At 43.4% G+C, this 131072-nt stretch overlaps 21 protein-coding genes, 1 long non-coding RNA gene and 2 other non-coding genes across 29 annotated transcripts; 9 read left to right on the top strand and 15 right to left on the bottom strand.

Annotated features, from left to right (window-relative positions):
• Nucleotides 3836–6252, top strand: LOC8066189 (F-box/LRR-repeat protein 20). The gene is made up of 2 exons (XM_002454177.2): nt 3836–4349; nt 4885–6252. The coding sequence occupies exons 1-2, from the start codon at nt 3986–3988 to the stop codon at nt 5787–5789; spliced, it is 1269 nt and encodes a 422-aa protein (XP_002454222.2). The 5' UTR covers nt 3836–3985; the 3' UTR covers nt 5790–6252.
• LOC8074797 (DEAD-box ATP-dependent RNA helicase 47A) lies at nt 10645–13819 on the top strand. The gene is made up of 2 exons (XM_002454176.2): nt 10645–10885; nt 11761–13819. Exon 2 carries the CDS (start codon nt 11849–11851, stop codon nt 13568–13570), a length of 1722 nt encoding a protein of 573 aa, XP_002454221.1. The 5' UTR covers nt 10645–10885; nt 11761–11848; the 3' UTR covers nt 13571–13819.
• Nucleotides 14040–14111, top strand: TRNAT-UGU. Its single transcript has one exon. It is a non-coding gene; the product is annotated as a tRNA-Thr (tRNA).
• On the bottom strand, nt 15638–17804 carry LOC8074796 (protein BOLA1, chloroplastic). Of its 3 annotated transcripts, XM_021458513.1 has the most exons (3): nt 17672–17804; nt 17497–17582; nt 15638–16180 (listed from the first exon to the last, which is right to left on the bottom strand). In XM_021458513.1, the coding sequence occupies exon 3, from the start codon at nt 16147–16149 to the stop codon at nt 15841–15843; it is 309 nt and encodes a 102-aa protein (XP_021314188.1). In that variant the 5' UTR covers nt 16150–16180; nt 17497–17582; nt 17672–17804; the 3' UTR covers nt 15638–15840. The 3 variants fall into 3 exon arrangements, with proteins under 3 accessions (XP_021314188.1, XP_021314187.1, XP_002452501.1); XM_021458512.1 differs by lacking the exon at nt 17672–17804 and having other exon boundaries at nt 17497–17652; XM_002452456.2 differs by lacking the exon at nt 17672–17804 and having other exon boundaries at nt 17505–17641.
• TRNAF-GAA lies at nt 17644–17716 on the bottom strand. Its single transcript has one exon. It is a non-coding gene; the product is annotated as a tRNA-Phe (tRNA).
• Nucleotides 21468–22827, bottom strand: LOC8074795 (transcription factor TCP7). Its single transcript, XM_002452455.2, has one exon. It carries the CDS (start codon nt 22538–22540, stop codon nt 21872–21874), a length of 669 nt encoding a protein of 222 aa, XP_002452500.1. The 5' UTR covers nt 22541–22827; the 3' UTR covers nt 21468–21871.
• Nucleotides 25245–27534, bottom strand: LOC8074794 (E2F-associated phosphoprotein). Its single transcript, XM_002452454.2, has 3 exons — nt 27352–27534; nt 26983–27148; nt 25245–25792 (listed from the first exon to the last, which is right to left on the bottom strand). Exons 1-3 carry the CDS (start codon nt 27431–27433, stop codon nt 25534–25536), a joined length of 507 nt encoding a protein of 168 aa, XP_002452499.1. The 5' UTR covers nt 27434–27534; the 3' UTR covers nt 25245–25533.
• LOC8074793 (bifunctional nitrilase/nitrile hydratase NIT4) lies at nt 29006–32641 on the bottom strand. Its single transcript, XM_002452453.2, has 5 exons — nt 32237–32641; nt 30890–31081; nt 30039–30332; nt 29589–29870; nt 29006–29459 (listed from the first exon to the last, which is right to left on the bottom strand). The coding sequence occupies exons 1-5, from the start codon at nt 32379–32381 to the stop codon at nt 29287–29289; spliced, it is 1086 nt and encodes a 361-aa protein (XP_002452498.1). The 5' UTR covers nt 32382–32641; the 3' UTR covers nt 29006–29286.
• Nucleotides 39342–43417, bottom strand: LOC110434689 (bifunctional nitrilase/nitrile hydratase NIT4-like). Of its 2 annotated transcripts, XM_021459325.1 has the most exons (5): nt 42845–43201; nt 40762–40941; nt 40356–40649; nt 39945–40226; nt 39342–39716 (listed from the first exon to the last, which is right to left on the bottom strand). In XM_021459325.1, the coding sequence occupies exons 1-5, from the start codon at nt 42996–42998 to the stop codon at nt 39535–39537; spliced, it is 1092 nt and encodes a 363-aa protein (XP_021315000.1). In that variant the 5' UTR covers nt 42999–43201; the 3' UTR covers nt 39342–39534. The 2 variants fall into 2 exon arrangements, with proteins under 2 accessions (XP_021315000.1, XP_021314999.1); XM_021459324.1 differs by having other exon boundaries at nt 39945–40649; nt 42845–43417.
• LOC8074792 (bifunctional nitrilase/nitrile hydratase NIT4) lies at nt 44479–48427 on the bottom strand. The gene is made up of 5 exons (XM_002452452.2): nt 47982–48427; nt 46871–47050; nt 45648–45941; nt 45222–45503; nt 44479–44766 (listed from the first exon to the last, which is right to left on the bottom strand). The coding sequence occupies exons 1-5, from the start codon at nt 48124–48126 to the stop codon at nt 44621–44623; spliced, it is 1047 nt and encodes a 348-aa protein (XP_002452497.1). The 5' UTR covers nt 48127–48427; the 3' UTR covers nt 44479–44620.
• Nucleotides 51077–55462, bottom strand: LOC8074791 (proteasome subunit alpha type-2). The gene is made up of 11 exons (XM_002452451.2): nt 55222–55462; nt 55029–55105; nt 53894–53958; nt 53746–53792; nt 53488–53563; nt 53079–53146; nt 52414–52483; nt 52070–52155; nt 51791–51853; nt 51645–51710; nt 51077–51374 (listed from the first exon to the last, which is right to left on the bottom strand). Exons 1-11 carry the CDS (start codon nt 55260–55262, stop codon nt 51326–51328), a joined length of 708 nt encoding a protein of 235 aa, XP_002452496.1. The 5' UTR covers nt 55263–55462; the 3' UTR covers nt 51077–51325.
• On the top strand, nt 55494–58783 carry LOC110434690 (protein PEROXIN-4). Of its 2 annotated transcripts, none has more exons than XM_021459327.1 (6): nt 55494–55701; nt 56436–56506; nt 56929–57048; nt 57127–57255; nt 57362–57491; nt 58410–58783. In XM_021459327.1, exons 2-6 carry the CDS (start codon nt 56501–56503, stop codon nt 58496–58498), a joined length of 474 nt encoding a protein of 157 aa, XP_021315002.1. In that variant the 5' UTR covers nt 55494–55701; nt 56436–56500; the 3' UTR covers nt 58499–58783. The 2 variants fall into 2 exon arrangements, with proteins under 2 accessions (XP_021315002.1, XP_021315003.1); XM_021459328.1 differs by having other exon boundaries at nt 55509–55692.
• LOC110434688 (serine carboxypeptidase-like 34) lies at nt 59040–61156 on the bottom strand. Its single transcript, XM_021459323.1, has 6 exons — nt 60889–61156; nt 60692–60787; nt 60439–60531; nt 59854–60245; nt 59618–59754; nt 59040–59521 (listed from the first exon to the last, which is right to left on the bottom strand). Exons 1-6 carry the CDS (start codon nt 61067–61069, stop codon nt 59170–59172), a joined length of 1251 nt encoding a protein of 416 aa, XP_021314998.1. The 5' UTR covers nt 61070–61156; the 3' UTR covers nt 59040–59169.
• LOC8074790 (serine carboxypeptidase-like 34) lies at nt 61922–68257 on the bottom strand. Its single transcript, XM_002452450.2, has 7 exons — nt 67880–68257; nt 63769–63876; nt 63572–63667; nt 63319–63411; nt 62734–63125; nt 62498–62634; nt 61922–62401 (listed from the first exon to the last, which is right to left on the bottom strand). Exons 1-7 carry the CDS (start codon nt 68127–68129, stop codon nt 62050–62052), a joined length of 1428 nt encoding a protein of 475 aa, XP_002452495.1. The 5' UTR covers nt 68130–68257; the 3' UTR covers nt 61922–62049.
• LOC8074789 lies at nt 74605–77999 on the bottom strand. The gene is made up of 4 exons (XM_002452449.2): nt 77819–77999; nt 77295–77389; nt 76250–76516; nt 74605–75741 (listed from the first exon to the last, which is right to left on the bottom strand). Exons 1-4 carry the CDS (start codon nt 77846–77848, stop codon nt 74922–74924), a joined length of 1212 nt encoding a protein of 403 aa, XP_002452494.1. The 5' UTR covers nt 77849–77999; the 3' UTR covers nt 74605–74921.
• On the bottom strand, nt 82571–84082 carry LOC8066188 (ATP-dependent Clp protease proteolytic subunit). Its single transcript, XM_002452448.2, has one exon. It carries the CDS (start codon nt 83805–83807, stop codon nt 82878–82880), a length of 930 nt encoding a protein of 309 aa, XP_002452493.1. The 5' UTR covers nt 83808–84082; the 3' UTR covers nt 82571–82877.
• LOC8066187 (UDP-glycosyltransferase 82A1) lies at nt 90265–93596 on the top strand. The gene is made up of 2 exons (XM_002454175.2): nt 90265–91059; nt 91352–93596. Exons 1-2 carry the CDS (start codon nt 90543–90545, stop codon nt 92428–92430), a joined length of 1596 nt encoding a protein of 531 aa, XP_002454220.1. The 5' UTR covers nt 90265–90542; the 3' UTR covers nt 92431–93596.
• On the bottom strand, nt 93825–97015 carry LOC110435161. Of its 2 annotated transcripts, XR_002452837.1 has the most exons (3): nt 96602–97012; nt 96320–96507; nt 93825–94560 (listed from the first exon to the last, which is right to left on the bottom strand). It is a non-coding gene; the product is annotated as an uncharacterized LOC110435161 (long non-coding RNA). The 2 variants fall into 2 exon arrangements; XR_002452836.1 differs by having other exon boundaries at nt 93829–94560; nt 96320–97015.
• LOC110434832 (putative protein phosphatase 2C 24) lies at nt 99386–100393 on the top strand. The gene has a single exon (XM_021459573.1). It carries the CDS (start codon nt 99386–99388, stop codon nt 100391–100393), a length of 1008 nt encoding a protein of 335 aa, XP_021315248.1.
• Nucleotides 102179–103271, top strand: LOC8074788 (putative protein phosphatase 2C 24). The gene has a single exon (XM_002454174.2). The coding sequence runs from the start codon at nt 102243–102245 to the stop codon at nt 103269–103271; it is 1029 nt and encodes a 342-aa protein (XP_002454219.2). The 5' UTR covers nt 102179–102242.
• On the bottom strand, nt 106127–106971 carry LOC110434963. Its single transcript, XM_021460078.1, has 2 exons — nt 106693–106971; nt 106127–106587 (listed from the first exon to the last, which is right to left on the bottom strand). The coding sequence occupies exons 1-2, from the start codon at nt 106923–106925 to the stop codon at nt 106527–106529; spliced, it is 294 nt and encodes a 97-aa protein (XP_021315753.1). The 5' UTR covers nt 106926–106971; the 3' UTR covers nt 106127–106526.
• LOC110434628 (replication protein A 32 kDa subunit B-like) lies at nt 109014–112481 on the top strand. Its single transcript, XM_021459072.1, has 10 exons — nt 109014–109284; nt 109393–109503; nt 109866–109963; nt 110042–110083; nt 110159–110236; nt 110734–110812; nt 110920–110985; nt 111059–111144; nt 111661–111729; nt 112091–112481. Exons 1-10 carry the CDS (start codon nt 109150–109152, stop codon nt 112173–112175), a joined length of 849 nt encoding a protein of 282 aa, XP_021314747.1. The 5' UTR covers nt 109014–109149; the 3' UTR covers nt 112176–112481.
• On the bottom strand, nt 112504–116933 carry LOC8066186 (probable metal-nicotianamine transporter YSL14). The gene is made up of 6 exons (XM_002452447.2): nt 116331–116933; nt 114853–115016; nt 114667–114764; nt 114415–114549; nt 113968–114157; nt 112504–113842 (listed from the first exon to the last, which is right to left on the bottom strand). Exons 1-6 carry the CDS (start codon nt 116815–116817, stop codon nt 112730–112732), a joined length of 2187 nt encoding a protein of 728 aa, XP_002452492.2. The 5' UTR covers nt 116818–116933; the 3' UTR covers nt 112504–112729.
• Nucleotides 127879–129371, top strand: LOC8074787 (surfeit locus protein 6 homolog). Its single transcript, XM_002454172.2, has one exon. The coding sequence runs from the start codon at nt 127945–127947 to the stop codon at nt 129106–129108; it is 1164 nt and encodes a 387-aa protein (XP_002454217.1). The 5' UTR covers nt 127879–127944; the 3' UTR covers nt 129109–129371.

The following is a 131072-nucleotide window of genomic DNA, read 5'->3' as shown; positions in this document are numbered from 1 at the left end:
ATATTAGGATCTTTCAGCAGCGCGAGACACGTGTGCGTCGAAACGTCCAACGGTTTATCATCGGACGTGCCAGTACTCATACAACAAACATGTAATCATGTATATTGTACAAGATAATGGACATTGGTCTAGCCAAGACGAAAGTATATATGTCCAATGGGCTGTGCCGGCCTAGTACGGCCTGATGTTGTATCGTGCTATGTCGCAGGTCGTCGAACTGCTATGGGCCGTCGTGTCTCTACGGGTTTCGTGCCTGGCCTTCGGCGTAAGGCATGGCCCGTGGGTCGGTTTTCGTGCCATATGACCCGTCAAGCACGGTGTTTTTCTCGTGTCGTGCTGGCCCACGACTCGTCAAACCGAAAACAACTCATTTTCATCAACACTTTCACTAAGTGCCGAAACACTTCATCATATTCACTAATTATTTATTATTTTTATCAGTATAATAATTAACATCATATATTTATAAGTCATAATTATACAATAGTTTATTTTTATCGGACCAATACCAGACAGACCGTTGGAATGGGCCGTGGGCCGTGCCCAAGCACGACGGGGCTAAATCGCCGGGCCATACGCCAGGCCACCGGGCCACGGCTGCAGGGGAAAGCGACCGCGGCCAGCACGGCAGCAGCAGGTTTCCCCATCCTCCACGGAAGAAAATTGAGTGCGGCCTCCCCGCACCGAGTCCCCGTGGGCACCAGGCTCGTGCTGATGACGCGTGTACACCGGGATTTGGAGAGCCGTCCGCTCGACTCGCATCTCAGCGCTTCGGCTCGCACGTCTTTGGCTCGCAGGGTCAAGTCCACGTAGCGCTCGGCTCGCAAGTTAGTTGCAGATCGCCCGACGCTCGTAGTACATTCTCGGCTCCTGGCTTTAACGCGCTGCTTGTACGTCTAGAAGTCGGATTAATTTTCCAGCAGTCACTAGTACAATCACTTGAGTGCAAATTTACCACTGCTGGATTTCATAACTAATCCCGTGTAATAATGATGAAAATATTCAGATGCAGTCCATGATCTTTCTGATGGTGCAAAGGCTTTTGAGATATGTTTACACATTGTTTTTTTTTTAAATACATATAGCATGTTGGCTATTTTTAAACTTATATAAGAGGCTATTTTTGCTGAAAATTATCACAGTATGTTGTGATCATAGAGAATAGAATATGCAAAAATTTGAAGTTGATAACCAACGTAACTAGCAAATCCATCCAAAAAAAAGTACTACAAAGTGACGTCTTGTTGAACAATATAGTTACATATTCTCATCAAAATTTAACTTCCTAGCGGATAAGGACATTGCAGCATCTTGATGAACACCATGTAAAAGATCCGTATATCCGCCTTGCATGAAAGGAACAGACACAGTAAAAGATTGCCCATACACACAGTTTGTGAAGTTTGGCGTTGTAGCATTATTAGTATCTCCGCCATGGATGAATGGAGCAACCATGGCTGAATCATTTGCAAATTGTATTGTACTATTACCGCCACTGTTGCCAGCATGAAGATCCTGTGTCGTGTATAAGAAATTATTTATAACAATTTATTGTAAGTAAATAAAATATAAAACTAAAACAATAAATGTAAGTCATTTACGATTAATTGGTTTGGATTAACACTTCCGTCTCTATTCTCTGCAGTATTATTTGTAGCATCTCCTGTCAACAAAAATAATTAATATATAAGTTAGACTTTTTCCTGGGAACAAAATCAGCTAGGAAAGGTAGGATCAATACCTTTTGTCTTGGAACTTTTCTTTTTCTTCTTTAATGTATTTTTTTCAACTGCACTTTGGAGTCGCTTATTCTTTGGGCCCTTTATGACATGGGGAACTCTAAATGATATTGTACCGTTCAATGTGTCTGTAGCACATTCAGTTGAAACTAGAGGAACATCATCGGATTTTTCTTGGAACTTGCTTATAGCAATATCTGCTTCCAAGTCCAATTTATCTATACCTTTCTCCAAATCATCAAGAAGTTCTTTTGACAATGAACATTTCAATGTAAGGGATGTAGCCTTTCGTGAGATACGCGCAGCACGCGTTTTCAAACTTTCTTCGCCGGTTTCTTGTTTCTCGATATAAAATCCTCTTTTTGCATATTTGGTCCATCTTCCTAATATATATTGCGGCGGCAATTTGAAAACATCGTTCACACTAAAAACTTTGAAGGCATGCTTGCACAGTATACCTACAAAATAAAGATATAATTTTTCATCGGTGCACATTAGAAACTATATTATAATTCAAAATGTGTGCACATACCTATGGATTCATACTTTCTGCACGAACATGTAATGGATATATTCGCACTGTCAAAAACAGTCGTTGCTCCATGATTAGCTTGCATATGTGTAACCATATATGTGAAGATTGATCCATCAGTTTGCAACAATTTACAAGAGAATGAAAAATATTCTTTAAATTCTTCCTCAAACTCCAAATACATCCTCTTTGTATAGGATTCAGCTGCGGTTTTCAATAGAGGTAAATTTGGGATGCAAGTAATTGGGTTCTTTCGACGTGAATTAAAATCCGCTTCTAACTCATTTTCACGAAGGCTAGCAGAAACCTTCTCGCACTCTAAGTACTTCTTCCGCTCACGACCGATCTCATTGTTGCTATCCATCTGTGCGAATGGAACTTTGTCAGATCCTCCATAAAACTCTTTCATGAACTCATACACCTGGGCTGGCTTCATTCCAGCTTCTCTTATATGACCAATGAGCTGCCTGTCTGCTTCGGTTACACGACGCTGTGACTTCAACTTGTGCAAATCATTTGGACTAGCAAGATAATGATTGTGATCAAGTACAACCTTTTGTACTTTCCAAATCCCCTCTTTACTAACACTAAACTGAACACGGGCATCACAACCCGTCCTTGTAACGTCCCTGTTTGATGACTCATTTCCTCGAAATCCTTGGTTACTGCAAACTATATACTTTTGACATATAGTTTTATCAACTCGGCGCTTCGTATGACTCTTTCTAATACTAAACCCGACCTTACCAGCATAGGTGTTGTACATCTCATAAGCTTTATCCTCTGAATCAAAAGTCATTCCAACTTGAGGGCGAATCAAAGGTTGTCCAGTTTTATCTACTACCTGTTGTATGTAGAGAGAAAATTTAAAGGTGTTTCGTTCGCAAAAAAAAGAAAATTTAAAGGTGTTTAATAACCAAAAAATACATAGTATGATTTTCTCCATGCTTATAATAATCAAACTGACATCTCATACCTCATCTGATTGTTGTGTCGTAGATTCTGGCAACTCCAAAATTGATATAGTCCTGTGCAATGTACACGCGGACTTGATGACAGCAGTGTTGTTCTCCTATATAAAAACACTTGTTTGAGATGTTCCCGCATACAAACCTAGCATAAATAAATTCTATAATGTTATCAGGTGCATAGCGATCCATACGTACCTGTGTTGCATCAATGACATCAACGACACCATTGATTAGGGCAGAGTTCGTTTCCATGCTGTCTACTAGTGTATTTGATTGGGAACAAATCTCCTCTGAATTATCTTTGAAGGCGTAGTCCGTCGTATGGCTTGCGTGGCTACAAGACATCGCGCAACCGGCGGCAACTCGCACAACCGGCCGCGGTATGTATCGGCGGCGGCGTGACCTATTTCTGCGCTCTTTTCCGTGCGATGGAACTAACTCAAGTAACTATCCAATGATTACGGCGCTAATCGGGTGATGGAAACCAACTTGCGAGCCGAAGACGTGCGAGCCGAAGCGCTGGGATGCGAGTCGAGCGGACGGCTCGCCAAATCCCAGTGTACACGAGCCTGGTGCCCACGGGGACTCGGTGCGGGGAGGCCGCACTCAATTTTCTCCCTCCTCCACTCTCCATCTCCAGGACGTCCGTCCCACTCTCCAGTGTGCCGCACCTCTCCCCTCCGTGACAGTTCAGCTTGACGAGACAAAAAGGGGAACAAAAAGTGCTCCTCCTACCTTCCGTGATGTCAGCGCCACCGCCGGCCGGCGGCGGCGGCGGCGGCGGCAGCGCCCTCATCAACGAGGTCCTCACGGACGACGAGCTACGCGCGGTGCTCACGCGGCTGGGCCCCGAGGCGGAGCGGGACGCGTTCGGGCTCGTGTGCCGCCGCTGGCTCCGGATCCAGAGCTCCGAGCGGCGGCGCCTGCGCGCGCGCGCCGGCCCGGACATGCTGCGCCGCCTCGCCGCGCGGTTCCCTGGAGTCCTGGAGCTCGACCTCTCTCAGTCGCCCTCCCGCTCCTTCTACCCCGGCGTCATCGACGACGACCTCAGCGTTATCGCCGGCAGCTTCCGCAACCTGCGCGTCCTCGCGCTGCAGAATTGCAAAGGTGCGGCCGTCTCTTCTTCTTGCGCTACCCACATGTGCTGATTGTCAATTTGGTGGGTAGCATTACTTGGTAGACATGACAATTGTACTGCATTTTCGAGTATTCCGTCAGAGACTGATTAATCCTACTCTATAAGAATGTTAGCTTCACGGTATTCTGTCAGAGACTGATTCAACCCTACTCTAAGAATATTGTTCTCACGTACCATTGGATAAATACTTGTACTCTATTTTGCAGTCTTGATTATGTCTATTTCGAGTCCATATTATTTAGTTACAAGTTATGGCCTCCTGAGATCTCAAGTTTCCAACAGTGGTTAAAATTGCTAATTTGATATCCTGTTAATAGATCTTTCATGGGGGCATGTCTTCCTTTTGTTTTCTTATGGTTGCTGATATTACTAATTTGCTATCCTTTAAAGTCATTATTGTCTGGGACATTGTGGGTCTTTGTTTTAGTGCACTGATTTTGGTGAGAATGTCCTTAAATGAACTCTGTTGATTATTAGACTTTCCCTGGTTCACGTGTTTTGCAGGTATCTCTGATGTTGGAGTTACCAAATTGGGAGATGGACTGCCATCTCTGCAGTCCCTTGATGTTTCTCGCTGCATAAAGCTGAGTGACAAAGGTTTGAAGGCGGTTGCACTAGGGTGCAAAAAATTGAGTCAGCTGCAAATCATGGATTGCAAATTAATAACAGATAATTTATTGACTGCTCTATCAAAGAGCTGCCTACAGTTGGTAGAACTTGGAGCTGCGGGATGTAACAGAATAACAGATGCTGGTATATGTGCTCTGGCTGATGGCTGTCATCACATAAAATCACTAGACATAAGCAAATGCAATAAAGTTAGTGATCCTGGAGTCTGTAAGATTGCTGAGGTTTCTTCATCGTGCTTGGTGTCAATAAAGCTATTGGACTGCAGCAAGGTGGGAGATAAGTCCATCTATTCGTTAGCTAAGTTCTGCCGTAGCCTAGAGACTCTTGTCATTAGTGGATGTCAGAACATTAGCGATGCTTCCATACAAGCACTTGCTCTTGCTTGCTCCAGCAGCTTACGGAGCCTGAGAATGGACTGGTGCTTGAAAATAACAGACACATCATTGCAAAGCCTGCTGTCTAAGTGTAAACTTCTTGTGGCTATTGATGTTGGATGTTGTGACCAGATAACCGATGATGCATTCCCTGACGGGGAAGGATATGGGTTTCAGTCTGAACTGAGAGTTTTGAAGATCAGCAGCTGTGTTCGGCTCACAGTTACAGGGGTCAGCAGATTGATTGAAGCCTTCAAGGCTCTCGAGTACTTGGATGTTCGGTCATGTCCGCAGGTTACAAGGGACAGCTGCGAGCAAGCTGGAGTGCAGTTTCCTGTTGGCTGTAAGGTGAATTTCGATGGGAATTTGCTGGAATCTGATCCATCTGCTGAGAGGTTCTTCTAGAATGAACTGTGATCTGCAAACTTAATGTGAACTGCAAAATTAAGATTTGATGAAGAGCGGTCATGTAGATGAGCGCTTGACATTGCTGTTTTTCTTTCACCGCCAAAACCTATGCGAGAACCGGATATCACAACAGATGCAAACCACGATCATATTCAGTACCCAATTCAATATGCATGTGATTTAATCTGTAGAAAGTAGTGCCAAAGACCATGAAATGAGTTGTCTGATCAAAGAACGTATATGCATTATGTATTGTGCCAATGCAGCGGGTGTATTCAAAATGTATATTTTAATAGACTGGTTTCAGTGGATTGAACGTAGTTCTGTTTTTATCTGCATCGCTTGTACAGTTCTTTGTTGTGGCGCTATGCCAAACACAAACAGGGAAATAGTGTTCAGTCTGTTGTCTTGTGCTCAAACACTGCTCCCACTTAGAAGAATTGGTGGGATGTAAGCGACATATTTTTACAGTCTTATAAGCCCCTCTCTCATTTGTAATTCAATAAATAAACATGTATAATACTGAAAAAAAACATGTATGATATACACCATATATTCAAATTTGTGTTTTGTCTCTCCTAGTCGTTGTATCCGTTGAAATTTCGTGAAACTTGACAATAGTGTACTCTATCACACACACAAAAAAAAAGTAAATCTAAATATTTTATAAAAGCAAAACCCCTACCATGGATACCTCTTGATGCAAGCTATTCGCTCAGCGCATTAGCGTGCAGTCATGATAGCTATCTCTTCATGCAAGTTATCTGTATTAGGGCGCTCCCAATGCTAAAAACTACGTGTAGTTTCTATACCTATTAATTTCTATAGACACTATGTATAGAAACTATGGTCCCAACGGATAGTTTCTATACACTAATTTTTTATGCAATCACATTCATTATTTCTCCATTTTCAACCAATCATATCACTTTATGTCTTGGATCTTGCGTAGACATGATTTTTAACTTAGACTCAGTTTCTAAAGTTTTTGCTCTCTCTCTTCAATAACTATCTTGTCATATTAACAAAATGCTTAGGTGACACCATAATTAATGTCTATAGAAACTATGATGATTTCTGTATGTAAGTGCTACGGTTTACACGAAATCTAAGCGTGGACCGATACATCTTGAAGCCAAATTCCAACCGTTGGGGACCAGGGCATCCGCAGAGGATTTTGGAGTGGAGAGAAACCATCTGCGGTCCGATTCTCAGCTGTGTCCTCTCAAAAAAAAAATACTGTATTAGAAGGAATAGTTTCTATGAGTCTTGTTGTATAGTATAGAAATTATTGGATAGTTTCTGCATTGTGAGTGTTGTAAGATACTAGAAAGATGTCACGTGCGCTGTTGCGCATATGATTTGGAATGAAAATCGGACGACCTGCTCATAACCCATTGGTATGGATACCTTGTACACTATCATATGTTAGCTAATAATGTAGACAACTAAATGCATGTTAGGGAAGGATGATATAGCTCACTAAGGGCACTCCCAATGGTATATTTATTATAGTTTCTATCTCTCTTAATTACTATGCCAACTAAGTATTTTGCTGATGTGGCAGTAGATTTATTATAGAAAGAGAAGAGAAAATGAAAAAACCGTTTCCTGAGGAGGAAACTGGGTCTTCACTTATACAGATGCTCTACGAAATCGGCAAATCTGCGTTGGGAGACTCGGGTAGTTTCTTCCTTCTTTCCTCCCGGATTCCTTGCGCCGCCACGAGATCCCATCGTGCACTGTTCGTAGGAGGAGGCCGCTCGCCTCGCACGCGACGGCGGCACAAAGCTGCTGCCTGCCACATGCGTGGGCTACTGAAGGTCGCTTGCCTTGCATCGCCGCATGGGTGGAGACCGGAGAGCAGCGACTGAATACATGGGACAAGTCGTAGGAAGGTTGTGAGCACTTGGGAGCTGAGAGGGCTTCAGCTTGCAGCAATATATAGCTTGGACGAGAAATTTGGGGATGAGGACAACGGATGGAATGTGAAAGCTAATGTGCGGACCTATGTTGAAGTTCTGGTAACGTGCTTTGCATCATCGTGACTGAGATGTGGTAACATGTATTTCAACATAGATGTTTGCCACAACCGATTGCTCTTAGTTTTAATACATGCATCATCTGATTAAATGTTGTTCTTTATAGGAAACTGCTATAAAAAACTATGCATTGGGAGGATTAGGTCTATATTGTAATTTATTGTTCTTGGAAACTACTCTTAAAACCTATGTATTGGGACTGCTCTTAGGCTAGTCTCAATGCATGTTTCATGAGAGTGTCATGCACATTAAATAGGGTGCCACATAAGCAAAATTGCTGACTTGGCCGGGTCATTAAATGAAGGAAGAGAGGAGTTTCATCCCCATGAAACTCATGTGGCTCGGTTACCTAGTTTATAGTCTTGGTAATTGTGTCATGAAACTATGCATTGAGACTGGCCTTAGTTGGCAAGGTAATAAAAATATACATAGAAACCATAGTAATTTATGCATTAGGAGTGCCCTTATAAATGCAAACCCATAGCTTTCAGTCGCTCCATTAATAAGTGCTAAAATTGTCAACACCATCCCGACCAAGTACAAAAATTATGCACATTAAGTGGGATTACTAGTCTCATTCTATCAACACGCAAGTCATTCATATCATGCTGTTTGTTTGGCCGTCTAATCCTCCTATAATTCGATATAAAATATTCTAGGTCTCTATTGGATTCTTTGGTTAGCTTTCCCAGATTTAGGTCCAATGCAATAATTATATCTCTAGCTTATACGTTCAACAACTTTATATGTATAAAAAGGTCCTATTTATATGAAGTTGAGTTCAAAAGCAAGAGACCACTTCGGGTATCTATTTCGATTTCCTATTTTGATAGATAATGGAAGAATTCAAATAAGCATAACTATTGTTTCTATTCTCATGCAGGGTCATTGGTACTTCCGTACTTGTACATACCCTCTTGTCCCGGAGCCAGTGGAAAAAGGGTACAATTTTCTAACCCCATGTCCAAGTTAGTCTACCAAACCATAGCTAAACAAGGCTTAGTAATTTCAGCATACTACTACGATCATCAAATTTAAACGCATGCATAACATATTAAATATAGACTAAAAAATAACTGTTTGTACAAAAAAATTAAAAAAAACTAATTACACAGATTACGACCACTTTGCGAGATGAACCGTTTAAGACTAATTGGTCCATGATTTGAAAATAAATGCTACAATACACACATGTGCTAATGACGAATTAATTAGACTTAATAAATTTGTCTCGCAGTTCTTACATAATTTATTTTTTTATTAGTATCCGAACAACATCTCTATATGACACTCGATAGAACACCCTAGAACTAAACAGGGCAAGATCAAAGAAGTGATAAGGTTCTTAATTTTTAGGGAATGTTTGGGGATGTTAAAGTTTCATTTTTATTTTATTTGGTAATTACTATCCAATCATACACTAATTAGGTATAAAATATTCGTCTTGCAAATTACTCTATAGCTGTGTTTTTAGTTTCGTAAATAATCTATATTTAGTACTCCATGTGCAAACATTTAATGTGATTAGAGTTAAAAGTTTAACTCACTCAACCAAACGAGGCCTTAGTTGCCCTAATTAACCATATCAATACTGTTTTAGTGTTCCAACCCCTTCCTGACTCTCTCATTTTATTATGGGCTTTTTCTTTGCTGACATTCTAAATACGATTCCTACACCAAAAACAGGTTAACGGATCGAGCCACGTCACCTGTTAGTTCTTGGCCATTCGATTTGACTGACTTGCGATGGCATCCATCTGATGTTGGATCGGTTTGGATCTTCGTCTATTTCATCGCGGTCTCGGAACCTCGTAGATCGTGATGTTTGATCGGTTCGGATCTCCGCCCGTTTCTATTTGACAATTATTGTCTAATTATAGACTACATAGGCTCAAAAGATTCGTCGTGTAAATTACAGTCAAACTATGTAATTATTTATTTTTTTATCTATATTTAATGCTCTATACATGTGTTCAAAGATTCGATATACCGTGGAGTCTTAAAAAATTTTGAGAATTTTTTGAAAACTAAACATTCAATGTGACGTGAATTTTTAAAAAATTTGGGAAAACTTTTAGAAACTAAACAGGGCCTTAGTACAAATTGAAACGTTGGTTAGATGAACGAATCTTTATTTTTCTCTGGTCGCCGGAGTGAGGTCCTCGTCAGTCGTGACAATAGCCAACAAGAGCAAACCGGAGCAGAGAGCCGGAAATCAGCTTTCGTTACCAAGGAATAGAAATGAAAGAGGAGAAAATTTGTTAAAGCCGGAGTGTGGTACGTCCTCATAATTCACAACAGCCAATCCTTTCGTTTCAAGGAAAAATGAAAAGAGGAGGAAAATTACCAAATCAAAGCCACGCCAGGTTTATACCCAGGGGGGGGGGGGGGGGGGGATTTGAGTAAAAGGCAAACTACCAAAGCCTTTGATCCTACAAACATTAGGAAAAGACATATTTAGATTTGGAAGGATAACAATTTCTTGTATACCTAGGCCCAAGTCCAAAACCCTCAGGCCTTGTTTAGTTCCGAAAAATTTTGCAAAATCGACACTGTAGCACTTTCGTTTGTATTTGACAAATATTGTCCAATCAAAGACTAACTAGGCTCAAAAGATTCGTTTCGTCAATTTCGACCAAACTGTGCAATTAGTTTTTATTTTCGTCTATATTTAATACTCCATATATGCGTCTAAAGATTCGATGTGACGGGGAATGTGAAAAATTTTGCAAAATTTTCTGGGAACTAAACAAGGCCTCAATGTGTCAAACAAAATAAAGTCCAAAACGCTCAAAGTGTCGATCAAAAAAAAAAAAAAGGCCTCAGCTGTCAACACTGTCCCCGTAGCCGTAACCTCATCCCCATCTCCCAGTCCCAGGTTTTCCCCTTCCAATCACCTCTCCGGTCCTCCCCGGCTCCCCCTCGCGAATCGCGGCCTCGCGCCGACCGCCGCCTCCTCACAACCGCGGAAGCCGCCTCCCTCTGCATCCCGCGGCCGCCACCGCGACGCCGCCGCCTTCCCTCTACCTCCCACGGCTCACTGCCCACACGGTATGCTTTCTCTGTTCAGGTTCCTAGGTGATATTCTGTGTTAGAGATTGGGGGTTTCCAACATGAAATTGTTGTGAATTATTGTGTTGTTGATTCTATGCCGTCTCCATGCAAGTACACACTACACAGGCACCGCGCCTGACAGTGAGAACTTTGGTTGCCCATCCAATAGCTACCGGCGGGTGTTATGTTTCTTCAGTTGTTTACCTTCAGTAGGCCATTGGACGTGGGTCGATCATTCTTGTTTAATTTGGGCAGTGGGAACAATTGAGGAAATCTGTAGTTTGGTTTAGTTTTAGACTCTTAGTAAGTGTACCAAAATGCTGTCTATTTCTGATTATTTCTCTATATGATTTTGTGCGGGAAGAACAAAGAGCCTTTCAATTCATGGAAGAAAATAGAACCTGATAAGAAGAAAGCACAGGTAGTTAAGCCTGCATTAGCACAAAATCTGCATATATTTCTTATGTCATGAACTCATAATACAAAGATATTACCAAGGAAGTGCAGTTAGCTTTTTTAGGTTAAGAAAGAAATGCAATTGCATACTTTGCAGATATTTTGCTCAGTGCTTGCATAATCTTATCTTCCAACAATTGAGATTATTTGGTAAATATGATGTTTAGTGTCACTCTGTGGTGTTCAGTGATACTGAGCTTAAGTTTTGTATTGTAATTATGTTATCTAATTCCAAGTATACCATATTTATCAAATTCACGTTATGAACATCTTGATATCCACTAGTCATGGGTATCCAGACCATTAGAACATGCATGGATATTTTCTGTCTAGGTCTTTCACTCTGTTTTGTCTAACTTCTAAGTCTTCTTTTGATCCCAATCTTATCTAATCCGTTTATGTTACTATTTACGCAGGCACAAGAGCACCTTTCTGTAAACTTATAACAGGTTTGAAGGAAAGAATAGTTTTGGTGCTGTGATTGATTTCACTGTGAGGAGTGAAATGAGGCTAAGTATTGGACAAGTCCATCGAAATGTTCTTGCGCTGGCATCTTCGCGGTCATGTTTTGTTCTGGGAGATCGTCTTTCGTTCAGGATGCTGTCACAGCCACGGGTAGCTGGATTTCATCAGACTGCTTGGCGTGGTAGTCAAATTTTAGAAGATAATAGCAGGGGAGGACCATTAACTCTTGCTAGCCTAGAAGTGCAAAGCAGGGTTGGATATGGGAAGAAGGAGAAAGTGGCACGAACTGCAGTTCCAAAGCCAAGTTCAAGAGCTTCTTCTCTCAATGTGAAACCAAAGGTTTCTTCGAATGTCAAACCAGCAAAGAGTGCCTTGATGAAGTCAGCTGGAATAAAGAAGACACTGAAGGTAGATGAGGCTATGTTTTCGGCCAAGTCATTTGAAGAACTTGGTTTGCCACCTTTGCTTGTTGACCAGTTGAACAAGGAAGGTCTGACTGCTCCAACTGAGGTCCAATCCGCTGCTATTCCTATAATAGCACAAAAGCATGATGTAGTGATCCAATCATATACTGGCTCAGGGAAAACTCTTGCTTATCTTCTTCCAATTCTTTCTGAGATAGGCCCCCTGAAGAGGACTATGGAACAAGATAATTCTGAGAAAAGATCAGGTGTAGAAGCAGTCATTGTTGCTCCTTCCAGAGAATTAGGAATGCAGATTGTGCGAGAAGTGGAGAAGATTTTGGGTCCTAGTGATAAAAGACTGGTCCAGCAACTTGTTGGTGGAGCTAATCGTTCCAGGCAAGAAGAAGCATTGAAGAAAAACAAGCCACTCATTGTTGTTGGAACACCTGGCCGTATTTCTGAAATTTCAGCAGCAGGTAAGCTACACACCCATGGCTGCCGTTTTCTTGTACTGGATGAAGTCGACCAGCTTTTGTCTTTTAATTACCGTGAAGATATGCATAGAATTTTGGAGCATGTTGGAAGGAGATCTGGTGCCACATCTAGGGATGTTCTTGGCCCACTAGCTAGGCGATCTGAGCGTCAGACTATCTTGGTTTCTGCAACAATACCATTTTCAGTTATACGAGCAGCAAGGAGTTGGGGTCATGATCCAGTTCTCATTAGAGCTAAGAGTGTAGTTCCACTTGATTCAGTCACTGTCCCAAGACCTGCGTTATCCCAAAGTGATGCTAACTCCACCTCTCCATCACAGTCAGTGAACCAAGCTGCTGTTGGCAGCTTGCCACCATCTTTGGAACACTACTATTGTACAGCCAAGGCGCAACACAAGGTTGACACATTACGGAGATGCATCCATGCTCTGGAAGCACAGACAGTGATTGCATTTATGAACAACACCAAGCCACTGAAGGATGTTGTATTCAAGTTGGAGGCACGCGGTATCAAAGCCACTGAGCTACATGGAGATCTTGGAAAGCTCGCAAGGTCTACAGTTTTGAAAAAGTTCAAGGATGGTGAATTCAGAGTTCTCGTTACGAATGAGCTGTCTGCCAGAGGACTGGACGTGCCAGAATGTGACCTTGTGGTTAATCTGGACCTTCCAACTGACTCTACACATTACGCCCACAGAGCTGGTAGAACCGGGCGTCTTGGGCGGAAAGGGATTGTGGTCACAATATGCGAAGAAAACGAGGGATTTGTTGTAAGAAAAATGCGCAAGCAGTTAGCTGTGGCCATCAAGCCATGCGAGTTCACTGAAGGCGAGCTTGTTGTTCACAAGGAGGATGTGGAATAAAATCTTCATAGTGCACATTGACTACCTCTGTTTACCTGTAGTGTTTTGTAATAGTATCGTACATTAAAATGCTGTCCTTTGGCCCTTTGCTTGTCCTGCTGAATTTTCACATTGCCTGGGTTAAAGTATTGGAAACAGCAGGCGGCTCTTACCTACCCTTGCAGAGAGATTCCTGGCAACACGTCTTGTGGTTTACCGGTTTCTATTTTGAAGTTCTAAACCGACCGTACACTTTCAGTTCTCTGTTTATATCTACTGAATACTATCATCAGTTGACCAGCTCCTGGAACTCTGCTGGTCATGTCTTGTTAATTCCCGCAATCCCGTATCATGAAATTGTTATCGTTATGTACTCACAAAGCATTTCATTTGATTATGGCGTGTAGACTATATAATATTATGTTACCATGCTGTTTATGATCTTCAAACCACTATCTAATAAAACTTTCGTTAACTTAAACCATGAGATGCCCCTATAGCTCAGTGGTAGAGCGTCAGTCTTGTAAACTGAAGGTCTGTAGTTCGATCCTGCATGGGGGCAAACTTTTTTTTTATTGGAAATTAATGTTTTGATAATTAGTGGAACTAATCCCCAACGGTGCAAGTGCAACAGTAGCCGCCGGTACGTGCAAGCGACATGGCTGGCGGCTGGCGCCGATGCGCCTCCCACGTTGCTCTGCTTCCCTTTCCGCTCAGAAAGTCTCATCGAAACGCAAACCGAAGTACACTGTACACATAGCAAACGCTGGTAAACTAGGCCCCCGTGACAGTGCTCACACAGACCTTTCCAAGTCTCATCGAAACGCAAATCGAAGTCCTCCACACAGCAAACGCAGGAAACTAAGGCCTTGTTTACTTCCAAAATTTTTTGCAAAATATAAATAATGATAATTTCGTTTGTATTTGATAAATATTGTCCAATTATAGACTAACTAAGATCAAAACATTCGTCTCGTCAATTTTGACCAAACTGTGCAATTAGTTTTTATTTTTGTCTATATTTAATACTCTATGCATGCGTCTAAAGATTCGATGTGACGGAAAATCTGAAAAATTTTGCAAAATTTTTTAGGAGCTAAACAAGGCCTAATCCGTGACAGTGCTCACACAGACCTTTTCAGTTGGATGCAATGCAATGCAATGGACCTTTGGTAACCGGCCTCCATCTTTGCGAATTTTTTTGCCTGCAGCCCTGCACTGCCTCTTTGCGCAAGACGTCACGATTCAGGAACCCGGTCTCAACTTGTGCAATCCAGCAAATCCAGGTCCAGCCAAACTGAAAATATCTTGCAAAGGCAGAGTTCAAGCCATTGTTTTTTTCTTCGAGAAAAAAAATCAGAGCGCAGACAGACTGAAACGTTTGCTCGATAAGGCGATAGCTGTTCGTACCAAGGGCAGCTGTGCTGTGGCAGCATCATCATGCTGCAAATCTGCAATCCTGCTCATGCTCATGCTCATGGTTTCTCTAGCTGTAGTAGCAATCGAAGGCACTGTTTCCATCAGTCTTGCAGCAGCCTTGAGAAAAGCCTGCACTCATGCGCTCTCAAGTGATGCATTTCCGCTGAGAAAAAGGCGCCCAGAGTGGACCAAACAACAGTAGTTGTCATCTGGAAATCATGAGCGTGGTGACAGGATTGGTGATGCAGAAACACCGTTATCAACATTAGGAGATTCCATGAGAAGAATCCGTACTATATTCGCATATGTTTCTGCATAAAAACTACAGTTGAACTTAAATCCTTTCCATCGACCAATAATCCATGCTTAAACAGTTTTTATCAACGATATGGTTTTTTTTTTCTTTGGGTGGGGTGGGGTCAGCTGTACTGGTTTTCAACTGTAGAATGAGATGTGATAAAAACTATCCGAAACAGGATCCTTATTGATTGTCAGAATAAAAATGCTAGGGGATGGGTATATACATCTAATCATGAACTCACCACCACAAAATATTCAGCTACCTCGACAAATGCTGCCAGCAACACAGAAATCTTTTCAGATGATCACATGACTAATAAAGAAACAACGAATTTCCATAACCACAAGAAAAAAAAAAAGCCTCGCATCTGACATGATTGACATGATCCATTAGTCATCAAAAGAAGTTGGAATAAATTCTCCACTCCAGTCTATTCTGAATATCAGATCTTCATAAGAGCAGCATGCCAATGGCATTGTTTTGGCAATCAGTTCATGGTTACATGAATACTGCTATGACGACAGATTTATTTTGAAACATAGGACAGTGCTTATTCGACATTATTATACAATCAAGATCCTAACTCTTTCGGGGTTTTTGCAACAATGGAGACAGCATGGAGCCCTGAGCTAAGCTCATCCCTCAGAAGATCATACACCATCCTGTGACGCTTCACAAGGCTCTGCCCCTCAAATTTTGGTGAAACTACCTTGACGTTGAAGTGCGTCTCGTTTGCATTGTCCTTGACAGCTGCATGCCCGGCATGTTGGTAAGAAACATCTTCAATATCTAGGGCACTGGCCTCCAAGACAGACTGCAGTTTTTGCCTCATCCGAGCAGCTCTTGAAAGCACGGCACTAGTCCCTCGTGAAGCCATCATCCGTGTAGTCAGTCTCGCAGCCCAATTATACCTGGTAGTAGCATTTACAGGTCATGCAAGATAATGACCATAACAAGAAGGTAGACATAAAAGTGAAGAGAGGAATAAGCACTAAACTTATCTCAGAATTCACCCTAGACGCAGTCGTGGATCAAAAGAAAGCATCAAGGCCATAATAATAATATCATATAAACGAACAACGCTTTCAGCCTAACCTAATTTCAAATGCCTGTTGACTCATTTTTCACAACGTTAATAAGTGTGATGAAAATTCCAAAATGGGGGCATGTGAAATGCAAAGGCTATTAGAGAGTCCCTTAGAAATGGAGAATCATGGAACATTCATATAAGGAGCCTCATCCTCCAATGCGAACTAAACAGTTATGCATTGATATAGTGATATTTAAATAATTAAGCTAAACACTGTTCTCTGCCGTATGTATGTTTCCATCCAGACGCTCTTGATAGTTAATATAATGAACTAATGATATGCAGCTCGCCCCGCGTATTCGAGAAAAAAAAATGTTTCAATCAGGTGTTGAATGCGCCTTGTTTAGTTCCAAAATTTTTTGCAAAACTGACACTGTAGCACTTTCGTTTGTATTTGACAAATATTGTCTAATCATGGACTAACTAGGCTCAAAAGATTCGTCTCGTCAATTCCGACCAAACTGTGCAATTAGTTTTTATTTTCGTCTATATTTAATACTTTATGCATGCATTTAAAGATTCGATGTGACGGGGAATTTGAAAAATTTTGCAAAATTTTTTGGGAACTAAACAAGGCCCTTGTCAAGCAAGCAGCAACACCCACGCAGAGTTTGTGCTAAGACCTACGGTGATAAAAAAAACAATGAAATTGCCTCTAAGCGTCTTCATTGTACATGGCTTATGATCCCCAAGCAAGAAAGATAGATTCAATGATGAGCTAAAATCAAAGAAAACAAACACTGTATCATCTCCTGGCCTGTACAGTACCCACTGCCCACCCATATTCCAGTGCAGATCTGTGAATAGTCTGAATTCGTTCCTGAAACTTCTAATTCAGTACTCGAAAGTTCAATTTTATCACCCCTTCTTCATAAGCAGGAAAATAATCTAGCCTTGCGAATCAGACGGTCTTTTATCGAGCTAGCAGCTAAATTAACATCCCCACTTGCAAAACCAAACGAAAGCAGGAAGCTGAAGTTCCGAATAGAAACAAGGCTGGGACGTTGCTGTGACCAAGAATCCTAATAGTTCCTCATCCTTGCTAATGAAGAACAGGTCAAATCCATACATCCATGTATTGTAAGATTGAATCAGGGTTGAACAGAACGAATCAAAGAGGGAATAATTAGGGCTTACGTTGATACCCGAGACAGGAGACCGTGGTGTGTTAGCGGCGATCTGAGCTCCGAAACGGCGGCGGGGGCGGCTGGTCTGCAGAAACCCTAGATAGAAAAAGGAATCTGAATTCTGAACGCTGAGACCGGGCAAAAAAAATAAAAATATTGCGGTGAGCGTGGATCGAACACGCGACCTTCAGATCTTCAGTCTGACGCTCTCCCAACTGAGCTATCCCCGCTTGATGGTTTTCACAAGTGCTAGTCAAGCTTTATCTAATATCGATCCCACCAACAGCAGGAGCCCATTTGCTTGTGCACTTACCACGGGCGTGCACAGACACAGATTGCAGTTCATAAAGGCACGGCACGGCACAGCACAGCACAGACGCAGGGGCACGGTGCTCAAAGTCTTCCAACAGCAATAGCATGCGCCCGCCCAGGAGCAGCTCCAGCTCGTCGAACGAAACGAACCGGCGCCCCGCCCCGCCGCGCCGATCAATGCATAAGCACAAAGGACGGAGCTTGTTGGGTTCAGGAGTCAGAGAAGGAGTAGCCCGATCGAGGGTGGCAGCAAAGGACCGGAGCGTACTACTGGCTGGGCAGGCCAGTGGCCACGCTTTTCGCCAGAGGGCGTCGTGCATCCCAATTGGCAAAAGGGAGAATAAACGCAGAGCGGCAGCAGGTGGTGACCCGCCGCGCCCGCGCGCGCGCCAGCACGAACCTGACGAGACTTTGTTGGCGTCGTGCTCGGGGTCTCTGCGATCAGTCACGCGCGCTCGGCGCTCCTACGCTTTCGCTTGGATACATACAATGCTGCGCACCTGCACGGCCGCGTATGCCGCAGGCAGGCGACCGGTGAACAGGAGACTGCACTGTTCTCAAGGCTGGGTCCATGCCATTGCTCGTATCCTATCGTCCGCACCTGTATGAAACCGCGCGTGCACTCCCACTGAAGCTAGTACTCCTAGCCTAGCCTGCGCCGATGACCGAAGTACTCCTACGTTCCAAAAAGTTTTTGGAATTTTATACTATAGCCTTGTTGTACCTAAAAAAAATTTTGCAAAATTTTTCAGATTCTCCGTCGCATCGAATCTTTAGACGTATGCATGGAGTATTAAATATAGATGAAAATAAAAACTAATTGCACAGTTTGATCGAAATTGACGAGACGAATCTTTTGAACCTAGTTAGTCCATAATTGGATAATATTTGTCAAATACAAACGAAAGTGTTACTATTCATATTTTACAAAATTTTTTGGAAGTAAACAAGCCCAGCATTTTTCTTTATATTTGACAATTATTATTTAACTATAAATTAAATATGTTTAAAGGATTCGTCTTGTAAATAACAGATAAACTGTACAATTGGTTTTTTTTCGTTTATATTTAGTGTTCTATATATGTGCCGTAAGATTCAAAATGATGAGAAATTTTGAAAAGTTTTTAGATTTTGAGTGATATAAACATTTACTTTCACCTAAAAACCAAAAACTTCTCAAAATTTCCTATTGCATCTAATTTTACGGCACATATATAAAACATTAAATATAAAATAAAAGATAACTAATTATATGGTTTATTTATAATTTACAAGATGAATATTTTAAATCTAGTTAATATATAATTAGATAATAATTATTAAATACAACCGAAAGTACTGTCTATTCTGAAATTTTTCGGTAACTACGAAGCCGAGCCGGGCGTGGCGTGGCCACTGGCCACTGCCACCTAGGGAAAGTGGTAGGGATAATTCCGCGCTCCGATCCGCTCCGAATCCGAATTTTAGGGACATGGATAAATGTTTTTAATATCCGTGCGGATATGGATAATCCAAATCCGATTATAGGCGGATACGGTGTAGGATATGGGATTGATGAAATCCGATGGATATGGATTATCCGATAATTGAATGCGGATTATTCGACACTTATAATAGGATAATCCAATATTTAAGGAGTCCAAGTAAAAAGAATATAAGTCAGCCTAGCCCATTACACAAACATGATTATACTGTAGCCCACAATAAAGCTTGTCTGATGAAAGAATTCTAAGGACCAGTACAAAGCAAAGAGTGAAGGGAAAGTTTTGCCTAATTAAGAATATTTACTTATTTTACACACTTTTTATACTCTTAAATTCAAACTGCTAACATGTATTAAATTTTTGAGATCTTAAATCAAAGTGGTGGATCGATGGTGATTATTTTTTGTTGCACAACGACTTTGGTTAATAAATTGTTTCTCATCATAAAAAATAAAACATAAGCACATATTATCCAACTTTAAAAAGTCCGCTTCCGCTCCGATATCGGTCTGAATCCATACTATTTCCAATATCTTAGGCCTTGTTTAGTTGGCAATTTTTTTTTGTTTTTGGCTACTGTGGCATTTCGTTTTTATTTGACAAACATTGTCCAATCACGGAGTAACTAGGCTCAAAAGATTTATCTCACAAATTACAGATAAACACTGTGCAGTTAGTTTTTATTTTCGTTTATATTTAATGCTCCATGCATGCGACCAAAGATTCGACGTGACAGAGAATCTTGAAAATTTTTAAGAACTAAACAAGTCCTTAAAAATTTGTATTCAAATTCAAATCCGCATGATATCCGATCCGCTCTGAATCGGATCAAGAAAAAAGATTAGGATCCAAAAAAACTATTATCTGATCCGTTTTCATCCCTGCTGCCACCGTAGCTAGGGTCTTGTTTAGTTCCAAAATATTTTATAAAATGGTCACTGTAGCTTTTTCGTTTGTATTTGACAAATATTATCCAATCATGGACTAACTAGGCTCAAAAGATTTGTCTCGTCAATTCCGACCAAACTGTACAATTAGTTTTTATTTTTGTCTATATTTAGTACTTAATGCATGTGTCTAAAGATTCGATGCGACGGGGAATCTGAAAAATTTTGCAAATTTTTTTGAGCTAAACAAGGCGCTAGGTATGTGACTAGCTGTGTACGGGCCGGCAGGAGTACGTGACTAGCTGCTGCGTGTCATGTACGTCGGCGACTGGCCTGGCAGGCATGGCCAAGTAGCACCATCGTATTATTGGCGTCCATCCTCTCGCCGTTTGACCAAGTAGCACCATCGTATCATTTTTTGCTCTCATCGTCTTCGTTCAAGCTGCCGTAGTAGTCGGCTAGTCGCGACCAGTCCAGTCGGTTCACATGACGCAGAGGCATGTTACCCAACGGTACCGGTTTTACATAGGCCACGACGCCAAGTCAACCAGACTTCTGCCGCAAGCCGTGGCAGTACCAGACCAGAGCCCAGAGGCCAGGCACGGCATGGCATCTCACATCTGATACGTGTACACATGCGTGGTGGTACGCTGCACGAGATGATGGCTCGACATGGCATCTTTACAGTTTGGAGCCCCGAGAGAAGTTGCGTCCAGCTTTGAGAGCTTTGACACGCATCGGGACATCGGTTCCGGGAAACGAAAGTGCACCGCAGCACAGCACCACAGCAACTTGGCAGGCAGGCACACAACGGCCTCAACCTTTCAGAGCGCGGCAGGCAGCAGGCGGCGGCAGCGCGACTGTGCGTCGCGCAGGCGCCCGCAGCCTTTTGTCGCCCTTCGCTTTCCCCCTCTCCGCATCCGCAGACGCAGACACAGACGCAGAGGGAAAGAAAGCGAGGTCTCACGAGGAAAAGCGACCGACGGACGGGGCCGCCCCCGGCGAAAGGGAAGAATTCTTTGATTCTTTCTTTCCTTCCTTTTCTCACCTCTCCGCAGGCCGGCCGGTTATCATTGCTGTAATCTGCTCATCTGCTGCCCTCCTGGATTGATGGGCATTGCACATCTGAACGTTTTTCAGATGCCATGCCCATCGATTCTCGTGCAGTGTCATCAGTCTCAAAAGCAGTCTGCTAAATTAATTAATGAGCTTTCTGGTCGGAGTCTTGTGATTATCATTGCTGTGATGCTGTCGAACAGTAGAGAATTTCATCGCTACCTGACTATGACAATAAGAAATGACCTGACCACAAAAGAATATGAGCTTTATGAATTTATGCTTGTAGGAGTACGTACTACTAAATGACTTCTTGAGGCTGATACAGACAAGATGCTAACTGAAACAAGTTCCATGGAAACCAAAAGGGCGCACAAAACCTAAACACAGACGGCGAAACCCCCAACCCGATTTAACATGAATGCAGTAAGATCTAAGCAAGGACTCGTATTTACATTTAGCACTAAGCACCACACCAAATCTTTCATCAAATCTCGACCACAGGAGTGACTGGTAGAGGGGAGCACAGGAGCACACACAAAATCAAGAAGAACGTAAACGCTGCCGAGCTGAACACACGGACAAGGGACAACGATCAATGCGCGAGCGACGGATGTGGCAGTACGTGTCAGAAGCCGTAGCGGAGTCACCGGGTCTCCTCCTCGGCGCGCCTGGCGGCGCCGGAGAGAGCGGCGAGCAGGTTGAGGTGGTGGTGGTGCTGCGCCTGCGCCATGGGAACGTACGCCGCCGCAGCCTGCGCCTCCAGCGGCGAGAAGCCCCAGGCCTCCGTGGTCCGCGGCGCGGCCGCCGCCGGCAGCGCCGCCCAGAACGCGGACGCCGGGGCGGTGCCCATGGCTGCGTCGCCTTCCTCGCGCTGGCGCTTCCCGAGGACGGTGGCCGTGGCCTGGTGGTAGTGGGAGGAGGAGGAGGACGTGGAGGGCGCGGAGGAGGAGACGAAGACGGCCGGGGTGGTGCCGGAGCCCGTGGCGGCCATGATGGACGGCTCGGCCTGGCGGAGCAGCCACTCGATGGTCTGCCCGTCCGACTTGAGCCCCAGCTCGCGGGTGAGCTGGAACACGCGCGCCGCGCACACGATCGGCATGCGCACGCGCCGCCCCCGGCCGTTCACCTTGCTGTGCCGGTCCTTGCCGCCGCCGCCCTCCCTCTTGACCTGCTTCGTCGCGGGGGCCGGCACCATGGCGCCGGCGTCGGCCGCCGCCGCCGTGGATGGCATCGGCATCGGCATCGGCTGGTAGACGTGGAACATGGCGGCGGCGGCGGCGGCGGCGGTGGAGACGTCGCGGGTGGTGGCCATGGCGCCTTCCTGCTGCCCTCTCGTCGTGTTGCGGGACTGGAGACTGAGAGGGAGAGAGAGAGAGTTGGCTGGCGGTGGTGGTCCGGTGGGGTTGGAGAGGTTTTTGAGGTGATGGGGGAGAGGGACACACCCGGGTAGATTTATAATGGACTTGATGTAGACTTGGGAAAGTTTTATTCCGCGTGTTTTACCATTCTAGTGGAATTTCACTGCCTACGCATGCGTTCTAGTTGATTTGCTAGTACAGTAACATTGTAGGCGGTTCACATGTTTCATGCGTGCACCAAACACACACAACTCCGGTAAAACAATGTCAGATCAAACATGTGGCATTTGAGTTTCATTAGCTACTACAACAAAACACACTCTGTGTTCATCAGGGTATGTACTGTAGGTCTCCTCAATAGTCGATGTATCTAAAACATAACTAAACATTTGTTACCTAAAATAATTTAGTCGAACTAATAGCTAATCTAGATGGTGTAAACAAGGTCTAAGCTAGAGCGAGAAAAATTAAAGTGAGCATGGAATGGATGGCAGGAAAGTGCAAGGCAGAGGGGTTGAAGAGGACCGGGGGTGTGCAGAGGTGCAGTAGGCACAGTACCCGTAGGGGGGGCAGGCCACATGGGAATCTGGGTCCAGCGGCTCTCACTTTGCTGGAATCTGCAGGTCTTTTACAAATAGTGTAGCTAGTGCTATAGGCTACCGATGCGTATCACATCGATCGGCATGAGCCGAGCCCGGGGGATTATCTTGTAGTACTACACCAGTTTGGGTGGTGCGGTGAAACAAATCAACTGCGCACGGCTGCGCTTGAGCTGGGCGTGGGCGAGATCCTCCCCTCTGGGTCTTTCCAGCTCTCTCTGGCTTGGCAATGGCAACAAAGAAGGCTATAGCTCATGCAATGCATCAAGCTAAGCTAGACTCGAGACTGGGGCTCAAGATGGATCGTTTTCACGCGAAAAGCTCATCGGCAGCGAGCGATTGACTCGTCGTGGACATGGGATGATGGGGCACACTGCTGGGCGATTGTGGACAATTCGCCCTCGTCCTACTAAAAAAATCGTTATCATGGCCGTGCGTGCGTACAGATGCACCCCCAAGTTGCGCCTGAATGGGCAAACGCGACGTCGACGGGCGGACACTGTGCCTGCGCGCGGTGCGATGCTGCTGCCGTTGCCGGTGCCGGTGCCTGTGCCCTCTGTTCCGCCCCCGGCTTGGGGTTAGGGGGGCGCACGGGAGACAGATCGACGGGACGGCTTGATGCGCGACTTTGCCGACGACCCAACGCCAACTCGCGACGATTCCTCGGCTCGGGCCTCGTTTAGTTCAAAAAATTTTGCAAAATTTTTCAGATTCTCCGTCACATCGAATCTTTAGACGCATGCATGGAGTATTAAATATAGATGATAATAAAAACTAATTGCACAGTTTGGTCGAAATTGACGAGACGAATCTTTTGAACCTATTTAGTCCATAATTGGATAATTTTTGTCAAATACAAACGAAAGTGATACAGTGTCGATTTTGCAAAAAAATTTTGGAACAAGGCGTCGGTCTCGGCACTCCGGTCCGGTGGCCGCCGCGCCGGTCCCGTGTGCGGTGGCCTAGCTAGAGGAAATCGGCGACCACGCGAGAGAATAGCTAGGGATGGATCGGATGGTTACATGAACCTTTAAAATTTGCATGTTCCCGGCTTTCAGCCGAAAAAGGACCAAATGCATGCTGCCCAGGCAGCGACCGTGAGTAGTATATAGCAAAGCTGTACTAAAAACCAGTATGGATATGATGTAAAATATGGTGAAGGCACCAAAACCAGTGTGGAGGCAGCGCGGCCAGCTTTTGCAAAGCGAGGATGCCAAAACCGGATATATGGAGGTGGTGGCAGTGTGGCACCTGGCACGACTTTGTAACAGGTGGTTGACTTGGGCTGTAGGGAGAGCGTTTTTCCGCGGCAATGCGTGACTGGTTGGGACTGGGGCAGATGGATCGAGATCGACATCGACGTAATATACGTGGATTATTTGAGGACGAGCTGAGCATGCAAGTCCGGTAACATGATGATGACGATGACCTGTACTGAAAGCGAAGGCGAATGGACGGACCACCAGCCTTCCTAGTTTTGGATATGATCTGCATGTCTCGTGTCTCAGCGCCCGCCTCGCCTATAATTGCATCGCCAGGGAAAACCCCACCCCGCCACCCGGCAACGCCTCCATGGCCTCGGTGGCCATCAAGGTGCATGTCGGCGATCCACGCCTTGCTCCAACACATGGTTTTTTTTTACCGCACTCCACAACGAATGGACGATCGAAGAGTCACATTCACATAGACAGCCACCGTGAATCTAAGCAAACACAGACAAATTTTTTTTCTCGGATAACGGTGGGATCCAGCTGATTCCCAATTAATTTGCTGCTAGATTTGAGTTCATATTTCAGCCTCCCAAGTCCCAACTTCCAAGTAGATCTTGCTCCAAATTCCTTGCGGATGCATGTACAATTCCATACTGCAAGTCGCCTCCATATTCAGACACGCCAACGTATTGGATGGCAAATCAATCTACCCATGATCAGGGGGCACGCGCCATTGTCTCGTCTACGGATCTGGAGGCATGGCCAGGGCCAGGCTAGCTTTGTTCCCATGTGGGATCAGCTAAAGCATCATAGACATACACACCTGAGTGACCCGACACCTCATCAACTTGTACGAACAATCATCAATTGCTGCTATAACAAGCATGAACACATTATTCAATCAGAACAAAGAGGTCGAAAGAGCCATCACAGCTAAGCTGAGATCCTCGTCTTCAAAACCGTATGCTACATAAACCAAAAAAAACACACATCAATGTACCGTACAGATGCATGCTATCCACACAACCTGATTTTACTTGTACCGCAGGCTGATCAACGATACGGAACAGTAAATACGACAGCTTACTACAGAAGCGTACATGGGTCTACAAACTATTCCACATAACATCACAAGATTCAAGAGTTGCTGGGGATCACATTGAAGAAGTGGTAGACTTCATCCTCGTCAAACACCCCAACCTCGGTTGAGCAGACATCGCAGCAAACAGGGTGGTAGGCTTGCCCCTTGCTTTCACCTTCTGATGCCGTAGTTGGATTAGCAGCCCTTCCTTTGCGGTTCTTCCTTTTGCTCTTGCCCTCTCGCAGTATCTGATCAGTCTTGACCTTGCAGTTGCGAACAAACATTGCACGGTACTGGTTTACATACTTCTCATGCCTGAACATTAACAAAAGTCCGTGAACAATTAACTGTTTGAGGTTTTAAAAATCAACTATATATCAGCATAAATGTTTAATGCTCAAGGATCAATAGAAGAGATCCAAACAGTAGTACTATGCAAGTAGCTAACAAACTACAAAGTAAGTTATCTCTGAATGGTGCAAAAAAAAAAAACAGTATAGCAATGCCAGATATATTAGTGCTTCCACATTGATCGCAAACAAACTGTACTAACAACATGCCCTGATTCTTTTCCTATCTGACTTTCCCGACCCTGTTCAAGCACATGTTCATAGTGATAAGTCATATCTTCATGCTGCCTTACTCTGAACTATGCTAGATCTTATGTCTAAGCATCAACAAAGCTACCCACAACTGACCATTGGATATTTATTCTACAAATTAACAGTACCAGTATAGTATAGTGTTTGATAGTCAGGGAAAACATAGTAGCAACACAAAACATCAAAGTTAAAGACAAAGGTATTTCAGAACAATACTTAAGCTAAACAGGCAATTAACCTAATGGCAAAATCCTGCTTCTAACAAACACAAAGATATTGTTCAAATAAACACAGTCGAAAAGAGCTAAACTATATTAACTGATTCATGTTATGCCTGGGATTCTCATTCTTGTCCAAGCAAATTTATAGCATGAACAAGACCTATGATTCCATATCAAGGAAGACATCACAAAGGTACCATGAATGCTAGAATTATTGATGCATATGCATCCCTGCAGTCAACAGTCCACAAATTTTATTATTATTATGATGATAATAAGCACTTAGACGCTCTTAGTAAGTTGACAGCATGGTGATTTTTCACTTTCAGTGGTTTTTATTCCATATTAAGATAAGTATCTTTCAGAATTATGTAGTAATAATAGGAAAAAGGTCTTCTAAACACTACTAATTATGAAATTTCCAGAACATTTATCAGTGGATTTATTAATTGATTGATTACAATTATAAGCACTATTTCACAAAGGCAGTAGCACCAGGATCCTGACGTGAGTAGTGGTAGGTATCTACCATAAGAAAAAACTGAAACTGAAAAGGGCAGACATTAAAAAGAAAATTAACACGAAACGGAACCACAACTGGTAATAATCTAAATAATGGATATGATTACAATCTACGACTCCCCTCGTTGTGTCGGCATATATCAACCAGTAAATAGATTACCTCTGACAATCCAAGCACAGGGTAGTGAAACAGGCGGGGCAGCTGAGCACGGCGTCAGATGTGCGGCCTTTCCTCTGCCTGTCCACCCACCGCTCATCGACGTCATCCAGGTCGGGGTCGTAGAACTCGGGCTCGACAGAGTAGTCGATTTCGTCGTCGCTGGACACTGCGAATCAGAGACGGAAATAACACAAAGAGCAGGCGAATCAGAGACAATGCTTCAGTCACACTAGAACAGAGCAGGAAACCCGCTGTGTTCTTGGACAAATTGCAGAGGTAGGGTTCACGGAGAAGAAATAGAGAAAAAAAAGGGTTTATTTGAAGATTAGCCGTCTCAAGCAGAGGGAATCAAGGGGATTAAGCAGTCACCTAGTTCGCGGGGATCCACGGAGTCTCCGGCCTCCGCTTCCACCGGTTGCTTCGCTGCCTCCTCGGCCTTCTCTGGTTCCATGGCTCCTTCCCGGCGCGCGGCGCTCTCTCACACAGCTTCAGTGCTTCTTTCCGGCCTCCTGGTCCTGGTCTCTTCTGTTCTGGCCCTTCTCCGATTCGCAGCGCTTCCCCCACCGACCACCATGGATGGGCTGATACTGGACCGAATCTACACAAAATATTGCGCCGCGTCGTCAGCTCCAGCCCATTGGTGTGGTCAGAAACGCTATACAATTCTGACTAATGGGCTGATACTGCAAGTTTATAAAACAACTACAAAGTTTTTTTTTGAAAAAAAAAACAACTAACAAGGTGACCCGTACAAATAGAGCAAACAGCTGGTGACTCTAAAAAAAAGTGCAAACAGCTAATATTTTTTAATATAATATTTAGATGTATTTTTTCGGACCAGACTTAGCTCCATTTTTATTAATGAAAATAAAAATACATATGTCACGGAAAAGTTTAGGGTTTGTTTACTCAATAATAATTTTGCAATATTATTTTATTTATTTAACATAAATTGTTCTCTCATCGGTGTCCTATGGCATCCACTGGTATAAACTTTTTTTTTGAGGGTTACATTATTATCTATCAATCCCTTGACATAAAGCTATTGTCATACTACCCAACTTCTCTTTCTTTTGTCTCACTACGATCCCTTAGCTATGCAATTTTCGTCGTTGCCAAATCAAGATTGCCTACAATTTCATTGTCTACATCTCTCATAAATTGTTTAGTTCCTCACCCCTCTTATAGAACCATCTTATATCTTCTCTTGAAGATCCATAATTAATTTACCCTAATAGGCTAATACATCATCAAATTTATCATAATGTTGCACATATGTTAGAGCCATTAGCTGCTAAGCCCTATCTTCTCGCCAGCGTCCACCAGTGTTTGTAGCCTTTTCAAACAAATTATGAAAGAATCATTGGCGGTAGTGAGTTGTTGACCTTAGACTCACTATCATGTTACAATTACTCTACCGCACCATTGTCGGTTATGGTATGACCACATTTGTTTGCATTGGTACTATACATACACCATACCATCATTGATAGAAGTATATATTATGGAACTGGTTTTCAAGGCAAATCTATACATACCCACTCCCTAACATTCAAACTCAGAACATAAAAAAATTTGTAGTCCTAGTCTAGAACAATTGACTTAATACGATTCTAAAACGCTACTTGTTAACCTATGGGGATATTCAAAATTGTATTTGTTTTCTGAAATTGCTACATGAAATGCGAATATAGTATGTACTTGCAATTTTCATGCTTAATTGACCTTTCCATACTCGGAGCCATGAAATATCTCATGCAGCCCTATGTAAACGACGCTGTTCGTGGTCAGGCCGCACAAATTACACCGGACGGTTGCAAGATGAGGTTCCAGTGAATGTCCCTTGAGTTCCAACAAGATATGCTGAAAAGGCATAAAAAAATAGATGCAGTAGATCTTTAAAGACCTTTAGTTGCTGAGAGAATAGCTAACAGTTAGCCTGAGAATATAATCATGTTCAGATTTGGTTCTCCAATTCTAGCTAACTCAGGATTCATAGTTCTTCTTAGAAAACAAGACAAAATAAACATATGCAGCCCAAAACGGGCGATTATCATTTGGTACTATTCGAAACTACAACGATAGTAATAGGATTCATAGTTCTGGCAGAGTTATTCACCGAATACAAGACTTTACAAGCAACATAACTGCATCTACTATTTTTTCCGCCTCATTAAAGAGAACTTTTAGAGTTCAAAAGCTACAATTCCCAACTCCCATCCACGACACACAAACAGCAAACCAGAGGAGCTGAGCGACCTTCACCAAGGCTTCGGTACAACATAGTTTCATGGCCACACTCAATCAGTAAGACTTAGCATCGCTGTCACTCTTGGCAGCTGGAGTCTTCTCACCGGCAGACGTGAAAGACACAGGGAGATGTGGCTGGTCATTCACTACCAAGCTAAGGACTTCAGGTCGAGAATAGTGGCCCACCACGTCGAAATCAAACTTGGCTCGAACAATCTCTCCCAGGTCTGCAAATGGCAACAAGAATATGGTACAGTTTTCAACACTTCAAAATTGGTACTGAAACAACTACGGAAACACAACAGAACTATTCATAACTGCATGAGTAAAGCATATTTGAGTGTTTGCGTTCTTACCAAGGTCGGCTGTAATCAGTGCCTCTCCCTCATAGTTGGGACCTGCTAAGACTTCTCCAGATGGAGAAATGATAACGCTGCCTCCAGAGCAAACAACAGTGTCTGCAGATGGCTCTTCACCTAAACCAGCAAACTCATACTCCGGTGGGGGAGGGTAGTCCTTTCTGCGGCAGAATTGGTTTGCTGACAAGACAAAGCATCCCCCCTCCAAAGCAATGTGTGTCATGGAGGCTTGCCAAACAGGCCTGGAGTCAGCAGTGGGGGCACAGTATATCTCAATACCTGCACATTACATAAGCTAAGAAACTCAATACATATTCTGGTGTCAATGCCTCTTCAGCAATTGCTTATCTGACTTTTGTTGCAGGTTTATTTCCATTTCAATTCAAGGCTTCCATCCAATGAATGTAAGCTATCTTGGAAATTTATCAACATGAGACTGACTCTTACCTTTACCATACAGCGCTGTCCTCAAAAGTGGCATTTTATTTTCCCAGCAAATGAGCGCCCCAATCTTTCCAAGTGGAGTATCATAAACAGGAATAGTCGATCCATCCCCAAATCCCCATATAATTCTCTCTAATGCTGTTGGCATGAGCTTGCGGTGCTTACCCAGGTAACGGCCAAGAGGATCAAAGAAAAGCACTGAACAATAAAGGGTATAACCTTCCCTTTCAATCACCCCCATAACCAAGAAAACCTTATATTTTCCAGCCATAGCAGCTAATCGTGTAACCTCTGGACCTGTAGATTATTCTGTCAGCAAGTAGATATATACGCCTAACGGAGCAAACTATATGTCCACAGTGATGAAAAAGATGGAAAAATGCATTGGCTGTGATAAACAGAGAACTAAATAACTACAATATTTAGCCGCTAAATTTAAAAAGGATCTCAAGTTACTGGGTAATAGAGCTCAATGCTGGAAATGGAGTAACATGGTCACAACATGTCGATGAAGCAGCACTAGCAAGTACCAACAAAAGGGACAACTTAGATGATTTTCCAAATATTCACTACAAGCACTATTGTTCATCTACTTGATCATCTGAATCAGGAAGTGTGAAAAGAATTAACGAATAGTTAGCATATTCTGGAAATCCATACAAGAACTTCTTCCTGACCAAAGTTATACAAATTGCCATATATCAAGCACAAAAATACATAATGATATTCCCAACATTCAGGGGACAAATGGAGAAGTGTTAACACCTAAGTGCCTTGAGAGCCAGTTCAACAATGATATAAGAGAATTAATAATAATAATAATGCAGAGGTATGTCCATAGTATTTCCACATACCAGGCACATCTATAGCAGCTGCATGATACCTCCGGAATGCTTCCTTTCCCTTGTCTTTTGGATTAATAATACTAATACTGATCCCGAAGCCAAATGTGGATCCACGAGGATAGCCTCCAATAAAAGCTTCCGGAAAGACAACTAACTGTGAACCATACCCAGCAGCTTCTGCTATCAATCTCTCTGCTTTATCTGTAGAGAAAATAGTTGACAACAAACCATATTCATATAAAAGTTCATTGAAATGCATCTTCCCCTCCCAACGATAGTATGTAATAGCTCATATATATCCAGGTAAAAGTAGAAAGTCATCCATCCCTGTTCCTCTCCTGGGCAATGGCATTGATGGGATGTGGTGAACATGGAAACTTTATCCATAACACAGCCCACTACAACGGCAAGCCTTGAAAGCATAACCGCAGTGGCTTTTTTTGTTGAAAATTTTATTTGTTACACTATCTGCAGTTTCTTTAAACAAGTCAGATAAAAAACAAATACCGGGACATATATGCCCACACGATCATCGAAACATCCCCCTTCTAATAGCCAGCCTTAGTTAAACTCAAGTATTGTGTTTTCTGCTTAAAGATCCTCCAGTGAAACGTATGAAATAGAATGAACAGATTCTTACTCATGATAAGCTTAATGCTGATCATTAGCTATTAAACTTCTAAAGTAATGAGCTAGAAGAAGCAGGGAATTGATAGTTTTTTTTTTCTTTTTTACTATATACAGTAATCTATTCTCACATTAACTTTCTCCCCTTTATGGATTCTTTTGATGAAGAATTATCACTTATTTTTATTTTTATTTGATTGAAATTAAGTGGATGCAGTGAAAAAGAATAAGTTGAACTAGACTACTATTTTAATCTACTAATCAATTCTATGTAGATTCAAGATAATACAATAGAAATGAATCTAAAGTGTTGTAGAAGAAACTATATGTAGTTCCAACCACATCCTTTTATTTAAGACTTGGATTTTTATTTTCTGTAATCCCACTTTTAATTTCTTCAATGATTAGTTGCAATTCCGGTTAATCATTTTTGGCTGGCACTGGCTGTTTTTGCATAAATAATAGGGGGAAGCCTCCACTCTGGCACTGCGAATGGGGCGAGGAGCTCTGCATCACAGGAGCACCGCGGAATCAGCCTCCTTAGCATCTCCACCCACCCTTTCCCCCCATTTCAACAACTCGTACAGTAACATCTCAGCGGCGCGCCGTCACATCCCAGCTCCGTGCGCGCCGTCAGAGGCAATCGGACGAACAGCTTGCGTAGACGCTCACTGACGGAATAACAGTCGCAGAACAGAGAAGGGGGCTGGAACACGAGCGTGTGCTCACCGAGAGTGGCGGGCGTGTCGTGGAAGATGGTGGACGCCTGCACGACGGTAGCGCGCACGGTGGTCGCGTTCGGGTCGGCGCCGCCGTTCATCGCCACCTCGGCGATCACCTGGCCGGCACCCGAGCCTGAGGGCACCAGAGCCATCAGGGAAGGCTTGCTTTGCTGCTAGCCTGCTAGCACTTGCTTGGGCGCGAGCGCGACGCGGAGGCGGGGAGCTGGGGACAGGGGAGCTCGCGTGGAGCGGATCCTGAGAACCGGGCGGGTTTTGGTTTGGTGGATTGAGGCAGGGAGGGAGGGAGGAACCTCCTATTCTAGTATATCACGATGCTTCGAGTAGGCTCGTCACTCGTGGCTCGTTTTCTTTCTTTCTTTTTTTTGCAAAGGTACCAATCACAGAAAATTAAGGTCTTCTTTGATTCATGAAGGTCTAAAATTTAGCACCTAAACTTTAAATCACTTTAGTTCTTGAGGCTCCAAACTGCTATCTAAAATGGTCTAACATTTAGCCATTGACTTTCGATAACTAAAACTTAGACCATGAAATTTAAATAGGGCCTAAGACTTGTAAGGAAGGGGGATTCTAATATATTGGTACAAGTGCAAGAAAATGAGTTGAGAACTAAAGTCTCGGTATACTCCCTCCGTCTTATAATAATGGTCCTTCTAAAAGATAACACTGCTATCAATACTCAAAGAAAATGACAGCAATGCACCTAAGAATTCGCACTAGCAGAGACCACCGTCAACTCATCTCCCTCCGCGCCAGCTACTCCACCTTTGTATTTGCATCGTTAGCTCTGGGATGCAAGGGAGGAGGTGGGCTTCGGCCTCCTCAATGGCTTGCAGGTTGCAGCCCTGACCCCATGCACAAAATGCTCCTCTTCACCGATGCATGAGCCTCTCCTAGCACACGGTGGCATCTTGGGCCCAGGGCTGCACTCTTCCACATCGATGGAGGAGGAGAAGAGGAAGGGCATCGACGAAGGAGAAGGGGAGGGGCCACTGATGGAGGAGGGAGAGCGTCAGATCTCGATGGAGGAGGAGAAGAGCAATGCTAGCAGGGATAGGGGTGATCATGATCGACGAGGAAGGGGGAGGGGCGTACTTCAACTTAGGCAGCACTTTCATGCGGGGATGTTAAAAGCCCTATTTTGGTTTTGGCTAATTGATGAAACCATGGTGGACTAACCTTCTCTCTAAGTGTTGTGATTGAAGTAAGGTTGGTTCACAACCAAGGTGGAGCTAGATGGCACTCATGTGATGGAGAAGGCTAAAAGGTGCTGATCAAATGCTCTAGCTTGGAAAAGAAGAAAGAGTAACAAAATAGGGCTCAAGGCAAAGGTATAAAGCTATCTAGGGCTATTTTGTTTTGCCAATCAAGACACAATAGAGTGCGTGATTGGGTTTAGAATAGATAGTCATAGTATTAAGAGAGGAACTTTCACTGTGATTACGGTTATCTAGTGCCACTAGGTGTTTTAACTCCATGCATATGCATTAGGACCTAAAGTGTGCTAACAATTGTTGAGAAATGATTTGTGAAAAGCTAACACTTTTGCAAGAAAAGCTATTTACACAAGTGGTGTTAGCATTTCTTCGATACACCTTGTGAGCATACTCCGTGCTCTCCCACTCTCTCGCACATTGAAAACTCAATAGAGGTTGGCTGGGTGTTGTTCACTCTCCTGGATCTCTAACTTGTTGATACACCTTGTGAGCATACTCCACACTCCCACTCATCTAGTTCATATGTTGATCATCATTTGTGAGATTGAGAGTGATACTAGTTGCATTTGCTTAGAGTTTGAGTATCTAGTGGCACTAGCGATCGTGTGAGCTGTGGGAGTTCTCGTTACTCTTGGTGGTTTCCGTCACCTAGATGGCTTGGAGCAACGGGATCATTGAGCGGAGGGTGGTGATTGTCTCTGGCTCTGATCGTTGTTATTATGAGTGGTTCTTATGCATATACCCTGTGGGCGATCACAAAAGGCAACTTTAGTAAATTACTTGTGACTTGTGTACCCTCTCTTGTGTTAGTTCTTATGGCGCCTATGTGTAGGACTAGGCGTGTGATGCCTATTAGCGCGTGAACCACCAAGTGAGTGTGTCGTCACAACATGGACTAAGTTACCGGCAAGAAGCCAAACCATGGGATAAATATCGTGTCTCATTGTCTCATTGGATTTTTCCGATTCGGTATCACTCTCTACTACACTTGTATTTCATACTTACATATCATTTTTGTGTAGTAGTTACTTGTCTTGCTAGTTGAATGGTTAGTTGTAATAAATTGTAACTAGTTATCTTGCTAGCTCACTACTAGTTGTGTTAGTAGTAGCAACATAGATTGATTGCTTGTGTGATACTGATATAGAGATCACAGAAATTAGCATTCATTAGATGGCTTGCATAGTATTTTGTAGAGCTAGAACAAAACCACATTTATGCCATCCTGTTGTCTAATACTTTGCTCTAATGATTTTGTAGAATTTTAGTTAGGCTATTCACCCCCTAGCCATTTAGGACCTTTTAGATATAGAAGAGAATGACCTTCTCAATCTCAGTTTTTAAACCATAGAAACCTGCACTGACAAACCAACTTGGCTAACTCATAGTCATCATTTGGTTTGAGAAACTGTCATAATCTAGATTTACTAGTGTTGAATAGGCCAGATACCACAAATTTACTAGGACTGACGAATTATCATGCTAACCTTGTCATACGGTTTGGTTCGAGAAATTGTGAAAAATCCATGTAAATCCGGTGTTGAACATGCCTAGGATACCATAGAAATACTATGACTAATGAATTATTACAGGCGATGTTAGGAATGAAGTAATTACAAAGTGTAATGAACATAAATTTCCACTGCAATTACTCATGTATTAAATCCATATAAAACCGATTACTCCCATAACAAATCCCTATAAAAAAGACATACTACAGAGTTGTCAGGATTAACAAATTATCATGAGTGGAATTACGAATGGAGTAACCGCATAGAGTAAGTGATAGAAATTCTCATAGCGATTACTCTCATAACCTCTCCTGCTAATTGTTCGCTTGATGACTCTATTGACCGGTCCAAGTTGCAAAATCTTACTCACCCTACACCACATCATGTTGTGGTGCAGCCCAACTTGAGCCTATGCACGTCACGTCATGCTTATGTTCACACATGTGGCACACCCTTCACCTATCTCATCTTCACAAAACAAAACATGTACACACCTAGGCCACCTATTTATTGAGTCAATGTTTCAAAATCCCACACATGACTATGACTTTATTGCACCCTAGCATTTGATATGGGTCTTATAATCTATTTTATTTAGTTGACTTAAAAATGGACCAAGCCCAAATTAATACAGTTTCATCGGTGTCCAAGTCAGGGATGTCGCACATCGATTTATCCACGTGAGAGAGAAAGAGAGGAAAGACACACACCACATGAGAGAGAGAGAGAGGGAAGATTCAACACACCACATTAGAGGGAAGGAGAGATTCAGTACATTACTGATCTGCCATATATTGATTCAGCCACATCACGGAGAGAGGAAAGATTCAACACATCACATCACTTGATAGTCACATTGATAAAAAAAATTCAACACAATACATTAGAAGGGTGGGGGATATTCATTACATTAGATCCACATCACACATCGATTCATCCACATCACGAATTTAAACCCAGTTGAGTGGGTTCTACCAAGGAACCCAAATTCACAAGTGAAGGTTGAATTTAATCATGTTGAAATAAAAATTTGGGTATGGAAACAAGAAAATCATTATTGATTGATTTAAAATCTGGCAGTCATAGGCTTTTTGCTTGCGAACCGGCAGTTCTCACTTCGATTTTAAATTATCCAAATAATGTGATGGACCAATAAGTATTGTCCGTTGTGTGGAAAAATTAAAAATGACCTTGTATGATTCATTAGGGTTTCTTCAGATGAGTTTGTTTTTGTTGATATTCTGTTGGCGATTTGAATCTATCCCGTGGCATCCTTTGGGCCGAACTTCATTCTCACGTTATTTTATCTTCATAGTTGCGTATATACGGGAGGATGCATACTAAATTACTAATATAGACAAAGTTGTTGTGTTTTCAAAAGTTTCAATTTCAGCCCACGTACGTGGCCGTAGCGAGGACCGATCGTGTATAATCGGATCAGTCAGCGTCCAAGTGGCTGCCCAAGTGGCCGACCAGTTACCAAATTTGTCACGTAACAACTTGATGATGAGTGTATTATTCAGAAATCGGTAGATGGAACTTCTTTGTCAGATATTATCACGAGGTTACCGGCACACGCAAACTAGCTAGAGCCACAAGAACAAACCGACACGTACGATTCCATCAACATCTCATATATAAGATAATTTATCCATTGTACAGAACCAATTGTAAACGGAAGGCAGTAATTGTAGGGGTTGTTTATTTGATGAAACTTTTTGCAAAGTGCTACTGTAGCACTTTTGTTTGTATTTGACAATTATTGTCTAACTATTGACTAATTAAGTTTAAAAGATTCGTTTCGCAAATTACATGCGAACTATATAATACTATGTGTAGTGTCGCAAGATTTGATGTGACGGAAATTTTTTTAAAAAAAGTTGTAAAATTTTTGAGAACTAAATAACCCTGGTAGTGATGCAATGGCCATCACCTGCCATATAAGGAAATAAAATAAAGATTAAATATATGTGGCCATTGGCTCTTATGTCCCAAAATCTTATTCAGCATGCATACGCCACGTGCTAGTCACGCGTGGTTGCATTATGTCTGCACAAAGTCGTTGCCCTTGCCAGCGGAAGTCTTCTCTCCGTTTCCATCAGAAGAAGTGAAAGATACCGGCACGGCAATGATCTCTCCAACGTCTGTGAACCATATCATGCAATATGTTAAGTACAAGTACTATTTTTAATAATGATACTCATATCTGATATATAATCAAGAAAAATAAATACTAGTACAAAAGATGGACGATGTGACAAAACGATCTTAAAAAAAAATAAGAGGATTAGAGCTTGTATAGGAAGGATTATTAAAATGGGCTTGTACGATCTATTGGTTTTCTTTTGAGATGATGAGTTTGTTTTTGTGTTCATATGATTTTGTGGTGACTCGATTCTATCTTGTGGCTTCCTTTGACCATGTTTGTCACCCTTTATCTTTATATTTGCGTATATGGGATGACTACAGCTATGTTTAGATACATGAACCCAATGACGGAGCCACCCTAGCGGCGGGGTGGGGCGGCCGCCCCAGCTACCAACGGCGTCGTCCAAGACCCCCAAACCCCCCCTTCTTCCTTAGCTTCGGCTATAGGGCTACCGACTACCGAGGAGAGGCCGCTCCGCAAGAAGACCACTGGCGCCGAGCGAGAGCGAGCCGCAAGCACTGAGTATCGAAGAAGACGATGTCGGGTTCTACTAGGTAGTGGGAACTAAGCCTTTTTTTTTGTTAAAATTAGCCCAAGAGCCCAACAAGGGTCCATTTTGGCTCCCTAAATCTCCAATCCAACAACATGGTCTGGCTCTTGTGCTTAGCTTCCTGAACCCCCAATTCATTCAGTATTAACGCAAATGCTGCCACCAATCCACCATTGCCAGGCACCGCCCGTGGCTCACTCTGCCGCCCGCTGCAAGGAACCAGCCACGCGCTCGCCGCCACCCTCGCCGGCCGCTGCTAGGCACCAACGCGGCACACTGCTCGTCTGCTCACTGCCATCGCTAGGAACGATGGAGGGAGGAGAAGCGGAACTTGGCAGGGACAGCAGCTTTGCCAGTTATTTATTATTTTTTTTTTGCAAATTTGAGGCAACATCTTATGTTGTTCGTCCGCCTTTTTCATAATAACTTTTGTGATTCTAGTTTTTTTGCTATATTTTTTACAATCGCAGTCGATGAATACTGTGCGATTTGTGCCATAAGCTTTTTGGTTCATCTTCATGTTAGAACTCGCCCCAGCTATAATTTTTTTCTGGCTCCATCATTGCATGAACCAGGTCCGTTTCTCAACTGGGTCACTTGAATCAGTTCTAACGCCCCGTTCGCTTGCATGGGAATGAATCCTATCTGCACGAATCCTTCATAAATTTATACTAGCGCGGAAGATTTTTGGCCCCGGAATGGCCGGTCCAAGAGAACCAAATAGGACCTAAATGATGTGAGGGACGCGTGGGAGCCAAAACAATTCTCTTTGAGGGACGTGGGAGCCAAAGCAGTTCTCTTTCTTCCAATAGTTCTCAAAACCGCAACATTGTGTTTTGTACCTATTTCGATCCGTTTCTACCTCCTTTCTTCAGAAATTGTTTCTTAAATCCTTTTTAAGTACACTAACTAGAATATGTTGTATTTAAGTTTTTCTTTGTCCACAAAAAGTTTAGTTTTTGACTTTTTTATGAAGCATATTTTTGTTTATATGTTTTTTTATAAAACATGCTTTTTGAATTATATATCTAGCCTATCAACCAAACAATTTTATAAAGATTCTAATTCATAATCTAAAACGTTTTTAAGAAAATCTAGATTTGAAATGGTTCTACGAGAATCTAGATCTCTGCCAATTGCACCCTACAAATATAAACAATGTTGTTGTGCGTATTTTCAAGTTTCAACTCACGTGGCCATAGCAATCGAATTGGGCAGAATCCAATGCGTCGCCATCCAAAGGGGCTGCTCAACAACCACACCCACATTTTTTTTATATTGGTGGCGATCCTAAAGACCTAGCCAAAGCATGGTCAAGGAGACCTTCGTAAAAGAAATTAAGTTGCTGACAATCAGATTAAGATCCAAAATTTCAGATATTTTCAACCTATGGATTCAAAATATGTTGTAACTTTTATTTTATTTTTATCTTCTTCCATTCTTTTTTCGTAACTCCTGTCTGTATTTTTTGTTCCTTTTCAATATATATATATCTTCTTGTAGGGACGCAAGCCCCTCCGGTCTTTTTCTTTAAAAAAGGTGGCTGCCTAAGTGGCCGGTCAATTATCAATTTATTATCACGTGACAACATGACAAGTACATTATTGAGAAATTGGAAGATGGAGCTTCTTTGACCGATCATCATGAGGTGACCAACAAATGCAAGGTAGCCACAAACTGACACGTACGATTCCATCAACCAAGAGATCGATCTCATATCTGTAGGATAATATACATCGACTGTTGTGTACATAAACAGTTTATTATTCAGAGACGTACAGGAAAAGCCCGCAATAGTTGCGATGTAGTAGTGGCAAACTTGCAATTGGCGTATAAGGAAAGATTACAGATACGTGGCCATTATTTGTACACAGAGTCGTCGCGCTTCTTCCCAGCGGAAGCCGGCCTCTCTCCATCGGCTGAAGCAGTGAAAGAGACAGCAGACTTTGGATCAGTCTTCACCACCAAACTCAGCACCTCACGTCGCGAGTAGTGCCCCACCACGTCGAAATCAAACTTGGCTCGAACAATCTCTCCAAGGTCTGTGAACCAAACCATAATTAGGCAGTTTCTACTGAGAGCTGAGCTGTCTCAGAACAAAAATCATTCAAGCATAGTCTCGTTCGTTTGCTGATAAGTCATGACAGAAAGTAGTATTCATTAATTTGTTATAAATGACGGGTAGATTCGGCGGATAAACTTAAACGAATAGGCTGTTAACTGTCACATTTTCAGTAGAATTCATATGAATCGGCGGTCTGGTTTCTTACCGAGGTCAGCTGTAACGAGGCCCTCACCCTCGAAGTTGGGGCCTGCCAACACTGTCCCGGACGGTGAAACGATGACACTTCCTCCAGGACACACAACAGTCTCCGGGGATGGCTCTTCGTCGAGGCCACCGAATGTATACTCCGGAGGGGGTGGGTAGTCCTTCCTGCGACAGAACTGGTTTGCCGACACCACGAAGCATCCCCCTTCGAGGGCGATATGCGTCATGGAAGCCACCCAAGTTGGGGACGCATCAGCTGTGGGAGCACAATATATCTGAATCCCTGCACAAACACACACAGAGGAGGTTTCAGCATGAGACACTGTGCAAGAACAGTGTTGGAATACATAGGTACTTAAGCACCAGGAGCTACTTCCGGCCATGAAATAGCTAGCTAGGGATACATACATACCTTTGGCGTACATGGCTGTCCTGGCAAGTGGCATCTTGTTTTCCCAGCAGAGGAGGGCACCGATTTTTCCCAACGGGGTATCAAAGACGGGCAGCGTAGATCCATCTCCAAAACCCCAGAATGTACGTTCCAGTGCAGTAGGCACGAGCTTGCGGTGCTTCCCTAGAAATTTTCCCAGAGGATCGAAGAAGAGCGCCGTGTTGTAGAGTGTATAGCCTGCCCTTTCAACCACCCCCATCACCAGAAACACCTTGTATTTTCCGGCTAATGAAGCTAAGCGGGACACTTCTGGGCCTGTATGCATTCATCAAGCAGCATCTGTAAAGTGTTCTAAAGAGAAGCAATAGATGTCTACATTCGTGAAAAATAAACATGGATAGACTAGCATTATTTTAGTTTAGAATACCAGGAACATCTATGGCAGCTGCATGGTACTTTTGGAAGTCTTCCTTTCCCTTGGCAGTGCGATTGCCAATAGCCAGTCCAAATGTAGATCCATGAGGGTAGCCACCAATGAAGGCTTCTGGAAATAGCACCAGCTGTGAACCGTTTCCGGCTGCCTCCGCTATGAATTTCTCCGCTTTATCTGTAGCAAAATGAAGTGACGAAATTTACAAAATGCCACATGTCCAATGACATAATAAGATTTACTTCCTGTGTCCTATAATGAAGTGTATCCTAGAGATCAAGAGAAAATACAAAAAACATACACCTTTACTTTACTTCTTAAAAAAGACACTCATCCACATGATTGAAGGGGTTGCTTGATAAATGGCAGGTAACAATAATCTATCTACCAAATTTGTGGGGCCCTTTCCCGCACGCACACCAGCAACCTTATTGGCGCATATTGTTTCTCTTCTTTCCCTCCTCCCCACTCTTCTTCTTCTTCTTCTTCTTCTTCTTCTTCTTCTTCTTCTTCCCCAGCAAGCCCCTCCCCCACCCACCTCGACCCACTGCCCAAGCTCGCCGGCGACCTCCCCGCCCACCGGACATCTCCACCAGATGAACCTGCCCTCCCCTAACTTCGCCGAAGCACGACATCGCTGCATACCCCGCCTATCCAGTTGTCCTACCCTGCCCGCGGGCCGCGGCGCCGCCGCCTCGCTCACCACCAGCCACCACCAACGTGTCGTGGCCGCCGCCCCTAGCCGATTGGCTAGCAATCTAGAGTCGAGGTGATTCTTGAAGCCTCACCTGTCGACCAACCGTAACCCTAACCACCACCTCCACTACCGCCTTGTCCACTGCCCCGGCCACGGTGACCTCGCCACTGGCCGCTCCGCCCACCGCCTGTCCGCCCGCTACGCCGCTGCCCCTTCTTCGTTGATTCCGGTGCGTGGGGCGTCATGTGCCCAATACAGTTAGCGATGCACACGTACTGAATAGTGATTGTGCCAAATTTGCCCACCTTTTTTTTTCCAAACCTCTTATATTTATGAAAAATATTAATGCATATATATTCACTATATTAAAAGACAGAGAAAAAAGTTGTTAGAAAATATGACTCTAGTACTTGGTAGCAACTGAGGCGTCAAATTGTAGTATGCCCACAAAAGATATTACTTTCTTTGTTACATTTATAAAAAATATCACGATTTATACCACCAAATAGATTAGTTATCCTAATGATATGCATGTTTTTATAAATTCAGTTAAAATCAAGATTGTTTAAATTCTCGAAAAGCTAACTTTAGGACGAATGGAGTATTTTTTTTCTCTCGAATGCCAGTGTGCCGTCGCACCTCAAATACCTCATCTTCCAGGCCCTCCAAGAAAGAAAAACTGTCCACGCAAACTCATGCAGCACTATCTAACGAAAAGCTAATACAATTTGCTTTCACCATCTACCTCATTCACCTTGACAAAGCCCACCTGTCCCTCCATATATATGTCTAGGAAATTATATCAGCAGTAGTACGCGAGTAGCAGAGAAAAATGTCTCCTTGAAGTAGATGCCGCGTCATGTCAATCAATTACTGATACGAGTGTTCACTATTGGTAAAGCTTACTCTACAACATAACAACACTTACTGTCATAATTCAATTAAGGCCTTGTTTAGTTCCAAAAAATTTTACAAAATTTTTCAGATTCTCCGTCACATCAAATCTTTAGACGTATGCATGAAGTATTAAATATAGACGAAAATAAAAACTAATTGTATAGTTTGGTCGAAATTGATGAGACGAATCTTTTGAGTCTAGTATATGATCGGATAATATTTGTCAAATACAAACGAAAGTGATATTATTCCTATTTTGTAAAAAATTTTGGAACTAAACAAGGCCTAAACGATTTGGTTCACGAACCTCTACGAAGTACGAGCCATCACGCTAGACGCTACACAATCAAACTAGGCTAAACTAAACTAATTTGCACGAACAAAGTGCAAATTACACAGTCAAAGTAGGCGGATGCATGGGCGAGCTACTCCAACAACAAGCGCAAGAACAACGCGGGGGGGATTGGAGAGAAAACTTGCACGCACCGAGAGTGGCGGGGGTGTCGTAGAACACGGACGACGCCTGCACGACGGAGGCACGCACGGTTGTGGCGGCGGGCTGGTCAGCGCCGCCGTTCATCTCCACCTCCGGCGGGCTGATCACGGGCTCTTTGCCGGAGCTCGCTGGAGCGAGGGCCATCGTCGTCGTCTCCGGCCGGCTAGCTACTTATTATATATCGCGGCTCGATGTGAAGGAAGGAAGGAGAGGTGGATACCGGAGGCGAGAGAGGCCGTGCAGAGGAGCAGAACTGCCGGAGAGCACCAACCACTACCAGGCCAGTGGGCGGTTTATAATAAGGAAGGAGAAGGACTGAGAGCGGCAGCAGCAGTCTGCAGGTACACGAATGCAAGTTCGCATCAAGTATCATGTGTTATAAGATCTGTATTTTTTCTGCTAATCAAAAATGTTTTTCTTTCATAATAAATCAGCGAACAATACTTTCAGTCATGACTTTTCTTTTTCACGATCGGAAATTTAGTCTGTTTTTTATTAAAAAAGGATAACCAAATATTACAAGCGAAGTTGGACGAAGGCGAGAGACCAACACCCAGCAAGAGAACCTAGCTACTGGAAACCAAAATGCAGATTACATAGGACCAAAAAGCTACGACTAAGCTGTTGTCGGTAGAGAAAGCGAATGGGCTCATAATAGTTTTTCTCTCATAATATGTTGATAAACTTGTTTAGTTCCTCCCGATACCTGCAGGTTAGAACGAAAATTTGGATTATTTTTTTCCTCTCGCTTGTTCCCAATGTGTATATAGATCGGAGGAGATTGTTTTTCCCTAATAAGACCTCGTGCAGAGGACAAGCTTAGACAAATCGTTCTAGGTCAACTGAACTCTTTGCCCGTGTCAGGCTCTTCTTCCAAAACTTGTAAAGTGCTTATTGGCCTTTACAACGCATTCAATATTTAACTGGATGTTTGGTTTCAGGAATGGTTTATGGAATAAAATGTGTCATTTATCGTCATCTCATTTCTCATGAGCTAATGATTAGTATTAGACTATTAGTACTAGAAATGAAGTCATTCCGCTAAATTTGAAGGAATGGAGTCATTATGCATCACCTCTTCTAGAATGGAGTGCTTCATCTAACCAAACAACTTATAAATGATTTATAAATCTTCCTTATAACATAAACACGTACAAAGTTATAAAAGAGAGCTTCTAAAAAAATAGCAAACATGCATGTGCGTCGTAATGGATGAAAAAATGCTATCAAACGTTCATGGAAAATGGAAACAAAAAGTTTTGTATATCTATTTATCTCTCCCTTTCTTTATGAAACTTAAGAGCTACAATTTATTAATTTAATTAATGTCTATATGTATTACTTTGTGTTGATTATGACATGGACAGTATTCTTGTCGGGTTATGGGCTCTCAAGTCCATTTGCTCGAGGCACGGCCCAATTGAAGCCCGTGACCGTACCAGGTCGTGGTCCGTGTGCGTTTTGATATCTGTTCGTATTTTGGTTTGGCGGGGTCGAGGCGAGCGAAGGAGTCTAGGAGAGGTGGTATATCGCGATGACCTCCCTCCCTCCCATTTTATTTCTTTTGGCTCAAGGTCACGTGAGATTTCCAAGATGCATGGCTGCTAAGTCCGTAAAGAAAAAATGTCGAAAACTAGGGCCATTATTAAGGAAGTCAGTCTAGTTTATTCTGAACAGAAGTCTGCGACTACTTTCATGCAATGACAACTTGCAATTGTTATTATATATAGGATATGTGATCATTAGGTATTCAAGACGTCATTGCCCTATCCAGCGTTAGTCTTCTCTGATGCGGAAGTGAAGGAGACAGCAGGCTTTGGATCAGTCTTCACCACCAAACTCAGCACCTCAGGTCGCGAGTAGTGGCCCACCACGTCGAAATCAAACTTGGCTCGAACAATCTCTCCAAGGTCTGCAGAACCACATCAGCCAGCTTATAGTGAGAGTTGTGTGGGATAAATCATTCAAGCATATAGCTAGCATACCATGTCCTAGGACATATGACGATATGAACATAAGCGGGGTATTTTGAGTAGAATTTAGTGCTTGTTTGGCACAGCTCAATTTCATTAGTAAAGCTGTTTTTTTAGAAAATAGCTTTATGAGCAACTTTCTAGATGAAGCTGAGCTGTTTTGGAAAAAGTGTTTGGTAAAATAGCTTCATCAACTAATTCATGCATAGATGAGAGAGAGAAATGAGGGAGAGAGCTGCAATAAGCTACTTTTTTCAGCTTCATCCAACTCATCTCTTTGTGAGAGAAGAAAAACAGCTTCACCTATAAAGCTGTTTTAGAAATAAGTGTTTGGCAAAAAAAAACAGCTTGCTGTACCAAACAGGCCTAGTATGTGAATTCCCCGGTTTCTTACCCAGGTCAGCAGTGAGAAGGGCCTCACTTTCGTAGTTGGGACCTGCCAACACTGTTCCGGATGGTGAAATGATGACACTCCCTCCGGAACAAACAGCAGATTCCGGGGATGGCTCTTCCTCTAGGCCACCAAATGTATACTCAGGAGGGGGAGGATAGTTCTTTCGGTGACAGAACTGGCTCGCTGATAGCACAAAGCATCCCCCTTCAAGGGCAATATGTGTCATAGAAGACTGCCAACTTGGCATGCAATCAACTGTGGGGGCACAATATATCTGAATACCTGCACGAACATAGGAGGATTCAACAAGAAAGATAAACTCAAGTACACGAGACATTTTGAAATTTAGCATTGCGCCTTATGGTTCCAAAGTATATCCCAGCCCTCTTTATTTAAAATACAAATTCCAAGAAATAGGAATAATACCTTTGGCATACATGGCCGTCCTCATAAGTGGCATTCTGTTTTCCCAGCAAATGAGAGCACCGATTTTTCCAAGCGGAGTATCATAGACAGGTATTGTAGATCCATCTCCAAACCCCCAGAATACTCGTTCTAATGCAGTAGGCATGACTTTGCGGTGCTTCCCTAGGTATTTTCCCAGCGGATCAAAGGAGAGCACTGTGTTGTAAAGTGTATACCCTGCCCTCTCAACCACCCCTATCACCAGATACACCTTAAACTTTCCAGCTAATGCAGATAAGCGGGACACTTCTGGGCCTGCATTCATAAAATGTTTGTAAAGTGCTCTATAGAAATAACAGATGCGTACTACACACCATTTGTAACATGTAAAAGATATATCAAGAAGGAAGTGTAGATGACAGAAGGTAATGGTAGTACACGATATAAACTACAATGAGAATCATCTAAGGTAAAGCAGCAAAGTTAGAAACATGTTCAGTGCAAATTCTAGAAATAGCACTACCCTTTTTTTTGTGGGTAGAAATAGCACTACCCTACCATACATAGGAAGCATTTGGGAATGGTACTTAGTTGAATTGCAATACCAAGCATTAATGTGTTTTGTGTATTCATTATCAGAAAATTTGCCAGGAGTGAGAACAATGGATGCATATGCTCATAGAAGAAATTATGCTGTTTTTCAGGACTTCGCCAACCACATAACTCTACTTCCAAGGAATATTCCACCCCATTTCTCAACCTTCGAGGAACTAGGTTGTTTTCCATTAACAAGAAAATAAGCAACAGAATTCATGTTGAAGAGGACTCGAATATGGGTAGTTGAGATGCACAACCAAACCTCCCACTCCAACCTGTTCAGCTATGCTCACTTCCTCTACTAGTATCCTAAGACCTAAAATAGAAACTAAATGCATGTTTTAAGTGCTTCCGTTCAGTAATATGCAACCGGCATCAGGTGCAATATATCATCTTGCCGTGTGACCACAAATTAGAGGTCATCGCCTCCATTTTTATATTTTAATGGGGCAGAAAAGTAAGTTCAGTGCTTACAAATCCTTTGAGGTTTGTGCTTCATTCTTAAGACTGCAGTTCACACTACACCATTATTGTGAGCATATTATTATAATTACAAAAGGGTAAAGTTTCTACCCCAAAGAATAAAGCATGGTAATACTCATGAAAAATAATGTAGAACAAGGATACATTAACATCATTTAGAATACCAGGCACATCTATGGCAGATGCGTGATACTTCTGAAAGTCTTCCTTTCCTTTGGCAGTTCGATTGCCGATAACCAGTCCAAAGGTAGATCCATGTGGGTAGCCACCAACAAAGACTTCTGGAAACAAAACCAACTGTGAACCATACCCAGCTGCCTCTGCTATCAATTTCTCCACTTTATCTGAAACATAATGCAGCGAAGAAATTTACAAATCTCACATCTCTAGCACTACAAGACTTAAAGCTGATAAGGATATTTTTTTAAAAAAAAGAAAAAAAAATAAAGATGTGACCCTAGTACTGGGTAGGAACTGAGGTATCACATAGTATTAGGGGGTGTTTAGTTCCCCTTCTATTCCAAAAATTTTTGGGTTTTGGTCCATCATTTTGCATAATGGAACTAAACACCATGTGAAATTTTTGGCAAAAAGTTGGTTATTCTCTATTTTGGATTTTGGCCACAAGAGGACAAAAACGCCTCAAGAGGCCCTCATGAGAGCAATAAATTCTGCATTTTGGATGGAACTAAGCATAACCTTGAAAATTTTGGCATTTTGCATTCCATCATTCCAATGTAGTTGACATTTTGCATTTTTTTGGAACTAAACACCCCCTTAGTAGGAAGCCCATAAAGGTTCTATTTCCTCAAATGCCTGTGTGTCGCACCTCAAATACCTCATCCTCCAAGCTCCAAGCAAGAAAAACTGTCCACGCAACACACACCACTATAGCATTCCTTTTCCTATCTAGTCTAGCTGATTCACCCTGAGAAAACCAATAGCTTCATATGTCTAGGATCATCATCACCAGTAATAGAGAACGATGTCTCCTTCAAAGTAGATGCCATCATGTCAATCAACTGCTACTCTATATTGGAGAAATGAAGCTACACACACTGTCACTATTCAACTATAAACGATTTTTCTCAACAACTTTTACGAGTACTAGCCATCACTATACACAATTCAGTAAGCTGGTTTTGCCGAGACAAACAAGCGAACACCTCGCGCGCAGAACCAATCTAAACAGACGCACGGTCGAGACAACGAATCGAACATCACAAGCGCTACTGTAACAACTGCAACGGGTAGAGAGAGCAAAATTACACGCACCGAGAGTCGCAGGGGTGTCGTAGAACACGGACGACGCCTGAACGACGGTGACCCGCACCGTTGAGGCGGCCTGGTCGGCGCCGGCATTCATCTCCACCTCCGGGATCACAGGCTCGCTACCGGACCTCGATGGGGCCAGGGCCATCGTCTCCGACTGCTAAGCAACCGCCTGGGGGTCTGGGGTCCGGGAGAGGGCGACCACGGACGGCGGGCTACTTGTCGTGCTTCTTGCGGAGGTAGTCGCGGACGAACTGGTCCCGAGCGAGCGTGCGAGCGCGCTGGGGCTCGACGTGGACGTAGGAGAGGTGGATGCCGAAGGCGAGGAGGCCCGCGCCGAGGGCGAAGAGGGAGGCCGTGGAGAGGAGCTGCCGGGAAGTGGACGGGGAGCACCACCCCATCCGTCAGCAGGGGGAGTGGCGGCTTTGTGGAATTGTGGGGAAAAGGGTTTGTCAGTCCACATTTCACCTCGCGTGGAACATCACAGTCCGACGGCGCGACCACCCAGAGCAGGCGCGCGGAGAGACGGCAGTAGTGCGGCTTCGGATCGGGGCTCTGCGGGTTCAGGTTTGATTTTTGTCCCACGGTCCACGGATTTCGAGTTCAGGGATCCTAAATTTATTAGGTTTGATTTTATGTTTCGGTTTCTACCTGTAGATATCCAATGGAGGTCAAAATAGATTATTTAGAATAAAAGCTCGTGTGTTTTATTAATAAATTGTTTATGTAAGCTACTATATTTGTTCTAAGTTGAGTCATGAAATTATGTGTTGTTATTACTCACTCCGTATCCGAATTTATTAATGCTTTATTAAGAAGTAATTAATTAAGAATTAGTTTTACGCTTCTGCTTCTAATAAATATGGTCACGACTGTATTTCTTTTGCGAAACAACGCTCAAATGGTCGGTAACGTATCTAGTGCAAACCATAACCCTCATGAAAATCTATGCAAACTACGACAAAAAAGTCGTCTAAATTTACCAAACAAATCACACATGTAGATGATACACAACCTTATAAAATATCTTGTCCAAACTCGAATTCATTTGTGAGATATAAAAATAATAATTTTCTAACAAATCCTGTGGATAGCTTTCTAGCTTAAAATTTGTTATTTTTATATCTCACAAATAAGGTCGAGTTTGGACAAGATATTTTACAAGATTGTGTATCATCATGTCATCTACATGTGTGGTGTTTTTGGTGAATTTAGACGACTTTTTTGCCATGATTTGCATGGGTTTCACGAATATTGTGGTTTCCATCAGGTACATTCCCGAAATGGTCAGGACAACGAGGTTTCCTCAGTCGTGAGGTCCGAGGTTCGACGCCCGGCCGGGTCTTTTTTGGTTGCGGGGGGAGGAATTTTTGCATTACCTTGTTTCTATGCTTGCTGTCACTACTCCCTTGCTTTGGTTGCCTACTAGCGAGCGATGAATGTGGGTGAGGAACAAGGAGAATGTGGGGGAGGAACAAGGAGCGCACACACGCGTTGAATGCGTCCGGGAGCGAAACGGACGGCTTGCTTAGGGGCAAACATGTCAACAATACACCGCGAGGGAATACAACGACAGCCTTTGTGAAAACAGAGCTAGAGCCCAGAATTCAATAAAATCGGGTATGGAGGGAGTACCTCTTATTTATACATGTGAATATGTAACATATATCATGCCTATGTTGTTAGAACTTCATATTGTTTTCTTGTATTGCCTATAGGAGTGGGTTTTAGGTTTCAGGCAACCAATTGAGTTCCTGAGATTCACCAAGTTTGGTTTTGGATTTGGATTTATCACTCGAAATAGTGTTTGGGGGGTGGTTTTGGGTTCTGTTGTGTTTCTGGTTTGGGTCCGCGAAGACTCAACCCAACCCGCGTGCCTCCTCTTCTGGCTTTGGATCTAGTTGAATTCGAAACATCCAAAGATGCAAGCTCAGCAAATCATGTAAAGTGCAAACCACTTATTACATGTAAACATGGAAACCAATTCAAAAACATACTTAGGTGGCTCAAACAATTTTAAAAGTTGGCATACTTATAGTGCATATAAAATATGTATCCACACGCAAAATTTGATATATAAACTCAAACTATAAAAGATAACGTGAAAATTGGGGTGGCTAAGTAAGGCCATGCGAGTTTGTCTATAATTTACGAGACAAATCTTTTAAGTCTAATTAATCTATGGTTGGATAATAATTACCAAATACAAACGAAAATATTACAATACCTTAAAAAAATTCGCGAACTAAAAGATTAGTTGATGGATATGAAAATCAATGGTACGAGAGTGACGTTTGGAGAGAGAAAAGTAACGATGAGTCCAATATATGTGGCTTGCGCTGCCATAATTGATGGCTCCATCCATCCTAAGCTACATGGATACCACTTTGTACTCAGGCTAATGTTTCTTGTAGCCTGTGTTGGTGAAGGCCTAAGAATCAGCGACCAGCGGCTGCATGTCATCTTGAGACTCAAACAGTTTGCATCGGGCCTTCCTATAGGTCCACTCCAAAATCCCAAAATTTTTCAAGATTCCCCGTCACACTGAATTTTTAGACGTATGCATAAAATATTAAATATAGACGAAAATAAAAACTAATCACACAGTTTGGACGGAATTTATAAGACGAATCTTTTGAGCCTAGTTAGTCCATGTTAGACAATAATTATTACAAACAAACGAAAGTGCTACAGTATCGCGAAATTTTTTCGTAAACTAAACACGGCCTAAATCTCTGCCCGTTTTCTGAGGAAACGTCTGCCTGTCATAGCTGACGGGCCTTCCTAAATCTCTGCCCGTTTTCTGAGGAAACGTCTGCCTGTCATCGCTGAGGAGCAGACAATCGGTAACATTGCGTTCAAAAGATACAGCCCTAGCCCGTCCCTGCAGCTAACATTCCCATTAACCTTTTACCGCTATTAAGATTAGCATCTCTTGCACGGGCGCATCAGGTTGAGACAACTGATCACACGCCAAGAGTGCATCAGTAGGATAACGAACTCGCTTTTTTGCAGCCACGACATCCAATCACTACCAAATCTACAATGCTAGGGCAAGTCCCAAAATTCCCAAATGTGCCACAATAAACACCTAGGTATCCATACGGTCCACAAGAACGTGCATCACATAAACAAGCTGCAGAGAGTATGTCAAATACAACATCCATCCACATCTTACGTTATCTCACTTGTCTACAGAATGCATTCAGGAGGGTTCAAATGTAAGCACCACATGTCACTGGAGCAGATCAGTTTACAGAGTGATAAAACTAAGACAAGCTTCAGGCTGGCTGCTCATAAGTGATGCTGCTATTGTTGTTCGAAACAGTAAATCGTCAACAGGCAATTTACTCCACCTCTTCCAAGAAATCCTTGATCTCTGCTGGGCTTAGAACTCTGTATTGTGTATATGGAAACTGTTAGTTCTCAGGAAACCATTTGGTTGCAAGGAGTTTGTAATATCATCGAATAGCTTTAGATTGCAACAACAAAAACAGAGTAAACACAAACACTTCCCCTACAGCTAGAGGGGCATAAGTTGCATAATCTCCATAAAGTCATGGAGCAAATGAATGATGCAATAATTTAATCATTTGATGAGGCAAGAGGAACATGAAGTCATGAACCAAATAAAAGTGGCAGTAAGATTGAGTCTGTGCAACTTACTTGAACTCACGGTCAGCTCGAATAATTCCAATTTCAATATTGTTGGAGGAAATTTGCCCCTCATATCTGCGAGTCCAAGATCCAGAACCAATTAGTAACTACTTAGAATGTTTCTAAACTAAGCAAATACAAGTGGGATGTGATACCCTTCTTTCAGAGTCAAAATAGCAGTGTGGATGGCATCATCAAGCTCCATATCTTCAGTGTATCTACAATGAAACCACAAATATAACATGTGAAATCAAAGAGAGAAAGGATGATCTGTTATGGCATACGTGCTGCTTATATTAATCAATGATGAGCTACATAAAATCAACTGGGACTTATTTACAATAGGATGGAAGAAAATTATCAGCAGTACTATATCACAAATCACAACAGTGTTTAGAGCAAGTGCACAACATTATTACACATTGAGACTGTACCTCTTTTCAAGAAAAGTCTTTGCATTGGACACATTTTTTCCCATGGCTGATGCTTTCCAGGAGAAGTATGATCCTGAGGGATCAACCTGAAGAAATAGCCAACAATGTCAGTTGTCCTGAATTTATGAAGGTATACATCATACCGTATCATGGTGATTGTTAGCACAAATGTACACATTCCACTTTATAAGTACTACGTGTGATGATCTCTTGTAAGTTATGACTAAATGACATGTGGGAACAACATATAAATTTGTGAGGTTGACATTTTGTGTTAAAAGTAGGCATTAGAATGATGGGAGTAAAAATAAACAGGTTTCTATATTGTAGCTTCTTCAGTATACCTGATACAACTGTGGGCCATTGTCATCATACCCAGCAATCAGCAATGATACTCCAAATGGTCTTACACCACTGAAACAACCAAGGATAAAAAAGAAACTCATTAGCATATACCTATCTCAGGCTTTCACTAATCACCTTAACACCAAACAATAGAGGCTAGTACGTGTTTTGACCAGATGGTGTATATCCCAATAACCTCTTAGTTTAACTTTTTGTTCAAAGCCATCACAACGACATCAAGTGCACCAATAAATGAAAATAGCTACTAAATGCTATATATATGTGCACATTTTGTGTATGATGCTGGTTGACTTGCTTGGTAAGTAAATAATATTAACCCTCAACCACTAAAAATCACCAATTAATTTAAAATCAATAACTGGATGGCACACAGGGATACTATAAGATCTATAGAAGTGACCGCAATACATTTAGGTAATGTATAAATAAGGGACTAAAAACAGCTAAAACAATTCAATGCTATGTCAAGTGTATACTTTTAATATCAAAAAATTTAAATACAGATTGTATTATATGAGCATGCAGACAGTCCCGTAAATATGAACAGCTTTTTTTTAAAGAATAATACTAAATTAGGCAGTGCATGCCATTATTATTGTATGCAGCAATGGGCAAATGGAAGTAACTAAGTCTAGTTACATACCCTGACTGTGTGAACTCCTGCATGACAGCAGCAGTCTCTCGTACAAGCTGAGTTACAGGTATGTGCTCCTGCATTTGACAATGAAATAATAATTAAAAACACATTTATCTACTTGACAGCAAGCTTGCAGAAGACAATGTTTTTAAATTTACAAATTCATTTCAAATGATGTATTTAATATATGAGAACTTTTTTTAATTATCCTTGAAAAGATACAATGAGGTACCAAAATGAAAACATGAACTTAGTACCTAAGGTATCCAATTTAGCCTAGGTACCAAAAATTTATGCCACCCTACCTAGATACGATCATACATTTCAGGTACCTCTAATGACTGTAAGATGTCTCTTACCAGATATTGAAATATTTTCCAAAAATCTAAACTAAACAAGTTGCCAAAAGGTATACCTTGTACAACCGATAATACTGTTGTGCCTGCTTTCGACTTTTTCTCACCAGAACACGGAAATCTGGACCCATCCCACTGAAAACAGTACAAGAAAAGTGCATGAACAAAACATAATAGAGAAAGACTTGGCAATTGAGAAGATGCACTAAAGGTCCATAGCTTCAACAATCACATTAAACTTCAACACAATTGTAATGTATTCTAGTTCCAAAATAGAAAATAAAAATGAATAGAAGATCAACCAAGACAGTGTGTACCTATAGACAACTCCAATATTTGGTGTTAGTGCCTGAATCTTTTGCACCTAGAAAGTATTTCAAGCAGGTATGTGTTTAGCACTTGGAATAGAAAAAGGTCAAGAATGAGGCAAAAGAGAAAATTAAAAAAAAAATTAGGTACACATACAGATGTTTCATCCACTAAAATAGAAGGCAGTTTCTTCTCAGTGGCGATGACTACACCATTGGCAGCTGCAAACATGACATTTCAGAATTAACTAAGAGGCACAAGTAAAATAAAATGGTTGTACTGCCTAAACAGTGACCATGTATACTACATAGAACACAACAATTCGATTGAAAAAAAAAAACAGTTTGGCGAATCATTACACTACAGTCAAATATCATGTTAGTTAGGAAATTCAAATAACAATGGTCATGAGGTTTGAAATAACTTTTAACTTCCACAGCCATCTTTGGCTGAGTGGCACCATTAGTTGATTTCTGTGCAAGTGTGTTAGTCAGTGCTCCAGATATGAAGTGGGCACAATTTTCAACAGTCCCCATTCCATATTGAAGCATCCAAACAAAAATAGATCCGCATTAACTTCTACAGCATGATAATAAGCAATACAAAGAAAGAGAAAATGGGCAGATTTAAGCATACACATGCAGGAAAATTAGGGAAAGTTTGTCAAATGTATTAGCACCAATAGACGTCAAGGAATTTACAAACCCAACCTCAAATGACTTCATAATACGCATTAGATTAGAGAAATAATCTTAATAGTGACAAAAATTGGTATAATAATAATCTTTGATTAGCCAGTTTTTTTTTTTGTTGTGTGTGTGTGCGCGCGTGCGCTCTCCTCCCAACCTGAGCTTATGAATCAGAATCATGCAATGCAGGAAGCAATCATCCATACAACTTGGAAACAGCTGAAATTGTGTGTAGGTATCTAGGATATAAGAAAATCACAACTATATACCCAGTTGAAATCACATCTAGGTATCCTCAATTAACACTATGATGCTAACGAGAAAGGATGAAAGGCCTAAACAAAGCTAAGACACAAACACACGAGAAAGGATGAAAACCCTGATCAAAGCGAAGACACAAACACACGAACACAAACCCAAAATAATACACTTCACCAAGAGGACCATAATTCTAAACCCTCCACAATGCCCTAATGTTGTGCACGAGATAACACGTCATAATGCGGTTTCAAATTGGTCACGAACTTGTCGCTACCTAGCAACGACAAAATACCAACATAAGAAATCAGAGGGGTGAGAGCGGATTACTGCACAGATCGAACCTTTGATCCCTAGCGAGGTCTGCCCGGATCCGACAGCCGTGAGCGCGTGCTCGATCTGCACAAGCTTTCCCGACGGGCTGCAGCGAAATCAACCAAAAAAAAGCTCACATCAAACCACCGTAACGACGCAAAATCCCCCCGATCTCGATGGAGGAGACGAGCAAGCGAGAGACGTGGAGAGGGGAGCACGAACCTGAAGGTGGTGAGGGAGAAGGAGTACTGGCTGTCACCCATGGCCGCAGCGCGCAGTCACCTCGTTGGCTCTTCCGGGCTGGAGTATCGGCGATTCGTGACGAGGTTTTGCTGCTTGCGAGGGAGCGAGGCGGCTGAGGACGAAGGGGAAGACGGGACGACGAGACGGGGTGGAGTCGCAGGAGGAAAAGGAGAGTGGAGTGTTTCGCAAGAAGAAACCTTTTGGGCTGGAGTCCAAGTTGGATATGGGCCGGTTATCTGAGTTGGTGACGAAATAGAGTTTGCAGCTGGGCTGAGGCGGGCCCACCGCTTCCACTTCTCCAATTCCACTTCCACATTCCCCGGTTCCTTTCCTTCCCCCGATTACCTTCTCCGACGGCCACTGCCCACCGTCGCTGCAGCAGCAGCTCCTCCCTGCTCTCCGGTGACTTTCCCCACGCCGGAGTCGAGCCCCCGGTGCCATAAGCCCAAGGTTCGATTGGTACGCTCTATTTCTTCCCGAATAACACGTATCTTTCCTTCGGTACGTATACGGTTGAGGTTGAGAGAAGATTTAAGGGCGTTGAGGAAAGTATTGGCTGATGTCGTCGGGTCAGGGGAATTGAAGTTCTGGCCGGTTTCCGGTGCGCGATTTGTTGTGATTCGGCTGGTATCCTGATTCCGGTGCTGCCCGCCAGGCGATGGTCGATCTGATGAGCGGGGCAGGCAAATACCCAGATCGGTGGCACCGGCGTTTAGAGTTGAAGAGGAGCTGGGGTAGATTGGCTTGGGTTCTTGATTAGCACACACCGTTGTGGATGCTTGACCTTGCCATGATTTAATATCTTTAAATTGTGATTCATGTATTTGGGTAGATGATATTGTACGATACTGGCGTCCTGGACTGTAGTTTGAGGAACACATTTAATTTTACCTTCACTGGAGTATGATGGTAGAATGTGATCAATAAACATTTAATTTTACCTTCACTATGTGTTTGTCATGTAGTCAGGGGTCCAATTTTTGGTGTTCCAGTCATTTTTCCCATTTGATGAGAACTTGTTGCTGAGTGGCTTGTTCGTGACTTTTGTGTATTATTACAGCTTTTTAAATCTAACTCCATGATATTGATCTTAGTTTTGTCTTTTGTTGTCCGTGACAAGCTCATTATAGTTCATTTTCACTATAAAGTTTCACTGAATCTTTCTGACTTAGTCTTATTTCTTATTTTGCCAGCGTTTAGTGACGCCTTTGCCTATATCAGCCCTGTGGTCATAACTCTCTAGCAGAGAAAGGAGAAGATGCAGGTGAGTTCGCAATTGCTCCATGACCACATTGATTCCACAGCCGTGCAATATGCCAGTAATCCTGCAAATTTGAATTGATCATGTTTTCGTATGCTACTTGATGCAGCAGTTATGCCACTATAAAAGATCTTACAGCTAGCAATTTGTATTTCACAGGGAGTTGTGTGATTTTTTCCTGTTACCACTAGTTTGTTGTGTATCGGTTCAAGTCTGTGTCTATCATAAATATAAAATCAACTAACGATGAATGAGATGAAGCTGTTAATTACTTACAGTATGATGTTATAGTCAAGCAGGAAAATTCTCCATGCTACATCAATTCCTGCACCACACGGCCACACCCATCGGATATTTTGCGCCACAACCCACAAGGGTTCTTAAAATGAAACCTAAACCTTTTTGGCAATACCTTTTATCTCTAGGCATCTAGGGCAAGACTTTTCAAGGAGTACAAGGAGGTACAGCGAGAGAAGTCAGCTGACCCTGATATCCAATTAATATGTGATGATTCTAACATATTCAAGTGGACTGCTCTTATCAAGGTAACTTTTTATTGCAGTAATGGGCAAGATCAGCCGTTTACTATTTCCTCTTCTAATTATCTACATTTATGTGGTTAGGGCCCTTCTGAAACACCTTACGAAGGTGGTGTGTTTCAACTTGCGTTTGCAATTCCAGAGCAGTATCCTCTGTTGCCTCCTCAAGTTCGATTTTTGACCAAAATTTTCCACCCAAATGTGCATTTCAAGGTTATTAAAACTGTGTTGCCCTGTTTTATCATTTATTATCTGAATCTTCAAGATGAAGGGGTAATTTCTGTTTAGTTACATTTGTTTTCCTTTTTTCTGTTTTTAGACAGGTGAGATTTGTTTGGATATATTGAAGAATGCATGGAGCCCTGCATGGACCCTTCAGTCTGTTTGTAGAGCGATAATTGCTCTGATGGCCCATCCTGAACCAGACAGCCCACTTAACTGTGATTCAGGTACCTCTTTCTTCCTACTTATGAATTTTTTATGTACCATTTGTCCATGTTCATGTTCTCACTCTATATCAAACTACACTAGACGAAAACTATGACATTCTACTACTTTCTTTGCTATCTTTCTGAATTAGACTGAAACGATAAAATATTAATCTAAATGTTGTAAACTTCAACATATGGTACTTAAGGACATATAAGAAATACAGAGTATTAAGCTATTGCTGTAATGGAGGCCTGAGCCTCTAGATGAGAATACATATCAAGTATGAGGACTCAGGAGTGACATCTCAGCAAGGGAGCCACTCTTAACTCTAAGGCGGTAACCAAAAGGAGGAAAAAATGCCATTCCGAGTTATCAAATGTAGTAGCAGAACTGCTATGTAATGGCACAGCTGATTTGAAGGAGCAGTTGCATTACAACTTTGTAATACAACTAGCTCTTGTAACTTCTATTTCTAATTATTCTACACCAGTACAATATGGTCCTACCAAAGTCAGAGACGCTGGTCCTTCTCGTTTTCCAATCAATAGATATGTTTGTTGTCTTTATGGATTATTATTTTTTGCCCGTAAAGCAAAGACGACACCTTCATCTCACTGGCTTTTAAAACTTACCTAGGTATTTCCCTTCTCTTAATATGATTTGGATTTCATCAGTGGACTCTTTGCTAGCATGAGTTATCAATCATATAACATGGTTCTTCACTGTGAACCAAAACATGGACCAACTGAAAGATTGAACATAATAACTAATGAACATGGACTGATCTACTATTAGAACACCTGATGGACAAAGCATGTAGCTTCTGCATTTTGCAAGATCTCTTTCTGATTAATCATGCACTGCCCGAGACGAACCTATTTGATAATATTGTAAATATGTCTGAACTTTCTGGCTATCTTTTTGCCCAATGATAGGCAATCTCCTGCGGTCGGGTGATATCAGAGGCTATCAATCAATGGCCCGCATGTATACAAGGCTGGCGGCCATGCCAAAGAAAGGTTAGCTGTAGAACATATGCCAGGCCAAGAGCATATGGCAGTCCATGCATCGCTACATGTTGTCAGGTCTGCCTTGTGCTGTCTATGAACTTTGTGGTTCTTGTTTCCTAAATCCTAACCATTCATATGCGTGCGTGCGTGCGTGTGTGTGTGTGTTTTCTTGGGTAGATGGGACAAAACCTGGATTCCTGATGCTTGGTCTGTGATGTAATAATAAGTCCTGGAATTCAACAGTTGCTACAACTGATCTATTGTAGTGCTCTGTATTTCTGTCGGTTTCTGCTGCAACACTCTGAAGGTCTCCTGTTTCATACTCCCCCCGTTCCAAGTCGTTCTGGCTTTTCTAGATATATAGTTTTGCTACGCTCCTAGATATACATTATGTCTAGATACTTAGTAAAACTATATATTTATATTTAGAAAGCAGGCAGAACAACCTACAAATTTGGAATGGAGGGAGCACTATATATGCTGTCAGCTATTGGGACATTCTTGGAGTAGACATTTTTTAGGGACACATTCAAGAGGCAGCACAACACGTTGTGATTGTGATCAGCACTATGACTTTTATTCCTGAACCTTTTTTCCCCCAATCGAATTACAATTACATCTTTGGTAGAAGGCGAAAAGGAAAACCCCAGATCAGCCAGCTTTGCCGGACAATGGGCGGCGGCAGCTACAGGAACGCCGTTGGGGGCATCTTGGTTCCGGCCAGGAAGTTGCTGAAGAGCGTCAGCGCCTGCCGTGGCGCGTGCAGAGGGACCTCGTGCCCGGCGCCGCGGATCGTGACGAAGGTCAGGCCCTCGTACACGATCGTCCATCCGCCAACCTGCAGACGGTCGTACCACGGCGTCCACTCCTGGACGGTCTTGAGCCCGAGCTTGTTGAGGGTGAGCCTCGTCGCCGTCACGGGGATCCTCCCGTCGGTGTCGCCGCTGAAGACCCACACCCTGAGCCCGCCGGCGACGAGCTTGCGGATGATTGGGAGGGTGGAGAAGGCGGCGTCGTTCCAAGTGCCGATCACGTCGCTGCGCAACACAGCACGTTTCAGTTTTCGGTGCTCCGAAACCTGAAGAATTTATTTTTCTTTTTTCAGAGTAACGAGACACACGACGACAATGCACCTGCAGTGTGTCCAGTTGTAGCCGATCTTGGTCACGTTGGCGTGCAGCGCCGCCTGGACGTCCGGCCGGTTGAAGTAGACCTCCGCGTACTCCGCCGTGCAGGGGTCGTAGCCCGCCGGCTTCATGATCCATCCTCGCTGCAACACCGATATGATGCAGATCATCATCATCATCGTGTTGCTCGAAAAAAAAAAAGGAAAAACGCCGTACTATTCCCCGAAATGAAAGGCACGCACGTATTTGGAGAAGATCCTGGGGGCGGCGCCATGGACGGCGACCTTCCGGTGGGACGCCGATGCCGACGCCGACGAGCCCGGGTCGGTGCAGACGGGGGTGTAGAGGCTGTACATGTCGATGAGGCGGTAGACGGCGAAGTACTCCTGGAGCGCGGCGTCGCAGGCGTCGGTGACGTTGACCATGGCGAAGTCGCACTTGGCCTTGACGTCGCCGTACACCCGGTCGGAGATGACGGCGTGGTCCCAGGCGTAGTCGATCATGCCCGTCTGGTCCGTCTCGTCGTCCATGAGCGCGTTCCCGACCATCAGGCCTTTGAAGTTGATGTAGCTCTCCTTGGGCCCCGCCCTGTTGCCGTCGAAGATCTTCTCCGACAGCTGCGGGACGTAGTGCCCTGCAGGCATGCATGCCAATGTGGGTGGGGGATGCAAAATCAACTCGTGTCGTCGTCGTCGTCATTGATTTCAGTCGATCTCTCAGTCAGTCCCGTGCTGATCTGACTGAACTACTAGCTGAGAAATATTTGTGCTTGAGATGCTAGCTGAGACGTGAACGGCTCCATCGATCGGTTAAAAAAGAGTACTCACCGGCGTAGCTCTCGCCGGCGATGTAGAAGTCGTGGGACTTGTACTGCGGGAACCTCTTGAACCAGTTGAGCAGGAATTTGTAAGCGTCGTCAGCTGCGTTATTATCAGAAACATGACACAGTCTGAGTAAGTGTTCAGATATATATGGTTTTAGACCGGAATCATCGATTCAAAGACAAGGACGAATTGTTTGTCTTGGAAAAGATCATTACGGCGGCTGATCATGATCGACTGTATATTAATTATTACATACCGGTGATCTTGTCACCAAGTTGCTGCAGGTCGGAGCTTGTGTTTGTGTAGGAGAAGCCGACGCCCACTGGGGACTCGAGGAACATAAGGTTCGCCTCTGCATGCAGTTGGTTTATTTTGCATTTTAGCAAACTGAAACATTAGGCAATCGACATAGTACTAAAATAACACAATTGTTCCCTGTCTTTTACAACGTGCCTGTGTTCCAGGAGTAGTTGTTCCATCTGAGCTCCGGCTTGCCCTTCTGCACCAAGAAGGGCCCCAGCTCCTCCGCTTCCCCGTACCCAATCGACGAGCACCCAGGCCCTGCAATGCAACCACCACGACACTTTTCAGTTTCTTCAGTCTGAAAAAAAAAACCCTGACCACCAAGAAGCATTATTAGATACTACAATCTCTGAATTACTACGAGTAGAATGAAAGCAGGTATCCCAAATTCGAGCTGAAGAAAACCCAAACACGTCGAGCTAGCCTAGCTCATGATTACGAGGAGAGCAGGCGAGTGTGGGAACGGAGCCCCGCCGACAGGGACATGAACGCGCCGCGCCCAAGGCTCGCGTTGCGACACGACGCTAGGCCGCCCGTGGAGGGTGGACCGGTCACTCGGTCAGCTAATGGATGGATGAGCAGCGGAGACAACAGCAGCGACGGTCAGAAGCTAAGGAAGAATCGGTTGGCGCATGCAGGTTCAACGAGATGGAAACCTACAGCTACGACAGCGGCTATGGACCAATCGTTCACTGATCCACTCGCGCTGGCTCTTCCTGCCGCTCCGGCCATCCCGTCCGTGACTCCTCACGGCCTGCCTCACGGGATCGATCACCACCTCGGCTGATGAACAACTGCGACTGCAGCTGATGGGTACGGGTACGGCCTGCTCGATCGCAGTAGTTTGAGTGCACACAGACACACAGTACAGTACGCACGATCGATGCTGTGTGGTGGGCCGGAGGCTAGCGCGTGGTCAATGCATTCCAGCCGGCCGTTTCGCCACCACAGGCGCAGCTAGCCCACTCGCTACTAGGCTTCTTGCACTGTGTGAGGTGCAGTGGGACGAGCGCAGCGCAGCTACTAGCGCAGGCCACCTACCATTATTTGTTGAGATCTTTTCTTTTCCGGCCGGCCTCTGGTCCCCGGCCGGCACGTCGTCGTCTGGCCGGCCGGCCGGAGCCGGATCGGTAGCTAGCTATAGCTAGCTGGTGGCGCACCGCGCGCGCACGTACCGACGACTGTGATCAGCACTATGACTTTTATTCCTGAACCTTTTTTCCCCCAATCGAATTACAATTACATCTTTGGTAGAAGGCGAAAAGGAAAACCCCAGATCAGCCAGCTTTGCCGGACAATGGGCGGCGGCAGCTACAGGAACGCCGTTGGGGGCATCTTGGTTCCGGCCAGGAAGTTGCTGAAGAGCGTCAGCGCCTGCCGTGGCGCGTGCAGAGGGACCTCGTGCCCGGCGCCGCGGATCGTGACGAAGGTCAGGCCCTCGTACACGATCGTCCATCCGCCAACCTGCAGACGGTCGTACCACGGCGTCCACTCCTGGACGGTCTTGAGCCCGAGCTTGTTGAGGGTGAGCCTCGTCGCCGTCACGGGGATCCTCCCGTCGGTGTCGCCGCTGAAGACCCACACCCTGAGCCCGCCGGCGACGAGCTTGCGGATGATTGGGAGGGTGGAGAAGGCGGCGTCGTTCCAAGTGCCGATCACGTCGCTGCGCAACACAGCACGTTTCAGTTTTCGGTGCTCCGAAACCTGAAGAATTTATTTTTCTTTTTTCAGAGTAACGAGACACACGACGACAATGCACCTGCAGTGTGTCCAGTTGTAGCCGATCTTGGTCACGTTGGCGTGCAGCGCCGCCTGGACGTCCGGCCGGTTGAAGTAGACCTCCGCGTACTCCGCCGTGCAGGGGTCGTAGCCCGCCGGCTTCATGATCCATCCTCGCTGCAACACCGATATGATGCAGATCATCATCATCATCGTGTTGCTCGAAAAAAAAAAAGGAAAAACGCCGTACTATTCCCCGAAATGAAAGGCACGCACGTATTTGGAGAAGATCCTGGGGGCGGCGCCATGGACGGCGACCTTCCGGTGGGACGCCGATGCCGACGCCGACGAGCCCGGGTCGGTGCAGACGGGGGTGTAGAGGCTGTACATGTCGATGAGGCGGTAGACGGCGAAGTACTCCTGGAGCGCGGCGTCGCAGGCGTCGGTGACGTTGACCATGGCGAAGTCGCACTTGGCCTTGACGTCGCCGTACACCCGGTCGGAGATGACGGCGTGGTCCCAGGCGTAGTCGATCATGCCCGTCTGGTCCGTCTCGTCGTCCATGAGCGCGTTCCCGACCATCAGGCCTTTGAAGTTGATGTAGCTCTCCTTGGGCCCCGCCCTGTTGCCGTCGAAGATCTTCTCCGACAGCTGCGGGACGTAGTGCCCTGCAGGCATGCATGCCAATGTGGGTGGGGGATGCAAAATCAACTCGTGTCGTCGTCGTCGTCATTGATTTCAGTCGATCTCTCAGTCAGTCCCGTGCTGATCTGACTGAACTACTAGCTGAGAAATATTTGTGCTTGAGATGCTAGCTGAGACGTGAACGGCTCCATCGATCGGTTAAAAAAGAGTACTCACCGGCGTAGCTCTCGCCGGCGATGTAGAAGTCGTGGGACTTGTACTGCGGGAACCTCTTGAACCAGTTGAGCAGGAATTTGTAAGCGTCGTCAGCTGCGTTATTATCAGAAACATGACACAGTCTGAGTAAGTGTTCAGATATATATGGTTTTAGACCGGAATCATCGATTCAAAGACAAGGACGAATTGTTTGTCTTGGAAAAGATCATTACGGCGGCTGATCATGATCGACTGTATATTAATTATTACATACCGGTGATCTTGTCACCAAGTTGCTGCAGGTCGGAGCTTGTGTTTGTGTAGGAGAAGCCGACGCCCACTGGGGACTCGAGGAACATAAGGTTCGCCTCTGCATGCAGTTGGTTTATTTTGCATTTTAGCAAACTGAAACATTAGGCAATCGACATAGTACTAAAATAACACAATTGTTCCCTGTCTTTTACAACGTGCCTGTGTTCCAGGAGTAGTTGTTCCATCTGAGCTCCGGCTTGCCCTTCTGCACCAAGAAGGGCCCCAGCTCCTCCGCTTCCCCGTACCCAATCGACGAGCACCCAGGCCCTGCAATGCAACCACCACGACACTTTTCAGTTTCTTCAGTCTGAAAAAAAAAACCCTGACCACCAAGAAGCATTATTAGATACTACAATCTCTGAATTACTACGAGTAGAATGAAAGCAGGTATCCCAAATTCGAGCTGAAGAAAACCCAAACACGTCGAGCTAGCCTAGCTCATGATTACGAGGAGAGCAGGCGAGTGTGGGAACGGAGCCCCGCCGACAGGGACATGAACGCGCCGCGCCCAAGGCTCGCGTTGCGACACGACGCTAGGCCGCCCGTGGAGGGTGGACCGGTCACTCGGTCAGCTAATGGATGGATGAGCAGCGGAGACAACAGCAGCGACGGTCAGAAGCTAAGGAAGAATCGGTTGGCGCATGCAGGTTCAACGAGATGGAAACCTACAGCTACGACAGCGGCTATGGACCAATCGTTCACTGATCCACTCGCGCTGGCTCTTCCTGCCGCTCCGGCCATCCCGTCCGTGACTCCTCACGGCCTGCCTCACGGGATCGATCACCACCTCGGCTGATGAACAACTGCGACTGCAGCTGATGGGTACGGGTACGGCCTGCTCGATCGCAGTAGTTTGAGTGCACACAGACACACAGTACAGTACGCACGATCGATGCTGTGTGGTGGGCCGGAGGCTAGCGCGTGGTCAATGCATTCCAGCCGGCCGTTTCGCCACCACAGGCGCAGCTAGCCCACTCGCTACTAGGCTTCTTGCACTGTGTGAGGTGCAGTGGGACGAGCGCAGCGCAGCTACTAGCGCAGGCCACCTACCATTATTTGTTGAGATCTTTTCTTTTCCGGCCGGCCTCTGGTCCCCGGCCGGCACGTCGTCGTCTGGCCGGCCGGCCGGAGCCGGATCGGTAGCTAGCTATAGCTAGCTGGTGGCGCACCGCGCGCGCACGTACCGACGACGTATACGTACATGCGTTTCGTGCGCGCGTGAAAGCGCCATGCCAACCGGCCTGCTCCGGCCCTCTTGCCGTTTTGCGCGCGCATGCGAGCTGCACGGCCATGGCTCATGATGGCGTGTGGGTTCATCTTCATCATGCCCATGGCTATGCATGTGTACGTACGTACACCGTGCAGTACTGTGTCGCCCTTTTGGTTGCGTACAAACGCAAAGGGACGAGCAAATCCTTCCTAGCAGAGTTCATGCAGAGATGAGATGGATTTATGCACATGGAGGATGCTTTTTGCTTCTCCCTGCTCACAACGACACACTCTTTAAACACTCTTGGCAGGATTCTGATAGAGCTTTGCCTTTATGCATGCAATGTATAGAGCTATCCAGTATCCACCTCGCAGTCGCAGCTAGGTGCGCCCGGCCGACCGGCCGGCGCAGTGGACACGGCGTGCGCTCGCTGAAAGAGAGTTGGCCACGGCCAGAGATCGAGCGAGCTAGAGCGCTAGCGTAGTGCAGACTGCAGAGATGGACCTCATTCGCGAAAGAATATTGCCTCTTCACGAATGCATGAGTTGCGAAGGAAACAGATCGATCGGTACGATACGTGCCTGATGACCAGCGACTGACAAATCACAAATGGGATCGTGTGGTGGGTGGGGAGGAACTGTACATCATCGGTGTCTAATTAATGATCATAGTATATACTCATTCATGAGGGGATCAACAACAGCTAAGATTATTGACTCTGTACATATAGCAGTGTGCAACTGTGGATGCTCGGAATTGGTAGCCTAATATAGCTCGATCTTCTCTCTGTCCGAAAATCTGGAAAGAACAAAATCGTCGTCGAATGCCGTAAACTAACTACCTATATACATATTCCCTGGTAATATATATGATATGATAATCAACGTAAAAGCTATATAAGTCATGCATGTGGGACAGCGTTTTCTATAGTGTGGATACCCGGATTTGGTCTCTGTATATCATCACAAAACTGGAAATAAAATCGTCACATGTGTCCTAACTGCCTACCTGCAGGAACTGATTGGACTGGGGGGAGGTACGAGCCGTGTTGTTCTGTCCTAACTACCTGATGTACTAGCACTACACCTGATTGGACGGTTCCACAAAAGCTGAACCAACAATGGCAACCAATCAGTAATATATATGGCTTCATCGTCTGAATTATACTACTTCACTTCCACAAGTCAAGAGGTACGGAGTATTAACTTAGAACAAATTATCTTAACATTCTTATTGTGGAACCATGATTTGAAATCAGGGTCTTATCAGTTAGTAGACTTACCTAGCAGGATTGGAGGACATTTCCTACTTGCAAGTAATATAACATATATATCTCAATCATCCTCCCTAGACGGCGGCTCACACGTTTCCAACTAACATATTCCTACCCCAGGGGTCCGACGAACAGCTCAGCCGGTGCAAGCAAAAACAGCAAAACTAGCTAGACCTTTCTGACTATCTGACACTTTGCTTGGGATGTCGGCAAACGCCTCTGCAGAAATCCCCACGAGGACGGGCTACGTGAATTCGGCCACAAGGTTTCTTCCTCACTCACTCCTATATACAGCGACACCCTTCGTTTTCGGGAGCTTGTGTTGACTGATGACTTGCAGAGTGCTAGCTGACCATATGCCATGCAAAACAAAGCCAGCAATCCAGCATATATACTCGCCATTGCAGTCAGAGTCAGCAAATGGAGCTTCAGCACAACACTGTGTGTGTGACACTGTAGCCACATAGTGCGTAGCGCCTATATCCTTCTCGAAGGGTGCAGTCTACGTCGAGTGGGTACCAAATGATGCTCTTCCATCGATCTCTTCTGACCAGCGACTCCGGCTGACGCACTCGCTGATCCAGCACGCGCAAGAGGGACATTGGTGAGGATGACAGCTGGGCCCTATGTCGTTTTCTGCTTGGCCATTACATACATGGCGTTGGTCAATTTCGGATTGGGAAGGTGATGGGCATCAACATATCAGTGGAAATTTTATCCCCTCCCGTTCTAATATTCATTTTTATATAGAGAGACGCATCATGCTTAAACAAAGATTAGGAGGCTCTTCAACTTGATAGAATGTCTAGAGTGCAAAAGTCTCATAGGAACTTTGCGTATATTTCATATGATGAACTTTAATTTGACTCCTACATATATTTTTAAGAAAAAAACCCACATTCCGAGAACTGAAATCAGCTACGATTTTTTTTTTCCGAACAAAATGTGCTACGTTTAAGGTTAGCAAAACGGCCGGTGTGTGCAATAGGGTACACGGTACAAAACGGTGTGCAACTAAATGACAAATAGAGAAGTGTCCTGTGTGGGCAGTGACTAGTAGCGACTCGGAAGGTTTAGGTTACAGCATCAACCTCCAACAGGAAACTTCCAATTAATGGTGGGCGTGATTATCTGATGTGATAGCATAGCGCTCCTCCGTACCTTCGCCTCTAACTGTCACTTAATCGGTCAGGACTAATACAGTGTCCTTCGACTAGTCTACTGAAACATGCATCAGCAATTCAGCACCTTGCTAACTGCTGCCTACCTCCTAGTACCAGGGGCTACCAGCAGCAGTCCAGCACGTACGCCATCACAGTTCAGAAGCAGAGACGTCATGCATCATCGCCCCCTAAGCTCTCCGTGACTTATCCTAACCACTCCGTTTCTTAGTCAATATCGACTTGGAAGATAGAATGAACGTCTCAACTAATTGTGTTTACCACCAGAGCCATCGTCACGTTATCTGTATCTCGATCTCGATCGATTCCTAACCGCTTTCTCTGCATAATCAAGCATCAGCCACATACTATACATGCATGTTGCAGACATATGCCTGCCATGGCCGCCGAGCAGAAGAAAGAAGAAACATGCAGCAAGTAGAAGCTAGAGCTAGACAAGACAAGCATCGAGGCAGGAAATAATGGCGTGGCGAGAGCCAAGTACGAGCAGACAGCGGAGTAAACGGTGCAGGTAGGTGTAGAGGCGACGTACGCTGCCGCAGACGCAGAGCAAGGGGAGAGAGAGAGCTAAGCAAAAGCGAGGGAGCTAGGGAGCATACGACGTACCGCCGTTGAGCCAGAGCACCAGCGGCTTCTTGTCGGGCGACGAGGTGGCCTCGAAGAACCAGTAGAAGAGCGCGCGGCCGTGCGTCTCGTTCACGGTCACGTACCCGGCGTACTGCGCGAACCCCACGGGCGGCTGCCCCGGCAGCCCCGCCACGCGGTCGGCCGCCTGCTGCGCCGCGGCAGCGAAGACGGAGCAGAGCGACAGCGAGAGGGCGAGCGCGAGCAAGGAGCAGCGGCGGGCAGGCGCCATCGTGAGCTAGGTAGGAGATGCGCGCGCGCGCGCGTGTGGTGCGGCGCTGCCGTTGCCGCTGCTCAGCTCAGCTCAGCTCCTCGCTGCTGGTGCGTCGTCACATCGCGCCCCCGGCCGGGTGGCTATATATAACACAGGTCCCGCTGACCCAGAGGGCCGTGCGCGGCCGAGGCCTCCATAAAAACCTTAGCGCCTGCTCCGATCCGGCAGCGGCCGACGGCCGTGATTGCGTCAGTAATAACTCTCTCAGCCATGCATCTGTGCTATGTAGTGTTATATTGTGAGTCAAAGACTCAAAGCATGCAGTTACCGGTTGTATACATAGGAAACTCCCGACATATAGTTTTCATCAATTAGAGTGACAATTAACAAAAAAAAATCACATGGCATATTCCACCAATTAAAGAAGAGATGAGAAAATGGTTTCTGGGCTTTGTTACGATGCTTGGGCGGTGCTTGGGAGTTGGGAGGAACCATCCTCTCGTTAAAATTATTTACCGCTGATCTTAATCAAGAAAATTAAATTATTATAATTAAAGGAAGCTTAGTACTCCCTCCATCCTAAATTATAAATCATTACAAGAACCTTGAAGAGTCAAAGTATCTTAAGTTTGACTAAATTTAATATGATAAAATAATAACTATTATGATATCATTAAGTTCTTCCTTAGTTATATTTTTATAGTATACTCTCCATAATTTTGGTCAAACTTAAACATATTTTGGTATTTCTCTCTATAATTTTGGTATTTCTCTCTATAATTTAGGGTTTAGGGTCAAACTTAAAAAATATTTTTATAGTATACTCTCTATAATCTTAGTATTTCTCTATATAATTTTGGTCAAACTTAAAAATATTTTAACTCTCCAAAATTTTTAGAATGAAACGGGGGTGTACTTTGTTACTGGCAGCTAGCACCGCCTTGGCCGCGTCGAGCGCGCCGAAACGAACCGCTCCAACCCACGCGTTCAGGAGCGGCCTCCTCGCGGCGTCGAAAGAGCCTGAAATCATAGAGCTTCTCGCCAGCGTATATACAATCAAGAGACCTGCAGGCTGCCTAGCTATAGCTAGTGCGACGACGTCCATGTACCAACGCTAGCTGTCTGTCGCCGTCGAGTCCTCGCGAAGGTCCGCTGCTGCAAAGCGCGCGTTTGCTTCAGCACCTCCGCCTTCTCCTCGTCCTGTCCTGCCCCTGAATGAGAATGACGACTACAGCCACGAAGCTAGGCAGGAGCTGCAACGGCACAGCCGCACAGCTGACAGCACACCTCCGGCTCCGCCCATTTTCTATTCCTTGTTCAGCAGCAGCCACCACGCCGCTCATATATATGCTCGCCGCCGCGGCCGCCCGCCAGAATCCTCCGATGCAAAGCGTTGTCGTCGTGATGCAGCGCCCATTCGAGGAGCCTCTGCGAGCCGCGCCGCCCGGCGCCCGCGCTCGGAGACATGAAAGGAGAGACGAGAGTAGGAGCACATACAAGGAAATGCCATTATACCCTTTAAATTTATTCTATAAATAATTCTTTGCTCAGATAACTTTTGGTTCCGGACTCATATATCTTCGGTTCCGGTACAACTTAAGTTCCTCTAGATTAGTTTTTCTTACTTTATACCTATCTGATCTAGCTATCCAAACTGATGGCTCTAGTTTTTTCCAGACGCCTTAAAATTCCGCACATAAGAAACCTCATACCATATTCATATTAGATATAAAGAGATGTGATAGGTAGATGATGAGGAGAGAATACATTATTTGATTGATTGGACAAAAAATATTTTATAGAAACTACCTATTGAAACATAATTTCTATATATTATATCTACATAAATCATAGACAAATAAATTACATGTAATTTCTAGCATATTGTAACTACTCTTATTGAGTAGTATTTTAAGTTACACAAGTTTATAAGCAGTAAATGATATGGAATGGAAGCCATGCAAATCCAGGAAGCAACTCAATGTATATATTCGTTCCTCCGTCACAAATTACATGAATTTTAGAGCTACCTTAAATCAAGCTATTCAAATTTGACTAAAATTCATAGAAAAGAGCATCAATATTTTTGTTATAAAATTAGCATCACTATATACATCATAAAATATATTTTTATCATATACTTATTTGATGTCATAGATATTGTTACTGTTTATATAGAGTTAGTCAAACCTATGGTAGTTCTAGTAATCATTTATTTTGGGGACAAAAGAGTATCGCATTAGTAATTGGTCAAGATCAATAAAATTTTCCTTTTCAAAAAAGAAATGCTCAAGACGACCACAGCGGCCTTGGAGATGACCATACCTAAGTTGGAGCTGCATGAAAGGGAAAATCTATTTCCTCTGTCCCACAAAAAAATACATTTCTAGGACCAGACACAAAATCAATGATAGATAAGAAATTACAAAAATGCTCTTGTAGAGTACTCCCTCAGTCAACACGCATGAGGTTAGGTATGGCATATTTTTTTTTCTTTTTTACTTTTGACTAGTGCCATGATTTGTATAGAGAATCCGAACTCCCAGTGGCTAGTGAGATTTCCATGAAAACCATTGTTTCTTTATCAATCATACGATTTTTTCATTTTTTGTAATAATTGGACCCACCTGATCTAATCGTGATAGTAACTACATGTGTATTTTTTATAGGTCAAAATTCTAACTCTACAATTACGGTCCTTTCGGGACATAAGGTGTACTCTCTCTCCTCTCCTCTTCTTGGATCATGAGAAATCAATTAATGTTGTTCTTGTCATTAGTGAACACTCTTCCTTTCTCCATGTTAGATTTCAGCACAGTTAGTTAGCGATATCATACGCAGTTGAGGCTGGCCCTATGAGAGGATGGTTCAAAATGATAGCTTATTAGAGAGAATGAGAATGATTGATCTTAATTCTAATTAAATATTTGTGATGACGATGCTCAAAGGAGGCTAGATTTTAGATTATAGGATTAGGGGTGAATTTTGTGTTTGCTAGAGTACCAAGGCTAGATAAATGGCCAAAGAGAAGGAGGTTGCTAGCCTAGCGGTGGTGGAAGTTGCAGTGAAGTAACTAGGCACCGGTGGCGCTAGTTGTCGTGGCGATGGAGGAGACTGGTTGCCAGTTTGGGTCTTTGGGAGGGTCAGTAGAGTCTATGCCTAGACTTGAGAGGATGGGAACACTAGTTAGATAGAGACTGACGGTGGGGCAGGGTGTGTGGGTGAAAACGAAGAGAGTGAGAGTGGACAAAGGGTGGCAAGACGAGAAAAAGGATGCGAACTTGGGATTTAGATAGGGAGGGGGTTCGAGATAAAGTTATCTAGAGAGACCTCTCTGATTATATAAGTTATTGTTTCGATATATATTATTATATATATATATATATATATATATATATATATATATATATATATATATATATATATATATATATATATATATATATATATATATATTGCATGATATAAGTAAGACGTAGATATGTAAGTCATTGAATCATTTCTTATGTATATTATGTATACCTATTTTATTATATTGTCTAAAATTAAGTGTCATATTGTTCTTACTAGTGTAAACATGTACAAAGAGCTGATATTTTGAAAACTTTAGTAAGCTAGGCATAAAATACACCATTATTAGTGCAAATTATATAAAATGGAAAAGCATTATCTTAATGTTTATTCATAGTAGTGCACTACACTGTGACGTAGCCGGCACACTATGAGCACTTTTTCTTTCCCACCGTAAGTAACTTCGATCCTGTTTTACAGAGTACCATAATTGCATTCCAGATTCAGATATCCCCATGCATGGCAGGATAGCTTATTTTACAGAGCAACATGATGACATTCGTAATATATACCCAGCTCTTTTTTAGCCAACTTGACGAATGACGACGAGGTAGCTTCAGGAGCATAAAAAAGGGAATTTACAACATGGGAGAAGGTTTTGCGTTTGGAATTAGCAATGATGCTGACGAGTAAGTCTGAAGAACGTGCTGCGTCTATGGGAAGACATGCTCTCATTCAAGAACAGTTGGTTTATTTTGGGCGGTTAGACCCGCGGCACCGCCGGATATAACTTGTCGGGCATTCGCCCCTGTTGCTGGTTAGCCTCATCGATCCGGGCGTTCAGCAACTGCATTGTATATATCGCTTGGGTGCTCTCTGCTCTCCAGCTCGTATATAAACTGAAACGGGATAGCCTTCCAAAAAAAATTATAATAAAGTAGCGTTGCTTCAACAATTTTTCCCAGATAACGTACTTCCAAATTCCAGCTACAGGTAGTAGTGCATGATTGTATCGGGCCGGCACATGGCTGTTCTTATGGACATGAATGCGTGAGATCACGGCAGCATCACTAGGCATATGTAAGTTTACATGTAGTGAAATGATGACCGAGAAGATTTGATCCGAAATACGGGTGAAGTCCCGATCACGAAAAAAAAAAAAAAAGAAGATTTGATCCCCAACAGCTCTCCCACCATCTCAGTTTATAAGACATTTCACGTACGTATGTCAAGAGTCAAAATTTATATTATTTTTGATTAATAATTATGTAAGTTTACATATGGTGAAATGATGACCTAGAAGATTTGATCGCCAACAGCTCTCCCTCCATTTCAGTTTACAAGACATTTCACCTATGTCAAGTGTCAAAATGTATAGTTTTTTTATAAATAATTTAGCCGATAATTTATAAATATTGTAATACAAACTTGATAATGTTAAATTCGTAACCAATTAAGCTACACAGTAGCTACAATGGATGTGCGTTCTCTCTTGTAATACAAACCTGTGTTATATATAGCCATGTAAACTGATGTGCGTTCTCTCTTATAACAATAAAACAAACTAAAATAAATAAATAATGTATAACACGCCATGTAAACTGGACTGAAGAGAGTATATATTGTTGTTATAACCAAAAACGAATTGCTAAAAATTGTCATTTTTGTATTCAAGACTTAGATGCCGATGATTTATCGGCTCATGGGTAATGGATTAAGATTACTGATTTCACCGCACAGGGGCAACAAAAGAGAGAAACTTGCCATTGAGAAATGTGCCATCCTTAGAAGGCTAAATAGACTCGAGAACTTATCTTCACTAGAAACACACACGTCTGTGCATGGGACAAACCAAATTCCAATCTGGTCTTCAGAATGCATTTATTCTGTATCCCAATAATCGAGGAGATTGTATTTTAGCACTAAAACATCATATTCATGGAATTAACGTCTTCAGAAATTCTACGCAGATGCAGAAGGGAAATGTTCCAGAAGCAACCTCATTAATTAATCAAGAGAAATGTACACTGATTTCGTTGGTTTTGACAGGTCAGATAAACCAGCCGTTGACACTATAGCAATATAGGAGTATATTAGAGTTGCATAACAATATTTTCAATCATGGGCATGCATAAAACAATGTTATTTCATAAAGAAGTATACGCAAATAGAAACGGGCTGTATATACACAATGTTATTTCCATAAAGAGCCTGATTAATGCATAATTGCAGGCTCAAGAGACTATGAGAAGAAGGACGAAATCATAAAATACAAAAAAAAAATTATTTGAGAAACATAAAATACAAAGGTTAACTAACCTGTCAAGCCATACAATCCAAGCAAAATCACCGTCCAGATGGAAAAATCTCAAGGCTTCCCGGAGCAGCTATTTGACTGAAAAATATATTTCTTGTGATTTTACCAAACAACACTCTTTCGGTGCTACTAGCAAAATTGACATGATGACACCATGCATGCATATCACAAGGAAGAGCAAACATACCACATACGGCACAGTTCAAGAGACGGAATAGTCAACAACACTGCATGATTTTCAGTGAAGCTGGGTTTGCAAGGAAGAGCAGATAATGCGGCAAGAAAGAAGGCCACTATGCCACATGAGCATATCCAATACAGGTTTGATTCAAAAAGAAGCAACCCTACACCAAAACTCTGTTTGAAAATCTGGTCAACGAGGAAATGGATACTATAAGCTGTTTTTGTTAGCCTTGAGTTATTTACATGTAGACAAAAAGTATCAGTAAGATGGAAGAAATACTAAGTTCCCCTTTTATTTTTCCTTTTGCACAAGTATGCCCTATCAAGTGATGAAGTGATGCAAGCACAAACTTCTGAAACCAGTTTAATTGGATTTCCTATCTCGGTATTTTATAGACTCCTAGTGCATAATTTAGATGGCAGATGGGTAAGGGCACTCCCAATGCAAGACTCTATCATGAAGTCCAAGACAATTAATTACATATTATTTATGGTATTTTTGCTGATGTAGCACCATATTTATTGAAGAAAGAGGTAGAAAAAATAAGACTGCAAGTCTTATTTAGACTTCAAGTCCACATTGTTCGAGGTAATAAATGACTTTAGACTCCATGATAGAGTCTGCATTGTGAGTGCCCTAACAAACTGGAAAGCATATTTAAAAAGGACAATTGCATGGGAATCTCCAACACAAATTTCATCATCAGGCAATAGATACATAAATTATTTATCTTCCATAGACCATTAAGACAGGCACGCATAAAAGGAGTAACAAATGTAATCCTTTATCGACAAGGACCTGAGAGTAGAGCTTACATGAGTAGCTCCACTTTTATCATGATGATAATTGTGACACCAAACTACTGTCATAGCAAATGAGAAAAAAAAAGGCAAAACTGTCATCTCGATCTCAGGAGCTTACCACGCTCAGTTGCAATTTCCGAAAAAAGAAAAGAAAAACAGAACTAAGAAAGTTAGCAAAAAAAAATGCACAACAACAATGGTATATAAGTGCTAAACTAGCTCCATCTCCTCTTATCCTCTTCTTCATCGACAGGGCTGTACCACTCTGGCCGTCGCTTTGAGTTACTGTAACGGTAATTAAGGAAGAGTTCTTCATCACAGATGGACCTTGTACTCACTAGCACTAGCGTCTTCAGCACTAGAGAATCACCAGCCTGATTATCAGAACCTCCAGACTTGAAATAGAAGGAGCCAAACCTCTTCATCTTAATGGTCTCTTCACCACCAAACGTAACGTTAGGGATGTATACTCTCATGTTCTTCTCTGTCAAGGGAAAATCGTATGGACAGATCATGACATTAGGACTTGAACCTTTAGGTGGATGGTTTGCAAAATGACCAAAAGCAAGGGGATTTCGTCGTTCAAGCACTTCACCAAAATTTTCCCTTACACTTTTCTCTAGAGGCTTGCTAAGCATTCTCCACACTCGATCAGAGTTGTTCTCTGAGCCTTTAGGTGGCATAGCATTGTAATCCACCAAATCTGAACCATCCCATAATTCTCTTGTTTCACCACCAAAATACCATGGTTTTGCGTCAATTATTGTTCCATCATATCTTGTGATCAGATAGTTGTTGCAAACATCAATTCTTGGGTATCCAGGTATATATCGATAGTAAGCAGGTGAATATATAACACCAGGATAGATGGCTAGGACAGCACCAACATTTGCTTTTCCGGATAAGAACAGACCTTGGCCTGCATCTTTGTGAGGAATTCCAGATGGTCCGATGTCAAGGGTGTACCCAAAATGATCCCTGAATTTCTTTGACAATTCTGCTCGAGTCAAAGGTCGTGTAGCAGGGATAACTGCACTGCAGAGCAAATAGATGAGCGCTTAGAATTTGTTGGACAGAAACAAGTGCAGATGTAAACACATGTAACCTCTTCAGGATTTAGCATCACTTGCAGCAACATATTTATTCATTGGTGCATACAATGTCATAATCAACAGATCAATGCATTTGTAAGTAACCTAGCATGGAAGTTCAAACAAACTGTGCTGACAAAACATAACAGTGATATGCAAGTCAAGCTAGCATGGCTAATACAAGACACAAAAGAGAGGAAGTTAAAAAATTAATGCTGCAGAAATGGAACAGTTACATATCCCCCATACAGAGGTAAATTAACTGAGTTAATATAATTATCTTTATTTAGTTAACTAGGCAAGTAATAGAAAACTGTAGAGACTGACTTTTCATTGATTGTTATGCAATAGTATCATCCACATGCAAGTGGTCGACATACTAGCCTATTTTAGGATGAAATACCCTTGGACAGGAAAGCACCAATGTAATGTACTTAGTCAGAACAAACTACCTTTGCTTGTTTGTAGATGCAGCCCCACCAACGGCAAAACTCAATCCACTACGCCGAGAATGATTATGTGCTTCTGAAGGTTCCTTTGACGGATCATTTGTTGTATCAGGGCATAAAATGTTATCCATTGATTGGCACATATGCCTAAGTTGATAATGAACATTTTCCTGCACTTGTTTCTGCTGATCAGCAACAGAAGCTTTGCTAGCCAAGTCAATAATCTCCTCTGCGTCCTTCTCTTCAGCATTCTCCCCCAGACGAGAATAGCTAAGTGCACAGCAGAAGAAACTCAGGAAAGCAGTAACTCCACAAATGGTTTTGCAAGAGAACTAGGTAATAACGAAATCTCCTTGAACACAGATCCCAACACTACATGTTTAGTGGAATAATCCCTGCAGTTTGATTAGGGGTAACACAAACAATTAGTAACAGATGGGAGCATCTCGTTTAGGCTTTCAATGATAAAAGTTTGAATTCCCTGGGGCGCAATAAATTGATGGGAGCATACTTGAAGCCTAGTATATTAAGGACACTATTTGCCCAGACAAGATGAAATCTAAGTCCACTGATGTGCTTTCAAATGATTGCATACTTGAAAACTGTTTAGGCACCAAGAGTTTGGTTAACTTGACATTGTGTTTGTCTCGGCAAATAGTGTCATTAATATACTAGGCTTCAAGTATGCTCCCATCAATTTATTGCGCCCCAGGGAATTCAAACTTTTATCATTGAAAGCCTAAACGAGATGCTTACTAATTGTTTGTGTTAATAACAAAAGAGCTGAGAAGATGCAACTCATCTAACCAGATATTCACATAAATGACTTTCACTTATGAACAACCAGAATGAAATAACAACTATAAAAGACACAAACTGGCAGCCGAAAGCTTGAAAGGATAAAGGAAAAAAATTGCAAGTGCTAATGTGCTACTAATACTTCGTACAAGGAAATGCCACTGAAAATACGAAGGAAATGCTACTGAAAATTACACAGTGAAAAAAAAGGGGGAAAACAGAGCAGCTTTTTCTTAGGATATTAGCAAACCTCGTATAGAGAAACAAACGATTTACATCAGCTTCAAATTGAAGATGCCTTGGATCACGAGCAAACATGGGGCTCTTAGCAATTGTTCTGATCGCCTGAACATTTAGCAATAAAGATCAATTAAAATGGTGGTAAGATTTACGGCGATTACATATTTACATAAAATCAAATTAATCTTCGTGGGCTAGTGCTGTAATAGTTGCACTACAATAAATTACAGAGAAATCAAATAGGCATCTGAACGAGGATGCAGGCAGCTTCGAAGCTAAGAGCAAAGGTAAGAAGGATGGGAAACACTGAATCAGTCCCCAGATACTGAAGGCACAAAATGCCCACTGCGTGCCGAGCATCTGCCAAATTCTATCGGGGCAAAGCGTTGAGTACGGGGCAGAATTTTCCTCGTGTCAAGAAATCCATGACGAGCGCCGTGATTGGCTTTGACGCCCAGCGACGAGGAGGAATCAGGCAGATCGAGATCCCGCGATGGTTGCGCGGTGTGAAGGGAAACAGACAGGGACGTGTACCTCTTGGATCTTGTTGAAGAGGGAAGCCATTCTACCGCGGTGCGGCCAAGAGCAGCAGCCGGCGGGAGTGACGAGAAGCGAGCAACGCTGGTCGGAACGCCCGAGCAGGACGGAAGAAGGATTCGGACTGGAAGGAAATGAGGCGGCGGCGACGGGGGATCGGCGTCGTGGGAGAAGAGGGGTAGGGTTTTAGCCAGCTTGGGCCGCATCTCAAAGGCCATACATCCGGCCCACAACTTTAGTACTCGGCAACGTTGGGCCCCTTTGGCGGCTTGCTAACTTTTTAGAGGTTTAGTAAGATTTTCTATTCAGTGGGAGCGACATCAAGACACCATTACAAGACATCTTCTGATAGGTGGCCACACGTCATCTCAATCCCTCAGATATAAATTATAAAACATTTTTTAATATGACATGGTCTCTTAAATCATTTATTTATTTAATATTAAGTTTATATTATATAATAATTAAAAAGTTATGAGCTAAATTATTGATCAAAGATTATAGAGTTTGACTCTTAAACTTTGCAAAAAATACTGAAGGGAGTAGTAAGTTCGTTGCGACAGTAAACTCAAGAGCTTATAAAAAAATTACTCAAGAGTTAAAGGAAAAGTTACATAGTTTTTTAGTGACTTTTCTATGAAATCGTCAGTGAGGATAGAGACATAGGCCTCTATGGTTAGCTAGGGACAAAGCTAAAGCAAATACGAGAGAAGTGTGTTTATATAGCTTCAAGATAGGAGAGAGGTAGCAGAGGGTGAAGGTGAAGGCTCTCTATGAGGATAATATATACTCTTTCAACTCAAGATGATGTGATCAAACGGATTGTATATAGTATTCGAGTAGTAACAACTATTTCCTTCGTATCTTCACTTCTCGCACTGAGCGTTCAAATGTTTTTTCTAGGGTTACATTGGTGATCACTAACCGGGGCACTGACAGCTGCGACAGCATACAGGCGAGCGTGGCTGCACAGGAGGCGAATGGAGTGAGTGGATACTGTGCAGCACCTTAGGCCAAGTGGAGAGCAAGGCATGAAATTTGACTTGTGCAAATTTGTTATGAAAGGAAAACATTGTTTAGTAAGATTATTGATTATTTTTACCGAGAATTTGATTTTAATCTGAGATAAACACACCCAATTGCTAGTTCGAAAGATCTAGCTGATGGATATACAAGATTTAGAATATCAGCAAACCTCTCGCGCAATGAGATCCATGGGAGCAGGGAATCATGGCCGCCCATTTCCGCTTGTCATTTGGCATGTTCGTGTTCTCCTAACGTTTTTGACGTGAACTAGGCAGCGTGATAGTGTTACTACTTCCACAAAACACAATTGAACAGTACAGTAATAGAGAGACAACCGGACAAGCGATAATAAGGGATCGATGAGCAGTGTTGTGAAATCTCGACGTGGGTGAATCACTGTTTACACACGTGATTATTAACGTGATTATTAAGGCCTTTTCCTATCAAAAATTTTTCATTCATCCCATCGAATTTTTGTACACATGCATGAAACATTAAATGTATATATAAAAAATAAACTAATTACACAGTTTGGTTGAAAATCGCGAGACAAATCTTTTAAGCCTAGTACACCTAAAAAGTTTTCATCCTCAATCTAAACAGGGCCTAATCACAAAAGCCGCAGACGCGGCTTGCCGTTGGTCTGTTCACCAACTTTATAAGCCACTTTATGAAGAGAGAGATAATAAAAATTTTAGGGGAGCATAAATAGTTTTATGAGGATGAAACTATTTTGAACTGTTTCTAAAATAGGATAAGTTGAAAACTGAAACATGAAACCCTCCGGCCTCCATTGAGAACGATTAGCTTATAAGCTAGCTCTAAGTATTTTTTTAAAATATTTTAATAGAAAAGAAAGAAAAAGCTAACTCTTTATTAAGAGTTAAGCTCATACACATTTTATGATCATGTAAGAGTGTTATGTGAGTCCAATTATACTATGAGTTATTGCTAGAGAGGTTAGGCATAGAGCCTGTAACACTTAGAGCACTCACAATACAAACTCTATCATAGTCTAAAGTTATTTATTAACTCGAATAGTGTGGACTTAGAGTCTAAATAAGACTTGGAGTCTTATTTTTTCTACATCTTTCTTCAATAAATATATTACTGTCACATCAGCAAAATGTTATGAATAATATGTAATTAATTGTCTTAGACTATATGATAGAGTCTTATATTGTGAGTGCTCTTATACCATTATGGGTGCCCTAAATAAGAGACCTATGGTCTCCTTGTACACCACAAACCAGATCAATAATATATAAAAAGAATAAAGAGCTCCCGTCCCCTCCCTATATCGGTGTGCTCCCTATGTTTATACCATACAAATCACAACACGATGTTGTGAAACTTCAGTTTGGGTGATTCACTGTTTAGACATGTGATTATTAATCACAAAAGGAACAACGTATGGGAAGAGAGGAGCATCTACGGGAGCATACAATCACTGCTGTTGGCCAGCTCACCCGCTCTATAAATAAGAGACATGTGGTCTCCTTTGTACACCAGCAACCAGATCAATAATAAAGAGAATAAAGAGCTCCCGTCCCTCATATGTTTGTGTGTTCTCTGTGCTCCATATTTTGTCTGTGTGCTCTGCAAGAACCGATTTCTCAACAAGCAGGATGTTGGTGAAATACGAGAGAAGAGAGGAAGGCTGGCGGTGGAAGACGCCGGTTCTACCAATTCATTTGAAACAACCCCTGAGTTGAAACAACCCCAAGGTGGCCTAGACCTAAGCTAGATTCATTTAAAACATTGAGTATACAGAATATCTAAACAATTACATAAATATGATTTCACGCCTTTTTCCTTAAACTGAAACTTCTAGTGAAATTTTCATTAAACTGAAACTTCTAGTGAAATGACTGACAAAAAGTAGACCTTCAACCAGATCCTATATAAACAATGTGTGATAGATTTACATAGATCAAACTAGGCATGGTTAATACTTTATGCATAAGTTCAGCAATGCATACAATTGCACCTACATTGAATCAGACAAGTTAATAGTTCTTCGGTTCTTCAAATTCCAAGTCCACCAATATTTTAACTATGTTGTAGTGCTAGATTAAATACTCTTTCCACTAGATGTAGCACTCCAACCTAATGCATTGTTTCAAATTAAAAACATGCAAAAGAAAATGCCGAATGTACTCATATGATCATACAACAATTTGACTAATCAGCTCAACATAGCTTAATTTCGTCTGGTCAGTCAACAAATAATATTAGCTTATATCTCATCCTCAACCAAATAACATTAGCTTAATAAAACACTGAACCTAATCCTCAAGCACCGGAGCATCAACTTCAACTGACAAGTGAACTTACCAAAAACATTTAACACTAACAAGATGCCTCAAATTTAGAGCTACGCCAACTATATTCTTGACACAAACAATTCAAATATATTCTTCTTACCAACAAATTCCACTATTAGGGAAAAGCTCTACAAGCCAAATTCATTTGAAGTATGGCAGATGGCATTAAACAACCAAATACGGTTAAGTCTTACTAAACTGAAACTTTAGTGGTACATTCATAATTTTAGTTCTGAAACCTAAGACAAGCACACACCTCACTTAACACTCCTAAACTAAAAAACCAACAATACCATATCCAAGCCGGTACCTAAAAAATGACCAACTAGTGGTTTATTACTGGATAAACCACACCAAAAAAAATCAAAATTGTACAGTTCTAATGGACACTGGTGTCATCCAACTGCAATACAGGCTACTACATATTTATTTTATCACAATTGCCCAGAATGCAGCCTAGCAGGACCAAGAATCTGGCCCAAATTATTAAACCTGTTTCATTCATTATCCGTTGAACTTACAAACTACTTTTTTTTGGGCACGTGCCAAGCAGACTTTATAAAAATCTATGGAAGAGATATTTTAAATGAAACTGTGGTAGCTTTAACATACACCATTTTTATCCACCCTATTGTACAAAGTGCTAGATTACATACAATTCATTAGTGAACTCCAACAGTGTATTATTGTCATCAGAAACGTGAGATAAAATAGTAACGGTTGAAGCAGAAACATGTGATCAACAATAGCTGACACATAAATCTAATTTGACACAAATTTCATCACAAAATCAAACAATTCAGAGCTTAACCAGATAGTAATGATTCTAACTTGTTCTAGAATCTCTAAACCATCATTAATTCCATGGTCTATTAAGACTCGGTTGAGCTATAGACTATATTGAGTACAATTTGCATCAAGTTTGAGCAGCAAATTAACGAGGTTCCAATAAATTCTTTATATGAACGATTCCTAAGCTAGAACACATGATATCTCACACTTAACTAGCACCTTACAAGATGCTCTTTTGGGTAATGTGGACTACAGTGCTTAAATGTTCGTTTTGCAAATTGTATGTTTTAATGCCCAACCAAACAACAGAACTTTCAGAAGTGCTAAGTCCTGGAATTTAACCAACCTACAAATTGTAAATAAAAATCCAAGCAAGCAATCAATTGAACAGAAAGTACACTTGTTCTAAGGCCTCTCAGTCTCAGATAAGTCTATAAACTTGAAATGCATTATATAGCAGATCAGAATAATGTCCTTGCATATTTAACATATAGATGACACTTAGGTCAGCAGCAAGGCTGTTCGAAGAACACCAACATGAAACCAAAAACATATTAAGAATTAGTCCCTGACAGAAACAAAAAGGCAAGAGCAATTACTGTGAGAAAGAAACAAAAGAGAGAAAGTTTCAATGTCCTGGCATGGAATTGATACTAATATAGTACAACATACACAATACTGTGTTAATTTATCAGTATCAACAGAACAGAATTTCCTTGGAGTTGCAATAATTATATCGCCAATAGCTCAATTCAGGCAATTTAAGCAACAAGGAGAATGGGGAGCCGGACACCTCCATAACCATAATAACAAGGTTAACCTTGTACAGTAAGAATTGAAGCTTTTTTAGATCTAACAACAAACAACAGAGCCACCGGATGCGAAAGGGATTTCACCTTTGAGGCCAATCCTCACACCGCCGAGGGCTCCACGGCGTCCCTTCCCCGTCCGCCGGGACCGACACCGAGGCTGGGCACATCGAGGCCTCCACCGATTCCGTCGGGCATGAGCGAGGCAGGCCGGTTCTCGATGACCTCGTCGATGAGGCCCCAGTCGCGCGCCTCCTCGGGGTCCATGAAGAGGTCCCTCTCCATGCACTGCTCGATCTTATCGATGGGCTGGCGCGTGTGCTTCTGGTAGATCTTGTTGAGGCGGTCGCGCATCTTGAGGATCTCCTTGGCCTGGATGGCGATGTCGGTGGCCTGGCCCTGCGCGCCGCCCGAGGGCTGGTGGATCATGACCCTGGCGTTGGGCAGCGCGCGCCTCTCACCGGGCGCCCCGGCCGCGAGGAGGAGCGAGCCCATGGAGGCGGCCTGGCCGATGCAGAGCGTGGTGACGGGGCAGCGGATGTACTGCATGGTGTCGTAGATGGCGAGCCCCGCGGTGACGACGCCCCCGGGGCTGTTGATGTAGAGGTGGACGGGCTTGAGCGGGTTCTCGGACTCGAGGAAGAGCAGCTGCGCGACGACGAGCGAGGCCGTGTCGTCGGCGATGGGCCCGTGGATGCAGACGATGCGCTCCTTGAGCAGGCGCGAGAAGATGTCGTAGGCGCGCTCCCCGCGGGAGGTGGTCTCGATGACCATGGGGACCAGGCCGTACTCCCGGTGCGGCGAGAACCCCTCCGGCTGCTGCTGGGGCGGCGGCTGGTAGTACGGGGACGAGGAGAAGAACGCCCGCGGGGGTGCCGCCGCGACGAGCCGGCGCGGGCCGAGACCCGCGGCCCCCGGGCCCACCAGGCTCAGCGAGCTGGACCTGGAAGAGGCCCGCGGCGTGGAGGCCGGGAGCGGGGACGCCGCGGCGTGGTGCGCGAGGGCGAGAGCGGAGGAGGGCGTCATGGTCATGGCCGCGGCCGCGTCGCGCTGGGGAGGGTAACGGACGGGCGGGGCGGGGCGGGGGATCTGAGGCAGGCGGTGGCCGGTGGCGGAGGTCGTGGGCTGGGGATGGGGAGGGGACGAACGGCGGAACGGGGAAACGAGTTATAATAAGCGTGAAACGGATAGGATGAGGATGCGGTAAAGACGAGACGGGGGGATCGCGAGTTCCGGGACGGTGCGCTGCCGCTTCGTTTCGGACGGGCACGGGGGTGCTGGCTGGGAAGTCTTGGATCTTTTGGAGGTTGGTGTGGAGTGGGGGATTCCTGCGCCTTCTCGCCTTCTCGGCCTTGCCTGGGGCCTGGGCTATGCTTCTTTGCCAAGAAAGAATTTTGGCCCACATGAGTCAGGCCGCCGTAGGAGCGAGATAGTTTCGGTTGGCAACTCGGGGTTCACAGGTTTTGTTTGGGAGCTTCGCCGAATTTGGTCGGATGGGATGTTCTTTTTTTTTCATTTTCTTACTATAAATCTTGCAAAACTAAATTTAACTTATGCTGAAATGATGTGAGAGAAAACACTGTTCGTTCACTGGCTGGTGAAGTAGTGCAGACAAACAGAGCTTTTCAAAAAAAATAACCCTATTTTTATTATTTATTTGTACTTTGTGAGAAGCGAGTACAAGAATATCACATATCTTGTATCTATTATGTTTTACATTTTCTATAAAATTTAAGGGATATAATTCGTTCATTCTACGATGAATTTTGGAGTTGACAATAACATGACAATGTCCTATTAAGCCTAGCCAAATTAAAATATAACTTTGATAGATTGTTTCTCCAGTTACAAGAAGAGAAATATTTATTCATAAAATAAATATATCATAACTTATACTATCTATATGTTGCTACAAATTATCCAAAGAGTATAGACATGTACAGTATTTCATCAATGCAAAGGCATACAAATAATTTTCCTTGTGTTCTTCTCGGTTGTTTTCAAAGCATGGCTTGCTCTTGATTTTGCAGATAACACAAAATATGTAGCAAATTTAAAAATATGGCATTTTCTGACCATTTGGTAGTCATTTTCTTCTCCAAGTCCAACATTGTGTAAGGTTCACTGGGATATCAGCTCCAATGGTCTTGCCCTTATCAACTATCAACCACTAACGACACCACTTTTGCAATAGGAAATCACAGGAGTAATACTTTGGACTATCAAAATTCAATCCTCTTAATCAAGCTATCTTTATTTAGGACATCATTGTTTCCCAGTAATCATAAGATTTTGTTTTATCTGAGCAAGCGTTTTCTCTTTCAAGATCATTCTATTTAAAGGACAACAATCATCATGAGTCAACTTATTGTGCATAGATTCAACACCAGTGCTCTTATTTTTCGAATTTATTTTAGAATGTAACGATTTTTTTTAAACCCAGTATAGATGTAGAAATTGATAAAGTCACACATATTGCTAAGTCAATGACTTGAACCCGAACGAGAAGGTCCACAACAAGTAACCTAACCAACCGAGCTCTTCACACCATTATTCTTTTTTATTGGTAGCCGATCTACCTTTCACCAGCAAGACAATTATGATAACTTTGTCAATCTTGTGATTTGACAGCTCTATATTTCTGAGATTCTCATGTGAGCGGACTAGAGCATTAATTTTAGGCCTACCTTGAGCCGTAGGCCTTACTGGATTAGCCTGGGCAACAAACCTTGAGCTCAAAAAAGAAATTTTTGGTTTGAGTCTTGCTTAATATATTTAGTTTAATTATCTTCATACTAAATATTAACAGACCAGATATCTAGACGTGGATCTAGCCCTACACGGTCATGGGACAGCGGTGGGTATGTATCTTTGGCCTAGAGCTAAAGCATCTCCAAGAGTTTGTAAAAACACACTTTCAATCTAGATTTTTTTTGTCATGATTGGAAAATATTGCTCTTCAAACACTCTCAATCTGTCGACACCAGGAAAAACCGACCTAATCACGTGCATATATACACACATGTATCCATCGGCCAATCTGAAAGTAGAAGAACACGAGTAATAAGAATAAAAAGTAAGACATGGTTCCGACACAAATATATAAGAGAGAAAAATAAAAATGGTTAGGATGACTTAGAAATAGTCAAGAAGATTCTTGATGTAAAATTGACTTCTATATTTTAGTAAACTAATATTTTGAAAACCACTAGAACAACCTAACAAATATGCTTCCAATTTTTTCAGGTATTTAAAAAACTCTTCGATTTATAAATTGTCTTTTTAAAAACTATTGGAGATGCTCTAACATACTTTTCCAATCCAGCCTAGCAAAAAAAAAACTATAGCTACTTTAAGCTACAACGAACACCCTCATGCAACCTGTTTGTTTAAGTTTATCTCCTAAATTTAAAACATTTAACAGTATTTTTCTCTCATAAAGTGAATATTACTTTTAACCATAGGTTTTCATCAAACGAACATGCTCCTAGTGCAACGCTTTCGTGCGATGCTTCCTCTTGAGTCCAAGTAGCTGCTACCTGTGCCAAAAGCCTTGGGATCACTATTTCAGGTACGGTTTTGTGAATTACTGCGTTGGGCGAAGTTCAGTGAAATCGACATCCACCAACAGGGATCGACGGCGGCCGAGACGTGTCCAACTAATCTCGGGCTACTGGTTTTGTTCGGTGCGGATGAGCTGCTCGTGGCGCAGGAGCGAGCGATGTGGCACGCTACGGAGAGCCATAGTTAGCTGCACCTGCACGGCGTGCGCGCAGGTGTGAGCCCGATGCGTCCAGGAAGCCACTTCTCACTTTTCGTTCCTGCGAGCTGCTGCGGGCCTGCGGCGCTGCAGTTGCCGCGCGGGGCCGCCGGCGCCGGTAGAGGTCGCCGTCCTGGGGCTGGGGTGATCGATCTTGGGCTTCTTGCCGATGGCGTTCACAAGTCGTCAGATATTTTGCCCGTCACTCTCAGTCTCAGGTCCAGCAGCCAGAACTAGTGAGATACTGCTACTGAGATGTGAGAACAGTTTGTGAGGCACGGATTGTTGCCGCCGCTTTTTTACTTCTTCCCCGTCTGCTCAAAGCTCACAAGCCAAGCCTCGTCCATTGCTGCAGACTGAATATATCTCTGAATATATATTTGGTACATCAAAGATCCGGATACTGCTTTTGCCTAGGACTCGGGCTACCAACCTATGTGCTTATATCCTTCTTTTTTTTAAAAAAAAAACTATGGGCTTATATATGTTTATGACTTATGAACCTCCGAGGTATTCTTTCTATAAATACCATAGGTCCATGTTATCACTTATTCTGTTTTGCATGAAGACCCAACTGGTAACTTATCAATTGAAGCTCACTACTGGATTTGCCTTCTTTGCCGAGAGCCAGGAGCCCTCGGCAAAGGTCTAAAAGCCCTCGGCAAGCCTGCCACGTGGCTCTCGGCAAAGAGCTCTCGACAAAGAAGCTCTCGGCAAAGAATTCTTTGCCGAGAGCCACTTGGCAGGCTATCGGCAAAGACTTTGCCGAGGGCCAGAAACGTCCTCGGCAAAGCCCACGGCGCCGTCGATGACCGCTAATGTTGACGTCGTGTTTGCCGAGAGCCGTGCTGTCAGGCTCTCGACAAAGACTTTTTTTTATTTTTTTTAAAAAAAAAGTCTTTGTCGAGAGGCTGTCTGGAAGGCTCTCGGCAAAGCCCTCCTTTGCCGAGAACCTGCCAGACTGGCTCTCGGCAAAGGAGGGCTTTGCCGAGAGCCGTCCAGACTGGCTCTCGGCAAAGACTTTTTATTTTTTTTAAAAAAAACCTTTGCCGAGAGCCTCTCTGGACAGCTCTCGGCAAAGGTGGGAATTTTTTTGTTTTTTATTTTTTCCCTGATTTTTACATGCACAGCCACATATGTATATATATATCACAATCCACATGTCTATATCACACTCCACATATATATCACATGAAACATATCGAAGTCCATAGATATCACAAATCCACATAGATATAACAAATCTAACATAAAGTCCAACATAAACACAAGTTTATAACATAAACCACAAGTCCACATGAATATCATTACTCGAAGTCGCTAGCGCCTTACCCCTAGTGCTGTGACTCTGACCCGTCGTCGCCGTGGCCTCCATCGTGTCCCGAACCCCCATCTGGCCACGCCGACCAGGGTGAGTTTAGACTCGAGTTTTTTTTTGTCTCCTTGTGATCCAATTTCTAAATACATTTCAAAATTTGGCATCAATTTGACTTTTTTTTGCTATATTTAACTAATTAATCTTGTTTCTTTAAATTTTTTCACGTAATTCAAATTTGAACTGCAGGTATATGGAATATTGGAACTCAGTGATTCAAAAAATAATAGTCAAGATATTTATTGTATGTTGAGGTTGTACCCACAACCACACATGAAATCTCAACCCTTTCGCTGACATAACATGTCGAGGAATGTGAGGGAAAAGTGTTTTTTAATTATATAAATTCCAAATGAAGTCCAAAAATCACGAAACTTAGCGACGTGTCGTGTTATCGCATGTGGAGGCTGTGGTAAAAAATTCATAAGATTTCAAGCAAGTTGTGATGCCGAATGTCTAAAACCCAGACATCTCCACATGTGATCAAATATGATCACATGTGGAGATGTTTGGATTTTAGACATCCGGAGTCGCAACTTACTCGAAACTTTATAAATTTTTTACCACAACATCCACATACGATAATAAGACATGTCCCCAAGTTTTGTGATTTTTGAACTTCATTTGGAATTTATATAATTAAAAATCACATCAACGACACATGGATGGTTATGTTTCGTATAAAAGACATTCAAACTTTTGGGTGAGTTTATGGATATAGCCTCAAAATACACTCTCAAATATGAGTATCATTTTTTGAATGGCTATATATTATTATTTCATACACCTACAGTTCAAATTTACTTTTTCAAAAAAATGCAAAGAAAATAAATTAATTTATGAAATATAGCAAAATGTTATAAAAAGCTCCCAAATTTGAACATGTGCTTGTATATAATATGCAAGAGCTATAGAAAAAGTCTAGACCCAAAATTCAAAAAAAACCTTCACTCTTTGCCGAGGGCAAGTTCTAGCCCTCGGCAAAGGGGGTCTTTGCCGAGAGCCAGTCGTTGCCCTCGGCAAAGGCCACCTCTTTGCCGAGAGCCTAACGACGTGGCTCTCGGCAAAGGCGACGACTATGGTAGGCGTTCACGGCGCGATATCTTTGCCGAGAGTTTGCCTTTGCCGAGAGCGTAGCTGACCTTTGCCTAGAGCCCTTCTTTGCCGAGAGCCTGGCCGTCGGCAAAGGCTCTTTGCCAAGATAATGACCTGGCTCTTGGCAAAGGCAGTCTTTGCCGAGGGTCTGGCTTTCGACAAAGCCAGGCTCTAGACAAAGCTCGCGTTTCCTGTAGTGGCTTTTGGCAGAATGACCATAGTTGACTTGCCAAACAGTAGAGCATCATCATCTCGCCCACTCCAGACGGAGATAGATTTCTTATTTTGAAAACAAAAGAAGATGTTTCCTACTTGTACGGCAAGTGTTACTTGTAACCAACTTGGTAATAAAATGTTCAGTATAATTAAAGAACAATGATAACATGGGCCTTTGGTATCTATACAAAAATACCTCGGAGGCCCATAAACATAAGCCCATACAATAGATTGGTAAGCTGAGTCCTGAGCAAAACCAGTCAGGAATCAGCTAAGAATGCAGCCTCACATCCACTACTGAAAGATCAGATCAGAGAAGTACAGTTAGCCTCTGTTTGATGTAGATACTCCTACCATATGTGCCAACCACGAGGAACTCCTACCAAACAGCACGAGAACAAGCTTTCCAACAGCTAATTGTCCACGTTCCGCAGCATGTGAGCTGAAAGTCAAATCACTGCCATACGAGCGTTTAAGATTGCTCTAAAATTTGCAAAGCCACAAACAAGTACCATGTGTGCCAACCACGAGGAACTCTTAAGAAAACAACGACAGCAAGCATTCCAAGTTTCCAACAACCAATTGTCCAGCAGCATGTGATATCTGCTCAACTGGATAAACACAAATACTAACACCAGCTAAGAGCAAGACTAATAATACAGCTAGCTAAGATTTTCTTTATAGAGTGCTCTTAGCCCACTTATATAGTAGTTAACTATTCACTATTAATACATGATTCACTTATCTCTCATAATTTTTTTTTCCTTATGTCTAAGCCGGCTATAAGCTTACAATCACTTCTCCTCTCTCTCTCTTCTTTCTCCTTCACCTTATTATTTAGCTAGCTTATAACATGCTACTCCCTCTATCCCAAAATTATAAGACACTCCAAAAATCTTTAGAGTCAAAACATTTTAAGTTTGACTAAAATTATATAATAAGATAACAACATTTATTATATCAACTAAGTATCATTAGATTCTTTATTAATTATATTTTTATAATATATAATGTTATAAATCTTTATAATTCTCTCTATAATTTTGGTCAAAGTTGATATGCTTTGACTCTCCAAAATTTTTAGATTGTCTTATAATTTGGAATGGAGCGAGTATTGCTCAGCCAGAAGCGTTTAACAAGTGGCGGAATCATTAACATATGAATGTCAAAGGGACAGTGGCCACATTGGGCCTATAATGAAACTGGCAAATCGAGCCCGTGACGCACGCGCCTTCTTTAAATCCCAAAGTCCAACACTACCGTTGCCATCGTCGGCAGCTTGCTCAGCCAGCTTCCCAAACGTGGGCGGTGGGCCGTGACCATGGGCGCAGAGGCCGAGCACGTGGCCGTCCGCCGCCCCGCGGCGGCCACCGTTGTCCTCGTGCCGTTCCCGGCGCAGGGCCACATCTCCCCGATGCTCCGCCTGGCGCGCGCCCTCGCCGGGCGAGGCGTCGCGGCCATCGTCGCCGTGCCCGACTTCGTCCACCGCAGACTCGTCAGCGCCTGCGGTCATCAGGTGGGCGTCGGCGTCGAGCTCGCGTCCATAGACAGCGGTGTCCCGGACGACGGCGTGGGCGAGCCCCCGGGCTTCGCCGGCTTCGCGCGCGCCATGGAGCACCACATGCCCACCAGCCTGGAGTCGATGCTGACGACTCGGCGCGGATTAGCGGGCCGCGGCGTGGCGTGCCTCGTCGCCGACGTCCTGGCGTCGTGGGCGGTCCCCGTCGCCGCCCGGTGCGGCGTGCCCGCCGTGGGCTTCTGGACGGCGATGCTGGCAACCTACCGCGTCGTGGCGGCCATCCCGGAGCTCATCGACAAGGGGTTGATCTCAGATCACGGTACGCACTATGTGCTATTACTGCATGATCCACGCACTATTCCATTGCATTCTTCTCGCTCGGTGATTTCCTTGTTCTGCAACTATTTGCTAACACACATTATTATTTTACCATTGTTGTGTATTGTTCTTGTGGTTAGGCTTCAAACACCGGTGCAATATGATGGGTTTCATCAATTAAATCACCACCACTTGGCATAATATACAAATTTTTGCAGAAGTTTAACCTACCGTTCATACCAAAGCTGCAACTTCTCTTGTTCATTGTTCTGTTTCTTGTCACATGCATGTAGGCATTCCCATATCGACCAAAAGATTAAACACTGGTGAAGAACACAAAGTAAACGGAGACCACCAGAAGACTGGCGACAGCCTCCACGTATTGCCTGCACAACTAGGCCTGAGCACCGCAGAGCTGCCATGGCTTGTGGGCGACGCGGCGTGCCAGAAATCAAGGTTCACCTTCTGGCTTCAGACCATGGAGCGCGCAAAGAGTTTCCGCTCTATCCTCGTCAACACCTTCCCCGTCGAAGCCGCCGGCGCCGGCGCCGGCGACGGCGACGACACCGGCACTGATGCGTCACAGGTCCTCCAAGTCGGACCACTACTGCCGCCACCCAGCGGCGGCTTCGACGACGGTCGCATTACCAAAGGCGATCTGCTGCATGACTCCCCGGCGGCACCACGACGACGACGCTCCACCAGCTCCAAGAACCCAAGCATGTGGCAGGCGGACGAGACCTGCGTGGAGTGGCTAGACGAGCAGCGCGCGGGGTCGGTGATCTACGTCTCGTTCGGAAGCTGGGTCGCCTCGATCGGTCGAGACGCCATCGGCGAGCTCGCGCTCGGGCTGGAGGCCACCGCCCGGCCGTTCCTGTGGGCGCTCAAGGACGAGCCGTCGTGGCGAGAAGGCCTCCCCCGCCAGTACGCCGAGGCCGTCGCCGGCCGCGGCAAGATCGTCGCGTGGGCGCCGCAGGAGGACGTCCTCCGGCACAGCGCCGTCGGGTGCTACCTCACGCACTGCGGGTGGAACTCCACGCTGGAGGCCATACAGCATGGGGTGCGCCTGCTGTGCTACCCGGTGTCCGGTGACCAGTTCATCAACTGCGCTTACATCGTCAAGGTGTGGGAGACGGGGATCAGGCTCTGTAGCACCAAGAGGAGTGTAGTGGAAGACTGTGTCGAGAGGATCATGGAAGGAGAAGAAGGAAGGCGTATGCAGGAGAAGGTGGATGAGTTGAGGAAACGAGTCGTGATGGGTGAGGCCAGATGTGCAGCAAACGGAAACCTCGACAGTTTTGTTGACGGGATCATGAGAAATGATCATTTATTAGCGCAACCGAGTGCATTAACATGTGCTCATGCATGCTAGAGCTTTACTAAGATATAGGTACAGTACAAGCTCGTGGATAGATTTAATTAGTACCAGCGACTATTCAAACTTTTTTTTTTATCTTTTTGTGCCGTTTCTCTATTCAGTTTCTTACACAATAATATGTAGATACTCCGTGATCTCTGTCAGGTTTTGATAGATTTGTCAATTACTCTATATGTTTTAATTTCCATCCATATTCATAGTTTTCACCCTTTACATTGCAACATCTATGTGTCTTAGCTAGGTCCTGTTGGATTAAAAGTATTTTTAGAGTTTTAGAAAATATAATGTTTTTAATATACTCCCTTCGTCCCAAATTATAAGTCGTTCCAAGACTCTTGGAGACTCAAAACATTTTAAGTTTGACCAAAATTACAGAAAGAATTATAAAAATTTATGAAATCAAATAGATATACTATAAAAATATAATTAATGAAGAATCTTATGGTACTTTGTTGATATCATAAATATTATTATCTTATCAAATAAATTTGGTCAAACTTGAAATGTTTTAACTCTCTAAGAATCTTGGAATGACTTAATTTGGGATGAAGGGAGTACTTTGGTTTGAAGTGTCATCATGAAGTATTTGGATGCAACAAACGTTACAGTTTTGAAAATTGTTGTATTGTTCAAATTATAGTCCTTTTTAGAGTTTGAAAAACTCCGCATTGATAGTTTTTCCCTTTTGCATTGCACATCAATCTACGTATCTTTTGTGTTTGGTTGAAATCTTAGCTTAATTTACATTGCACATCTACATATATCTTACGCATTATTATGGTATCAACAGTCGATTCAACGCTCTAGATATGCAACTTTCTCTATCAAAGAATTCTAAAATCAAATGCTTATTACACTGTCGATGGATATGTTACTCTGGCAAAATGTATAAATTTTATAATGTTTTAGTTATAATATACAAATTGTATGAAGTAAGAATTAGATAAAATATTCATTTAATATATTTAAAATGATTTGTTATTTATATTCCCTCCAAGATTATAATGTTTTTAATATACTCCCTCCAAGATTTTATCTAATTCTAAAATTCGTTCGTTAAGAAACATTTTTTACTATTACTAAACTCCATCAATATATTATTTCACTCATGCATGCATGCATGTATACTTGGTATATTTGGTGGCACACGACATGTATGCTTATTTTGTTATGAATACTTTATATTTTTGCATCACACTACCAAAATGGTGGAGTTCTTCTAGTGTTTTTAGTTAGTAATAAAACACTACCACTAGTCAAACACTAGGGAATCCTCACTAGGAGGTATTTACTAGGAAAAGTTTATACTAAATTTTAAATGTCAAAACACTAGGAGAATCCCACATTACTAGGAGAAATTGAAAAATCTAGTTGTGTCACCTTTGATGTCGATGATGAAGGGCAAACAACTAAACATAACTCCAATTATTGTGGCTGAAATCTAATGATAACAGCAATGACCTAGGGGAGGAATTATATTAAGACTAAAGTAACTCGTCCCTCAATTTCCCAATGCCTATGTGTGAGAAGCTAAGCCCGCGAGAAGCTGGTCATGTCATGGTCGATAGAACTGCAGTTGGTCGGGTTGCCTTAATATCTGTGAGAAGAAGCCCGCGAGAAGCTGGTTTCCTTCTTGTTTGCGTTTGGTGCCGGCAGGTTTGCCGCTGCCATGGATGTCAGAGGACGATGCATGCGCTGGTTGGTTGTCGAGCTTACAGAATAGGGCGTGCATTGTAGCGCGAGCTCGACTACAACGAGTAGGACGAGGAGGAAGTGGACTAGTGGAGGACGCCATGATCTTGGAGGGCGTGCCGAACTACTGCATCCGCCGCACCGTCAGGAGGGGCTGGCTGGGCGGGACGACGAGCCATGGCGCACCCCCTCCCCCCGCCCCGCCCGGTGTCGTCGCAACAGCGACTCCTCCAGCACTGCCGGTGCCGAGCGCCACCGCCATCGGGTCGCATTGCCATCTCGCTCAGGCTCAGCCACGCCAGGACTGACGCTTACTGTTGCCAGATCCGGTGAGGAGGCCCTCTCCATGGCTCAACGGGGGTGCGCCGGCATCATTGAGGATGGGGCAGCGTCGCCCGCTGCTGCTGCTCGGCCCCTGCCACTGCTCGGCACCTGCCGCCACCATGACCCAAAACCAGGAATGAGTCGTTTTTGTATTTCCGTTGTTGGAGTCAGTCTTACATACTCCCTCGGTTCCAAATTATAAGTCATTCCAAGAATTTTAGAGAGTCAAAGTATTTTTAAGTTTGACAAAAAATATAGAGAGAAATATAAAGATTTTTTTTGATGAATCGAAATATAAAGATTTATATCATAAAATATGTACACTATGAAAATATAACTAACAACGAATCTAATGATACTTGGTTGGTACTAAAAATGTTATTATTTTGCTATATAAATTTGGTCAAACTTGAAAACTTTGACTCTCCAAAATTCTTGGAATGACTTATAATTTGGGACAGAGTGATAGCTTCTAGTGGAGATGCAGATGCAAATTTAATAAAAATGAGAGGAGAAAAGTGGATGGGTTCTTTTATCTACTTTTGGTGAAGTATTTAAAAGGAGAGAAATAGAAGATATTTTTAGTTGAATGCCCTCAACCCAGTTCAGGTGGGTACGCTATGCAAGGATGACATAGCAGTACATGATCGTCATGGCATCAAGGGCACAGACGATCTTCAGGGTGCTTGCTTTCTTTCCCTATTGTCCTTTCTGTGCCTTGGTTGGTTTTTGTTTTTTAGTAGTCTTTTTTATGTCTCTTCTTTTTTCAGTAGTCGCGGTCAAGGTAGCTCTATAATGGCTGGTTTAGAGGTTGTTTGGTTGATAGCTACACTTTACCACACTCCATTTTAGATAAGTTTGATTAAATTGGTAAGTGTTTGGTTTGTAATTAAGCTTAGGCATGATTTTTTTGACTCTACATGTCATAAAGTTAAAAAGTACGGCGAAATTCGGCATGACAAAGTGTGGCAACTATCTTTTGTGGCTTGTCATACTTCTCAAGTTAATGTTGTAAATCATTTTTTCTCTTTTCTATCGTCTAAAAATTATAACAGTACTTTTGTCGTCCATTCTAAAAAAAAAAGTGATATGATTGGACAATAACTATAAAATAAAAACAAAATTGCTATAGTAGCTTAAACTAAAAAAAATTGGGAACTAAACAAGGCCTTTATTGTGATGGACATGGCTAGTAGTATCACTAGCTAGCAGGTTTTATTCATGAATCACGAAGAGGAGTACACACTGAAAGGTCCTAATTAGCTAGAGAGGGGGTGAATAGCCTAATTTAAAATTCTACAAAGGCACTAGAGCGGAATATTAGTAAAACAAATGGCAAAATGCGGTTTGCTCTAGCTCTACAGGCTATCTCCAATAGAAGACCTATTTGGAAGCCAAACACAAAATAGGTTTCCAACATAATACCTATAGCCTCCAACAGAGTACCCATACAGAAGACCCATTTTAGGTGTCAGGAGAGGCATAACCCAAATTTGGGTATCCTCTCTCCTCGAGACCCATTTGCGGAGAGTGTTGTCTTTTAGGTCTTGTTGTTGGAGAAGACTAAAAATAGGTATGGAAACTTTTACCTGTAGCGCTATCCAAAGGACAAATGAGTCTTGTATTTTGGGTGACCATTGTTGGAGATAGTCTAGGCAAGCCACCTATTTGCAATTCTAATTCTTTATTATCTCTATGGCACACAAATACTATGTCTCTAATTTTACACTAGTGAGCAAGCTAAAAGAGCTATCAAGAACAATAAATTAAGCTATGCTACTCTATTTGATTTCTACCACCACTACACAAAATATGTTGCAAGTAAAAAATAATGGTAATGCAAAGATGGATAGAGAGCTTTTTATACCAACGTTGGAGAGAAGCCAATCACCAAGATGATATCCAATTCACCGGGAGACAAAGATGACACAATTATTTTTCTCCCGAGGTTCACTTGCTTGCCGGCAAGCTAGTCCCCATTGTGTCCCCCGCACCACGTGGTTCGGTGGCTAATCGGTATCACACACCGAGCCTATCAAAAGGCGCCACAAGAACCTACCAATGGATTAGAGTTGAATGACATGAGCAATCCACTAGAGTTGGAATTAGGCACTTCGCTGGGGAACCACAATAACCCCTCACAAATCACCTCTTGATTCGGGGCGGACACAATCACCAAATCCCCTCACCAATCACCAATCCACCAACCGTCTAGGTGACGGCAATCACCAAGAGTAATAAGAAATCCTCAATTGCAATCACAATCTAGTGCCACAAATATGAATCACAAAATGCACAAGAACACTAGATTTTACCACCTCCTCTCATGAGCATGAACCAACCATGGAGAGGGAGAGGAGATGAAGGGGATCCTCTTGGAGCTCTCAAATTGATCTCTAGAGCACTATCCTTCACTTGAATGGAGCACAAATCAATGGAGTGAAGGGATGGAGGATTGGGGCTCTTTTCTTCTAGGGTTTGCAAGAGGAAGAGGAAAGGAGCAGCTCTGTTTTCTTTTCTGTTCAATGGCCGAGCCACTGAAGCCTGGGCCGAAGGCCTCGGTCTATTACGGGATCAGCAGCAAGGAGCGAGGGAGGTCACGGGCGTCCACACCTGCAAGCCCCCTGACGCCGTGACCCCACCAGCAACGGGTGGGAAGCCAGCGGCCCGACGCGCTCCTGGGAAGCTTCCCGGAAGCTCCCTGGTCAGCTGCATGCAAGTGAGGGGCCCCACGAGAGAAAGCAAACAGAGCAACAGCAGGCAACGGCTCTTCGAATTTTTCTCTGCCTTCCAAGCGAGCGGCGGTAGCAGCAGCCCATCGGCAGACACAACAGCTAGCAGCCTAGCACCACTCCACGCAAAGCATACAACCACTTGTAAAACCTTTCTGAGCACACGAAACCTGTAGAGCCAAAAAGGTGGATGCATGCATGCACACGAATACACCAAGCATGCTACAGGAAGGAGTGTTTTTATGTCATGCAAGCAAGCTCTCTTTTTTCTTTTCATACCCTTTTTAAGTACTAACTTTTCATGAGTACCAAAAATAAATTAAGCACTTAAGTTAGCATATCACAAATATTTTCTTAGGATTTTTCATGCATTTTCACCACATCACTAAGCGCAAGAAATATATGCAAATGAGACTCAACTTAGTGGCACTAGATAACCATTGCAATTAAAGATTTTCCCTCTTAATAGTACGGTTATCTATCCTAAATCCGATCACGCACTCTATTACGTCTTGACCGGCAAAAACAAATATCCTATTTTATACCTTTGCCTTGAGCCCTTCTTTTTCTTTGCAAGATATGAGCACTTGATCATAATTTCCGATCATCTCCATCATATTTGAGTGCCATCTAGCTCGACCACAATATGAACCAACCTATCTCATATATCACTTAGAGCCAAAGGTTAGTTCTCATAGATTTCATCAATTATCCAAAACCAAACTAGAGCTTTCACACACTCAACGTCTTTTCGGCAGGAGACAAGGACCTGCAACCGCAGGCGGCTCCATTAAATTAAGGCCTTGTTTAGTTGACAAAGCATTTGAATTTTAGGTATTGTAGTATTTTTGTTTGTATTTGATAACTATTGTCAAATCATAGATTAACTAGGCTCAAAATATTTGGTCTCGCAAATTACAGGTAAACTGTGTAATTATTTTTTATTTTTGTCTATATTTAATACTTCATGTATGCGTCTAAAGATTCGATGTGATGGGGGAATTTTGAAATTTTTTAGAACTTTCACCCCAAAAATTAAAATTTTTCAAGATTCCCAATCACATTGAATCTTATGGCACACGCATGAAGCATTAAATATAGATGAAAATAAAAACTAATTGCACAGTTTGCCTGTAAATCGTGAGACAAATATTTTAAGCCTAGATAATCTATGATTGGATAATATTTGTCAAATAAAAACAAAAATGTTATAGTGTCAAAATCCAAAAAAAAAATGGATCTAAACAAGGTCTGAATGTCACGAGGAGGAGCAGACACCAAGAGCATCACTCGTGCGCACAGGAAACTCCGATGTGCAGTGGATGCACGTGCACATATATGCGTGTGCGGAGAGGAAGATGTCAAGTTCTCAAAATTACCAAGTTGATTTGTCAATCTGTTGGAGAGTAAATTTTTTTGTTTTGCTAAATTTTTAAAGATGGCAATCTCATTTAGCAAACCTAATTCATGGTCAATTGATCAAAATATTCTCCCACCAATTGAACTAACCATAGTTACTCCCTCCATTCTAAAACAAATATATTTCTAAAAACCCTTTCTTTTCTTAGGGAATATCGCTTGCATTTAGCTGGGTGGGGTATTAAACCACAACGGGGATTGAGAATGAAAACCAAAAAAATGTGTTCCTAGTTGGCTCGTTGTTCTTTCAATTTCATCGAAACAGAATCGGAATCGAGAAAAAGGGAAAGCGAAGCGGACTAAGGCCTTGTTTAGTTTCTAAAAAATTTCAAGATTCCCCATCACATCAAATCTTGTAACATATGTATGAAATATTAAATGTAGACAAAAATCAATACTAATTACACAGTTTAGTTGTAATTCGCGAGATGAATCTTTTGAGTCTAGTTAATTCATAATTGGACAATATTTGTCACAAACAAATAAAAGTGCTACAGTAGCCAAAACCAAATTTTTTTTCAAACTAAACAAGGCCTAACTAAAAGCGTGTCGCTATAGGAGAGGGGAGAGCACGAGTCGGAATATTTGTTGGGTGCCTATATAACTAAACGCTTGCAAACCGCACGAGCACGATGAGCCCCGTCTTTGATTCATACTACGCGTCGCTGCCTCGTATCGATCGACGTGTGCAAGGCAGCCGCTTGCATGCGCCGAGGCCCCCCGTTTCGAAAAACCAAGAACCCTAGTTTTAGTTCTCAGAGAGTAGCGCTAGAGAAAGTCCAATGGAGAAGCACATGGCGCAAACTCTGACGGAGATCGACAGCCGGATCCCTGACGCCCTCCGCGTCGCCTTCGGCATATGCCGCCCCAGGCGTCCGGCGATTCTGCGCGGCCAACAGGATGAGGCAGCGAACTTCGCCGCCGTCCTGCTCGCGCCGCGCGACGCAAACGACGACGACGGCGCCAGCGACGCCATGGACTGCGACGACGACGAGGCGCAGCAGCCGGAGGGAGACCTGGGGATGGTGTTCGCGTCATCCTACATAAAGGACCACGACGAGGACGCTCACTTCGGGCACGCCGAGGCCGGCGTCATTGGCGTGGCGGACGGCGTCGGCGGGTACCGCAGCAACGCCGGCGGCGGCGTCGACGCGTCGGCGTTCTCCCGCGCGCTCATGCACAACGCCTACGCGGAGGTGGCGGCGACGACCGCCGTGCACGGCGCGCGCTTCTGCCCCCGCGCGCTGCTGGAGCTGGCGTACCAGATGACGGCCGCGGCCTGCACGCCCGCCGCGTCCACGGCGGCCATCGTCTCCCTCGCCGGCCGGACCCTCAAGTGGGCGTTCGTCGGCGACAGCGGGTTCGTCGTGCTCCGCGGCGGCAGGATCCTGCGCCGCTTCCGGCCGCAGCAGCACTACTTCAACTGCCCCTACCAGCTCAGCTCGAACCAAGAAAGCGACAGGCTCGCCGACGCGGACGTCGGCGAGGTCGCGGCGAAGGAAGGCGACATTGTGGTTCTGGGCACGGACGGGCTGTTCGACAACGTGTTCGACGCCGAGATCGAGCGCATCGTGCGGATGGGCACGGCGTTGGGGTTCGCGCCCAAGAACATGGCGGAGGTCATGGCGGCCTTCGCTTTCGAGGCTGCGACCTGCCGCGACAGAGACACGCCGTACAGCTCGGCCTGCCGGACGCAGCCAGGCCGGAAGCCTTTCATCGGCGGGAAGCCGGATGACATCACTGTAGTGGTCGCCTACATTGTATCATGCCCTATCCGATCTCAAATATAGTCCATTGTTGTGGTTTTGTGCACGATCTTTTTACAACTCTTCGATCCCAGTTCGCGGAGGCGATCTGCTGTCAGCCGTAGTCGATGATGATGATGAGCCGTGGCGTCAGGCCACCCATTGATAGGCTTTAAGATTAGAGGAGGATTACTCTCTTAAGAACATTGGAACCGACAATTCATCAACAAAAATTGGAACGTACACAAGAAGCAGAGCGCATGAAGGGAATCTCTGAGTTGTGTGGAACATCTGTAACCTTTGGAGACAGCTTGTGTGGAACATCTGTAGGTTCTTCTCCACCTCTTAGCAGCGGGCGTGGCGTTGCGAAAGCCCTTTTTCTACTCATAAGGGCACATACTCTCTCTCTCATCCATTGGATTCACATTGAGAAGTGTGCAAACATATATCTCAATGTAGTTTCGTAATAAGATATGTATTTGCATACTTCTCAATGCTAAAATAGTTTGAATTAGAATAAAACTAAAATATGAAGCTTTTTTTGGAACAGAGTAGCTTTTAGTGCTAAGGATCAAAACAGTATGTTCGCATCTGAAAAACCATGCTGAAAATATTGTTAGAGTTAAACGAACATGAATCGTCTTATTAAAATTGTCATATAGGCATAGGCCACTGAGGGCCGACCGGCTGAGCCGTTAGGTGATCTGACAGTGAGCCGTTTCATATGATGGGCAGTTGCCGCTTTGATCATAAAATTCACGCTTGCGGTGCCTGCACGCCTTATTACAAATGCCATGTTGAGTTCTTTTGTATCTGATGATAGTCCTGCAATCCGACAAATCAGTTTTCGTTCTTTAGAAATAGAGGTTCATCTCAAAACATATATACTCAAATATATATAATCAGGATTGTTGGAAAAGAGTATAAACAGACTATATATAGCAATCAACCACACCAGTGAACTGGTTTTATTTGTCGGATAATACAATACAACAAGATGCAAGCCAAATAGGGGATAAATAGTCTGCCTCATCTGATCGCAGTGTCGCAGCCAATCCGAACCTGTGAGACTCTGCAGAAGCTCAAGTGATGGTTTGGGGGGGGGGGGGGGGGGGGGGCTCGTATTCGTTGAGGTAGGGCATGGTGGTGAGCCCCTTGGCCATGAGTAGCTGCACGCCTGCACCATGCATGTTCCACGCCCACACACCTTTTTCCTTGTCATTCTTACTTCTTGATGACGGCCGGTGACGAGCATGTTTTTTTTCGTAATTTTTTTTGTCAGTCAACAGTATTTTTCTCTCACAATAAATCAGACAGCAGTAATTTCAGCTATGATTTTTCAGACCAGCGACGTTGTATAGTGCTATACTATTGACACGTACGTTCGTGAATCGTGGTTACCTGATCCGCACTCCGGCTCCTAAATGTGATCCCGCCGCCAACAGCGGCCGACTCCGAGACGAGCTGAGGACGCTACGCACGTGTAGGTTCCATACTTTCCATGAATCCAGGCCATAAAACGGGAGCCCAACGGCATGGCGAGAGGCACATCAGAGTTCAGAAACACGAAGCTACACGAGTGCACGCATCATCAGTGTCTGTGATAACTTGATCTGAATTGCCGATCAAGAAAAAAAAAGGAACTTGATCTGAATTCTAATACGAGTTAGAATTCGATCCGAACTCTAATACGCGTCTTTATTTGTGAAATACGTCTAGAGACCAGAGTTCGAGTCAAGTGTTTAGAATATTTTGTTTTTTCACCGCAAGGATTTTCCATGTAATTTTTTGTGTCTCATGCTCTGCATCATTTGCTAACATGGTCCTTGGTGCCCGTTTCGAATTCGTTCTCAAGAACATTTGGGCTAGATTAGGGGCGGTATATTATCTGTACATGCATGCACCATGGCGACCGACCAAGATGGCGAGCGCACTGGAGAAGTTGGAGCAGATCCAGGGAACGCTAGCCGAGATCAAGGAACGAACCCCCGACGTGAGCATCTCCAGGTTCGTCGCCTCCGTTTTGGATGATTCGCCGGGGACCGAACACGCGCCGTCGGAGTGGAAGATCGGTGACGACGACGACGCCGGCGCCGGCCATGGACGCCGCCGCGCGGAGGAGCTACGGTGTGACGACGCGCGGCCATGCGCTCCCGCTCTGAAGATGGACTGGGCGGCATGCGTCCTCCCTCTCCACGGCGAGGACGCGCACTTCGGGCACGCCGAGGCCGGCGTCGTCGGCGTCGCGGACGGTGTCGGCGGGTACCGGGACCGAGGCGTGGACGCCGGCGCGTTCGCGCGAGCTCTCATGGCGAACGCTCTGGCGACGGCGGAGCGGGTGGCCAACGCCAAGGCTCCCAAGCTCCTTCCCCGGCTCTGCCCCATGAAGGTGCTGGAGCGGGCGTACAAGAACGCGGCCACGAGCGGAACACCGGGGGGCTCGACGGCCGCCATCCTGTCGCTCCACGGCGCGGCGCTCAGGTGGGCGTACATCGGCGACAGCGCCTTCGCCGTGTTCCGAGGCGGCGAGATCATCCACCGCTCGGTGCAGCAGCAGCGCGGCTTCAACGAGCCGTACCAGCTGAGCGCCAGGGGTTGTGGAGGCAGCCTCGCCGAGGCGAAGGTGGGCGGCATGCCGGCGGCGGAGCACGGCGACGTCGTGGTGATGGCGACGGACGGGCTGTTCGACAACGTGCACGACTGGCAGCTCGAGCGCGCCGTGCGGATGGGCACCGAACTGGGCTTTTCGCCCAAGAACATGGCGGACATTGTCGCGGGCCTCGCTTACGCGATATCCAACAACAGTTGGGCATGCTCGCCGTTCGGTATCGGATACTTGAAGAAATATAAGGAGGTATGGCATGGTGGAAAGCAGGACGACATCACGGTCATCGTCGCGTATCTTGTCTCCGAGGATTCATGATTTTTTTCTTTTGGAGGCTGCGATTGATTTTTTTTTTAGGAACGATGGGGCGCTTGCAAAATGTTTGAGAAAATTGCTATAATGGTACTCCAAACAAATGGCTTCGCTAAAATGACAATCTTAACGTTGGCTTCATGTTTGTAAGCCATTTGTTTGGAGTCCCATTATAACAATTAAAATACATAGTAGCATTATTATATATGATTATTAGTTGCAGAACTGTCCCTGTCCCTGCATTGCAATAGAAGAAAATTAAACTCATAGTGCATGACTGCACACAACAATACTGAGAATCTGGGGCACACAAAATTAGAACCCCAGAATCTTAGACAGCGTACCCCGGGCTCAAAAAATTTGAGGTTCCAAGAATTGAGCTATGACACTTATCCACACAAAAAATATGGTACATTAGAAAAAATTTAGTGCAATTCCAATGGTGCGTTGCAATATTGTAATTCATTCACAAGTTGGATACAAAATAATCCCATTCAGCCTTTGGCCCCTTGAAATTGAAGTACAAGAAGTCAGATATAAAAGAGTTTTGCCTCGAACTGATTAGCACTACTCACGTTAATTACGTCTGCCAAACAAGCATGTAAATACAACATTACAAATATAAGCAAACATCCATGGTCCAAACAGGGCATAGTACAGTACAATAGATTGTTCTGCATTTTAGTCTCATTCATGGGTTTAATTTCTGAAATTATGAATTCTCTGAAATAAAGCCTGGAATTTCAGTGGTTGAAGCTGATAACTTTTAGAACACTCTGAGGATCGATATCTAGATTTTTTTTCTTTTTTTCCTGGCGTATTTAGATCCCCCCCTTTTTTTTCCACCCAAATGCAGCGTATTTAGATTTTTCTTTCTTTTTTCCTTACAAATGAAGCGCATCAAGATCATTATCCTATAGGGTCGTCCAGCTATAGAAATCAGATCGCTGTAAAAATATGAAACAAAATTGTAAACCTATAGTAATGTAGTTGGCACAAAGTAGTGCTGCCTACTGCCAGCATACACTTGTGTTGTGCACAGATTAGCAAACTCAAGTGAACCGCAGCCAGGAGTCTTCTTTTCTTTTCCAAACAATTGGGGAGGTCAAACCCCACATGCTTATATTGCACGAAAGAGGAATGTAAGCATACAGATGCTTAAGGATCAAGCTCTACAATAAGCTAGCAGAGAAGCGGAGACGGTTGGGAGATCCTTAAATCAGCTTAGAAAAGAACTAAGGTGACATGATTTTTTTAAGACTAAACTGAATTCTAAACATTTTAGAATATATGGAAAAAAAATTTGGATGGTGCTCATTTAATTCTAAACTTTAAAGTTGTTGTCCTTTCTAGATATATCTTTTTATATGTATCTAGATATAGCATATATCTTTTTTTTAAATAACATCAAAAGTTTTGCCATGATTTATATTAGAAGAAGAAAGTAAAACAAGAGCTTGCCCAATTTAAGAAAACTGGACCTAAAACCCCTGTACAACTAGGGATACAAAAACTCACCAGAAACAACTCCTATAAGTCAGACGCAACACAAGAAATCAGCACATGTACAAACAACCGACTAACCAAATAGCTTGTCAGCCGAATCTATCAGTCATTGAACAGTATTTTTTTCTCACAACAATCAGCCAGCGGTTCTATCATGGCTTATTAGCCAAACAAACAAAGTGGCACAACTAATATCAAAAGGCTACAAGACCACATCAACTCACTAAGCTAAAAAAACACCATGCACGCCTAATCAACAAGCAACCACTAAAGAGCACTGAAGCCAAAACAGAAGAGCAGGTACGTCAACAAAAGCCCATCAAATGAACCACCAGGTGCATAGAGAACTTCCATCAAACTTCTAACTGCTCTTGAGTATTTCTAGATTCCACTTTGGTTAGCTTGCCCCTCTTCTTTTTGCTTTTTTGTGGCCCCGAAGCAATTAGCACCGTGAGGGCATCCATCTTCTCCTTAGTGAGTGGACGCTCAAAATGTTGTGCATAAAAGTTGAACTGGTCAGCCCCCTCTTGTGTTGTTGGTGGTGATAGTCTCCCAGTTTTTTTTTTTTTTTTAACAAGCAACTTCTTTGCAACTTGGATTGCTCCTTTTCCTTCTGTGGTTTTGGATTTCTCCGCTAACCTACTGCTTTTATGTTGTGGGGGTAATGACAGACAGTCTTGGTGGTACCGGGGTTTCAGGTGGTTCAGATGTGTTACCCATTTCATGATCAAGTTCGTCTGCTTCTGGTAGTTGTGGGATTAGAGAGGCCTGTACAGATTTAGTAATTGAAGCTATGAACCCATCAACTGTAACAGCCTTAGCTATCACAGCTGGGTCTTGTGGTGCAGTGGAAACATAGCAGATATCTATGTGTATAAAAAACTATGTATAAGTAAAAAATTAAAACAACTTATAATCTGAAACCAATAAGGCGTTCTTAGCTGTTGGAAGGTAACCAATGGAGTGGTTTTAGATGTTGGAGTGTACACCGAACACGCGAACACGGTATTCACTTTCGTAATTCAGATTTAAAATCTTAAAACTATACTGCCATACAAAACTGGAGGTTGAAAAATAAATTTTGTCCTAATGAAATAAAAAATTCAATTCGGTTTCTTTATCTCAACTAGTAACAGAAAGTACAGCTGAATATGAGCTGTCGTTAAAGGTCAGGGTTGTCATCCTGCAGTCCACTGTCCACCACAGGAAAACGGAAAACGCGGACGGAAAAAGAGCGTAATCTCTGGTGGTCCAATTCAGCTTTCCAATATCACGAGTCATCATGATATAGCAAACTGACAAACACCATAACGCAGGATGTCCATATCAACAATCACATCGCAAAAATTTGCTAGTGCAGGGAAGAGGACTTGAAGTGCTCTGGTTGCCAATGTTCAGTGCACAAGAAACGTAAATAAATGTGTAATACAGCAGCGTATCAAGTGCGAGCGCACGTCATCCGTAAGAATTCCAAACAGAGAATCGATCTGCAAGCGCACAGAAAGTTTTCTGACAAGGAAATCGCCGCAGGGTTGAAGATTAGTGCAGCAGTCTATCAAGTTTCCTTACTGTTACTGACGAACTGAATCCGGCTTTACAAATATCGTCACCGAAGGACCTCATAAAGAACATACGAATCCCACGACATCCTAGAATCCAAGATCAGCGAGGCGACGGTGTGGCCGGCCGGCCTCCGCTTCCTTGAGAAATTCCGCAGGGCCGTCGAGGAGCAGCATCAGCATCGACATCGATCGATCAAGACGAGCAGCAGAGGAAGTCCAGGATGCTGGAGCAGCAATCGTAGCAGCAAGAGCAACTGCAACCAAACCCCACGGAGAAAGCGGAGAGGAGAAGGATCGGTGAGAGGGATCGACGCGGGGTTGGATGGAGTGGAGAAAGCAGTCAAGTCGAGTCCCCTTACCACTCGTCGACGGCCTTGTCCTGGAAGTCGTCGGTCGTGGACATCACCTGAGCGGATGGGGGATCCATGGCCGGTACGTCCGCGGGGGAGCGCCGGAGTCCGGGAAGAAAGAGATGTGGCGAAGAACGCGGACGGCGGAGCCGGCGCGGCGAGAGGCCAAAGCGCAAAGGCGAAGCAACGAGCAGGCTGGATGGAATTTGGAATGCGAATAAATTGGTGAGCACAGCACACATGGGCCGAGGAGGCTGTTGTACCTGTATGGCTGTATCCGCGTCTAAAGAAAATTAACGTTTTGCGGTTTTGCCCGTGAGCACTTGGAAACTGGCTCGCATCGCGGCGTTTGGAGTTTTGCACGGGCCGTGTTTCTTCAACCAATTTTTTTTAAACATTATAGTATTTTCGTTTGTGTTTGATAAATATTATCTAATTATGAACTAACTAGACTCAAAAAATTTATCCGCAGATTATATATAAAATATGCAAATACTTTTAAATTTTATCTATATTTAATATTCTATGTATGCGTCTAAATATTTGATGTGACGGAGAATCTTGAAAAAAATTTTAGGTTTTGAAAAGGAAGCAAACAAGGCCAGTATCTGTTTTTTTTGCGAACGCTTCAATCACGCTGGATGATTGCGCAGGATCTGTCGTACTAGGAACATGATCAGGTGTCACGGGTAGCAATGTTTTTTTTTTAAAAAAAATTGCAAATGGCTCGTTGTGTTTTTTCTGATGTCTAGTGAATCAATCAGTCGGCGGTTTCATGTATGATGATTATTACCGCTACGGCACGTTTGGTCAAGAGTAGTTCAAAGAAGAGCATGGGCATAAAAATCTTTTATTTGTTTTTGCGAAAGTGGGAGTTTAGGTGAAAAAAGAAATAGGACTTTAGAGGGACAACTTACACTAAACAATTCCCTGAGGGAAAGGTAAGAATTATACACTTAATGAATACCTCACCGTCCATCGAGACTTGTAATTTCTTACTCAAAACCTTCACCGCGAAAAAAATATATGAATTCACTCCTCATCCTCTCTCATTTACTCCACAAACTAGACTAAAAGTAAAATTCCTACTTTAACTTCCTCGGTTCTTCTGTCAATTATCACCACTAATTACTGTGCCCCTTCTCATGTAGTTGTCAAACACACCTTTATAATAATTGTAATTAGGACCATGATGACAATTTCAGTCTAAATATGTGCATTGTGTCTTAGTTTTTATAGATGGACAATAGTACAGTTTAGTATCAACCTTTATAATGATTGAGAATTTCTAATCAACAGATATATTTTTTATAGAAAAAAAGAAAAGAAAAACACGATCGTCTCTGAACGCCAATCCAACGCCTAATCGACACTTGAGCCGCGGCATCGTGCACTGGCACAATCCGGCTCGCGCATGCAGGAGCGAGCTCTTGCTACACTTCCGCACGAGCACGAACTAGCCTTGGTCCGTTCGGCGGGCCAGGATATCCACTCGCGCCCAAAGGCCAACGCCTGTGCAAGCACGATAAACAAATACTACCTTCCTCCCAGATTATAAGAGGTTTAACTTATTTATTTTAAATTTAATAATTTATCTTATTCAAAAAATTATATAGATATAGTAAAATTTAAATTATTTTTTAAAAAACTTTTATTAATAAAGTAAACCATGATAAAAGATTTGATATTTTTTATAAATTTTTTATTAAGACAAATGGTCAAACCTAATATCAAAAAAATCAAATATTGAATATAATAAATACAAGAGTTTTTTTAATAAGATTTTGACAACTTCATAATTTTCCATCAGCAACGCTGTTGTATCCCTGTGCCAATGGACTTGACATTTTATTTCTATCAAATACAACGAATAAATATGGACCGAAACAAATGTCAACACCCATAAGTCCCAAATGTTCAATGTTAATTTTTAATTCATAGGATTTAAGATGTTAGGACTTTCTATTATGATATTGTTTATATGTTTTTAGAATCCTAATTTCGTCCTGTTTGTTTTGCTAAAACTTGACTTTATGTTAATACCGAGAAGTATAGTTTGCTAATCTATTATGAGCTGTATAATATTCCCTCCATCTCTAAAAGAATGTAAATCTCGTTTTTCGAGAATTTAAAAGTTTTTTTTAAGGTTGATCAAATTTATATAAGATATTAGATACAGTTAGATCTCTAATTATTTTTAAAAATTTTCAAGGTGCAACTAAACAAGGCCTTTGCCGTTGATGAGACGGAGCCGTCTGCCAGGGCGCGCGCCAAGTAACACGGAGTCACGCGCGGATAGTCGTCCGATGGAACCGACGCCCGCCTGCCTGCTGCCTCCCCGCATTTCCGCTCAAAATAGCGGACGAGGCCAAAGGCTCCCCCAACCCAACCGTTCTCCCGCCCTCGTTCCTTTGCTCCTCCCTTCCTTCCTCGGGAAGCCTAGGGTTTAGGGCTTCAACCGCCGCGATGTACGGCGGCGGCGGCGGGCACTACGACGGCGGCGGTGGCGGTGGCGCCGCCAACGCCAACTCGCTCTTCGGCGGCGGGGGCTTCATGCCCTCACAGTCCACGGCGGTCCCGGAGAGCAGCGGCCTCTCCAAGGTCCTTCCTAATCCCCCCTCCCCTTTGTATTGCTCCCTTTCGTCCATTTGTTCTCCATCCCCTGCTGACCCGTTACGTGCGCTCCCGATCGACCGGTGTGGTGGGCAGGGTCGGAGCGCGCAGACGCTGCTCCCGCTCACCGTGAAACAGATCATGGACGCGGCGCAGGCCAGCGATGACAAATCTAATTTCGCCATCGACGGCGTTGAGGTGTCCACGGTACGGATTTTCGCCCTTTTCCCGGGCGGTGCTTAGAATTGCAAGATTCGTTCGCAAGATTTGCATTTTGGATGGTCACACTGCTTGGATGGAAGATTTGTTCATTAGTAGACCCATTATCCATTAAGAAAGAAAAATGACCTCTTTTATCTGATGTTGTTCTACTGGAAATTAGCCTCTGGGACATAGGGGTATGGTGGGTCCCAATGAAATGCTTCCCTTTTATGCAAATTTTCCAATACTTGCTATAGTGTCTTTTTTTTTGGTGAAATCTAATTTATCTGGTTTCAGACGGTTTTGCATTGAGCATTTAGTTGGCATGTCGAAGTCATTTAAAATGTTGTATTTACTCTGAATTGCAGGTTAGGCTTGTTGGACGCATGTTGAATAAGGTTCACCGTGTCACAGATGTTCAATTCACTCTTCATGATGGTACCGGCAAGATAGATGTGAATCGTTGGTAGGATGCTCCAGATCGTATTTGATGTTTAGCACTTTTGGATTGTTCCATTAATTTAATGCCATTCTTTTTTTCAAGGGAAAATGAGTCTTCCGACGCTAAGGAAATGGCTGATGTCAAGTAAGAATTACAGATTAACTATTTAGTTTGTCATGCGTCTAAATTGATAGTGTTGCTTTGTTTCGGTTTTACAAGTGACGGGGACTATGTTATAGTCAATGGCGGTTTGAAAGGTTTTCAAGGAAAGCGCCATATAGTTGCCTACTCTGTGCGGTGAGCTCTATATACTTACTAGTCTTTCTACTCTTGCATGGTGATTTGTGATGCTTACTTTCAATGTCTGCTTCCTGTGGATTACTGGTGTGTTGTTTGATCTCTTCCATGGAATTGCGCCACCGTACTAAAATTTCATTTTTCCTGTGCTAAAGTAGAAGACTAAATAAAAGGCTTATGCTGTGTCAAATTCAAATAACAACTTAGTGGTTGCTAGGTTTGCATCAACCCGTCTAGGTTATTTATAATCCAGTATGTTGTTGTTAATGAAATATGTAATGTTTCATTGTTGCTTATCCAACATTATATCATATTGAAAGTTGTTTGTCATCTGATGTCTCAAATTGGTAGCAAGATCTTCTTGGGATGATTCAAGGTCACTTATGAACTAGTATTGAGGATAAAGTCTCACCTTGCCTGGACAAATATATTGTGAATTTGATACAGCTATTTCAGACATACTTCTTGAAATCTTACTGTTTATGATTTCTTGTCAGGCGTGTGACAGACTTCAATGAAATACCCCATCACTTTCTGCACTGCATTCAGGTGCATCTGGATCACACCAGGCCAAAGGTACTAAGATCCCACATAATTCCGGGAGTTGAGTGACTTACTAAGTTTTTTGTGGGTGATTTTATGTTTTCCAGTGATCATTTTTTTTATGGTGACATTGGTTGCAGGCCCAAATAAATGCCAGTACGGCAACCCTTGGTCATACTAACCAAGTTCGGCCCTTTAATAATCAGGTAGTTTCTCTAACTGTATAGTATTACAAATATCTACCAGTCTCTTTCTAATGTTTCATATTTATTTCCTCAGGCTGCAACGTTTTCTGCATCAGGAAATGCTGCTGGAAACAACGTGTCTGACTTGGTCATGAGTGTTTTTAATGACCCAGCAGCCATGTAAGTTAACTATAGCTGATTCTACTATCAAATGTTATTGCTGTGTTTTCCGTGACCCAGTAAAAGAAAACTAATCTTACACCCATGATTCATGTTCATGAGTAGCATAGTCCAAAGAATCCAAGCCCCATAGTATTTTAAAGCTGGTAGAGATACCAAACCTACGGAGCTTTAAAAGCTCCATGGTAAAGAATGGCCATACTTAGTAATAATGGTTTAGCCTAACACTAGGATAGCTCAGGGTTATGAACCTAGAAACAACGGAAGAACTGTAAGGAGAACAAATTCAGGAAAGTTTATTGTCCTTTTGGTGAACACTGAATTGGATGAACACCATCTGAGGCTAATTTTGTATTCCATAGATTCAAGTGTCTTGTATAAACCTCATTTTGTAGTAGGTTTGTTTCTTCTACCTTGCTAGTATTCCGGTGCCAGTTTTAACGGCAAATTTATTACTGTATTACAAATGTGAGGAGCATATCTTGTTGAGAAATAGACTGGTGACTGCAACTGCAGAGACCGGGAGCATGGACTGCACATCAAAGATGTCGCAAATCGTCTTAAACTATCAGAAGATGTAGTCAGGTATCTTCTGCCTTCTCCCTCCCTCTAAAATACACAGTATTCAACTTGCTATTCTCTTTCTTAAATGATGAACAAAACCAGACTGGCAGCTTGCTTTCCTGTGTATTGTTTCTTCGAGTTCTTAGTTATTAGTATTCTGCTCGGTAGTTTTTCTTTTCCTGATTACAGCCTCCCAATCCCAGGGACTTATCTTTTTTCTTGCTATATAAACAGAAACTGATATGATACAGACAAATATTATCATTAAATTATTTGACCCCTTTTATTGAAATGAGTCTTATTCTTTATCATGAACTACAATTCTGAATCTTGTCTTTGTTCTTTATCACAAATTACGTACGTCACTTGTTACTTTTCACAGGGCGGTCATCCAACATCATGTTGACCAGGGCGACATTTACAACACGATTGATGACAACCATTTCAAGTCTGCCGCGAATGGATGATCATGTTGCAAGTCCAGCCTTCAGGCTCTGTGTAGGTATGGAGCCGTTTCAAGCAAGAAATGTAAACCCTCTGCAGGATCGCCTCTATCTTCCATATGGTCATCAGGGTGTCAACAGCTTAACTTCTAGGTTTCGGTGTGTATCTAAGTACTGCTCTCTTATGCAGTTATATGTAATGGACATATGATGTGATTGGACTAGGTCTACCTGCTGGACATCAGTTGTGTTTGCTACTCAAGTAACGTACAAGTAACACCGTGTGCAGGATGGATCTAGCAAAATCAGTTTCAAAGTTCCCTGGCGCTAGATCTGCCTTTTGTGATTTCCATTCGTGCAAATTTGAACGTTTCACATTCCAAAAAAACCTATATAACCGTGAAATACCCTAGTCATGGATTGAACCAAAAAAAGGCAGAGGGACATTGAGTAAAGCCTTTCCTCTTACAGACTACACGGACAAAGCTTTGATCACTCCACAGCAAACCTCTTCTCTTCTACATTTTACACCAATAATTACAGGATGAAGGCGTGCCTACTTGCCATTCTATGTAAAATCATGACAACCCGAGGAAGCTGTCCACCTTGGCATTGGTCGATCTGGACAAAAACTTCATGCAAATGGGAGGCTGCACCTTGGCGAGGGCCAGAATGGACTGCGGCAGGGTCCAGATGCCATCTCCGCAGATCAGTCCCGACGCGACCGCAGGTCCAAACGCGTCCGCTTTCGCCTTGTTCAGCTGCTCCCACACGAAGAGGATCACGCAGCCCAGAAACATGTCGATGGCGAAGTAGGATCCGATGTAGAACGGGATTGCCATCGCCATTGGCAGCGGGATGAACCTCGACACCCTCTGTGGGGTCAGGTCCCTCACAAGGTTGATGACGATCGCTGCCGCAAAGAAAATGTAGCAGAGGGTGAGGCAGTTTTCCGGGAGGGAGCGGAAGCCATCCACGCCGAGGATGGCCATGTTGCGGTACACGATGGCGTAGGGTGCCGGGTACTCGGTGCCACTCTCGCCAATGTCACCGAACGCCTTGTAGAAGAGCCAGAAGACGCAGGGGCCGATAACACACCCCATCCCGGTGCCGATCACCTGGCTGATGAACATAGACCTCGGTGACGCCAGTGTCAGGTACCCAGTCTTGAAGTCTTGCATCAGGTCTGAGGCGGTCGACACGATGCTCATCATGACACCACAAGCAGCGAGCCCAACGAGCACGCCACCTTGCGAGAGCCCGGCCCATGCACCGAACACGAAGATGGCGAGCTTGCCGTAGGTGGAGGCGAGAGACCAATCAGTGAGGCCACTTCCATAAGCGTTGCAGAAGGCCAGGACAGGTGCCACGACATAGGCAACCAAAATGTAGTACCACTTAAGCTGCGGGAAGATCTGAGGAAGGGTGCCGATAGATATTGCGGCAACTGCAACATAGCCCCCATATGCAACTGACTTGGGAATTTGATCTTTCAGAAAAATCTCAATGCGACGTTCATCGTCAAAGGATACAGCTTCGGTACTGGACATGGAACTGCCATTGTCTGAAACAGGAAGCATGATTTTTGAATTTTGCTGCACCATTGATATGAAGCCCGCAATTGTGCGGATCAGCACCTTAATGAAGTTGTATAAACCATCCCCAAGGATCAAAGCAATGGAAATGAAAACCTGCAATTGCAAGGAACTAGCAGTTGAACTCTTCGTCACAAAACTAATGTTCTCATGTGATGAAGCTGAATGGTATAGCTTTGGGAAAAGAGAACAGAACAGCCAAAAGTAGGATTGATGTTTACCCTGTAAGCCTGCAGCCCATGTAGACTTGAGTCTTCGAGGTTAGCCGGGTACCAACTCCCCTTCTTCTTGGCAATGAGAGGCCACATTACACCCCATGAGAGAATACCACCCAGTAGAACAGACACATTAACGATGTACGGGCAGATCATGCCAACTCCAACGTACGTAGGAGAGAAGTCAAAGTAGAACCTGAAAGACAATAAGCCAAGTTTAGCATCAGAGACCAATACCTCTGAATTGGCGCCTAGCCAATTGAAAATACTAAGCAAAACTTCAGATGCTTGGCATAAATAACTGCTGTTTTACTTGTGCAGCATAACAAGAGATGGCACAAATGAATTTGCAAGCTCTCATTGTTTTACCAGATGGAAGATGTATAAACTATTCCAGATATTGAACATTCTACTCAGCAAGTGTCATATCTAGGATAGTGTCACAGTTCTGACCTATTGTTATAAGCTTCAAGGCCCAATGTTGGGAAATTTTTGAATCCACACTCATCCCCTGCAGTGTAGAACCACTGAAAAAGGCCCCAGAAAAAGCTGAACACGAAGTACTTGCCCAACGTCTTTACTTGCTTCCTGAAATATATTATTATCATTGTAAGTGGAGTTGCACAAGATGGACCAGGTGGTGAAAATAATGGATACAGTTTTCACAAGGTCAAAGTAGCCAAAAGCAGAACTGTATAGACATACTTTGCAAGCTTGGCTCCCTCAGGTGTGTGAAAACCGTTGATGAGATATGCAGTGGCTGTGCCACTTGGATAGGTCAGCTTGTAGTCAACAATCATAATCTGAAACAAAATTAAGCTGATAAGAACAAGTTTGCTTCCATACAGTAAATCAGTAAGAACATAATGGACAAAAGAGTTGGAGACATACCTTTCTTAGGGGCACAAGCGCAAAGAGACCAATAAAACTGACAAGGAATAGGAACCCTATCATCCATCCAAGGTGAGGATCCTTTATGTTATTAGCATCTTTAGCCTCTGTTGCTTGATTAGCTATTTTGTCACTCATTCCAAATAGATAGCTGCCAAAGCCACCTGATTAATTTGAATAGAAGACTATAAGTCATTTTGCATATTTTTGGTTGGCTTCAACTCAACATACTTAGCTGATGCAGTGATGTTAGTCACACTCTTGAACAGGAAAAACAATGTTTTGATTACTTATTTCATTTCAACAGATAAGGCACCAAAACATGCTACTTGTCTCTCGCCTTAAATGATCTGATCACACTATGAACACTTCAAAACACAGATAATCACTCATTTCCTGAAAGCATTGTTGCAGATTTGCAGTTCTGCAGTGGAGGACATATGCAAATTTAAACTTGCTGATAAGAGTAGTTTCTTAATTCCAGCTGACTGACCTATGCGTATGCGTATGGGCCATTTTGTTATGCAATTTCAAATTATTTCAGCCTGCAAGTCCAGTGGTTGCACATGATAGATTGGGCATCAACGCACCAAATAACATGGTTCACAAATAAGCCTGCAGATCATAAATAGTTATTTATGTTCGACCAATGCTTCAGATGCATGTGTCATGTCTGCCAAAGGAAAAAAAAACAGCGCATGTACTTCATGTACCATGCCTCTATTTTAAGGGGAGGAGTCAACCCAAGCAGGCTCATCACCTAATTATGAGCGCCAAATATTTGAAATTTTTTTTGTTGACTTTTTACATGTTTATTCAGCACAAGAAGCAACCACAAACTTTCGCCAATTTCATCACTAGCCCTCTAGGCCTTCCATTGAAAAATAGGTGATTATCCTATGGCTATCAATCATGCACTCCCTGAGACCACATAATCACCGTGGAGTCCACCTAACGGTGATGCAGTGGACAAGAAGTCCGAAACGACCAAGAAATTTTTGGTCCTTTACCAATCGTTTATTTTGCCGAGAACGCTATTTTCGAGTCGCTACTGAAAGCGATTGGTTGGTGTTTTCCTTTGGGGCAAAAGAACAATCGATTCCCTGACGTTTCAGGCTTACCAACTACAGCGAACGCTGTGCCACCCTGTGACTCTCTGTATCTGCGTCATACACTCAGACTACTCCCACACCCAAAAGCCACTATAGACAAACCAAACAATCCACTGTTCGTTCAACCAATTCGAACGACACATCAGCGGCTCATACAATTCGATCGGCACATCGGCAATTCATACGAAGGCGAGCATGAAATCGACGCAACAACCGCTCCCAAGAGCACGATCACCACAATTTCCTCTCAACTCAAGCAGACAACGGCGTTGACAGGAAATTACGAATTAGTATACACTAGTAGTACTAGCGAAGCATACATAGTTCGGGACGGGAGGGGAGGGGGTCTGGTGGTTGGTTACCGACCGCTGAAGGCGATGCCGTAGGCGGAGACGACGCAGGTCTGGATGACGGTGTTCTCCTGCCTGGTGAAGGGCTGGCGGAGGAATCCCATCCGCTCGACGGCGGCGGTCCACATGCGGACGAAGAAGAAGCCGAGCAGCCCCGCGGAGACGTTGAGGGAAGGGATGATCCCCGTGGTGAGGTTGAGCTTCATGACGATGACGCTGAACATGACGGCGAGCAGCGCGCTGACGACGAACGCCCGCAGCGTCAGCTGCTCCCGCCACGACGGCAACGCCTTGTCCGCGAACACCCGCTCCACGGACGCCGCCGCCTGGCCGCCGCCGTCGGCCCCAGCGCCGCCGCCATTGCCGCCCAGCCCGTCGCCGTCGCCGTCGCCCTTGCCGCCCGCGTGGCGGTGCCGCAGCGCGGCTGGGGATGCGGCCGCCGCCTCCGACACCTCCTCCTCGCCCCCGCCCCCGCCTCCCGCCGCGGTGGTGTGCGGCGCCATTTGGTTGGGCGCTCCGCGCTCGTGCTCGGGTTGGTGTTTGGTGCCCGCCTTTTGGAGTGGTGACTGCCTGCCGGGCTGGGACTTCCGAGAGAAAAGAAGAGGAAAAACAGAGGGACAGGGTGACGATGCGCTGTGGGCCTGTGGCAGCAGGAGCACTACGTGTTCGAAATTTATTGGAGCAGAGCCAGCAGCGGTGCGGGTGTGGGGTCCTTGTGCAGAGGTTAGATGGTGACCGTCGGATCCCATCGGACGGCGGCGGAACAGTCCTGTGCGGGGGGCTGTGGGAAGTAGTATGGACGTGGTTTGACTATTGACCGTTCCGTTATGGCGACCTTGGTATTTAGGCTTCCCCCTAAAAACTATTTTTTTATCAAAAAAATAAAAACTTTTTTTTGAAAAAAATCATTTGTTGAATCTTGTGAGCATTAAATATAGATATAAAATAATAACTAATTGTACAGTTTATCTGTAATTTACGAGACAAAATTTTTAATTCTAATTATTCATAATTAACTAATAATTACCAAATACAAAAAAAATACTATAGTATCTAAAAAAATTTCACCCCAACAAATAACAAGGCCTTACTTGATGATTATTAATGGAACTATCTTTTAGTCTCGATTATACGAGTGAGGCCTTGTTTAGTTGGCAAATTTTTTTAGTTTTTAGATACTGTAGCACTTTTGTTTGTATTTAACAATTTTGATCTAATTAGGACTAATTAGACTTAAATATTTTATCTCACAAATTACAGATGAACTATATATTAGTTACTTTTTATATCTATATTTAGTGTTTTATACATACATCTAAAAATTTAACGTGATAAAAGGCCTGATCCCCGGTTGTGGACCGGCTCGAATAATAAAGTAGTAGTACTGGGAAATGCTGTTCTCGAAGCGGACAAGCACTTCGGCAGCGTGTTAGCACTTGCGTTAGGCCTCGTGTGAAAACTTTTTTGATTTCGCTATCGTAGCATTTTTGTTTGTTTGTGACAAATATTGTTTAATTATAGACTAACTAGGATCAAAAGATTCATCTCGTGATTTACAGACAAACTGTGTAATTAGTTTTTTATTTTCGTTTATATTTAATGCTTTATGCATTTGCCGCAAGATTCGATGTGATGGAGAATCTTAAAAATTTTTTGGTTTTTGGAACGAAGTAAGCAAGGCCTTATCCCTTATCCCTTTATCTTGTTTGCATTATCAGTCCAAAAAATTAAATCCCTTTTTTTATGGAACTCCAAAGCACTTGTATCTCTTCTCTTTTGTCCTATTTTCCTGCTGGCAATCATTGTGAGCTTGTCAGTTGTCACTGCCCCGTCTAGTCGATATAGAAACGCACTGGCGATGGCGAAGGCATGGCACGGCATTTTTTTTATTATTTTCATTTTTTTTTGTCTCCTGATGATGAATGAGATGCCGAAGGAAGCCGAACGAAACCTACGTCTAGTTTAGATGTGATTTTTTTTTAATTTCGCTATTATAGTATTTTTGTTTATTTATGATAAATATTGTCCAATCATAGATTAACTAGGATTAAAAGATTTGTCTCATAATTTATAGTTAAACTGTGTAATTAGTTTTTAATTTTATCTATATTTAATGTTTTATTTATGTGTCACAAGATTTGAAATGATGTAGAATTTTAAAAACTTTTTAGTTTTTGGTGTATCTCCAACAATCGTCATCCAAAATACAAGACTCATTTGTCTTTTGGGTAGCGCTACAGGTAAAAGGTTCCATACCTATTTTTAGTCTTCTCCAACAACAAGATTTAAAAGACAACACTCTCTGTAAATGGGTCTCGAGGAGAGAGGATACCCAAATTTGAGTTATGCCTCTCCTGATACCCAAAATAGGTCTTCTGTATGATACTCTGTTGGAGGCTATAGGTATTGTATTGGAGACCTATTTTAAGTTTGAGTTCGTTGGAGATAGCCTTATATCGCCTCGGAGCAATATCTTCGCATCTTTCGACGTGGATCAGCCGGGTAGGCAGGCGGCCTGTCAGGGCATGGGGCCAACGTGGACCTATACTATGGTCTATGGGCCACATCGTAGTGTCCGCAACGCGGATGAGCTCTACCGGGGCGGACGGCGTCGTCGCGGCAGCGAGTTCGTTTCGCTGTGAGTGTGTCCCGTGATCCGTGAATGCATGTCACTCCGGCGTCAGGCGACAGCTAGCTCGCCTCCGCATGTGATGGCGATTGGGTTAGGCGGCGGCGGCGGCGGCGGCAGCGGTGCGGTCGCCCCACGGGCCACGGGCGCTAGCGCTACGGCATGCTACGCTGTTCCTCCTGATAGCGATCTCACGTGAAAAGGGACGCTAGCCCTGCTGGTTCGATCGGGAGAGAGTGAGACGGCGGATTGGATTCGCGCCGCGCCGCGTGCATTATTGACAAATTTATTGGGTGTTTAGTGGAGGATTTTAAAGTTTAATATATATTATAGTATTTTTTGTTTTATTTAATAATTAATATTTAATTATTTTTAATTAAGCTGAAAAGATTTGTATTATAAATTATTACTCTCTAGCTATGATTTTGTTTTATAAATGGTTTATATTTAGTATTTTATGTATGTATCTAAATATTTGATGTGATGAAAGTTATACCTTATTAATCGATGGCCGTCACCGTCGGCGTCCCCGTCCCGCTCTCCTGACTGGGATTAGCAAACCTAGTAGTGCGAGTAGCTTGCAGGAGAAGAGAGAGCACATCAGGTGGATGTCCGAATCTGATGACACGGCACGCCACGGCAAGAGCGGGACCGATCCCCCCGGTTCGTGTTCCTTTCACGCATCACGCACGCACCAGGAGGCGACCGCTCGATCACGGCCTCGTTCAGGGCTTGTTTAGTTCGCAAAATTTTAGAGTTTTAGTTATTGTAGCACTTTCGTTTTTATTTGACAAACATTGTCCAATTAAAAAGTAACTAGGCTCAAAAGATTCATCTCACAAATTACAGTTAAACTGTACAATTAGTTTTTATTTATATTTATATTTAATGCTCCATGCATACAACCAAAGATTCGAAATGACGGGTTCCAAAATTTCCTAAATTTTTTTAAGATTTTTTGTATCGAATCTTTAAACGCATAAGATTTTTCGTATCGAATCTTTGAACGCATGTATTAAGTATTAAATATAAATAAAAATAAAATCTACTTGTATAGTTTGCTCGTAATTTATAAGATAAATCTTTTAAGCCTAATTAATCTATGATTAAATAAAATTCGTTAAATATAAACGAAAATACTATAATAACCAAAACTAAAATTTTTTTAACTAAACAAAGCCTTACACGAGGTTTATCTCTCTTTTTTTTTTTTTGCCTGCTATCCGCAGCGCACGGTCGGTCAGATCGCCTGTATCAAGACGCGTTTTGGGAGTCTTGTTTACATCCGAAAAGTTGATTTTGACACTATAGTATTTTTGTTTTTATTTTATAAATATGTCTAATTATAGAGTAACTAGAGTTAAAAAATTTATCTCGCGATTTACAGACAAATTGTACAATTAGTTTTTATTTTCATCTATATTTAATGATTCATATATATATATATATATATATATATATATATATATATATATATATATATATATATCACATGATTTGATGTGATGAGGAACCGTGAGAAGTTTTTAATTTTTAGGCCCTGTTTAGTTCCCCACTTAAAATTTTTTCATCCATCCCATCGAATCTTTGGACACATGCATGGAACATTAAATGTAGATAAAAAAAATGAACTAATTACACAGTTTAGTTGAGAATCGCGAGACGAATCTTTTAAGCCTAGAAACTCTATGATTAACCTTAAGTGCTACAGTAACCCACGTATGCTAATGACAGATTAATTATGCTTAATAAATTTGTCTTGCAGTTTCCTGACAAGCTATGTAATTTGTTTTTTTTATTAGTTTCTAAAAATCTCTCCCAACATTTTTTCGACATATCCGATGTGACACCCAGAAAATTTTTATCCCCAATCTAAACGTGGCCTTAGATGAACTGACAAACAAGGTCTGCTGGGTTCGGAGCGACACACAAGTTCTTTTTTCCGATTTTTTTTATATCCTTGATGTACGTGCCCCCTAGTACAAACGAGGAGAGAATATCTCGAGAGAGAATTGCAAGTTGCTTGATGATAATGCCTTTCTGTTTCAACTTGCTTGCCGCAGCTATGCTATGCACGGGAATGTGAGGCCTTGTTCAGTTCGCAAAAAGTTGTGAAAAACGGTACTGTAGCATTTTCGTTTTTATTTGACAAACATTGTCCAATTATAGAGTAACTAGGTTTAAAAGATTCATCTCGCGGTTTACAGATGAACTGTGCAAATAGTTTTTGTTTTTATGTATATTTAATGCTCTATACATGTGCCGCAAGATTCGATGTGACGGAGAATCTTGAAAAATTTTGCGAACTAAACAAGCCCTGAGATCTTCCATGCGTCGCCATTCGCCTCGAAAGTCGAAAGGGATCGAGCCATCGATGCCTTGCGGTTGCGGTCGTAGCCCACCGGCTTCTCGTTTCGCGCAAGCGGCGAGACTGGCTAGTCGCGTCGCGTCCTGGGGAGGACGACGCCCGCGCGCCGAGGGTATATGAATTCAGTGGCGCCATAAGAACAAGGCCTTAGGCCTTGTTTAGTTCCAAAATATTTTGCAAAATGAACACTGTAGCTTTTTCGTTTGTATTAGACAAATATTATCTAATCATAGACTAACTAGGCTCAAAAGATTTGTCTCGTCAATTCCGACCAAACTGTGCAATTAGTTTTCATTTTTATCTATATTTAGTACTTCATGCATATGTCTAAAGATTCGATGTGACGGGGAATCTGAAAAATTTTGCAAAAGTTTTTGGGAACTAAACAAGGCCTTACTTTCCAGAAAATTTTGCAAAATTTTTCAGATTCTCCGTCACATCAAATCTTTAAACGCATACATGAAGTATTAAATATAGACGAAAATAAAAACTAATTGCACAGTTTGGTCAAAATTGACGAGACGAATCTTTTGAGTCTAGGTAGTATATGTTTGGATAATATTTGTCAAATACAAACGAAAGTGGTACTATTTCTATTTTGTAAAATTTTTTGGAACTAAACAAGGCCCAATTATAAAAAGGTTGCTACACTACTATACGAATATCATTAAAAAAATTTTCAATCTGTTTTGTAGTACGTTTAATTTCCATTTCATCGATCAACTTAAAGTCCAATTTGGAGGGACAAGAGACGCTGCCCAAGCTACATATATGCCGTATAGGAAGCTTCTTCAGGCTTCCGCCGTTGTATTGTCAGAGCAAGTATTATGGTGGGTTGTAAGCTCGCTAAATGCTGATGTGGAGGTGAAAAGAGAGGAGAGAGAAGAAGCAGGCTGTAAGCTTACAGCCAGCTTACACACAAGAACCAAAAAACTTTGTAAGAGAGATAAGTAGGTCATATATTAATAGTGAATAGCTAACTATTGTATGAGTAGGCTGAGAAAAGGTTGTACAGAACCTTACAGCTAGCAAATAGGCTGTATTATTAAACTTGCTCTTAAGGACATATTGCCTTCAAAAGGGTTCAAAATCTATTTGTGTATCGGACTATTTTCTTTGCAGTATACTAATAGTGTTATAAGTGACGGTAGCACTTAAAAATAGCGGAAGTGGGAAATCAGAGGTTGTGATCATAGATAATAATTATTAATTTGTTATAAGAGAAAAATATTGCTGAATGTCTGGCTGATTCGGCAGATAAGCTTAAGTGAACAAGCTCTAAACCTACGTATAGTTGCTCTAACAAGCGTGGTTAAGTTCATAACACATCAACTTAGCAGTGTTTATGGATGTTTGTTGCTAAGCTCCTGTATGACTCAAATCTATTGTTAGTGAACGTATCCTGTCTATGTCACCAAAAGTTGTGATACTGGGTTTGAATTGAGTCTAACTTTTTAGAAAATTTTTATAGAAAATGTTATTAATATTCTTTAGTCTAAAGGGATATACTATAAAAATATATTTTATAATTAACTGAATGTTGATATTATAAATATTATTATTTTATATAGAATGATCAAACTTAGAAAATGTTTGGTTTCTAAGAAAAAGAGTAAAGATGATTTGGTATCAAAAAAGGATAAGTATGCCGACTAAAAACAAAACCTCAGGCAGTTTTGGATGCGACGTGGTTTGAAAAATGAAAACCAAATCAAAACAGAGGTGGACATCCCAATCCCTTTTGTTTGGTACGCTGAAATATCAACGTTCAAAAGGTAATATAACCAAGTGCAGTATGGTAATGTTGCACGTATCTTATAATATTTGTCCCCCTCATCCTCGGTTTAAAACTGTGAGACAGAAGTTTGTCCTCTTATCCCAAAGCCTGGATGGTCATAAAACTATAAATCCCCAGCTCAAATGCATTCCACATATCAACAAAGGATAGGGAAAGAATGCCTAAAAAAAAAAGAGAGGGAAATAATGTTTTAGCCCCAGCCACAACAACCCACAACAACCAATTCCCTTCTGCTATGCAAATTGGACCTATAAATAAGGCCCTGTTTAGATATGAAAATTTTTGGCCCAAACAGCAAAAATTTTGTGAATTTTGGACTTGGGAACTAAACAGGGTCCAAAAATTTTTGGGCTAAAATTTTGGCCTGCAAGGCCTGGAACTGTGCACTCACTCCCAAGCAGAGCCCACCAATCCGCCTTTTAATCCCGATCCGCCAGCGGCCCCCTCATTTCCGCATCCTCCCTCAAACCCTAGCCGCATTCGTCCCGTCTCCTCCCGTCTCGCCATCCTCCCGTCTCCCCCGCGAACAAACCCTAGCCGCCCAATCCACGCCGCCGCCCCGCTTCTCGGCCACATCCTCCGAATCCATGGACGGATCCCACGGCGACTGCTTCACCGGTGGTCACTACGCCGACGAAGAGGTGTTCGGCGTCCATGATGCCGCCATGCCAGACGCCCCCCAAGATCCGCCGTTGACGAACGACGGCGCCGGCAGCAGCAGCTTCCTTAACCCGCGGCTTGCCTCTCTGGACATCAACTACGGCTCGGACTGGACTCCAATGGGGTTAGGTCAGCCCGTTCCCCCTCGATCCGCTTCCCGTTCATTGAGTTTCAACCCTCCTCGCCGCGTTGACTCCCCACTCCCCGATGGCCGCCCTTTTCAACCGTCTTCGTCCCGGATCCCCTGGCTCCCTAGCGGATCTGGGGGAGGCGTTTCTTCCCCGGGCGGATACGGCCACTTCGAGCCTCCAGCGGCGCCGGGGATGACTTTCGTTCCCGGCGGTTCCAGTGGTCGAAGGTCAGCTGTTGGAGCGGGTAGCCCACGCATGGGTCGTGCTGCCCGTTCCCGGGGAGCAAGGCCAGGAGGAGAAGAAGTCCTCCCCGGCACGGACGGCTTCCGATATCCGGTAAAAATCTTGCATTTCTTTTTTTTTGTTGTCGTGTAAATTGTCATGAATGCTTTACTGTACTTATTCTATTATTGTGTACAATGTCATGCATGTTATAGTGTAGATTGTCATGCCAGTTTTAGTGTTATTGTTCTTTGTATTGCGAATCTGGGTTCTTCTATTCTTTTCTGCGCTATTGTTGCACCTGAAGTAGTTCTCTGGTCTAGGTTTTAAAACACAAAGGTAGTTGGGATCCGGCGCGACTCCGCGTATTTATTGACGTGTACCACGCTCAAATTAAAAATGGCAACTACAACAATGGAGTCATGAGCGTTGCTGGGTGGAGAGACATCAAACATAGGTACTTCTTGGCTACTGGGTTAGTTCACGAGAAGGACCAGTTTAGTAGTAAGCTACAAGATCTGAAGGCTGAGTGGAGGATATGCAAGGCTCTGCGCAAGGCTTCTGGCCTGGGAGGTAGTGGCAACACAATTGAAGCTGATGATGCTTGGTGGGAGAGGGAGACGAAGGTACTCTCCAATTAATTTAGGTTTATAATAGAAGACTATGCTTGCAGTCTTACAAGAATATGATTGTTGTTCTAGGGGAAGAAGGCATTGATGAAGATAAGGGATCAAGGAATGCCTGACTACATTGGTCAGCTTGATGACATATTTGAAGGATGGACAGTTGATGGCTCAACTGCATACAGGCCTGGTACTGGTGCAGAGACTGGTGCCATCCCCTTAGATGATTCCGATGACGAGGCGCAGCATGATGAACAACAAGATGTTCAAGCACCTGGAAGCCAAGGGTATGGCACACCTGGAAGCCAAGGATATAGAACACCTGGAAGCCAAGGAAGAAAGAGGCCTTCTAGCAGCAGTCCTTCTGTCTCCAGCCCTAGCAAGAAGACTAAGAGCTCCACTGCTAGGTCGTGGGAGACTCATCAGTGTGAAGCCAATGACATTGAGAGGCAGAAGGTTAACTTGTTTGGTTCCATCCTAGAGATGCAACACAAGAGAAATGAGCGGCACCAGCATAAACGTTCATCTTTGTCAAAGGAAGAGAAGGTCGAGAAGGCGTATGACATTGCACTGGGTATGGGAATATCTGCACATACCAAGACGTCCTTCCTTGCCATCAGGAAGATCTGCCACAGTGAGGTTGAACTGGCCATCTTCCTATCTTGCAAGGACGATGAGGCCAGGTGGATCATCATCAACGAAAACCTCCCGGTGGATGACTAGTACCCCTGCTTAATTGTAGTTCATGAAGTTAGTCTTAATGCTGGTAGCTTTTGTGTTATTTATTTGGTTTGGTTTAGGGTTTAGGGAACCTTTGGCATCATCATCTTTGTGAACTAATTCCCATCATGCGGCGTCACTTTGGGGTTGACTTAGGATCTTTTGCAGGAAATTGTTATCTGAACCTTTTGCACTACCATTTAGCTTATTGTTGAATTTCAATGTTCTGTTGCATGGCCATCGAGCTATGTGAATCTATTTGGGTGGATGGTTTGGGACATCATATCATTTGAGAAAGGGGGCTGACCAGATTATGTGATTTCACAGGGTAGTGAAGACCTTGAAGTGATCAGTGATGCTGAACCAGAAGATGATGACCACAGTTCGGATCTAAGCGATGAATTCGACGAGGCCATTGAAAACATGATACTGATTGAGCTCATGTCTAGTCGTGCAGTTCAAAGCAGTGGTATGTTAGAACAAGCCCTTCATATTGATAAGTATTTGAATAGACGCCCTTATAGGATCCCTAAGTTGCCTGGACTAGAGTGGGTCATGGATAATCTCCGTGACCCTGAGAGGTGCTACACCATGTTTAGAATGAACCCTGAAATGTTTCACAAACTGCATGAAGTCCTGACACAAACCTATGGCCTCAAATCCAGTAGGAAATCAACCTCTTTAGAAGCTCTAGGAATCTTCTTATGGATGCTGGGTGACTGTCAAAGTGTTAGGCAAGCTAAAGAAAGATTTGAGAGGTCTATGGGTACTATCTCTAGGCTATTCAACAAAGTGTTGGTATGTATGGATAGGTTGGCTGCTAACATCCTAAAACCTGTTGACCCTACATTCAGTACTATGCATGAGAGACTTAGGAGCCCTAGGTTCTATCCACACTTCAAAGACTGCATAGGGGCAATAGATGGAACCCACATACCAATGATTGTGCCTAGTAATATGTTTATCCAGTACTTGAACCGCAAGGGTAGAACAACTCAGAATGTCTTGGCTGTGTGTGACTTTGACATGAGGTTCAGTTTTGTCCTTGCTGGATGGCCTGGGTCTGCTCATGATATGAGGGTATTCAATGATGCAACATCAACATTCTCTGATCAATTCCCTCATCCACCTCTAGGTACATTCTTGTTAGGTCGCATGTTCATCCATGTTATCTCATTAGGCATGATTGTGATCATAGATATGATAATCTACGTACAGGCAAATACTATCTTGTTGACTCCGGATACCCAAACCGTGTCGGTTATCTAGCCCCATACAAGGGCACTAAGTACCATATGCAAGAGTATAGAACCGTCGGCCCTCAAGGTAAAGAAGAAATCTTCAACTTTACGCATTCATCTCTTAGGAATGTCGTTGAGAGGGCATTTGGCGTAATGAAAATGAAGTGGCGTATGCTGCGTGACATTCCCCCATACTCAACAGTAAAGCAAAGTATGATTATAGTCTCTTGTATGGCACTACACAATTTCATGAGGACTAGTGGAGTCCATGACAGACACTTTGAGCAGCTTAATAGGGATGCAAACTATGTGCCACCAGAGGCATTCGAATTTCAGCCAGAACCTGAGGTTGTGGAGGACGAGATGGATCAGATGAATCACTTTCGTGATTCAATCGCTACTGCTTTGTGCACTTCTGATTGAATGGTTTTGTCCGCATGAACAGTTTTGATCGAACTTTGCTTATTATGTTCGTCCTGGGTTGAGGACCGAGTGTGGATGTGTGAATAAGAGTTGTAATCGTTATAAAATAGTGACAGGGATAGTGGTGAATAATAGGGCTGAGTGATTGTGATTAAATACAATTGATGATGTTTATATATATGCGTGTGTTATTTCCTGTTAAGTGAAGAATGGATGTACAGGTAAACAGTGCAGCCATGCAGCATGCAAAGCAACGTTTGCATGTGCATGCTTTTGCAAAGTGATCATTTAATGCCCTTACAGCTGTGCATGCAGTCCAGAATGTGTCAGAAAAAAATTTAACCAACTAAACACCTAAATTTTTTTGTCTGTGTCAGATTTCTGAGCTCAAAGTCTGACAACAAAAATTTTTATCACTTTGAGAAAAAAAATTGAATCTAAACAGGGCCTAAAGCCAAATAAAGGAGAGGGTTTAACTCACATCTCATTATTACTTCCCTATCCTTCATTTCTTAAATTCAGGTTGCAATTTCTTTTAAAAAGAAGAATTAAGGTTGCAGGGGTGGATTTGGGCCTTAGCGGGCTACAGGCATGGCCCGAGGCTGAAATCACGTAGCCACAAACCAGATAGTAAAGCGAAAGCCCACAGCAGCAAGAGCATCGCATTCTCACATATTCACCGGGCTCGTAAGCCCACTTAGCCCAAGAAAACCCAAGACCTAACTATCTTCAGATTAGAAACCCGCCCACGCCGCCACGCGCACGCCAATTCCTCCCCTCTCTCGCCGAAACCCTCCTCCCCAACACTCGCTGCCATGGGCAGGAAACCCTCCGCCGCCGCCGCGGCGATCGACCACGAATCCCTCGCGGCCACCATGCCCGCCGACCTCCTGGCCGCGGCCGACTGCGGTGGCATCCACGGGCATGCCCTCTTCTTCGACGCCCTCGTGCAGCTCATCCCGCCGCGCTTTTATCTCCCGTCCGGCGACGAGGACCGCCCGTGGTACCAGGGCCTGTCCAAGGCCGCCAAGGCGGCCATGAAGGCCAAGTCCCGCGCCAACGTCAAGGCCGCCCGCCGCGCACGCCTCGACCCCTCCGCGCCGCCCGCCTCCACCCTCGACCTCCTCAAGAAGTCCGTCGCCGGCCAGGCGGCGGAGGAAGAGGAGGAGGATCAGGAGGAGAAGTCAGGAGAAGAGAGCGAGGAATCTGGGGAGGAGGCAAGCTCCGAGGACGATGGTGATGCGGAAGACGGAGTGGAGGAGGATGAGATGGAGATTGCTCCGGCGGCAGTGGTGTCCGAGGACCGTTCGGTGACTTATGAGGAGCTGAAAGAACGCCTTCAACGCCGCATTGCTGAGCTTCGAGGCAACCGGTGCACCAGGCCTGAGTTCTTGAATAAGCCCAAGAAGGAGAAGGGGAAGAAGTCAAAGGCGAAGAATGAAAAGAAGGGGAAAGGTGAGGGCAAGAAGCGTAAGCGTGACGATGACACCGAAGATGGGGATGGCAAGGATGGGAAGAAGGTCAAGAAGGGGGCTGAGGAGAAGCAAGATATCATGTACGCGAATGTGTTTGTTGACCCAAAGGAAGCAAGGCGCAGGAAGAAGAGGAGGGTTAAGAACAAGAAGAAGGCGCTGGAGCAGGCTAAACGGTTGCAAGAGGCTAAGAAGGATCCTGAGAAGGCAAGCAAGATTGCTTGGGATACAGCCAGAAGACGTGCTGCTGGGGAGAAGGTGCATGATGACCCCAAGCTGATTAAGGAGAGCTTGAAGAAGGAGGAAAAACGGCAGCAGAAGCATGCTGCACAGTGGAAGGAGAGGCAGAAGACTGTGGACAAGCAGAAGAAGGAGAAGCAGAAGAAAAGGACAGAGAACATCCGGGATCGGGCACACCAGAAGAAGATGCGCAAGATTGAGAAGCGCGAGAAAAAACTTATGCGCCCTGGGTTTGAGGGGCGGAAGGATGGTTATGTCAATGAGTAACATCTCTGTCAAGGTTGTATGGGTGATGAGTTACTATACCCTCTTTCAGAGTTCCATTTGCTGATATGATATGGGTAGTTGGTACTTGTAATAGGTCCAGTTCATGGCTTCTAAAGTGCCTTAATCATCGAATGAACCAAACTTTCAATATTTAGCAGTTCTATAGATGATTTTTGAGTAGTTATGTATTTCAGTAATTGTGTTCTGTTTTACCAACTCATTCCTTGCTAGTTCTTTTTTACATAAGACTCATGAAATGTCAATGCTGATTCGTGCTTAGGTGGATGCCCTTTTTTAGCATTAACATGATGGATAAAAGCGTTTCTGAGATAGTGTTTGGGTATAGAGGTGTATGGTGTCTTTCATGAATCATCTTTCGGGGATCAGAGTGAGTCAGAAGTTCAATTGTGCATTTGTCATCTTAATAATGTGGACATGCTGGAATCTGGATAGCATTGACCCCTCTGATCTTGTAAACTTTTGTTGGATGCCTTGTTTGTTAACTAGTATGACTCAGACACTCAGTATATACTGATTCACTGCAGAGTGTGAACAACACAATTGTACCTTTGTCAATTGTGTAATTTATTTGCCTGAAAATTCTATATGGTCTGTTGTGATACTCGGCTGATATTGCAAGCTTCTGGTGCAATGAAATGTGACCAGAAATTTTCTTTCATCTGACATGATCCATTGCTGCTATTATGCAAACATAAATACGGGTTTGCATCATAATAATGAGTTCTTTGGAATATCTGGAAGAGGTTTTGACCACAGCCCTTCTTTCTTTTTTGCTGGGTTGCTGACTTTAGAATTGGTGAAATTACAATGAGATACAAGAACTTAATTATGTTCTCTGTCCAACTTCTCTCAATTTTACCTATTAAATATTATTCATTGGTAAAACAATAATAATCATGTGAGACCCGATCTAGCTGTAGCTATTTTTTGGATCGTGGTAATTAACAGAGTCAGCTTCTTGCCGGTAGCCGACAGGAGCAGCACAAGGGAGCAACTGATCTCTGGAAGAACCAAGGCCTTGTTTAGTTGCAAAGAATTTGCGAAATGGACACTGTAGCACTTTTGTTTGTATTTGACAAATATTGTCCAATCATAGACTAACTAGACTTAAAAGATTAATCTCGCAAATTACAGGCAAACTGTGTAATTAATTATTTTTTTATATATATATTTAATGCTTTATGCATATGCCGCAAGACAGGAAATCTAATTTTTTTTGCAAAATTTATAAGAAGTAAACAAGGCCAAGGTATTACTGGTATTAGCTCATAAAACACGTGGTGTTACCGTGTTACCATTCTAAAATATGTGTTTACTTTCTGGGCTCAAGTCACGATATAAGGTGAATTGCCAATTCGGCTACAAGGAAAAAGGTGGCCTGCAATCCAAGTCTAAGATCGTCTTGCGTTTGGAATTGGCGGTCACATTCCTCTTGTGCATTAGTTTACATAACTTTAAATTGTTCCTTCAAAACAAATGTTAGTCACAATGGCACGGTTGCAGGTCATTAACCACCGAAGCTTAGTGCTTCCCACCGGAAAGCATCCCAGACTAGTGGGTAGAAGAACCAACGGCCAGGCGTGTTTGGTTGTACAGTATTGTAATTTTTTTTATTTTGTTTGACAATTAGTATCCAAAATTATAGACTAATTAGACTCAAAAGATTCATCTTGCAAATTACATATAAACTGTGTAATTAATAATTTTTTTATTTATATTTAATATCTTATATGTGTCCAAACATTTACCGATGCAAACCAGTAGGCCTAATCTAAACCACCTATCGGAACGAATGTTCTTTTTTTTGCTTCCTTCCCCAAAGGCCTTGTTTAGTTCTAAATTTTTTTGCAAAATTCTCCATCACATCAAATTTTGCGGCACATGTGTGGAACATTAATTATAGATAAAATAAATAACTAATTACACATGGTATGTAGCAAAAG

Source organism: Sorghum bicolor, chromosome 4 (assembly GCF_000003195.3).
Source record: "Sorghum bicolor cultivar BTx623 chromosome 4, Sorghum_bicolor_NCBIv3, whole genome shotgun sequence".
Taxonomy (NCBI): domain Eukaryota; kingdom Viridiplantae; phylum Streptophyta; class Magnoliopsida; order Poales; family Poaceae; genus Sorghum; species Sorghum bicolor.
This window is presented reverse-complemented; position numbering and strand designations above follow the sequence as displayed.

Coding starts and splice junctions, on each gene's coding strand:
- LOC8074794 (XM_002452454.2), bottom strand. CDS start 27,433: ATGGAACCAGAGAAGGCCGAGGAGGCAGCGAAGCAACCGGTGGAAGCG. Junction 27,149..27,351: donor CGTGGATCCCCGCGAACTAG/GTGACTGCTTAA, acceptor TCTGATTCGCAG/TGTCCAGCGACGACGAAATC. Junction 25,793..26,982: donor CTGTGCTTGGATTGTCAGAG/GTAATCTATTTA, acceptor GTTAATGTTCAG/GCATGAGAAGTATGTAAACC.
- LOC8066186 (XM_002452447.2), bottom strand. CDS start 116,817: ATGGCGCCGCACACCACCGCGGCGGGAGGCGGGGGCGGGGGCGAGGAG. Junction 115,017..116,330: donor CTACGGCATCGCCTTCAGCG/GTCGGTAACCAA, acceptor CAAATTAATCAG/GTGGCTTTGGCAGCTATCTA. Junction 114,550..114,666: donor GAGGGAGCCAAGCTTGCAAA/GTATGTCTATAC, acceptor AATATATTTCAG/GAAGCAAGTAAAGACGTTGG.
- LOC110434689 (XM_021459324.1), bottom strand. CDS start 42,998: ATGGCCCTCGCTCCAGCGAGCTCCGGCAAAGAGCCCGTGATCAGCCCG. Junction 40,942..42,844: donor CGACACCCCCGCCACTCTCG/GTGCGTGCAAGT, acceptor ATTTTGCTACAG/ATAAAGCGGAGAAATTCATA. Junction 39,717..39,944: donor CCTCGTTACAGCTGACCTCG/GTAAGAAACCAG, acceptor TTTGGTTCACAG/ACCTTGGAGAGATTGTTCGA.
- LOC8074788 (XM_002454174.2), top strand. CDS start 102,243: ATGCATGCACCATGGCGACCGACCAAGATGGCGAGCGCACTGGAGAAG.
- LOC8074787 (XM_002454172.2), top strand. CDS start 127,945: ATGGGCAGGAAACCCTCCGCCGCCGCCGCGGCGATCGACCACGAATCC.
- LOC8074795 (XM_002452455.2), bottom strand. CDS start 22,540: ATGGCCACCACCCGCGACGTCTCCACCGCCGCCGCCGCCGCCGCCGCC.
- LOC8074793 (XM_002452453.2), bottom strand. CDS start 32,381: ATGGCTCTGGTGCCCTCAGGCTCGGGTGCCGGCCAGGTGATCGCCGAG. Junction 29,871..30,038: donor GACAGCGCTGTATGGTAAAG/GTAAGAGTCAGT, acceptor TGTAATGTGCAG/GTATTGAGATATACTGTGCC. Junction 29,460..29,588: donor ACTGATTACAGCCGACCTTG/GTAAGAACGCAA, acceptor TGCCATTTGCAG/ACCTGGGAGAGATTGTTCGA.
- LOC8066187 (XM_002454175.2), top strand. CDS start 90,543: ATGGGCGCAGAGGCCGAGCACGTGGCCGTCCGCCGCCCCGCGGCGGCC. Junction 91,060..91,351: donor GGGGTTGATCTCAGATCACG/GTACGCACTATG, acceptor ACATGCATGTAG/GCATTCCCATATCGACCAAA.
- LOC8066188 (XM_002452448.2), bottom strand. CDS start 83,807: ATGACCATGACGCCCTCCTCCGCTCTCGCCCTCGCGCACCACGCCGCG.
- LOC110434963 (XM_021460078.1), bottom strand. CDS start 106,925: ATGTGTGCTGTGCTCACCAATTTATTCGCATTCCAAATTCCATCCAGC. Junction 106,588..106,692: donor GACAAGGCCGTCGACGAGTG/GTAAGGGGACTC, acceptor GTTTGGTTGCAG/TTGCTCTTGCTGCTACGATT.
- LOC8074789 (XM_002452449.2), bottom strand. CDS start 77,848: ATGGCTTCCCTCTTCAACAAGATCCAAGAG. Junction 76,517..77,294: donor CGTTTGTTTCTCTATACGAG/GTTTGCTAATAT, acceptor CTGTGCACTTAG/CTATTCTCGTCTGGGGGAGA. Junction 75,742..76,249: donor GCATCTACAAACAAGCAAAG/GTAGTTTGTTCT, acceptor TTTGCTCTGCAG/TGCAGTTATCCCTGCTACAC.
- LOC8074791 (XM_002452451.2), bottom strand. CDS start 55,262: ATGGGTGACAGCCAGTACTCCTTCTCCCTCACCACCTTCAG. Junction 52,484..53,078: donor CAGGAGTTCACACAGTCAGG/GTATGTAACTAG, acceptor TGGTTGTTTCAG/TGGTGTAAGACCATTTGGAG. Junction 51,854..52,069: donor AAGACTTTTCTTGAAAAGAG/GTACAGTCTCAA, acceptor GTTTCATTGTAG/ATACACTGAAGATATGGAGC.
- LOC8074796 (XM_021458513.1), bottom strand. CDS start 16,149: ATGATGGCTTCACGAGGGACTAGTGCCGTGCTTTCAAGAGCTGCTCGG.
- LOC110434832 (XM_021459573.1), top strand. CDS start 99,386: ATGGAGAAGCACATGGCGCAAACTCTGACGGAGATCGACAGCCGGATC.
- LOC8074797 (XM_002454176.2), top strand. CDS start 11,849: ATGAGGCTAAGTATTGGACAAGTCCATCGAAATGTTCTTGCGCTGGCA.
- LOC8066189 (XM_002454177.2), top strand. CDS start 3,986: ATGTCAGCGCCACCGCCGGCCGGCGGCGGCGGCGGCGGCGGCAGCGCC. Junction 4,350..4,884: donor CGCGCTGCAGAATTGCAAAG/GTGCGGCCGTCT, acceptor CGTGTTTTGCAG/GTATCTCTGATGTTGGAGTT.
- LOC110434690 (XM_021459327.1), top strand. Junction 57,256..57,361: donor ACCCAAATGTGCATTTCAAG/GTTATTAAAACT, acceptor TTCTGTTTTTAG/ACAGGTGAGATTTGTTTGGA. Junction 57,492..58,409: donor CCCACTTAACTGTGATTCAG/GTACCTCTTTCT, acceptor GCCCAATGATAG/GCAATCTCCTGCGGTCGGGT.
- LOC110434688 (XM_021459323.1), bottom strand. CDS start 61,069: ATGCTTCTTGGTGGTCAGGGTTTTTTTTTTCAGACTGAAGAAACTGAA. Junction 60,246..60,438: donor CGCCGGCGAGAGCTACGCCG/GTGAGTACTCTT, acceptor GCATGCCTGCAG/GGCACTACGTCCCGCAGCTG. Junction 59,755..59,853: donor CCAGGATCTTCTCCAAATAC/GTGCGTGCCTTT, acceptor TCGGTGTTGCAG/CGAGGATGGATCATGAAGCC.
- LOC8074792 (XM_002452452.2), bottom strand. CDS start 48,126: ATGGCCCTGGCCCCATCGAGGTCCGGTAGCGAGCCTGTGATCCCGGAG. Junction 45,942..46,870: donor ATCTGCCATAGATGTGCCTG/GTATTCTAAATG, acceptor TTATGAATGCAG/GCCCAGAAGTGTCCCGCTTA. Junction 44,767..45,221: donor CCTTCTCACTGCTGACCTGG/GTAAGAAACCGG, acceptor GTGGTTCTGCAG/ACCTTGGAGAGATTGTTCGA.
- LOC110434628 (XM_021459072.1), top strand. CDS start 109,150: ATGTACGGCGGCGGCGGCGGGCACTACGACGGCGGCGGTGGCGGTGGC. Junction 109,285..109,392: donor AGAGCAGCGGCCTCTCCAAG/GTCCTTCCTAAT, acceptor TGTGGTGGGCAG/GGTCGGAGCGCGCAGACGCT. Junction 110,237..110,733: donor ATAGTTGCCTACTCTGTGCG/GTGAGCTCTATA, acceptor ATTTCTTGTCAG/GCGTGTGACAGACTTCAATG.
- LOC8074790 (XM_002452450.2), bottom strand. CDS start 68,129: ATGGCGCCTGCCCGCCGCTGCTCCTTGCTCGCGCTCGCCCTCTCGCTG. Junction 63,412..63,571: donor ACTTGGTGACAAGATCACCG/GTATGTAATAAT, acceptor ATAATAACGCAG/CTGACGACGCTTACAAATTC. Junction 63,126..63,318: donor CGCCGGCGAGAGCTACGCCG/GTGAGTACTCTT, acceptor GCATGCCTGCAG/GGCACTACGTCCCGCAGCTG.